Source organism: Carcharhinus amblyrhynchos, chromosome 29, assembly GCF_965287045.1.
Source record: "Carcharhinus amblyrhynchos chromosome 29, sCarAmb.v2.hapA, whole genome shotgun sequence".
NCBI lineage: Eukaryota > Metazoa > Chordata > Chondrichthyes > Carcharhiniformes > Carcharhinidae > Carcharhinus > Carcharhinus amblyrhynchos.
Genome location: NC_137352.1, coordinates 25,846,927 through 25,991,105, shown reverse-complemented (window position 1 = coordinate 25,991,105; position 144,179 = coordinate 25,846,927). Strand labels below are relative to the sequence as shown.

The window sequence follows — 144,179 nt, the reverse complement described above, 5'->3', positions numbered from 1 at the left end:
TACCATTCACGCATTCTGATCACTTAATGGACACTTTCAACACTTTCTCAGCCTTCTGCATGCTTATTTACACTCTCTTAGTCCAATTCCAACCCACCCCCCCATCATGTAAATTTCTGCTGACCTCCTTTCCTCTCAGCTCTGACAAAGGATCATCTAGACTCAAAACATTGGCTCTTTTCTCTCTCAGTAAAAAGTCTGACAACACCAGGTTTAAGTTGTCAGACTTTTTACTTTTACCCCAGTCCAACGCCAGCATATCCACATCATCTTTTCTCTCTCCACAGATGGTGTCAGACCTGCTGAGATTTTCCAGCATTTTTCTGTTTTTCTTTCAGATTCCAGCATTCACAGTATTTTGTGTTTCTCTCTATTGTTATTCGTCAGTTAAAATGCCTGGATTCAAACATTTGCAAATGATTAGATACTGATTGGTCAGGTAAGTGCCTCAAAATGGCCAGGACTAACAAATAGGATGAGATCAGTGAATCAGTGTTGAATGAGATTAATGAGAGATGGCTTAATGGTATAAAGTATTGAGGGAAAATTGTAGAAACAATTAATTGCAAATCAAAAAGGCCTTAAGGATAATAATGAATTTTTCAATGCATCAGTTTCATGCCTGGTCAGAATTTTGGTCACAAAACTGTCAGTTGTTCTGGGGAGGCAATGACTGGGTGGTATTATCACTAGGCTATTAATCCAGAAACTCAGCTAATGTTCTGGGACACAGGTATAAATCCCGCCATGACAGATCGTGGAATTTGAATTCAATAAAAAAAATCTGAATTTAAGAATCTGCTGATGACATGGAACCTTGTTGATTGTCAGAAAAGCTCATCTGATTCATTAATGTCCTTTAGGGAAAGAAATTTGCTGTCCATACCTGGTCTAGTTTTCTTGTGACTCAAGCTAAGTGGTTGAATCTCACATGCCCTCGGGAAACTAGGGGTGGACAATAACTGCTGGCCAGCCAATGATGCCCATGTCCCATGATTGAATAAAAAAAACGAGGAACTTGCGTTTATATAGCTCCATTCACATCCTCTGGAAATCCCAAAGTACCTTACAACCAATTAAGTACTTTTGAAGAGTAGTAATTGTAATGTATGAAAGCATGGTTACCATTTTGGACACAACAATGTTCCACAAACTGCAAAAAAAAAGCAGTCTGTTTTAGCAACGTTGATTGAGGGATAAATGTCATGGAAGGAAATGGTGTCATGTTTTACGTCCCAAGAGAAAGCCCATCGGTCCTGAGTTTAACGATTGATCTGAAAGATGGCCCATTTCCACCAGTGCAGTTCTCCTTCAGTGCATAACTGAATTGTCAGCCTGGATTATATGCTAAAGTCTCTGGAGTGGGCTCAAGTTCACAACCTTCTGACTCAGAGGTGAGTGTGTTACCACTCAGCCAAGGCTGACACAATTAAATTGTCAATCACAATCAGAGAAGCCATGGAATGGCTAATGTGAAAACCAGAAAGATTTATGGCAGTAAAGCGTACGCTCCTAAGGTTGGAGCTAGGGTGCATTGTAAGGGCACATTAGAAACTGCTTTCTTCTGCCTGAGGCCCAGACTGTTGTTGCCCTCGAAGTGTTTGATCCAGAAAGTGGATGACAAAAATGAGAATAATTCTATATTTCTCAGCACTGACATCCATCACCTTGACGTGCACAGAAGTCCACTTACATAAAAAAAATGTGTTTCATCCTTCTGCGGCAACAGAATACAGAAACGAAGTGAAACATTATCAATTTAATAGGGGAAGGTGGCTACCTAAGTTTCGAGTGTCTGACATCCCAACTATTTATTGATAGGTTAATGCGTCCTAAAGGCTGGATAAACAGCCATTACAATTTTAATGTACAAATCAATGAAATTCGACTCAAATCCAACGTGTGTTTGTTTGCAAAGCAGCTGAATAGTTGTGTCATAAACAACCTTTCAGTCTTGTAGTCGGGCAAAGAGATTTTGTGCAATCCAATCCACTTGATAGGCTTTTTCATTGGGTCATTAATTTTGCAAAATATGTAAATTCTGTTTGGAGAATTAACTATTTCAAAATTTGCTCATTGCAATGATTCCAGTGGCTCAGTTTCAACTGGCAAGAAATTCTGTCATTAGTTAATAACACCACTAATTCAGCAACACCCTAATTTTCTGTGACATGAGAAATGATAGGAATGCGATTGCTGTTGTTTCAACAATGTGTTCCTGGCCAACATTTAAAAGGATCCCAGGGAGCAAAATAACGAGACCTCAAAGTCACACTGTCAGTCAACTGATTGGAAACGTCAGGTGGTTTTTTTTGCCTCAGGAAAGGGAGATTTACATTTGGAAATTGTGAGAAATAACATTTCACAGCAGTGCAAAGGAACTGAATCATGTCCAGGGGAAGTAATGGTGTCATGGCATTATTGCCAAGACTGTTAAACCAAAAATTCAGCTAACGTTCTGGGGACCTGACTTCAAATCCCACCATGGCAGAATTCAATAAAAAATATCTGGAATTAGAATTCAATTAAAAAATATCTGGAATTAGGAATCTACAGATGACCATGAAACCAATGTCAATTGTTGGAAGACCCCATCTGATTGATTAATGTCTTTTCAGGGAGGAAATCTGCCATCCTTACCTGGTCTGGCCTACACATGACTTAAGAGTCACAGCAATGTAGTTGTATCTCAACTACTCTCAGGCAACTAAGAATGGGCAATAAATGTTGGCCAGCCAATGACACCCATGACCCACAAATGAATAATTTAAAAAGTCACTCAAGCACATTTAGATCCATGAGTTTTGACTACAGTCACCAAATTTTGCTTTTCACATGTTAGCCCTGAATTTGTTGACAAAGGGTTGAGAGTTTCATGCCACTGTCTGTTATTAACGCATAAATTTCCAAGCAACTTACCCGGAGGACATGATGCGCTATGAATTACAAATCACAACACGTTGCTGGACAATTTGAAATGCTCAGTCATTAGCCTCACCAAAGATAGCAACTCAACCCCAATGCAAAGCAAAGCACCCTCTTTTGTCCAGAATTTCTTTAATCTTTTTTGTGTACGAAACACAAATTCTATATGTTTATATTGCCATTTCTTTACCTTTCTGTTTGCTGATTTTTTTTCTAAATCCAGTCCACATTTCCCTCTCTGTATTCCTCATTCCGTAGCTGGTTTGGTTCTACTTCACTCTGCAATACCTGTTTGTTTCTCAATCTTAGCATATCTCTTCAAACAATGATACACTATCAGTTTCACCTCTCGCAGGAGCCCCGTTCTGCTCGAAATTATCAATTTGCATTTTCAGCAAGTTATGGTGCAAAAGCTTTTTGAGGCCAAAGCCTGATGGCCTGTGTTCCGCTCCACCAAGGTCTGGGCCAAGGCTCCAACACTATCCTTGGCACAGGGAAAGTCTGTTCTGTGCTTTGCTCATATCGTCTTACTTGAGAGTGCTGAATGGTACCACTGCATTCCAAAAAAAACATGAAATGTTTCAATTTCAATGCTGAATCCCTTGTCCTGTGTCATGGAAAATAGAATAAGCTACATGAATGTTTGAGATAGTTTTGCTGTGCATCAGCAAATTGGGGAACTCATTGTATTACAAATTTCACCAGAGCACGACAAAACTTTTCTTTTAATTTTGGCAGGCTAGTTTAACATTTTAGGGCAAATCTATTCTTCAATTTCCTCCCTCATATCTGTCCTGTTTGTACAATTACTTTCTTGACACCCATAACAGTGCCCACCACCTCAAACCAATTTCTCACCTTCAACTCAAACTTTAGTCTTTGTCTTCTTCACTTTAAAGCTTGACTGCTCAAATTCCCTTCTGAACTCACCTTCCTCCCTCAAATGTTTGAAAGCTTTGAATCATTCAAAATGTTAAGCCGTTTTTCTCAGTTATAGAACACATTCTGATCACTACATCCTGTCAAGTTCCACTGGCTAGCTACCCTGATCAGTTCAATTTCAAAAAAATCATGTTCTCTATACTCAAGATGGCTTTACCCCATCCTATATTTGTGACCTCCTCCTGTGTTCTGTATTTGTTAAACATAGGCCTATCCATGCCCACTTGGATTCACTTTTGGTTGGAACTTACTCAAGGATTCATGTCCCATCCCCCAGCATTCCTGAGCCAATTTCATTCTCCTTGTTGCCTCATTTACTTTTTTCAAAATCAACCTCTCTGTCATTGTTTGTTGGTCGTGTTGTACTTGTTCCTCCTTTCTCTACACATGAGGTAAGATGGGGGTGAGTATGAAAGTAGGCCAGTGTACAATCTCCTTAAAATGACACCCTTTGTAAATGGTTAAATTAGGAACCTTCCACTTGATGTGAAACACCAATCCGATAGAAATGTCCTCAGGAGAATAAACATTCATTGGAATGATTGGAAGATTAAAAAAAAGCTGTATAGTTTAATTTTCTCAAATTCAGTTTCTTTGTCAGTTTCCTGTTTTAAATGTAAGTATAAATTAATTCAGTTCCCCCCCCCCTCCTTCATTTGAGCTCAAATCTCTACCATGTGGGAAGTAAAGTATTTGCATGAATCAGATGCAAAATCCCAGCAAAGTTAAAAAAGTTTCCACTTACAGAAGTTCTGACTGAGCAGGCGGATTAGTGATATCAATTGGATTGTGTGAATTGCAGTTTGTTCCTCTGGACAGTCCATTAGCAAGAGTATTACCTAAACGACTTGCAACAGAAATTGGATTATTGAAAAAATACAAATGATTCTAAATTCATTTGTACATGACTCTGTTTATCACTGATGCGATTGTTCTCGCGACAGAAATGTAGTTAGAGACTGATTTGCTTACATATGTATGGATCTTAGAGGTCAAAATATCCTTTTGTCAGAATCACTTTTTGATTCAGGCTAAGCATGCAAAGTTAATAGGGGTGTAGGTCACTTTTCAACATGCACCAGCTTATTGTGGAGCCACCTCTGCAGTGCAGAGCATTGAATTGGGACTGTGTTGTAATCATTAATCCTTCAGTGTGGCTGTCATCATGCATACGCTACATAAAGCACACACTCGTTGTTGAAATCTGTTATGAACGGCAGACCCAAAATGTAATAACGCCAAATGCCACTAACAAAATGGATGTATTAGATTGAATGCAAGGCTTTAATATTGGGGCTAGGGGGCTTTTAACTGGATATCAGAACATAATAGCCTGGATTTTTCATTGATGATGACAACAATGCTATCAACACTTAACTGTTATTACAGAGCAAATTCAAGTGTCTGCAAATGTGCATTAAGCAGAGAAATCTGCAAGTTGCTGCCATAAATACTCTGCTGCTCCACAGACTGCACTATAGCAGTCTTTGTTGATAGACCCAGCACAGCAATTTATATTAAGACCAGGAAGATGCAGAACTTACACACTGAACACATTCGGAAATGTGAGGGCTGGCACATTCAAAAGTTGGTCATCAATATTAAAAATTATAGATTCCCATAGAATCATAGAACCCCTACAGTGTAGAAGGAGGCCTGTAAACCCATCAAGCTGGCATTGACAACAATCCCACCCAGGCCCTATCCACGTGACCCCATGCATTTATCCTGCTAAGCCCCACTGACACTAAGGTGCAATTTAGCATGGCCAATCAACAACATTACCCACGCATCTTTGGACTGTGGGAGGAAATTGGAGCACTCAGAGGAAACCCACTCAGACACGGGGAGAACATGCAAACTCCACACAGACAGTCACCTGAGGCCAGAATTGAATCCAGGTCCCTGGCGCTGTGAGGCAGCATTGCTCACTACTGTGCCACCTGAATACCAATATTGTACTCATCATCAGAAGAAAACTCTCTGGCACTGAAAATTTAATATTACAAATGTGTAGTTGCATTCCTTCAGAATTTGAGGAAAATTGGAAATTTAAAATACTATAGATATCTTTACATTACTTCTTTTTTTTTCTCTTGTAGCTCTCTCTGTCTCATAATCCCATCTTTCTATCCTTACATTTATTTCACATTCTACACATGATTTAAATTTAATTTATACTTCCTAGTTAATACTGGATTAGACTCTGGATTAGGCCTGGGGACAGTTCTTAAAAGGCAGCACAGTGGCACAATGGTCAGAACTGCTTCCTCACAGCTCCAGGAACCTGGGTTCAATTACTGGCATAGGTCTCTGTCTGTGTGGAGTTGGCACATTCTCCCCGTGTTTGTGTGGGTTTCCTCCGGGTGCTCCGGTTTCTTCCCACAGTCCAAAGATATGCGAGTTAGGTGCATTGGCCAAGCTAAATTGCCCTTTAGCATCCTGGGATGTGTGGGTTAGAGAGATTAGTGGGGAAAATCTGTAGGGCCTGGGTGGAATTGTTGTCAGTGCAGGCTCAATGGGCTGAACGGTCTTTTGTAGGGTTTTTATGATTCTAATATTTACTGGATTAGACCTTGGATTAGGCCTGGGGACAATTCTTGAAAGTGGAGTTGGAATCTGAAACCTGGATTGATACTAGGTCCCAAACTCACACCTGATCCAAGCAATACTATTTTGAAATGCAAATTGGCTCATCAATCATGTGGAGAGCTTAGTGTCCAATTATAGGAACCACGCATCTCCAGGAGATGGGCATAGCTTGCCTGGTGTTACCTGTCTAACCCTGTTAGAATTTTATAAGTTCCTATGAGATCCCCTCTCACTCTTCTAAACTCCAGTGAATATAATCCTAACCAATTTAGTCTCTTCTCATATGACAGACCTGCCATTTTGGGAATCAGCCTGGTAAACCTTTGCTGTACTGTCTCTATAACAAGGGCATCCTACCTCAGATAAGAACACCAAAACTACACACAATACTCCAGGTAAGCCCAGGTTAATCCATCAGGCCACCAGCTTCCACACATCTATATTTATACAGATTATTATTTGAAGAAGAATATGAAAGGATATGAATGGATAAAAAGTAGGGCTAGGATTTCAAGCTGTCAGCTTCATGAAGAATTAGGATCAGTAAGGATACAATAAGCCAAGTGGCCTCCTCCTGCTGTGTGATTTGGGCATCATAGAATCCCTACAGTGCAGAAGAGGCCAGTAGGCCTATCAAGTCTGCACTTGATGTATTTTACCCAAGTCCTTTCCCCACTCCATCATCATAAACTCTCACATTTTCCACAGCTAATGCACATCTTGGGACATCAGGGGGCAATTTAGCATGGCCCAGTCACCCAACCTGCATATCTTTGAATTGTGGGAGGAAACATGGGAGACTTGGAAAGAAGGTAAACTCACATGGTATTCTGGGTAATCTTATAAAGTGAATTCAAAATTAGCTCAGTTATAGAAAACAGAGGGTGTTGACAGAAGGCTGCTTTAGTGACTGGAACACAGTACGAAGTCTCACAACACCAGGTTTGACTTCTTACTGTGTTTACCCCAGTCCAACATCAGCATCTCTACATTAGTGACTGGAAACCAGTGTTCAGTGACATACCACAGGGATCTGTGCTGGGCCCCCTATTCGTTATTTATATCAGTGACATTGATGACTATGTTGGAAATAGGATTATTAAGTTTGCTGATGATACAAAGCTTGGACGGGTGGCAGAGTGTCTTGGGCTGCAAGAAGATACAGATGGAATGGTCAAATGGGCAGATAAGTGGCAGATACAATTTAACCTTGAAAATTGTGAGGTGAGACACTTTGGAAGGAATAATTTGACAAGAAAATATTCAATGAATGTCATGACACTAGGATGCTCAGTGGAACAAAGGGATCTTGGTTTGTTTGCCCATAGATTTCTGAAAGCGGCAAGGCATGTTCTTTGGCTGGTGAAAAAGTCATATGTGACTCTTGCCTTTATCAATCGAGGCACCGATTACAGGGAAATCATATTGGCATTGTTTGGTGAGGCCACAGTGAGAGTACTGTGTGCAGTTCTGGCTGCCACATTATCAGAAGATGTGATTGCACTGGAGGGGGTGCAGAGGAGATTCACCAGAATGCTGCCTGGGATGGAATGTTTAAGTTATGAAGAGAGGTTGGATAGGCTTGGGTTGTTTTCATTGGGTTCAAGTCTAACAGGTTTATTCGTAACAAATGCCACTAACTTTTGGAAATGACCGTTCCACCCACCTGACGAAGGAACAGCCAGTTCCGAAAGCTAGTGGTGTTTGCTACAAATAAACCTGTTGGACTTTAACCTGGTGTTGTGAGATTTCTTACTGTGTTTACCCCAGTCCAACGCCGGCATCTCCCCATCTTATTTTCATTGGAGCAGAGAAGACTGCGGGATGACCTGATTGAAGTGTACTAGGTTATGAGGGATATGGACAGAGTGGGTCAGGAGCAGCTATTCCCCTGAGTTGAAGAGTTGGTCGTGAGGGGATATAGATTCAAGGTGACCGGCAGGAAATTTAGAGGGGATGTAAGAAGAAACTTTTTTACCTGGAGGGTGACGGTCTTGAATGTGCTGCCTGGGAGGGTGGTAGAGGCGAGTTGCCTCACATCCTTTAAAAAAATATCTGGATGAGTACTTGACACATCATAACATTCAGGGCAATGGGCCAAGTGCTGTTGGATGGGATTAGGCAAGAGTTCAGGTGTTTCTATTGTGTTGGTGTGGAGTCACAAGGGCCTCTTCTGCGCTGTATGATTCTATGATTCTAAACTCAAGCACCCGGAGGAAACCCATGGAAACAAGGGGGAGAACATGCAAACTCCACACCACCAATGACCCAAGGCCAGTATCGAACCTGTTCCCTGGAGCTGTGAAGCAGCAGTGCGAATCACAACGTCACTATGTCAAGTTTACTGGGTCTTTGCCCTGCGACCATTGGATTTCACCATAAGGTTGCTCTGAATGTGTGCATGGTGACCTACAGAATCAAAACTTGGCGGTAATTAAAAGTTGATTTCACTTTTGAGAGGCTCTCATTGTAGATCTCCATTCTCTAGCCTATTGTTTCCTACCATTAATAATAACACACTGGCTTGTGGAATACAGTGGGGGAAACCTTGGCCTGTGATAGTAAAGTATTTATGGCCTGTATGTGCTTTTCCCCCACTGGGATCTCTTCTCTAAACTCCAGTTAGCAGCTGCAGAGACTTTGAAGTATCTCATTTATTCACAGGCCTGCATTTGGATCCTGCTACAAGAGTGAACACTTCCAGGCTGTTCTCCACCTTGAACTTGCTGCTGTTTTGCACAATGAGTTTCTTCTGCAGTTTGGCTCACTGATAAAGAGAATCTATTACCCACACTGGGCCACAGATGAGCTCTTTTGAAACCTCTTGCTATGCACATCAACCTCTTCTAATTCTCTGAGGTGATAAGTGGAGAGTGTTGTTTATTCTGCAGCCCACTTATTTTAGAATAACTCCTAATCAGCTCCATGAGTGTGCAGGACATATTGGCCATTGCACTGTTTTGTAGGAGATCTTACAAAAATAAGTACTGTGGGGTAATTTCCATTTCCCACACCAGCTGTCCTTATGCCCTTTGTAACACCTGATTTATGCCCAAAGTCAAGAGCAGAATGCACGTCGGAACATTTGGATCCTCTAATTGCTGTTCATGAAATTGCCTTGAATTACAAACAGAAAGTGGGAATAAAAAAATACCCTACCCACCATCAACTGACTACCTTCTGCTGTCCTGTATTTAACTGCAGAGTTCCTGCCAGCAGAAAGTCTGGCACGCTCGAATTATTGAATCAACAATGGGGATAATATTATGACCCTTGCATACCTCTTTACTTCCTGCTGCAGTCCCCGCCTTCTGTTCAAAGGTTTAATTGCTTTTACCTGAAATCAGTTACTTTTTCACAGTGTGACAAGCAATAGCTTCTGGGGCTTTAGAATTCCCTTCCTTACATTGAGCAAGACCTCAGCTATGTCTTATTGGCAGGAAAACCACTGTCCTGTGACCGTCTCACAGGAAGCAATAGGGATATGAGAGTCGAAAGTTAGTGCCAGCAGCACTGTGCCTCTCATTTGGTACTGGATTTCCAATTAGGAAGTCATGAATGCACCACTAAACTCCAAGGACCAAAAGGTCTTGCGTTGGTGGGACGTTGGCCTCTCGATGAAAGACAACTCACTCAAAAGATTTTCGCTTTTTTGTTCTAATTCTTGCCAAATTTGCATTAGACAGTAAAATCACTGCTTACTGATCTGCATCACATCCCCTCATCGCAGCTTCTAGACAAAGTAATTTAGCAGAATGAAACTGGACCTGAAAGTTAAGGTTGTGTAAACTGGATTTGTATTCCCTCAGCCTGGACCTGGGTTCAATTCTCGCCCTGGGTCACTGTCTGTGTGGAGTTTGCATGTTCTCCCTATGTTGCGTAGGTTTCTTCCAGTTTCCCCCTACAGTCCAAAGATGTTCAGATTAGGTGGATTAGTATGGCAAAAGTGTAGGTTTGCGGGGGCGATGGGCTTGGGAAAGATGCTCTTTCAGAGGTTCAGATTCAATGGGAGGAATGGCCTCCTTCTGCACTGTAGGGTATCTATGACTCTGTGATTCTATGAATACAGAGAATTCAGGGGTCAACAGATAGGCTTGTTTAAGCTGAGATGAAGAAGTTCTGATTCAGGTACAACTGGAATATTGCATCCAATTCTGGTCACTGTATTTTAGGAAGGATGTGAAAGACTTGGAGAGGGCACAGAAAACATGTTTTTTGGAATGTTTCCAGGAATGAGGAAGTTCAACTCCATGGATAGATTGGAGACGCTCAGGCTATTCCCATTGGTAGAAGGTTCTAGAACCAGAGGACATGGATTGGCAAGAGAGCCAAGTGCGATGTGAGGAAAACATTTAATGCAGCAAATTGATTGTATCTGGAATACACTGACCAAAATGTTCCAACCGTTCCTGCCAGAGAAATTTTTTGGTCCCGCCAATGGCAGCACTCCTCTGTCGTGGGTCCCCCAAGTGGCAGAGAGGGCGCAAAGAACAGGAAACCGTTTACCACTGCAGGTCTGAACGATGCCACCACTGACCATTGGTAGACCATCTTTGTAAAATGCCCCACGGGAGGGGTTGGTTGGGGAAGGGGTGGGGAGAAGGAAACTGGCAACCACAGTGTGTATAAGTGGTAAAGACAAACTCAACAAGGATTTCAAAGGAGAGTTGGATAAATACGTGAAGGAATCATTTTGCAGGGCAATGAAAAAAGGGCTGAGAAATAGGATGAGCTGCATTGCCCACAGGGTTGTCACAGACTTGACAGGATGAATGGCCTCACTCTCTGTCATAACTCTTCAATTATTCTATCATGATTATAAGATGTCATAGGTCAGTTAGAGAGAAATTTCTTCTTCCAGTGGGTGAGCACGGATTCGAACAAGAGGCAATAACAAAATTAATATTGGGTCTTTCAGGGGCATTTTCAGGAACCGCTTCCTGAAGGAAGGACAGAGGAAATATGGAACAATCTCCATAAAAGTGATGTTGAGGCAAGGTCACTTGAAAATTTCAAAAGTGAGTCTTTCTTTTGAAAAGTCAGCATTATAAGGGATATGGGCTATAGATGGGTCTAGTAATTTCAGGGGTCAACTGTAAAGGAGGAGCGCTTTTATTACACAAAATAAAGTGAAGAAAAACCATAAACCTTTGGTGAACACCACAGGGCCCAACCAGGAAAATTGGGTATGGACCCACTCAGGGGCTGGCTTTATACAGGGCTCAGCATACAAGCTCTGATTGGTTAATTATCAATCACCAGGGAGCTCATATTCAATGCGTCCTACAGGGAGATCAATCAGTGATTCCCCATACAAGCGAGGGGGATTATCAGAATGGGTAAATGGAATTAAGATGCAGAGCAGTCATGTCTATGTGAAAGAGGCTGAAGGAACAATACAGCACAGGAACAGGCCCTTAGGTCCTCCAAGCCTGCACTGATCACGTACTCCTAACTAGAGCATCTCTTTGTATCCCTCTATTCCCAGTCTATTGATGTGGCTATCTAGATAAGTCTTAAATGATCCTAGCATGTCTGTTTCAACCACCTTGCTTGGTGATGCATTCCAGGCACCACCCCCCCAACCCTCTGTGTAAAAAACGTCCTTTGCATATTTGTATCAAACTTTGCCCCCCCTTACCTTGAACTTGTGACCCCTTGTGTTTGTCATTTCTGACAGATACAAGGGCTCATTTGGTGGGATGGCCAACTTCTATTCCTATGTTCTGCTGATGATGGTGAAATGATATTTTTAATTGGTGCTAAATCCTGGGTGATTTTGTACTGTGGATCCCATACCAATAAGGTATCAGGTTGAGTGAAACCCCAAATATCTTTCTTTTAGTTGTTCAGTCAAACGTCCAGCCTGATGATCTGACTGAGCTGGAAACTCAGACCTTGGTGATGTCTATTACCTGGCATAGCCCCAGTTGACTTAAAGAGAGTTTCAAAGACATGCAATTGATCAAAACACTTTCCCTCATAATAAAATTAGGCTGCTCCTGGATAAATATGCAAATAGTGGCATAAAACTGAGTACAGAAACAGTAGAAGGTTCAAGAGACTGGTGGAATGGAAACTGAGAACGAGGAGGGATCTTAACACAATTCTGAGAGTGGAAAAAGAATAATGGATGCTTTCCTTTGAATTCTTCTAGTATGGGACTTTCCTAGAAGGATTAATGTGAGAAGAGGTAAATAGATAAAGACAGAGATAACAAAGTTGCTCTAGGGATCAGCAGCAAGGATGATGTGACAAGCGACCAACACACACCCCCCATCTCCACCCCAACAAAAACAGCATCTTCATTCAAACAGCAAGTGGAGGAGCAGAGGATGTAAGGTGAAAATGAACTGAAGTCACTCCGGATCAACACTGAGGTGGAGAATTATCAAGTGCAGCAGTTTGTCAACAAGTCTCCCTTACTGTGAAATAAACATGATGATTGTACTATGGATTTTAAATGCTGTGCTATTATGGTTCCAAGTATGGCTCATCAAGATTGTCACCACGGCTCTGTTCAATAGCCTGCACGACTAATTCTCCATGACACAATGAGCCTCAACTCAGTATTGTCAGAAAGACTTACCGCGAGCATTTTCTTAACTGCCTTCCCACTGAGCACGCAACTCTGTTCCGCTTCACTTCAGCCAGCGGAGTCAGTGAATTGCAATTGATCTGTGTGATGAGATTTTTACCAGGTTCATGCACCTACCCCTTGGCTACTCCAGCGAGGACAGGAGGTGCAGCGAACAAAGTAGTCAGAGCGTGTTCCAAGGCCACAATTTCTTATTGAAATGTTAAAATCCATCCACTTTATTTAAACAAAGCCCTTTGAATTCTGTTGAATACAAATACTGATTGTAGGTCATTGCAACACCTCAGTCAGTTGGATGGTTCCTGATGCATGGTGATGTTTTTAAAAATAGGAACCTTATCAGCAGCACCCATTTAAAAAAACACACAAATAATTATGGTTCAGGTTTTGTTTTGTGCTGCTGTCCATCTGAGTATTCAATATTTAAGCAGGGAATAATGATATGCAGAATTATGAAGTTGAGAGTTAATGAGGCTGATTAGAAGGACGATGAATAAACAGCAAAGGAGTTGTGGGTGGTAAGGTGGCGCAGTGGTTAGTACTGCTGCCTCACAGTGCCAGGGAGCCAGGTTCAAGCTGGGCTTGGGTCACTGTCTTTACGGAGTCTGCACATTCTCCTCATTTATGCATGGGTTTCGTCCGGGAGCTCTGGTTTCCTCCAACAGTCCAAAGATTGACAATAGGTGGATTGGCAATAGTAAAAATTGCTCCCTACTATCAGAGGGACTAGCTCGGGTAAATACATAAGGTTATAGGGGTAGGGCCTGAGTAGAATTGTGGTTGGTGCAGATGTGATGGGCTGTATGTCCTCCTTCTGCACTGTGAGATTCTATGATCTATCTCATTGCAAGCAAAATGAAATATTGCATGCAAAAAAAATCCACAGTAAGATTTAATAACCCAAAGATTTATTTTAACAATTGCTGGTATCTACATAAGCCCCATTGGTGTATTCTTTCTCCACTTTGTTATTCTCATTGGAGTATTTTAGGAAACAACCCTAAGTGGAAGCTTTCGAATTAGTCCTTCCATTCTTTGCTCTTCATTCGCCCTTCTCCTTGTTCTCAGAATAATGATCGTGACCCTCTTTCTCTTACTATTCATCCCATCAGCCTCCATATTTTGCAGACTGTTTTTCCATTTACCCAGCACCATGTCACCACCACACAGGTCTCTCTCTCTCCTCCCCAATCAACCTTCTGAAGAATCCCTCCTTGAAGGTTCACGCTGCCATCACCATGCACCAATTTCCCCTTTTCTTGTGCCTAGTCAGGTGCTGGACATTGAACATTTGCCCCTTCATTTCCCTCCACACCATTATCCATGGTCCCAAACACTCCTTGTCTGTCTTTGGTTGACATGTACTTTCTTCAATCTGTACATGTATTTGCTGCTCGCTTTGCAGACTCCTCTATATTGTGCAGATTAGGTGATTGTGCCACTGACCGCCTCCGTTCTATTCCCAAGTGTGAGCCTGAGGTCCCTATTTGTGTTCCTGTTCTCCAATCATCCACTGTGACCATCTTTCTTTGCCTTTGGCCTTCCCTGTTGGTCTGCTGATGCTCACCTTTGAAACAAGGAGATCACATTAAATTTGTTATAAACAACTTGAATCTTAATCATAGTACCAGTTGCTCTCTGGCAGTAGATGCTTGTAATGTGGAATAGGTGTGTAAATGTTCCTGATAATCAATATGGTTGATTCTTGAGGTAGACATTCGCTGCCAGAACCTTACTGGTGGAGCAGTTTGGTGTCAACTTGTTTTTCTTAAGTCAATGAACTCCCAGACTTTTGAAGCCTGTAACACCTTCTCAGTTATTCACACTTCCCCTTCTACCGACCTCCTTTTAACTATTCTGTCACTCCCTGCATCACACTTATATCTTGTTTATCCACTTCATTTCTTTCAACTCATTTTCTCTCCTGCTGCCATCATGTCTGCTATTTAATCATCTTACTCTCTCCACCAAAGCACTTCCCAATCTTTTTATTCTTTTTGTCTTTCTCTTTTTTTTCTTGGCCTTTTCTCTCTTTAAGTAAAGTTTATTGATTTGTCACAAGGGAGGCTTACATTAACACGGCAATGAAGTTACTGTGGAAATTCCCCTAGTCGCCACACTCCGGCGCCTGTTCAGGTCAATGCACCTAACCAGCACGTCTTTCAGAATGTGAGCGGAAACCGAAGCACCCAGAGGAAACCCACGCAGACATGGGGAGAGTGCGCAAACTCCACACAGACAGTGACCCAAGCCGGGAATCGAACCCGAGTCCTTGGCACTGTGAAGCAGCAGTGCTAACCACTGTGCTACCATGCCACCCCTCCTGTTCTTCCATGAATGCTTCTCATCTGTAATATTGCCTAGTCTTGAGGAACATTTTTAAGGCTGAAAGGTTTGACTGACGCCTGTCTTTCCACAGTTCCTGCCTGATACGCTGGATATTTCCACCTTCCTCCATTTTTTGTTTCCTTCCATTCTTCCCAAGGCTGTCATTCTCCTTAGTTACCAGTGGTGTCAGTGTTGAGTAGAGTGCTACAACACAAGTTGCAAAACATAATTTTATACTTCCAATCAAACAATGGCCTGGATTTTGCCGCAAGAGTAGCAAGTGAGGCTATCAGCAGTCATTGTTATTAAGGTGTAACTGGGACAGAGATTGTTGGCATCTGCATATGCATAGTTCAACACACAAATCAGGAATTTACTGTCCAAAGTGCCCTTCTCCTCCAGAAACTTTGGTCTAACACTATCACAATGAAAATTTGATTTATTACTGTCACATGTACTGGAATACAGTGAAAAGCATTATTTCTTGCGAGCTATACAGACAAAGTCTGCCATTCATGGAGTACATAGGGGAAAAGGAAAGGAAAGGGTGTGGAATATAGTGTTACCATCATAGATAGAGTGTAGAGAAAGATCAAGTTCATAAATGATAGGCCCATCCAAAAGTCTGATGGTATCAGGGAAGAAGCAGTTCTTGAGTTGGCTGGTACATGACCTCAGACATTTGTATCTTTTTCCAATGGAAGAAAGTGGAAGAGTGTCCGGCTTGCGTTGGGTCCTTGATTATGCTGGCTGCTTTGCCGAGGCAGCAGGAAATATAGATGGCGTCAGTGGATGGGAGGCTGGTTTGTATGATGGACTGGGCTTCGTTCACGACCCTTTGTAGTTTTTGTGGTCTTGGACAGAGCAGGAACCATACCAAGTTGTGATAGATCCAGAAAGGATGCTTTCTTTGATGCATTTGTGGGAATTGGTAAGAGTCGTAGCAGACATGCCAAATTTCCTTAGCCTCCTGAGAAAGTAGAGACATCAGAGGGCTTTCTCAACTCTGGTATCAGCATGGAGAGACCAGGACAGGTTGCTGGTGGTCTGGGACACTAACATTGCAATATTTGCCTACTAAACATTCAGTAAACATAGAGAAAAATTAGGGCTTGTCAATTCAAGTTTAATCAAATTTATAATGGACACAGAGAGCTAATTTTCACGCAGACTCTGCCCAATAAATTTCCCACAACCATTTCAAATGCTTTCTCTCATTTTTTTGTAGGCATTCTTGACCTGATTTATTATGAAAGGTTAGATTGATTATATTCCAGACTCTCTCGAGTCATTTTTCTATTATGTCCCTGTTGACGATCCTTCTCGACAGTTATAAACATTCTTTTCATCTTGCAGTTATCTGAAAATGGAATGACTCACATTTCATTGATTCATCTTAGCCTCAAAAAGAGGAAATAACTCTGATTAGAGTCTCCAGAAGTTTCATTTTATTGTGTGTCACTTTGTCTAATAGTGTTTCAGAGTGTGTAAATTACCTCCTCCAGGATTTGATTTGGAACTGGTGGTGTAGTAGTATTGCCAGAGATGCCCTGATCCCAAAACCAGGACTGGCCTACATGTGAATCCAAATCCAGATCAATGTGGTTGACTCTTAGATGCCTCTGAAGTGGAGGGCAGTTAGGCACAGACAATAAACGCTGGCCCAGCCAGCGATGCCCACATCCCGCAAAATGAATAAATATTAAAACGAAAGACATGAGTAGCATAAACATGCAACAGGACTGGATTGTGTGTAAGTGAAGTTTTAGTCTAAGGGTCAAATGAAAACAGAAATGTACTGGAGCAGATCCAACATGATGAGTTTTACTCTTGTTCTCATGACATATAAAAGTTCACTAATGTTCTTTAGGGAAGGAAATCTGCCATCATAACTTGGTCTGGCCTACATGTGACCCCAGAGCCAGAGCAATGTGGTCAATTCTCAACTGCCTGTCAAGGACAACGAGGGATGGGCAATAAATGTTGGCTAGCCAGTGGCGCTCAAGTTCCACAAATGAATAAAAAATTAAAATGGAATTCTCAGTCCAAAGTCCAATCCATTAAGTTGTACCAATTGCATGGCTGTATTATTTTTACAGAATTAAAACTTGTTGGTGTGGGTGCAAAAGTATTGTTTTAAACTTTGGTTTAGAATCAAAACTAATAACTGAAAAAGTTTCACTCCACTGTGGAACAATCTGTATATATTTTTTAATTTAGCTTCACTCTGCAGAATCTTTGTACACACCCTATCAGTGGGTGCACCAGCTTACCTCTCTGTTCGTGAAGGAGAACATCAGCATGAATAAGTTGCATTAAATCAGATGCAACCTGAAATAAAATCCATTTTCCATTGCCAAGGAACAAGTGGTCAAAGCTTTGTGACCACTTGGTTTTCAACAGCCTAAGCTGTTAACCAACGGAGACCTACAGTTTCCAATATACCTTTGAACTGGAATCCTCTTTATCTGTTCAGTAATTCTATTTGTTTAAACTGCGAGCATTCTCCCTTATTGGACACCACTATTACCAATGGTTGTTGAAGCACCCTGATTACACCCTGAAGCAGAAGATTCATGACTACAAACAAATTTAAAGAGATGAAGGCACCTTGATAAATGATTTTGGCTTCTCACCCTTGATTTGTCCCACACGTCTGAGTTTTATTTGGCACTTGAATTAATTACCAGAGAACCATCGAATCCCTACCGTGCAGAAGGAGGCCATTTGGCCCATTGGGATCTGATCCGACAAAAATCTCACCCCAGCCTTATCCCCGTACACCCTGCTATTCCCCATTGACACAAAGAGACAATTTAGCATGGCCAATCAACCTAACCTGCACATCTTTGGACTGTGGGAGGAGCACCCGGAGCCTGAAACTGGAATTGAACCCAGGTCCCTGACTCTGGGAGACAGTCGTGCTAGCGACTGTGCCACCCAAATTTTCTGAATCCATTATTTGTCTTCTTCACTCTTCCTCCCTTTGGTGTCCCCTGTAGCTGTCACAAAATGGCCATGAAGCATTAAGAATGGCACTTCCCACCCTGTTTACACTCAGAACCAGTAGTCTGCCTCCTAACATTTTGTTAGAATAATGTTCTCATTATTCAAAATGCTATGCTTTTGAGTAATTTCATTGGAATGAAGGAATAAAGCACCATGCAAAGTTTCGAATGAGATAAAAGACACCTTAGAAATCCTGATAGAGTCATAGAGGTTTACAACATGGAAACAGGGTCTTCAGCTTCTGCGTTGTTTGAGGGAAAGGGATTCCCAATGCCAAATAGCCACTGCTGAAGTCAATGGCAGCATTTATTCACAGTTTAATAGTACCATAGAATCCCCACTATTCAGAAGGAGGCCATTCAGCCTATTTAGAAGGTTCACGAGGATGTTGCCAGGACTTGAGATGCTGAGTTACAGAAAGAGATTGAAAAGTTAGGACTTTATTCCCTGGAGCGTAGAAGAATGAGGGGAGATTTGATAAAGGTGTATAAGATTTTGATGGGTATCGATAGAGTGAATGCAAGCAGACTTTTTCCGCTGAGGCTAGGGGAGGAAGAAAAAACCAGAGGTCATGGGTTAAGGGTGAAAGGAGAAAAGTTTAAAGGGAATATTAGTGGGGGGGCTTCTTCACACAGAGAGTGGTGGGAGTGTGGAATGAACTGCCGGATAAAGTGGTAAATGCAGGGTCACTTTTAACATTTAAGAAAAACTTGGACAGGTACATGGATGAGAGGGGTGTGGAGGGATGTTGCCCAAGTGTAGGTCAGTGGGACTATGCAAAAAATGGTTTGGCACAGACAAGAAGGGCCAAAAGACCTGTTTCTGGGCTGTAAATTTTCTATGGTTCTATTGTTCTAAGTCTGCACTGACTCTGCAACAATGCATCTTATCATCCCTGCTGTATTCCTTTAACTCTACGCATTTATCCCACTAATCCCCCTAAGTTACAAATCTTGGGACACTAAGGGGCAAATTAGCATGGCCAACCCACCTAACCTGAATGTCTTTGGACTGTGGGAGGAAACTGGAGCACCTGGAGGAAACCCATGCAGACACGGAGAGAATGTGCAAACTCCACACAGAAGGCTGGAATCAAAGCTGGGACCTTGGCGCTGTGAGGCAGCTGTGCTAACCACTGTGCCACTGTGCTGCCCTGGAACCAGGGAGGCCCGAATAGGGGGCTTGACTTTGTTCAAGTCTTTGTGTTGAGTATCTTAAAAGCACAGAAGAGCTCTGTAAATCAGGATATCTGTCAAACTAACAATAAAGATGAGCAACTGGTGCTACTTCTAGGGGTAATCATGTATCTGTCGTAGCCTTGCTCATGTCGCTAGGCAAAATGTTTTAAGCTGTCTAGAGCTACGTTTGTTGCAATGTAATAAATCTGCACCCAAGCTGTAATCATCTCACAACTGTGTCCTTTTAAAGTCTCTGTTTAATGTTAATGCCTCCATTACAATGTTCTGTATCTATTAAGGAAAATGTACCTCTTTTTAATTCACTAAGTGCCCAAACACCATTGACAAGGTCATTTTCCCTTGTCTGATTGGCCAAATACATATTATCATCACCAGATGATAATACCCTTTTGGGTAAGACTAGATAATGTTAAGAATGTACAGCATAGAAATTTGAGATTGGGGAATAGTTACTGGGTTCAAACTGATGTATACAATTGTTTTGAATTAGCATTGCTCCTTAGTGAAGGATGGAAAGATAATGCGATAAATTAGAAATTTCTTCTATAAAACCATCAAAACGATCACTATATCTATGAGCAGAGTTCTCTCTTCACCTTTCTATTAAGAATGCTAGTTACCAGTTTCCATGTTGCAGATAGAGAATTAAAAATAATTGGTAGTGTTTTTGCTTTGCACTTTGACTATATTTTGGCCACTTCTCTCAACAATCTCCTTTGAATTTTTCTCTGACTACACTCTAATGCAGCACCTTGTGGAGAATATTTATGAAATTAAAGGGGTTAGATTGAAATTACTGCAAAGCTATTAGGTGGCGTTGTAATTGCATTGCTCAACTTTAGGTGATTAGGAAGTGCATTGTGTCCATTTTTCTTTCTGAATATGGGGCAAAGGTTTCCAGCCGAGGTAAAATGCCTGAACAGCTGAGGAATTCCATCCAGCAATGATTCCAAGCTCAAAGCAGAATCCACCTTTGCACCAGTGGCATTTTCCTTTCTGTTTCCCAGTCCAGTTATTCTGGCAGCTGCAGTGAGTGAGGCTGCAATTTAGGTGCCAATTAATGCTATAGCGTTGGTGGGCTGTACAACGGAAGTGCGCCCATGGGACCTGGGTTCACACTGCATTCAAATCCTTGTCACTGAGATTACGTTACAGTCAACTGACAAGAGAGAAGGTCGAGTGACTTTTTCTTTCAAAGTGACCAGAGTTCCAGGAGTGATAATGTTAGCTTTGTAATAAAGTAAATTCAGCCATTTGGAGTTTTCTTTTCTCCTGAAAGGATTTGAAAACTTTTGTACTGGCTACTGTAAACTCTGACCTCATTGTGTTGCTTCTCTTTGTTCCCAATGAAAAATACATCTCCCCTTAAACTATGTCCACATCTTCTTGATAAAAGGCTCCATCACCTGCTTCTCTGTCCCCAGATCAGTGAGCTGCTCATGGGAGGCACATTTTGCGTTGGCAGTTCAATGGTCAGATGTTAATTGTACAGGAGTTGGAAAAATTGCACAATTCCCCTGTGGCTTTGACAGATGACATAATCTGCCATTGATGGCTCATTCATCATATGCACACCGGTTACTACTTTTATGACAATCATGAACTGACAGCAATACTGTTGCTCACAGACCGAAAAGCTTGACCAAAATATAGACACCAATTGGAACAACTGTCTTGTGAAGAATATTTTGAGAAAAAAATGGAAGTTAGTTGAGTGATTATCTCGAGGCACAGGAAATCGTTTCAGTCCAGCAGTGGGGTGTTCCTAAAGCTTTGTAACTTCAATTTATCCATTTTGTGTGATGACTTGATTTAATTTAATTTGATTTAGTATTGGCATATCTATTCAAAAAGGGTGAATTGTTTCTTGCGTGCTGGACAGACAAAACATACCGTTCAAAGAGTACATGGGGTGGAAGGAAAGGAGATGATGCTGAATGTAATGTTACAGTCATAGAGTGTAGAGAAAGATCAACTTAATACATGGTAGGTCCATTCAAAAGTCTGATGGCAGCAGGGAATAAGCTGTCCTTGAGTCAGTTGGTATATGACTTCAGAAGGAAGAAGATGGAAGAGAGAATATCCGGGGCGCACGGGGTCCTTAGTTATGCTGGTTTATTTTCTGAGGCAGCAGGAAGTGTAGACAGAGTCACTGGATGGGAAGCTGGTTTGCGTGATGGACTGGGCTACATTCACAACCCGTAGTGGTTTCTTGCAGTCTTGGTCGGAGCAGGAACCATATCAAGCTGTTATAGATCTGGAAAGGATGCTTTCTGTGGTGTATCGGGAAAAAGTGGTGCGAGTCATAGTGACCATGCTGAATTTCCTTAGCCTCCTGAGAAACTAGAGGCATTGGTGGGCTTTCTTAACTATACCGTCAGTGTGGAGGGACCAGGACAGGTTAGTGACCTGGACAACTTGAAATGTGAAGCTCTCGACCATTTCCACTTCACCAGCGTTAATGTACAGAGGGGCATGTCCTCTGCTACTTGGATGACTTGGTGAGAACATTAACAATTTGACTGCTAATTTTGTTGAATTGCCTTTTCTTCAGTCCACAATTCTAATACCCATAATTAGTTACATATCAGAAGAGAGAAGCTGAAATTCCTTTGAATTGCAATTTTGATAATTCTGTAAGGAGATATCATGGATATTCATAGCATATCATTTATTCTCTGCAAAAAATGGTTCCACCTTGAAGTTGCTGTTAACAAGTTTCAGCAAGAGTTCTTTTTGCTGTTAATAGAAATTATATCCTAGTGTTTGTTCTTTCTAAATTGAGACATGAAGGTTGCTCTTCTATTTTTATATTTTTCACCCATGAAGGGGCTGCACTTGTAACAACACAGAACAATTATTCTTCATTAACAGTGACCTTTTCATCCATCTGGTTGGCTGATCCCCCGTCACGTGCAACTGCAGTCATTTTGATAAATAGGCATGAGAAAGACTGAGTACCTGCACAAGGAGTTGCACATGGGGAGACAAGACCACACACAGTCTTCAGGTCAAGTGACATTCGAGGACTGAAGATAATTGGACCAACATTCCCAGAGACAATTCAATTCCAGCTGAAAAAATACCATTAAAATTCTGTCTCCATGCTTTTAGATAATACATTGGATTTGATGTTTATTTATAGCTAAATGTCAACACTTACGACAGTTTGGAATTACGAACTTTCATTCCACCATGCAGCCTGTGTAATAAAGAGATGAAAAGCAGAGTTGTCATGGCATCACTACTATGTAAAAATTACAGAGTTTATGTTGACATCGAGGCATAGATATTTATAATGGGAAAAATTGACGCAAAAAGTCGCTGCCTGTAAGAGCATATAAATCAATGTCTTGGGGTTAGCACTGCTGCCTTACAATGTCAATGACCCAGGTTCAATTCCCGGCTTGGGCGACTGTCAGTGTGGTGTCTGTACGTTCTCCCCGTATCTTTTGGGCTTCTTCCCCATGCTCTGGTTTTCTTCCCATAGTCTGGTGCTGGTTAGGTACATTGACCATGCTAAATTCTCCCTTACTGTACCCGAACAGGCACTGGAGTGTGGCAGCTAGTGGATCTTCATTGCAATGTTAATGTAAGCCTACTTCTGACACTAATAGATAAACTTTATATTAAAAAAAGTTGTACATTTTTCAGTCCTGTCTCTGTTTGGACCCCACCCAGACAATGAAAATCCAAAGCAGGGTCTTGATAGTTGAACCTCTATATGTGAAGGGTTACAATACACATGGAAGACTTAGTCATTTAGTGGTGTTGGATAAAGTGACTCCTCATAACGTCTAATAACGCAGTATTAGTCAAATTGTCACAGTTGGTGCAAGCTGCCGTTTGTCTTTTTTACCGACTGAATTACTGAAAATTCATAACATAATATCTTTGATATATCTCCTTGTTGAAGATTATTAATGACTTGAGCTCACCTTTGCATCGAGTAAGTGCAACAGTTGGCGTGGGATAATGAATGAAAGAAAACACAATTCTTGTGAAGATGAAGTGCCGTAGCGACCATTCACAAGATGTTTGAGGCAGCTACGAAAGGCATGGGTGACACCTTCTCCCTCACGTTGTGAAAACGAGGGTGCCAGGGAACCTGACATGATTAAAGAGGAAGGAGTTTAACATTGTTAATTCCAAAGAACACCTTCTATTTCCTTGATTCAGCTCCCGGGAGCTGCCGAGTGCCAGTTGATGAATTGACTACAGGGTGTTAAAATATGATCCCTGAAGTCCGGCTATGCTTTCATTCAGAGGTGAAGTTAGGCTCCAAGCTTGTGCTGACACTTCTCTTTTCCTTTGCAAGTTAAATGAGCAGCGCAGGGAGCATTATGATTAATGGCATAATAACTGATGTTGTGTAATACGGGGAGATCAATTAAATTCTTAACCCAGCTTCTTCACTGTGCATGACCCTTCTCTTCCTTATCTGGCACACACTGAGCACTGGAGTCGTACTACACTCTTTAGGCTGTTGAAATTTTTGCAGATAATCTGTATTCATTAATTTTTCAAGATTGACATTAGTGCAGCTGAACACATTTTAATTAATGTTTACAAGCCTCTTCATTACAGTTTTCTACAGCATTAGCTTTTTGCAGGCAGACAAAAATCACAGTAGCTTATTATAAATTGCACTTTCCCAACATAAAAGACTGTTTGAAACCTGTTTACTTTTTTTATATATAAATTCAGTACTTACGAAATTACAAAAATAACTATCGAGTAAATTTTTCTTTTCAAAAACTGAAGTCTAATTGCTTACTTCTCATAAAATTGTCCATTTATCAAGAAGCTTGCATAAAGCGGTTTTTACACTCTTTGTGTTGCATGTTGTTTCTTGTCATATCTTAGTCATTACACTTTAGCATTTCTGACTCACCATGAATGGTATCACAGGAGATCTACTGGGTTTCTCTCAATAATACATTCAGGCGCTCAGTTCCATGGGCCCTATCTTCTTCTACTGCAATGGAAGACACCAGACTCAGTACTTGGTTGGCTTTTAATCTATTTGTTCACCAGCTGCTGCCAGTGATGAATGGGAATGTTGGTGTCCCTGGACTCTGAGCAAAAAGGGAATCTCGATTTTGGGAATCATATTTGCTATGATGTTCGAAGAGCATCCAGCTATCCTGGTAAATATATGTCAAAGAACCAGTTGAACCCTGAATCAACTTTACCTTCGTAAGAAGGCTTCTGGGGTTTCCAGCCCAGATTGGGTCTAGGTGTGAACGATAGCTAAATCAGTTTCACTGGGCCCCAGTAATTATCCAATTGGATTCAATGTGAATTTATCTCGTGAGTGTTTAATTTGTAGATCCTTAAACTACTTTATGAATTAACTAACCCTTTCTCCCAGCCTAACTCCAGACAATACTCACCTCCACCCCAATCTCCAACAATGCCCACCCCCACCCCAATCCTGCACAATACTCACCCCCTCCCAAACCCCCACAACACTCTCCCCCTCCCCAATCCCCCACAATGCTCACCCCATCCCAATCTCAAACAATGCCCACCCCCTCCCCAATCCCCACAATACTCACCCTCTCCCCAATCTCCCACAATGTTCACTCCCTCCCCAATCCCCAACAATTCCCATCACTTTCCTCACCGCCATGACAATCTTTACCCTCTCACTACCTGCCTGATAATGCTTATTGCTTCTCCCAACCCATCCTCCACTGAAATGCTCATCCGCTTCCCCACCATCCTCCCCCCCGCTCCATTGAGGCTCACTCCCTCTCTCACCCAATCCCCTGGCAACACTCACCCTCTCTCACCCACTCCCTGATAAAGGTCACCCTCTCACTCACCCGTTCCCCCAACAATGCTCACCCCCTTCTCTGACCAATAGCCCAATCCACAACCCCTGAAACACTGTCCATACTCTCCCCCATTCCACCCTCCCTAGAAATGCGTCCCATGTCCTCATTCTCCTTCCTGCCAATCTGCACTGAGGGTTCTCATCCTTTCTTCAACCCCATTTTTACTGGACTCGACACTCTTGCTGATTTATTTGGACCTGTGTAGCTAAGCTGGCGTTACACTTGCTCAGAAAGCTCTCAGTAAATCCTTGTCAATAACGTTCAGTGCAAACATCCCAAACCTGCACAGAAATCCTACTTTCTTTGGGAATCACGCTGAAGGATGGACAGGGTAAAAGTGGCAATCTGAATTTTTGAATTCTCACATGACAGGGCTTTCTCAATGTCCTGAGACATATCAATAGCCGATCTTGTGTCATTCACTGCTCCCCATATTGGAAGAATCAGGAAAAATTGTTCCTTATTTGAGTTTGATGAATTTTATTGAGGTTTCATTCACATTTTGACAAGTTCCTATTTTATGCATTCATCAAGAAAGTACATGATTGTATGGCATGTTAAGTAGTATCTGACCAATGGTTATTACCAAATTTAGATTTTATTCAAAGGCTTTTAAAGAACACAAATGCAATTCATTAGCCATTGTGAATGAGTTGCATTTTGCAGGTTGATCCCTTCCTTTACATTTGGTTTTCAAAAGAAATTCACCTTCATCAGCTATGTCCTTCCCAAGCTTAATTGTTTTCCCAATGTGCTAGCTTCAAAATTCTTGTTTGTTTCCACATGCATCCACAGCCTCACTTTAACCTAAATGAATGGTCTACTTCTAGCCAACTTAATTCCTCTCAGTCTCCACTTCACAATCAGTGGACTTCATCTCATACTTCACCATCAAAACCCCTCACAATGGCCATTATGGTCCTGCCCTCTGAAGTTTTTCATGCCATCCCATCCACCTTAATTATCATCTTCACTTAATTTTGAAAAGCTATTCAAAACCCTTACTTGGCCATGCCTTCACAGCCCCACCCTGGCCTGGCTTTTCCCCAGGTTCTTTACCTCTTCTTTGCAAAGAGCTCTGAACCATCTTTTGGCACCGAGCATCACTATATAATTGAAAAATCATTGTCCAAAGAGGGTCAAAGTGAAGAACAAGCAAAACAAATAAAAATACAGTCGAGACAATCAACTTAATACAATGCAAAACTGAAAAAGAGAGACAAGGAGAAATGAGTAATATAAATGGATTGACTACAATTACAACTCATGGAGAGTGTAAATGAGAAGCTCAACCGAATGTTAGCTAAGATAGGGTGGCACAGTGGTTAGCACTGCTGTCTCACACTGCCAGGGACCAGCGTTCTATTCCAGTCTTGGGTGTTTGTCTGTGTGTAGTTTGCATGTTCCCCCCTTCGTATGGGTTTCCTCCGGGTGCTCTGGTTTCCTCCCATAGTCCAAAGATAGGCAGGTTAAGTGGATTGGCCATGGTAAATTGCTCCTTAATGTCTGAAGATGCATAGGCTATGGTGTTTCCTAAGAAGGAACTCTTCAAATGCAGACAATAAAAATATAACAAAACTTATTCCAACTTATAAATCAAAGGAAGGGTTTAATCAAGAAATTTCATTACTGTAAACTTGAGGCCTTACCCTGGGCCTAACCGAGTTCCCCGCAATTCCAAACAGGTTCTTATTTATAGTGAGTCAACTGGTCATCATTCTGTAATTGATTCAATGGTTTACTGAGTCAGCTGACCCTTACAGCTTGTTGCCAATTGGCCACGTTACATCTAATTCAAAGTTGTCACTGGTTACATTCTAACAAGGGGGATTCACAGGAAAGTTTTGTGGGGTTGGAAGGATAGGTAAGATGCTCTGTCGGACAGTCAGTGCAGAGTCTGTAGGCCAAATATCCCTTTTCTGCACTGTATGGATTCTAATGTCAACCCCAGGATACCAAGGCTAGAGGATGGAAAGAATTGGCTGGGGCGTCTGCTCCTCATCTCATGCTGGGTAAAACGAGGATGGCACTCAGCTGTAATAGCTGCCTGACGGTCAAGCATTTAACTACTGATGGTTCAACATTGGCACTCTTGTGGAAAATGGTGCTGGCATGCAACACCAGACATGAGCTTGTAGCTGTGGAGTTCTGTTGAACCATGATTGACAGCACTTTCACACCAATGTGGAGTTAAAATAAGTGATAATGAAAGACGTATGGAAAATTGTTTCGGTAAAGTTGCCTCAAGAGTAAGTGTGTCAACTGAAACTTTCTTCCTCTCCCAATTTTGTCACAGATAAAGAATTTGTGGGCTGAATTCATTAAGGTTTGTTTACCCACCTAATCGAAATTGGATTATTTCTCTACTTAGAAGAGGAATGCTGATGTCAAAGGCTGGAGATCTGAAGAGATAAACGATTTGTGTTGTGGACCTGAGCCATTCCTTATCTAACAGTGGCAAGCACTGTCACACAATGAGTAAAAGTAATGTTCCGCAACACCAGCAATATTATCATCATTCACCTTAGCGCACGCTACAAAGCGCACACAAATAATTGATCTTTCTTTATTTTCATTACTTGAAAGAACCGTTAAAATTCTGCCCCACCTTTCCCCTGGCACCAGCCCTTTAAATGGCTGTTTTATCAGAGTTTGACAAAAACCTTTCAACTCCATGATGTGCCACCAAAGTGCTTTGTTAATGAAGGGAGGTTACCATGTGACTCAAGGACGGCAATTTTCTTTTCTTCTTTGAGTGAAGTGAGTCAAAACATCTTTTTCAGGGATGTCAGAATTACGACACATGAAGACAACTCTTCCTAATCTGTTGAGCCATACTTCCCAGCGACGCGAATAACAATCTTTTTGCGGAAACAGTGCTGCAGATTTTGTTGTGACTAATATGGTAATTATCACATGTTGCCTGTGATTGGAATCTCAAAAAGCTGGAAACATCTGAACTGTGTTTGTGGCGATATTAAGCCAAACATTATCTGTCAAAATGCTTTGCTTCTTATCTTCAAATTCAATGTTGTATGGAATATTTGTTTAAAAGATGGTACATGCAGCCCTTGAGAGAGAATTTATAAATAAAGAGTTCGAGGACAAGATAATATAAGAACTATAAAGAAATAAATACGTAGTTAAATGTAAACTGCCTGAAAATGCATTGAATAGTGTCTTTGGTATGTTCAAAAGCATTTTTCATTTGATTTGGTTTATTATTGTCACATGTATTGGGGTATAGTGAGATGTATTGTTTCATGCGCATTATAAAAATAAAACATAGAGTTTATAGAATACATAGGGGAGAAGGAAAGGAGAGAGTGCTGAATATAATGTTACAGTTAGAGAGCTAGGGTGTAGAGAAAGTTCAATTTAACATAAGGTAGATTCATTCAAAAGTCTGATGGCAGCAGGGAAGAAGCTGTTCTTGAGTCAGGTGGTACATGATCTCAGACTTTAGTATCTTCTTCCTGATTGAAAAAGATGGAAGAGAGTATGTCCAGGGTGTATATGGCTCTTGATTATGCTGGCTGCTTTTCCGAGGCAGCAGGAAATGTTGATGGAGTCAACGGATAGGAGGTTGGTGGTAGAAACCCTGAAATATGATTGAGCTCTTCATAGAGCTTGAATTCCCCAGAGCCCTCAGTCCATGTCTTCATTTGTGACATGATGCACGTAAGAATATGTCTCTGGATCAATGTTGAGGATGAAACTTGTGCAGAATATTATTCTTCCTTAAGAAATCCATTTTGTATTCCTTGTTATGTCACTAACTCTCTAACTAATTATCCACTATGGAATAACTTGCTTTTCTCAAACCAAAAGAGAAAATGCTGGAAAATCTCAGCAGGCCCAGCAGCATCTGTAAGGAGAACAAACAGCTCACATTACGAGTCCAGGTGACCCTTTGTCAAAATAACATCCCTAATATTTAGCTATGATTTGATTTGGTTTTCTTTTGATGCAATCACAATAATCTCTCCTTCAATGTCAACAAAACAAAAGGGATTGTCATCAACTTCAGGAAGCAAAGTGGAGAACATGCTCCTGTCTACATCAACGGGGATGAAGTAGAAATGGTCGAAAGCTTCAAGTTTTTAGGTGCCCAGATCATCAACAATCTGCCCTGGTCCCCCCATGCTGACACTAAAGTTAAGGAGGCCCACCAATGTCTTTACTTTCTCAGAAGACTAAGGAAATTTGACATGTCTGCTACGACTCTCACCAACTTTTACAGGTGCACCGTAGAAAGCATTCTTTCTGGTTGTGTCACAGCTTGACATGACTCCTGCTTTGCCCAAGAAATTACAAAGGGTCATGAATGTAACCCAATGCATCACACAAACCAACCGCCCGTACTTTGATTCTCTCTACACTTCCTGCTGTCTCGGCAAAGCAGCCAGCATAATTAAGGATCCCACACACCCCAGACATTCTCTCTTCCACCTCCTTCCATTGGGAAAAAGATACAAAAGTCTGAGGTCAGGTACCAAATGACTCAAGAACAGCCTCTTCCCTGCTGCCTTCAGAGTTTTGAATGGAGCTCCCTCGCATTACATTGATCTTTCTCTATGCCCGAGCTATGACTGTAACATTACATTCTGCACTCTCTCATTATCTTTTCTATGAACGGTATGCTTTGTCTGTCTTGCACGCAAGAAACAATACTTTTCACTAATAATACATGTGACAATAATAAAACAAATCAAATAAAAAAATCAAAGAATAGGATTTGGATTGTGGTCAGTACAGATTCAATGGGCCAAATGACCTCCCTCCGCATTGTAGGGATTCCATGATTCTCCTAAAAGTCTGATGGCAGCAGGGAAGAAGCTGTTCTTGAGTCAGTTGGTATGTGTTTTCAGATGTTTGTATATCTTTCCCAATGGAAAAAGATGGAAGAGAGTGTGTGCAGGATGCGTGGAACCCTTGATTATGCTGACTGCTTTTCCGAAGCAGTGGGAAGTGTAAGAGAGTCAATGAATAGGACACTAGTTTGCATGATGGACTGGGCTGCATTCACAACCCTTTGTACTTTCTTGCGGTCTTGGTCAGATCAGGAAGCATAACAAGCTGTGATACATCCGGGAAAGGATGCTTTCTATGGTGCATCTGTAAAAATTGGTGAGAGCTATGAAGGTAGAAAGAGATCTTCCTTTCTTTTTTGACACATAAGGCTTCCCATTAAATTAGAAGCTTCACAAATCTGGAACTGATCAAAAAGTTAGTTTAGACAAAATTGGAAATAAATTCCCGGGAGAGAGAGGTCAGACCGGCAGAAGAGGATTTGAATAGAGTACTGTAATTTCTAATTTACAATAATCATCTGGATATCAGAACCAATTGTAAGCTTGTCAAATATGTCAATGAATTCAAATGAGGCAAGTCGCAGAGTCAAGGAACAGAAAACAAATTGCAGAAGGAATTAATTATTTTTATCCATTGGATAAACAAACGCCTCATAAGTAGTCAATAAATGGAATTGAATTACCTCAAGAAAATTGAAGACTTAGAACTTAAGTTTTAAATATTTCAGCATCTAAATATTGCAGCAAAGCAATTAGAATAAAGGAAAATTGATGGAGGATTCTAATACATATCCAGGGCTACAGAAAAGACAGACGATAAGAGAGTCTACCTAGTGTCCTTCACAACCACAGAATGTCCCACAGTGGTGTAAAGATTTGTTTTCTTCAATCATGGGACGTGGGCATCGCTGGCTGGCCAGCATTTATTGCCCATTCCTAGATGCCCTTGAGAAGGTTGTGGTGAGCAGGTTTCTTGAAACACTGCAGTCCACTTATGGTGGGTTGTGATTGATGCAACAGAGTGGCTTGCTACACCATTTCAGAGATCAGTTGAGAGTCAACCACGCTGCTGTGGCTTTGGAGTCACATGCAAACGAAACCAGGTAAGTATGGCAGAATCTCCTTCCCTAAAGAACATTAGTGAATTAAATGGGTTTTTCCGACAATCGTTTCATGGTCATCAGTAGATTCTTAATTCCAGACATTTTTTATTGAGTTCAAATTCCACCATCTGCTGTGGCAGGATTCAAACCCAGAACGTTAGCTTAGTTTTTGGGTTAATTGTCGAGCGATAATACAATTAGGCAACCACCTCCCCTACGTCACTTGTTCAATTCTGTTCTTGCTTACAACAAAGACATACCCAAACTCATCAAGGTGAGCACGGTGCAAACCAGCCAGAGTGGCCCCAACTTAAAAGGAATAAGGGACGATGAGACCAGCTCAAGCACTGCAAACCAGAAAGGCAATAGTTGTCTTTTATAAATATTAAATGATAAAGATATGGGGGAAAAAATTCTAGGACAGAGGCTATCCATTTAAATTAGTGAAAAATAAATAATTCAGAACTGACTTCAGGAGGAGTTTTGTCATTAAGAGTGAAGAGTGTTTGAAGTAATTGGCCAGGCCGAACAGCAGGGCCAAAACATGGAGATTATTAAAATGCAGTTGACTGTAACAACAGGAGGGCAGGGATCCCTGAGGAATGGAGAGAATTAACTTATTTTTCGGACATCTTACATCATCACATAGTTTGGTGTGGACGGTGGGTTAGCACTGCTGCCTCACAGCACCAGGGACTCAGCTTCCATTCCTGGTTTGGGTCACTGTGTGCAGTTTGTGCATTCTCCCTGAGTCTGCATGCGTTTCCTCTGGGTGCTCTGGTTTCCTCCCACAGTCCAGAGATGTGTGGATTAAGTGGATTGGCCAGGTAATTGCCCCTTAAGAGTCAGTGCAGACACAATGGACTAAATAGCCTCCTTCTGTGCTGTAGGATTCAATGAAATATGGTTTTATTCAGCCTTTTAAAATTTATTTGTTTAAAGTTTAAAGATTTCTTTATTAGTAAGGCTTACATTAATACTGCAAAACTCCCCCAGTCACCACAGTTTGGCACCTGTTCGGGGTCAATGCACCTAACCAGCATGTCTTTGTGTTTTCATCAAAATGTTAACTGTTCAAAGCAAATACAAAGGCGGCAATCTTACCACTTCTCACACCGGCGGGATTTTCCCATTCCGCCGCAGTGAATGGAGATTTGGCTGGCCCCCAAATTCTCCAGCCTTGCTGCAGTTGGAGCGTGGCGTGAACAGCCGGTAAGACTGTGCCTTATGTGCAGGAGAGAGAGGGCTGTGGCCTTTGTTGAGGAGGTGGAGTGAAAGCTGGATAAAATGGGTCTGAGCATGGTTCGTCTGTAGTTGCCAATGGTGTTTGACAGGATGGTGCAATCATTATATTTGATTTGCAGCAAATGATCACAATCAAACTACATGACATAATGACGTTTTGTTTGGGTCCCATTGATTTGGGAGCCGTTGAAAGAACTCTTTGTTTTTCTCTCCAACATGTTTTTTCATGATCCAAGAGAATGTGGTTTGCATCCTGACAACTAAAGGAAGCAAGAACATCACTTTTTTGATCAATCTTCATCAAAGTCACTTGAAGGACAATTATAAATTCAGACTGGGTGTGATTTAAAAGCTGCAAGGACAAAATCATTTCATTTGCTGCAAATATTGGGATTTGGAGAGATTCCAAACAGAATATTATCAGTCTGGTGCCAGCCTTTGCAAGAGGGAGGAAGTGTTTTTTTTTGCTTGCTGTGTTTCTGTTTCATTTCTGCCCTCATCCCACCCCATCCCCTGATTAAACCTAACGCCAATCTGCTGCTAACAAACAGGATCACAAGTAGCTGCAGCAACATTCAGTCCAGTACTCTGCAGTCATTGAAAGCCCCTATTTACAAGTTACTAAAAACAAACAGAAGGCAGTGTCATGTTCTCGAAGCATTGCAAGAAGAATATTTTAATTGCATTTGGTTTATGGAGGAACGCTTCTTTATGTATCTCACTTTTTTAAAAGTCTATTTATTCGAATCACAAGTAGGCTTACATTAACACTGCAATGAAGTTACTGTGAAAATGCCCTCGTCACCACACTCCAGCGCCTGTTCGGGTACACTGAGGGGGAATTTAGCATGGCCAAAGCACACAACCAGCATGTCTTTCAGACTGTGGGAGGAAACTGAAGCAGCTGGAGAAAAGCTAAGCAGATGCAGGGAGAACGTGCTGACTCCACACAGACTCCAAGCCAGGAATTGAACCTGGGTCCCTGGCACTGTGAGGCGACAGTGCTAACCACTGTGCCACCATACTGGAACAATATATAGACCAATACATTTATGGATTAATGTATAGAGAACCATGCTGTACAAAGCAAGAGGGAATGCTTCAAGAACACCCTCAAAACCTGCTTGACAAAAGGGAGCAGTCCCACCAGCACCTGGGAATCCCTGGCCCAAGACTATCCAAAGTGGAGGAAAAGCATCCAGGAAGGAGCTATCTCACAGAACACAGAGGATGGCGGTGGAGGGAAAATTTTCAGACTGGAGGATAGTTATCAGTGGTGTACCGCAGGGGTCAGTGCTGGGTCCTCTGCTAATTGTGATTTTTATCAATGACTTGGAAGAGGGGGCTGAAGGGTGGCTTAGTAAATTTGCTGATGACACCAAGAGTAGTGGATGAGGTGGAGGGCTGTTGTAGGCTGCAAAGAGACATCAACAGGATGTAGAGCTGGGGAGAAAAGTGGCAATGGAGTTTAACCCTGATAAGTGCAAGGTGATTCATTTTGGTAGGATAAACTTGAATGCGGATTACAGGGTTAATGGCAGTGTTCTGAGGAATGTGGAGGAACAGAGAGATCTTGGGGTTCATATCCACAGATCTCAAATGGATAGAGGCATGAAGAAGGCTTATAGTGTGTTCGTGTTTATTAACAGGGGGTTTGAGTTTAAGAGCCTGGGGTTATGCTGAAACTATACTGGACCTTGGTGAGACTACATTTGGAATATTATATGCAGTTCTGGTCTCCTCACTATAAGAAGGATGTGGAAGTATTGGAGAGAGTGCAGAGGAGATTTACCAGGATGCTGCCTGGTTTGGAGGGTAGGTCTTATGAGGAAAGGTTGAGGGAGCTGGCCTTTTCTCTTTAGAGTGGAGGAGGATGAGAGGCGACTTAATCAAAGTTTATAAGATGATGAGGGGGATAGATAGAGTGGAGTTTGCACATTCTTCTTGTGTCTGTGTGGGTTTCCTCTGGGTGCTCCGGTTTCCTCCCACAGTCCAAAGATGTGTGTGTTAGGTTGATTGACCATGCTAAAATTGTCCCTTAGTGTCCTAAGATGCTTAGGTTAGAGGGATTAGGGGGTAACAACATGTAGGGATATGGAGGTAGGGCGTGGGTGGGATTGTGATCGGTGCAGACTCGATGGGCCGAAGATCCTCTTTCTGCACTGTAAGGTTCTGTGATTCTATGGTTCTATGATTCAGTGGATGTTCAGAGACAATTTCTTCCGATGGATGTAGCTGTTACTAGGGTGCATAACTATAAGGTTCATGGTGGGAGATATAGAAGGGATGTTCGAGGTAGGTTCTTTACCCAGATAGTGGTTGGGGTGTGGAATGAACTGCCTGCTGTGATAATGGAGTTGAACACTTTAGGAACTTTCAAGCGGTTGTTGGATAGGCACATGGAGCACTCCAGAATGATAAGGAGTGGGATAGCTTGACCTTGGGTTTGGACATAGCTCGGCACAACATTGAGGGCTGAAGGGCCTGTACTGTACTATACTGTTCTGTGTTCTATGAGCACCTCATGTTTTATCCCCAAAAGCAAGCTGTAGCCAAGCATCAACAGCGAAAGGGTTACCTGGCAACCTGGGCACCCCACCCACCTACTCCTCCGACCATCATCTGTCCCACATGTGACAGAGATGGCAGGTCGCGCATGGGACTCCTCAGTCACCGGAGACATATCCTCAACTCCCAGGGGCTACCTAAGAAGAACAAAAGCAAGGCCACATTCAGATCATTCTGTCTTTGGAGCTCTTTGATAAATCCTTGGATGAAAATTAAGTATTTACCAGGTGGAATACATTGTATTTTGCAATTGAAGATCATTAAATCTCGGCAGTGCAGAAGGAGGTCATTCGGCCCATCGAGTCTGCACCAAACACAATCCCAGCCAGACCCTATCCCCATAACCCCACATATTTACCTTGCTTTACCCTCCAATACTAAGTGGCAATTTGGCATGGCCAATCCACTTGAACCACATGTCTTTGGACTATGGGAGGAAACCGGAGCACCCGGACGAAACCCACACAGACACGAGGAGAATATGCAAACTCACACAGATGGTGACCTGAGCCGGGAATTGGACCCAGATCTCTGGCGCTGTGTGGCTGCAGTGCTAACTACTGTGCCACCATGCTGCCCATTGATCAAATCATTGGGGTATGGAAGCTCAAGTGCTTTGTGGCATTTTGCAGTAAGACACCAGAGCATTTGTTTTCTAAGCTGGAGGAAAGCTTGCTTGTGGTGATTTGACGCAGGAACATTTTCAGTCCCAATCTTTGATGCGTATGGTATTTGTACGTTCTTAGCTTTTATTCAACAGAGTAATTGATTGGTTAAAGTAGCATTTTCAGAGGCTGAAGGAACTGGTAACACCTGGCTGATAAAAGCAACTGACTGAGTGATAGACATAATATATATAAAATATCTTCCATTAGAAATGCACTCAGTACTGCTTGTTAAGTGCAGGATTTTGGTTGAAATTAGCTGAATCACAGTAACATTTGTATTTGTGGCCTTTGAAGTTTTTTTTCATTGACCTGAGACAAAATTGAAATGAATAGGGTGGCACAGTGGTTTGCACTGCTGCCTCACAGTGCCAGGGACCCGGGTTCAATTCCGGTCTCGGTTCACTGTCAGTGCAGAGTTTGCACTTTATGCCCCATGCCTGCATGGATCTCCCTCGGGCGTTCCAGTTTCCTCCCACACTCCAAAAATGTATTGGTTAAGTAGATTGACCATGACAAATTGCCCCTTAGGGGGCTAGCAGAGTAAATGTGTTACAGGGATAGGTCATGGGTGGGATTGTTGTCGATGCAGCCTCAATAGGCCAACTGGCCTCTATCTGTAGTGTAACGATTCTCTGATTCTGTGAGAATTTGAGTCTGTTGGAATACAGTATGGTCCTGGAAAGTTCAGCACCATTGTTAATATTAATATACAATGTGGTTTTATTCAGAAATTAGTATGTTCCTCATCAAGGATGCAGGTACCTCACAAGAGGTTATTGCAGAAGGTCAGGAGACATGGAGTTGGGGGTAGGGTGTTAGCGTGGATAGAGGATTGGTTGTCAAATTGGAGGCAGAGAGTGGGGGTCAATGGGTGTTATTCGGATTGGCGGATGGTGACTAGTGGAGTGCCCCAGGTGTCGGTGCTGGGGCCTCAGCTATTTACCATTTATATAGATGATCTGGAGGAGGGAACCGAGTGTAGGGTGTCAAAATTTGCTGATGACACCAAGATTGGTGGAACGGCAAATTGTGCGGAGGGTGGGGAGAGTCTACAGAAGGATCTAGATAGGCTGGGCGAATGGGCCAGGAACTGGCAAATGGAATTTAATGTTGGCAAGTGCGAGGCGGTCCACTTTGGTAGGAAGAATGGTAGGAAGGATTATTACTTACGTGGCGAAAAACTGCAGCAGGCGACGGTGCAGAGGGACCTCGGGGTCCTTGTGCATGAGTCGCAAAAACCCAGCTTGCAGGTGCAGCAGGTGGTCAGGAAGGCGAATGGGATGCTGGCCTTCATAGCGAGGGGGATTGAATATAAAAGTAGGGAGGTTTTGCTGCGGCTGTATAGGGCATTGGTGAGGCCGCAGCTGGAGTACTGCGTGCAGTTTTGGGCGCCGTACTTACACAAGGATATTTTGGCCTTGGAGGGAGTGCAGAGGAGGTTTATTAGGCTGATGCCGGAGTTGAGGGGGTTGAGCTATGAGGAGAGGCTGAATAAACTAGGCTTGTACTCGTTAGAGTTTAGAAGGATGAGGGGAGATCTCACTGAGACGCATAAGATGATGAATGGGATGGATAGGATAGAGGTGGAGAGACTCTTCCCGCTCAGAAAGGATAGCAGGACTAGGGGGCACAGCCTCAAGATAAAGTGGGGGCGGTTTAGAACGGAGTTGAGGAGGAACTTCTTCACTCAAAGGGTGGTGAATCTCTGGAATTCTCTGCCCGTTGAAGTGGTGGAGGCTACCTCGCTAAATATTTTTAAGAAGCGGGTTGATGGGTTTTTGATAAGAGAGGGGATTAAGGGTTATGGGGAGAGGGCGGGAATGTGGAACTGAGCCATGACAGATCAGCCATGATCTTATTGAATGGCGGGGCAGGCTCGAAGGGCTAGATGGCCTACTCCTGCTTCTATTTCTTATGTTCTTATGTTCTTAAATTCTGGATGCAAAATGGTCATTTTGTTCCACTCTCACTGTTGTTTTAAACAGTCAAGAACTATGAGGTCTACCCAGTTAATACACCACCCACAGTGCCAGGTCTCTGCAGGGGAACACCAATTGTCATTCTGCAGTGTGTGTGTGTGTGGGCATCCCAACAGGGTGACATTACTCCAGCAATAAGGCGAACAGGAGGAGATACCACACTTTATAGGATCATGTTGTGTTTAAATTAATTGAATAAAAACCTGGCCCTTAGCTGGTGGCCTTTCAATTGCAGCAGCACACAGTTTATTCCGTTCGCACTGTGGAGAAAAGCGAGCTTCAGCAGATGACTAACAAGTTTCAGAGTCATCACACAGAGGGGAATGGAAGTACAGTGAGGTGATTCTCCTGGAAGTTCCTGACTGCATCACGTTAAATGTTTCCTGTGTACCTGCAATGAGCAAATTAAATTTTAGATTGGTAACGACTACATTTAGTTCTTGTATCAAGCTCATTTAGGTGTATATATATAGAAATCAAAACAATGTTGCTAATGGATTATTTGGAACCAAAAAATTATAGGTGGGATTTTATGGCCTCACTCGTCCTGAAACTCGTCTTGAATCCCGTCCGATATCAACAGACTTTTCTCTTGTCCCCCCCACTCAATCCCCGTGGTGGGTGGGGCAGTAAAATGCTGGCCTATATTTCATACTGAAGTAAGTAATTTTATTTGAAGTTGTTGAAATTTGATGCCATATGTCAAGGTGACTGAGTATTTCTTGTTACGTTTTAATGCACTGTGCTTTTTCTTCCACAACTCTTCTGGCCAGATATTGAGTCACTCCCAGAGCTATCCACTTTCTATATGAGGCATGCCAAAAACCACCTGGGCCATTCTGACCGAAATAATGAAATTCCAGAAAATCTGATAAGTGCAGTAATCAAACTGCAAAAGCTGACATGGAAGCCTGTTCAATTTCAGATTTCACTTTTTCTCCTCTGCTGTGACTTCTTTGAAATTATTGTTTTTTCAAAAAAAGAAAACTAATCAACATTGACTGCATTTCCTTTGAATATTGTTCCATCATTGATACTGCTGAACTTCTTTGATGATTGAAATCTGAGATGACACATTCTTCATTGTTGTTTTCTGTTAATATTTATATAGTCTGAAAAAAATTGTTTCATTATCTGTAATCTTGTTCTGACCCAGATCAGTGGCTGAAGGCATGTTTTCAATGCGGTAGTTTACCAAAGTGTGGCATGTATCCTCAAAGTCTTCAAAAGCCGAGTTCTTAAGGAAAACATTGCACATTTGAAGAGATTTCATCATTAGAATGTACATAAATTATAAACACTGAAGGTCGCAAGTAATATCTTGGAAGGCTGAAATTAGAGATTCCAATGTGTTTGTAGTTGATTTTAGCCAAACCCATCAAATAATTTGGATGGATGATTTGTATACAGATTTGCAAGTTAGACATAAGTTGTCCTAGAAATGATTGATCTTGTTGGAGAATTGACATTGTGTTGTGTCTTCACAAAACAATGACATTGACATGTTAGCCCTTTGGAACACCAAAGTGATCAACAGTGCTAACTCATGATCATCAGAACCATTGGATCAATGACCTAGTGGTATTATCGCTAAGTCATTAATGCAGAAACTCAGCTAATATTCTGGGGACCCAAATTCCAGTCCTGCCAAGGCAGATGGTGGGATTTGAATTCAATAGAGCAATACCTGGAATTAAGGATCTACTGATGTCCATGAAACCATTGTCAATTGTCAGGAAAACCCATATTGTTTACCCATGTGGTGGCATGGTAGCACAGTGGTTAGCACAACTGCTTCACAGCTCCAGGGACCTGGGTTTGATTCCAGGCTCGGGTCACTGTCTGTGTGGAGTTTGCACATTCTCCTTGTGTCTGCGTGGGTTTCCTCCGGGTGCTCCAGTTTCCTCCCACAATCTAAAGATGTGCGGGTTAGGTGGTTTGGCCATGTTAAAATTGCCCCTTAGTGTCCTGAGAGGCGTAGGTTAGAGGGATTAGCGGGTAAAATATATAGGGGTATGGGGCAGGGTCTGAGTGGGATTGTGGGCAGTGCAGACTCAATGGGCCAAATGGCTTCTTTCTGCACTGTAGGATTTCTATGGTTCATGAATTTCCTTCAGGGAAGGGAATCTGATGTACTTATCTGGTCTGGCCTACATGTTACTCCAGAGCCACGGCAATGTGGTTGACTCTCAACTGCACTCTGAAATGACCTAGCAAGCCACTTAATTGAAGTGTGACTAGGGCTGGGCAATAAAGGCTGGCCGGCCTGTGATGCCCGTGTCCTGAATCTATGAAAATATTCATTTAAGATGAATTTGATGTTCATTTGGTTGTAGAAAAGCTGAACTGATTCTAACAAAGCAAAGCATGAAATACTGGAACATCTCTAGGATGGCACATCCCTAGGGTGGTACTGTGACACTGCTGCCTCACAGCACCAGGGATTGGATTTAATTCCTGGCTCCGGTCACTGTCTGTGTGGAGTTTGCACATTCTCCCTGTGTCTGCGTGGGATTCCTCCAGATGCTCTGGTTTCCTCCCACAGTCCAAAGATGTGCAGGTTAGGTGGAATGGCCATGCTAAATTGCCCCTTAAGGTACCCGAATGAGCACCAGAGTGTGGCGACTTGGGGATTTTCACTTCAATTTCATTATCGTGTTAATGTAAGCCGACTTGAGACTAAATAAACAAAATAAAGTGTATTTTCACGATTTCAATGCTGTAGGAAGTTTCCTATTTTTCCATTTCTATGAGTAATTTTCAAATTCTGATTATAGATGTGATCAGATTTACAGTACATGTTGTGGGAATCAATGGGAATCTAGAATGAGAATGTAATTATAGTGAACAGATTCAACGTCCTCATGATATTTGTTGATCAGTGTAATTGGTAGCACAGGATGTCTTTAAACAGATCTACCAAACTCAAATTGGAATTTAAACAGTATTGTGACAACAAAGATAATGTCAAGATGTGCTAAAGGGATTGACAGATGGAATAAGATTATATAGCACAAGCAAATTTTGGAAAGGGCAGGGAGATAAATAAAGCACAAATGTTAGACATGTTCTTCAGTCAAGTTTGCTATTCCCTATTAAGACCATAAGACTTAGAAGCAGAATTTGGCCACTAAGCCTATCGAGTCTGCTCTGCCATTCAATCATGGCTGATATTCTCCTGCCTTTTCCCCATAACCCCCGATCCCCTTATTAATCAAGAACCTACCTATCTTGAAGATGCTCAACGACCTGGCCTCCACAGCCTTCTGCGGCAAAAAGTTCCACAGATTCACCACTCTCTGGCTGAAGAAATTCCTCCTCAGCTCTGTTTTAAATGATCGTCTCTTTGGTCTGAGTTTGTGCCCTCTGGTTCTAGTTTTTCCTACTCGTGGAAACATCCTCTCCACGTTCACTCTATCCAGGCCTCACAGTATCATGTAAGTTTCAATAAGATCCCTCCTCATCCTTCCAAACTCCAATGACCACAGACCCAGAGTCCTCAACCTTTCCTATGCTAGAGGTGGGAGGTTGGGTAATTACCCATTCCGTCCTACATTATGATCAACAGTCAATAGTATTTGTTGCAACATTTGCAACACTTCTTCAATTGAACTTTGTTGTTAGGAACCAAAAGTATCATTGAATGCAAGAGGACGATTTCACAGAAGATGTCAGTCCATCTTAACAGTGCAAGAAATTCATTAGGCAATAGAATTGTCAGTTGATTATACTGTGCCATGATTTTGCACCAATGTTCGTTGAGTGCAGAGGTCAATTTGATGGGCCGAGTGGCCTAATTCTGCTACTATGCCTTACGGTCTTACTAGGGAATAGCAAACCTGACTGAAGAACATATCTAACATATTGTGCTTTGTTTATCTTTCTATCCTTTCCAACATTTGCTTTACTATATAATCTTATTCCATCTATTGATAGAGTGCAAAGGTCAACATGGGTGCAAAATATCGCAAGACGACGAAAATGAGAATCTCGTTGGAGCCATTTCATTTTCCGATTCTCCTCCTCACCTCCCCTGCCAGTGATATAGTAATGAAGATTGGGAACCTCATTTCAATCCATATTATCCCTTCACATTTGAGATTCCCTCCCTGTCGGCATGATGCCACATCAGCGAGCTTTGCAGCTGCTTTTTAAAAGTGGGCGTCAGGTGACGGGAACCCGCCGGGGGCACGCAGGTAAGTATAACACCTGGGGTAGAGTGACATGCCCAAGCAGTACCCTGGCATTGCCTCTGGTACTATCCTCTGGCACTGCTACCCGCACCCCCCACCCCCAAAGGGACCCAGAATTTTCAATGGTACTGAAGGCAAAAATTACACTAACCCTTGGAGTCCGCACATGTGCAGAATACTGTGGAAATCCAGAAATTGCTATCCTCTACGTTTTTCAGAGAAGGCAGTGAAGAGGTCTCCCAGAATGCAATTTGTAAGTGATCAAGCAAGGCAAAGGCCTAGTGATATTTTCACCAGATGATTAATCCAGAAACTCAGCTCATTTTCTAGGGTCCTGGCTTCAAATCCCGGCATAGCGGACGGTGGAATTTGAATTAAATGAAAAAAAATCTGGAATTAAGAATCTACTGATAAACCATTAAACCTTTTTCAATTGTCGGAATAACCCATCTGGTTCACTAATGTCCTTTAGAGAAGGAAACCTGCTATCCTTATCCAGTCTGACCTACATGTGACTCTCGAGCCACAGTAATGTGGTTGACTCTCAACTGCCCCCTGAAACGGCCCAGCAAGCGACTCAGTTCAAGGGCAAGTAGGAGTGGGCAATAAACACTGGCCAGTCAGCCAGCGATGTCCAATCATAATTATTTATTTCCCTATCTGACAATGACCCAAGCCGGGAATTGAATCCAGATCGACAATTAAACAGAAACAAACAATTGACAAGAATTTCCATTTTTACACTTTTAGTCTCAATGTGAACATCTTTGAGGAAATTGTACCTTGCTGAATGAGTGTAATTGGGTTTTTAACTGTATGCTAATCTCATTATTATTGATAAAGGCACTCACAGGTCCTGAAATGCTATTTTTCTATTTGTGTAATGTTAACCTTCTGAAATTTCAGACTTTTAAAATCACAATTTTTAAAGTTTGTTTATAATTTGAGCAGTTGTTAATCCAACCATAATTACTTATCTCCCTATCTGAAAATTTAATTTAAAATTGAAGGGAATTTGGCATTTATTTGTGCATCCTTGTTTGCTCTCTTTGAGAATACATCAATGTAGCTTTTTCTTAAATAATTCCTGAGAGGTGGGCATTTTGGCTGGGCCTACCCCTAGTTGCCCTTGAACTGAGGCCATTTCAGAGGGCATTTAAAAGTCAATCATATTGCTGTGGGTCTGGAGTCACATGTAGGCCAGACCAGGTAAGGACAGTAGATACTCTTCCCTGAAGGACATCAGTGAACCAAATGGGGTTTTATGACAATGGTTTCATGGTTATCGTTTGACTTTTAATTCCAAAGAACAAAACAGCACAGGAACAGACTCTTCAGCCCACCAAGCCTGCACTGACACATGACACCTTCCTAAACTAAAGACCCTTTTCCCTACATGGTCCCTATTCCTCTATTCCCTGCTATTCATGTATCTGTCAAGTTGGCTCTTAAATGTTATTATTGTGTCTGCTTCTACCACCTCCTCTGGCTGTGCATCCTAGGCACTTAATATCTATGTAAAAAAAACTTGCCCCTCACATCTCCTTTAACTTTTCCCCCTTTTATCTTGAATCTCTGTTCCCAAGTATTGACATTGCTGCTCTGGGAAATTTTTCACTGAATTCAGATTTCACCATCTGCCTTACTGAGACTTGATACAGTAAGAAGTCTCACAACACCAGGTTAAAGTCCAACAGGTTGAACTTCTTCACTCAAAGGGTGGTGAATATCTGGAATTCTCTGCCCGTTGAAGTGGTGGAGGCTGCCTCGCTAAATATTTTTAAGAAGCGGGTTGATGGGTTTTTGATAAGAGAGGGGATTAAGGGTTATGGGGAGAGGGCGGGAAAGTGGAACTGAGCCACGACAGATCAGCCATGATCTTATTGAATGGCGGGGCAGGCTCGAAGGGCCAGATGGCCTACTCCTGCTCCTATTTCTTATGTTCTTATGTTCTTATGTTCTTAAAAGCCACTAGCTTTCGGAGCACTGGCTGCCCCTTCATCAGGTAAGTCACCCGACAAAGGGGCAGCCAGCGCTCTGAAAGCTAGTGGCTTTTGCTACCAAATAAACCTGTTGGACTTTAACCTGGTGTTGTGAGACTTCTTACTGTGTTTGCCCCAGTCCAATGCCAGCATCTCCACAATAGTGAGATTTGAACCAGAGTTCCCCAGAACGTTATTCTGGGTCTTTGGATTATTAACCCAGTGACATTACTGCTGCACCACTGCCTCCGTCTGCTTTTTGATACCATTGTTGTTGGATGCTTGGCATTATATTTAAACTGCCATCAGGGACGGAGAGAACTGCAACACATAGATTGCTAGGTCATTGTGGGCAGTTTTCTTCAAAGTCAGTGGCAAGTATTATTGATTGGTCACCAACTGAAAAATGCAATCCATTGTGGTTGGGACTAAAGGCACTTTGTGTGAACTGGAGTGTGAATAGCACCTCCCATGTGTAGGCAGTAGCGTTGAAATATCAGAATGGTTCTGAGTTCACATAAAATATATTGCCCGTATTTTGTGGTCAGCAATAATTGAATGGTATTAATATCCTTACACTTTCCTACAGAATTTCTATGGGATTTTGCACCAGAGAATAGAGTGATGGGCAGAACATTTTAGTGCAGAGACCTCTACAGGGGATCCTGGCTCTGCAAGAATGGGGCAAACAACTGATTACCTCTTTAACCAGTTAGGCCAAAGTACCCTCATTGAGATGTGTAGATTCGAGACCAAATGTCAAGAAAGTATAATTTAGTATTGTATTAATATGTGGTCTAGAAAATGAAATGAAGGGAAAGAAAGATGGGATTAATTGAGACAAAAATAAAAGGGAAAAAATACAATGTTTAGAAAAAAATGTTTTCAATCATAGAATTCCTACAGTGCAGAAAGAGGCCATTGCACCCATTGAACCTGCACTGGCAACTATTCCACTTAAGCCCTACCCCCGTAACTCACGTATTTACCCTGCTAATCCCCCTGACAATAAGGGTAATCCACCTAACCTGCATGTCTTTGGACTGTGGGAGGAAGCCGAAGCAACCAGGTAGACACGAGGAGAACGTGCAAACTCCACACACACAGTGACCCAAGGCCAGAATTGAATCCGATTCCCTGGCGCTGTGAGGCAGCAATGCTAACCACTCTGCCAACGTGCCACCTCAAGCAATAATTAAAATCTGAAGGAATGAGATCCTAGACAGTAACTTTTCATTGTCGATGAAATTGTTTGGCTGTAATAAATACTTAGCACGCCATTAAAAATCCACATACCCTTGAATGGACACATTCTAGCTGTTTTGAGTGTGTTTTACAAAAAATTGATAGATGATTAGGGCGGTATCACAGCGCCAGGGACCGGATTCAACTTTGGCCTTGGGTCATTGTCCATATGGAGTTTGCATGTTCTCCCCATGTCTGCGTGGATTTTTTCCAGATGCACTGGTTTCCTCCCACAGTCCAAAGATGTGCAGCTTAGGTTGATTGGCCATGCTAAATTAATACGAGTGTCAGGGAGGTTAGGAGGACAAATATGAAGGATTATGAGAATAGGGCGTGGGTGGAATTGTGGTCAGTGCAGACTCGATGGGCTGAATGGCCTCCTTCTGCACTGTAGGGGTTCTATGATAACAACTTCATGTTGCGCAACATTTGAATGCCTTATATTTCTAGTCCAACAAAGCTTTTGAGGGGCAAAGATTCTTGGATAGCAACTGTTGGATTTACTTATTTTACCTGCAGCCAGCGCTGTAATTAACAATGTCACAAACATTGCTTTGGTGAATGCTTCATCTGGTGCGGGTTAATTTTTTTACTTCCTGTGCTTTGCAATCACAATCCCTCCTTGTAATTATGCCAAGTCAAGTGATCAATTTAAAAGGTATTTTTGGACAGAGGGGAATCGTGGGCTGTAGATCCATTAGGAACTGGCCTTTGCTTTTCACTCTGCTGATTCCTGGATTCCATTTGACACCAAATCGGAATATGAATCATGTTGCAACCGAGAATGAAATTCAGAAATCGCTGCAGTTTGTGTACAGAGTGTATTGTCCATGGCTGCGTGTATTCATTGTTTCTTCCAGGTGAAATAATTTCAGTTGCGTTGTACACAAATAAATAAAACCTTTGAGACTCTACCAAATATCTAGTGCAACAGGTGTTGGAGAAAATTCCTTAGGGCTTTCTTTGGTTGCTTTTTGACACATAAAAGGAACAAGCGTTACCTGAATTTCTGAATGTTTAGTTTAAGCTTAGATTAGAATGATCAGTTCGTAGCTTCCCAAAGTACAGAAGGAGGCCATTCAGCCCATCAAGTCTGCACTGACCACAATCCCACCCAGGACCTATCCCCACAACCTCATGCATTTATCCTAGCTAGTCTCCCTGACACTAAAGGGCAATTTAGTATGGTCCATCCAATTAACTCGCACATCTTTGGACTATGGGAGGAAACCGGAGCACCCAGAGGAAACCTTCGCAGACACAAAGAGAGTGTGCAAGCTCCACACAGACAGTGACCCAAGCCAAGGATTGAACCCAGGTCCCTGGTGCTATGAGGCAGTAGTGCTAACCACTGTGCTGTCCTATGAACCGTGAACTGGACAGCAGCAGTTCATGTGAATTAAGTGTCGTAGTATTCTTTTGTTGAAAAGCAGCTTTGGCTGACATGTGACTCAATTCCTAAATGGAAGCCTAGCCTGAGAGCCTATTACCAGAGCAAGGGGGTGGGGCAAGGGGAGGATGTGGTAAGTCAGTGACCCTATTTTCTTTGTGATCAAATCACATTTGAATCATGTTGATCCAGACTGAATGTGATCACTGTCGGCTTTGTAACAGTGCATTCAGAGTCTGAAGCATCTGCTGAGGTCCTCTCAGGGCAAGGATTTGAAATTCAGAATTGTTTCCTGATGATTCGGAAGCATTACTGTGAGAGGAGACAGGAAAATGCATCATGTGGGCGCAAGGAATCCTATCTTGCAATGGTTCAGAATTCAGCACTGTAATGAAACCTGCCCTCTCCTACACCCCACTGTTTTCATGGTATTTTGACAGTACTCCAGCGTCCAGATCATTTTCTGATAAGAATAATGTTTTCTGGGTCCTTTCACAAATCAGAGTGCAGTACAACAGACTGAGAGGCTCCAAACTATTAATCAGCAGCTGTGATGAATGCGGCTCTGAGAGTTTTCGCCCAATAAACAATTTAGCAAGATTTGAGAAACGCTTTAGCCTTCAGTTTTTGTCAGCTTTGGCTGCGAAAGTAATGACTTTGTTCTCCCTCTGTTTAATTTCCTTTGTGGGGACGTCACTGATGATCGGTTCCGATTGTTTGGAGAAAGATTCCCCGATATCCCGGTCGACTTGTGCTTCCGGAATTTCGCGCAGCGCTGGAGACGATGGACGGGAATTTTCCGGCCATTCAAGCCCAGCCACCGCTGCAAGAGAATTTGTGGCTCTGTTGGCTGCAGCGATACCAGAGAATCCCGCTGGCGTGAACAGCCAGGAAATTCTGGCTGATATACGCAGACATTGGGTGGGATATTCTGAGCCCCTCCCGCAGCGTGTTTGGCAGCAGTGGAGAGATGGCCCATCATTGGCCAGTGGCGGGATCTTCCTGTCTTATGTTTTATGCCCACTTCAGAGAGAAGGTTGGGGGCCTCAGTCTGACACCTCCTCTGAATGACGGTCCCTCTAATACTGCAGCATTTCCCCACTACATCAATAAAGTGTTAGCTCAGATTTTGTGCTCAGGTCTCTGGAAGAGAGACTTGAACCCACAGCTTTCCAGTTCAGATAAGGGATTGCTACCAACTGATCTACAACCGATGCTAATCAGTGCTTCAAATTACTTTTATTACTCTTGGGGATGGACAACCTGCTGTAATACCCATGGAAATCAAAGCTAAGTCGGCAATTATAGATAAAATCCAAGGTGTTTATTTATGCCCCAAAATAAGCAGAGATGATACACTGTAAGTTATAGGCTATATGTGCAGGAGGAGTTTAATTCAATACTCTGAAATGTCTGCCCTCATGCTTAGAACCCTTGCCTTCAGTTTAAGTTTTAAGTTTGTTTATTAGTGTCGCAAGTAGGCTTACGTTAATACTTCAATGGAGTTACTGTGAAAATACCCCAGTTGCCACACTCCAGCGCTTGTTCAGGTATATTGAGGGAGACCTTAGCACGGCCAATGAATGTCTTTCGGACTGTGGAAGGACACCAGAGCACCCAGATGAAACCTACGCAGGTACGGGGAGAAGGTGCAGACTCTGCACAGACAACGACCTCAGCCGGTAATCGAACCCAGGTCCTTGGCGCTGTGAGACAGCTAACCACGTGCCAGTTTAGTTTCTTCTCCTCAATGGTCCCATCCAGGCTTAACCAATTAAACACAGTGAATAATCATGAGTCAACACATGATTGAACACTGAATAATTGGACACTCCACGTGGCTTGCTTTCTTACACAAGAAAGTGAAGCATGTTCTTGTTATAAAATATACATAAAGGCTGAGGCCGGAATGTCATTCACAGGATTTTCCCATCCCATTGCAGTGAACGGAACTTTGGCTGGGCACCAAATTCTCCCGCCTCGCTGCAGCGGCAGTGCGGCGTGAACAGCTGGTTAGATCGTACCTCTGGAGTTTGCACTGTTAACTAAGGTGAAACTGTTGGTGTCTGCCATCATTACTGTGGAAATTGAGAGCATCTTCTGAAATCTGCATCAGTTATATGCGGGAATCTAGAAGTTTCTGTCAGTTATTCCATGCTTCTCCAGCAGGTATGCTGCCGAGGTTCCCCCAGAAAGGCAATCAATTAGAAGTCATTTGAACTGATGAGCACCTTCACTTTAATGGTCTCAGTCTTGTTATAAAATCCCTTTTAAAGTGTATACCTTGTTGACTGTGGTGCAACTGGGTTTTTTTGACAATTCACTAAGTTTATAATTACTGCTAAACAACCGAAAGAGTATATTTGTTGAATATTAAATTTCACCATTATGATGAGCAATTCCACATTTTAAGGCATTTTTTCTGCTACCTCAATCCCACATGTATTCCTGATTTTATTTTATTAATTGTCAACCTTTCAAATGAAGAGTGCCGAGATTCAGTGGCTTTTACTTGCTGTCTATAAGAATACTTCAGTGAGATTGGCTGCTGACCCTCCTTGATGACATACCTGCTGCTGGATTCCTGGAGATCACATTGATTCAGACTAGAAACAAAGTGACATCAGTAAAAGAGGAATTTATGGCACTGAGATCTCCAGATCTTTGTGGGCAGCTTTCCTTGAGATCAACGCCAACACTATTACTTTGCCACTGATTGGAAAATCCAACCCACAGAGATAAAAGCAGGCCAGATCTAATCAGAATGCCTACGGTGCAGAAGGAGGCCATTTGGCCCATCAGGCCTGCACCAACAACAATCCTACCCAGGCCCTATCCCCGTAACCCCGTGCATTTCCTCCACTAGTCCCCCTGAAATAGAAGTAGAAATAGGAATCTCTTGGAGTACTGTGCTCAGTTCTGGTCACCTCATTACAGGAAGGATGTGGAAGCTATTGAAAGGGTGCAGAGCAGATTTACAAGGATGTTGCCTGGATTGGGTGGCATGCCTTACGAGAATAGGTTGAGGGAGCTTGGTCTTTTCTCCTTAGAGAGACGAAGGTTGAAAGATGACCTGATAGTATTGTGTAAGATGTTGAGAGGTATAGGTCGAGTAGATTCTCAGAGGCTTTTTCCAAGGGCTGGAATGGTTGCTACAAGCGGACACAGGTTTAAGGTGCTGGGGAGTAGGTACAGAGGAGATGTCAGGGGTAAGTTTTTCACTCAGAGGGTGGTGGGTGAGTAGAATCAGCTGCCGTCAGTGGGCAGAGGCAAATTCGATGGGGTCTTTCAAGATACTCCTGGATGAATACATGGGACTTAATAGAATTGAGGGTTATAGGTAAGTCTAATAGGTATGGATATCATCAGTGCAACTTGTGGGCTGAAGGGCCTGTTTGCGTTGTAGTTTTTCTATGTTCTGTGTTCTATGAAACTAAGGGGCAATTTAGCACGGCCAATCAACCTAACCTGCACATCTTTGGACTGTGGGAAGAAACTGGAGCACCCGGATGAAACCCACACAGACACAGGGAGAACATGCAAACTCCACACAACCAGTGACTCAAACAGGGAATCGAAACTGGGTCCCTGGTGCTGTGAGGCAGCAGTGCTAACCACTGTGCCGCCGTGCCTTCTCAAGAGTGGCTTTGCAAATGTTGCTGCCTAAGCCAGGCCTTCCTGTTAAGATCAGGGACATAAAAGCTGACGCAAATGCATGGAAAGATGTTTTTGATTTTTGAAATAAATCTCCTGGAATACGAGTAGCAAAGTTACACACGCCGCACTTACTGACGGTTAAAAGCTCTCTTCCATTATGTTATTCACAAAGGTTGAAAGGAAGAGTTAACTTCAAGCAGGGTTCTTAGAGATTCTTTTCGGGGAATCTGTAATTGAGTCTCTCTGTGCCTTCACTAAGCAGCCGAGTCAATTCTGTGAGACGCTTTACCCTGTCTGTCCTTGACTGCCTCTGGCAACATATATAACATCCAAAAACTAAAGTCTGACATGGATCTACCTCCTCCCAGTAGTATTAAGCTAGTCTTTTGGTATTAAAACTGTAGAATAAAGAGATCATAAAATATGTTTAAAGAAGTACCGTAACAAGACTCAATGGTGATGAGGATTGTTTTGTTTTGTGACAGTCACAGATAAGGATTAATCCTTCCATAAAATCATTACTGTTGTAGTGTTTAGATTATTTAGTAGTTTCAGGCTGTAATATTAGCGCAGTTTGATACTTAATTAGATCACATTTCACTTGTTCAGCCAATTATTTGTGTGGGGAAGTTACAATATCAGCTCTGAATGTGACCTCTTCTCGACATTTTCAATGCAAACCTTTAACGCTTTCTGCAGCATCTCCACCACCGCCACCCCCCACCCCGAGCTTTCTCTACATTTTGACTTTATATTTTCACATTGTTGACGAAATTAAAAAGGGCTATTAGAGATAATATCACAAGAACAAAACCAAATATCAACAGCTTTGTAAGATTGTCCCAGAAATGGGGGACAATGATGGTCTAGTGGTATTACCACTAGACTATTAATCCAAAAACTCAGCTAATGTTCTGGGGCCCAGGTTCAAATCCCGCCATGGCAGGTGGTGGAATTTGGATTAAATAAAAGATATCTGGAATTAAGAATCCACTGATGACCATGAAACCATTGTCAATTGTCGGAAAAATCCATCTGGTTCACTAATGTCCTTGAGGGGAGGAAATCTGCCCTGCTTACCTGGTCTGGCCTACATTTGACTTTCGAGCCTCAGTAATGTGATTGACTCCAAGGGCAACTAGGATTGGGCAATAAATGCTGGCCAACCAGCAACGCCACGTCCCATGGATGAATATAAAAATGATAGCCCCATCCCTCCATTTGCATCAGTTTGAGGGCGCATAAATGTGAATTACGGTAAGACCCCATGACTTATACCTTGTGAACAGAACCCACTGGAGGTGCACAGGCGAGTACAGCCCCCAGGGGAGAGAGGGTCATGCACGACAGCACCTGGGCAGTGCCCCCTAACACTGCACTTGGCACATGGCAGCCACTTCGCGCATGCCTCCACTACCGCCCCCGCCCCCTCCATGGCACCCCCCTCCCTCCAGCACAATGTTGTGAAACCCACCACTTCCTTTTTTCTCAAAGTATACAAAGTGCGGCGAGGAAAGGCAGCTGGCGGGCTCCCTCCGCTTTTGCTGCCCAAGGCGGCACTCTGGAAAAAAATCTGAAAATTCCACCTAATTAATCTAAATTTTTTCCCCACATGGCTTCACTGTAATTTGTCAAGCAGCAATTAAGAGGAAACATTGTCATGCAAATAAGGTGCTGGCCAACAAACAGCAGATTATGGTTAAGCAATTGACATTATCCATGCTCTTAAGCATGGAAGCGACACAAAGAACTCCTTGTGTGAAAATGTGCGCTCACTAACATTATTTAAAAATTCAGTTTTCACTGTGATCTCTTTCTCCTGGGAGGTTATGATTTATCTATGGTGAAGACGTTTCAGTTGCAAACACTCCTGTTTAGCCTGTGGCCAGTTTAACCCATAGATTCAAAAAATGCATTATAATGGGCTCTTCCGAGTTGCTCAGTGCTCACTTCTTAAGAAGATATTTATTTCCCCTGAAGAGAGTCCCAGCTGAGTTTCTCTGAATCAGCGGTTCCTAGATGCAGAGTAATTCTCCCCTTTGCTGTAATCCAGCCAAGAATCTTCATTAGTTTAGCACACAAAAAAAAATAGTTTGAACGTGGAAGTGCTCCCAAATAGGTTGAACATATTTTGGCCTTGGAGGGAGTGCGGAGGAGGTTTACTAGGCTGATACCGGAGTTGAGGGGGTTGAGCTATGAGGAGAGGCTGAATAAACTAGGCTTGTACTCGTTAGAGTTTAGAAGAATGAGGGGAGATCTCATTGAGACGTATAAGATGATGAATGGGATGGATAGGATAGAGGTGGAAAGACTCTTCCCGCTCAAAAAAGACAATAGGACTAGGGGGCACAGCCTCAAGATAAAAGGGGGGTGGTTTAGAACGGAGTTGAGGAGGAACTTCTTCACTCAAAGGGTGGTGAATCTTTGGAATTCTCTGCCCGTTGAAGTGGTGGAGGCTGCCTCGCTAAATATTTTTAAGACGCGGGTTGATGGGTTTTTGATAGGAGAGGGGATTAAGGGTTATGGGGAGAGGGCGGGAAAGTGGAACTGAGCAGCGACAGATCAGCCATGATCTTATTGAATGGCGGGGCAGGCTCGAAGGGCTGGATGGCCTACTCCTGCTCCTATTTCTTATGTTCTTATGTTCTAACATGTGCCTTGCTGCACGCTGGCACAGTGGTTAGCATTGCTGCCTCACAGCGCCAGGGGCCCAGGTTCAATTCTGGCCTCAGGTCTATGTAGAACTTGTACATTCTCGCCATGTCTCAAGGGTGTTCTCTGGGAGCCCCAGTTTCCTCCCACAGTCCATAAGATGCGTAGATGAGATAGATTGGCCAATGCCCCTTAGAGTCAGGGAGACTAGCTAGGCTAAATGCATGGGGTTGTGGGGATAAGTCCTGGGTGGGATTGTGGTCAGTGCAGGTTCAATGGGCCGAATGGCCTCTCTCAGTGCTGTAGGATTCTGTGATACTATGAAATGCCATTTAAAGTATCAGTAGTTGAGGGAGAAAGGAATGGATGTATATACTGATAGGGTTAGTGGTTGGCAATGCAGGAGGAGGAAGCTTGTGTGGACCACAAATACCAGCATTTGCCTGTTGGTCTAAATCGCCAGTCACAGTACTGAAAATTATGGGCCAGGTTGTCCAACCTCACTCACAGCCGGGATTCTCCCATCTCGCTGCAGTAAACGGAGATTTGGCTGAGCACCAAAGTCTCCATCCTCACTGGCAGCAGTGGGAGGGCATCAATGGCCAGAGAATTCCGGTCTATGTATAATTCCACACCGTCAGAAAAAAAACGCAGCTCTGAATGAGATTGTCGATCTGCTTTGACTATTTTAATTATATCAAATTTATTACCTATCTCAACTCTTATTTTATTTTTCATGAATATTTTCGGATAAGGGACGTCGCATTGTCCAACAAAAATGTCTCTGAGGCCTTGGTGATCCACTGGTAATTTTTTCATCCAGCTCTTTAAGTTAGTTGTGAATTTAGGAACTGGGAGATTTGAGCTAAATTATCCGGATTTTTGTCAGGACCATGATTAAAGTGTAAGTCTATCATTATTAATGAAACTTCTTTTTCATAATTTTCTTTTACTGTGCTCTACAGTTAATATTCTATTCTTGTAACTGTTATAAGTTACATCTTCTTAATGCATCCTCTCAAATACCATTATTCTGCAGTGAATTTTAATGGTTTTACTTAAAAAGATTTGTCACTGATGTGGAAGAACCAGCAGTGATTTCTTATCATCTACGGTCACTAGCTGTGCTTAAAGACTTAAACGAACAAAACCAGAATTATTACTTTTTATCACTTGAAGCTCTTTTTTCTTTGGTGTGGTGGTGACGAGGACTCAGAGGACGAGGGGTTCGCTGGCCTCGAACTGAGTCAGACCATCGAAGCAGTCAGTTTATTTCCCCAACCTCTTGCTGCCAGTTCCTGTCACGTCTTAAGCTAAGGCAAAAAGGATGTGGCATTTCTGACACGTATTTAGTCACAGTTGTCCACAATTATACTGTCCCTGCCTGTCACACTTACATAGAAATTCTGACAGGAAGCGGATTGCTAAATTTGCACCAGTTTTGTGCTGTGGTCCTTGGCAAAATTGTTGCAGGGGAAAGTAGGAAAGATTTTTGAGTAAATAGATATTTTAAACACTGCAGAGTGAATTTGAATATGGTTGCTAAGAGATTACTGGCCTGATTCTAACCTATGTTGTCACCTCAAGTTTTTGATAAATCTGACAGCTGATTCTATTATTTAAAACTGCCAACAGCTAGTTGTGCCTGCGAGATTTCATGATTTTCATTCCATTCTGGCCAATGTTGCCCACCTTGTCATTGGATTTGATGGATGTGTTGGTTATCTTGGTCCATGGTATTATTGCTTTAGGGGAGTTTAGTGGAAATACTTGTAACCCAATGCAAGTAAGCATTGGGCAGAATTTTCCTGTCCCATCTGCCACGGGAATCGTAGCAGGCGAGACACAGATCGTGCAAAGGTCCATTAACTTTGCGTGGGATCTTCTGGTCCTGGGATGAGTGCAGCTGAAAATCCAGTCCACTGTCTATATTTACTGGTTGTATATGTGGGAGATCCAATTTGGGGTCAATTCAAATCTAATTGTGGTGGCACAGTGGTTGGCACTGCTGCCTCACAGCGCCAGGGACCCAGGTTCAATTGCAGTCTCAGGTGGTTGTCTCTTGTGGAGTTACACATTTTCTCATGTCTGCATGGGTTTCCTCCAGATGCTCCAGTTTTCTCCAATAGTCCAAAGATGTGCGGATTAGGTGGATTGGCCATGCTAAACTGACTCTTAATGTCAGGAGGATTAGTTGGGTAATACGTGGGATATGGGGATAGGACCTGGGTGGGATTGTTGTCGGTGCAGGCTCAATGGTTTGAATGACCTCCTTCTGCACTGTAAGGATTCTATGATTCTAACTGAGAACAAATAAGAATTCTCACCAGTTCATACAATCTAAGAAATGCTTACCCACTTAAAGAAAGGTTATTTCCAGTCTGCCTAACAAACAAATTCCACGCCTAGAGTTTAAGGTAGAAAGGGCTAGCTTAGAATATGGTGAAAGTCATGGAGGCATTGATGTTAACAACACATTAGTGTTATCGAAGGGACCACAGCATGAAGAAATCTTAGAAAGAAACTTGAGGAACTTTGGTAGAAGAATGAGTCGCATTGGAGAAAAGGTATGTTGACCGCATGTGGTGAGCAATCCCTGTCATTGGCTTGCCTCTTTGATCACAGAGAGGCCGGCAGTGGGAGTTGTTTCAAGTTAGCTCCTTTCTTTATGGAGTGAGACCAATAGCAGACAACGTTCTCTTAAGGCAGAGTGTGCAGTAGTCCACTACAGCCTCAATTCCATTATTAAAACCTTATTCCATTATTAAAACTTTAGTCCAAAGCAAAATCTAGTATCTGAATGAACATGTTTTAACCAGTGCTCACAACAACCTGGGGAGTCAATTGAATTATTCCTTGCAGACCCTGTATCATCTAGTTAATTGTTGTAGATATGGAACACAGAAGAATGAGCTAATCCATGATTACATAATCATTAACGTCTGGCCTGAAAAATTCTCCAACTTTCTGTCAGGCATCTGAATTGCATTAGTTAGTTAATGTGAAAGTCAATTTTCTTTAGTGAAATGTATTATTTGCTTATTAAGTCATGTTCGATCCATGTTGATTTTGGTTTGTATTTTGTAGTAAAAGTCTTAAAATGTGAAACTGAGGCTGGTATGTTTTGCCTGCTCGTGCCAGTGACATTCTCTCGTACTGTTACAGTGAAGAGAGATTTGTCCTCGGACTGGTGGCAGGATTATAAAAGGCTGGAAAATTCCGGCTCTTGTATTTTTGATGATTTGCATTGATTGCTGGGAAGTTCATGTTTTAAAACTTATCTATTTCACAGGGATTATAACACTAGACTTTCTGTGATGAGATTCTACTCATTTTATTGTCTTCCTGGGTTAAAACAAAGCCTTGTCTTTCTCTGACAGGATTAGTCAAGAAGTCACAGGTTGGGAAAGTGTGGTCAAGGATTTATTGTCTTCTTAAGTTGTGGTGAAGTGCATTTATATTGCTACTGGGGCTCTGCCAGCCAGCAAGGCCTAAATCCCCAGAATGGGAGAACCTAGCCTAAGACGCAGGCATTTCTGTTTGACATTGATATCCCAGAGAAACATTTAGACAATATAGTAAGTGATAAACAGGAGGAAGAGCAGAGCAGCAGAAGAGCATTCTGGGAGAGGTTGACCCAGTCACTTGACCGCACAATGAGTCAGGGAAGAACTCCTCCAGTGATAAACAGGAGGAAGGTGGAGGCAGGCACATTAACAACATTTAAGAGACATCTGGATTGGTACATGAGTAAGGAGGGAATAGAGGGATAAGTGAGTAAGGGCAGAAGTTTTTTGTTAGATTAGTTAGGCATGACTGGTGTGGGCTTGGAGCGCTGAAGGGTCTGTTCTTGTGCTACACTTTTCTTTGTTCTTGTTCTTTGTTCTTTCTTTAACCCCATCACTTTTAGGCATGTGCTTATTGGGAAATGTTCAAGTTGAGGGTCAAGATTTACATCCAACGGTTCAATAACACAAGTGGATGAAACATAAAGAATGAAATCTATCTTCAGGCACAGGGTGCAAGCACCATGGCAGTACAGTAGTGCAAGCAGCACTGACTTGCTCATTGCCAAGTCTGGTGTTGAGGCTGATTGACTGCACTGTATTGTTAGATACTGGGATGTTTTCTATAACAAACACACAATATATGTTGTCAGTGAATGAAAGAGGGGAGTAATAGCTTTTATAAAATCCAATAGGAGTCTCATGTTGTGTTTGAATGAAATATTCTATTTATTTGAGCTGAAAATTCTGTCACCTTTTCACATCAAATTCACAGTTTATAGGGAATTCATCCATATGAAATGAACTTTGAAATTAAAGACCACCTATCCTTTGACTTAGAAAAGTATCATGAAATGTGTGTGTGTGTGTGTGTGTGTTTATTTTACATCTTTCCTGCTGTTGATTAAATCATTTCAGATATTGAACACAGTGGGGTGGGGCCTGGGCTGTGGGTGCCAGGGCTGTTATGAGACAAGTTGACAAGTACTTGGCAGAGCAATGAATCATGGGACAAGCCTGTCTTGAGCAACAATGCTGTGTTTGCCGGGATAACGAGATTGCAGAGGGCGAATGTGTCTCCTTTCCCTGGCTATGTACAATAAAAACCAGGACACCGGTCCCGAGAGATTACCTTTGCTGCGTTTTAACCTTTGGAATGCCGATAAGACTTTGAAAGAAGGGAAAGAAACAGACATCCTCTCGTTCAACTGCTAATCCAATTAGGGATAATACTGGTGATTTTACTTAACAAGTGCTGTTTTGGGAAAGATTAATTTAGATATTAATGGCTTCATTTTGATATACCAGTCCATATAGTGATGACAGTGGTTCCTTTTGACATGCTACAGTCACCCATTTTACACTAATGGAAAGAATGAATAATTGGGAAAGCAATTGCTTGGCTATGTCTGTCTGTTTTTTTTATTGTCTACACTTCCAACAAATCTGTACTGTTACCCCCATGTGCAGTATTTTCAGTCGCATGAACAGATAGATTTTAAAGCTGTCGTGGAGGAATTGGAACTCTTCTGATTTGGATTAGACACAAAGTAAGAACAAGCATGATAGGATTGTCAATCCAATTCTTGACCTGGAATCTTCAAAAACTGAAGGTTAATCATCAGGACTCGGCGCTATGTGAGCCTTGAGGCATTAAAAATATTTTTTTTGTTATTTTCTTTGTGTGTTTCTTTAATAATTCCACGGAGGCAAAAGTCTCATCACCAAATTATTTTATTTACACCAATCATCTGTACACAGCCAGCTCCCCAGTTGCTCCCTGTTGAATGCAGGCTGGAAGTCTGACATACCTGCTTTAAATAGAAAGCATGAGACTCCTTGATTTAACCATCAATTAGGACTCATCAGGTATCTCTTTTCATAGTCTAGCAAACCAACCTCATTAGCTTGGCTGAAGTCATCAGTTTTTCTTTACCAGACATTGAAAAAAGGGAGAAAAAAAGCAGGTTGGCTGACAGTTCAGCTTTCTCCAATTGGGTAACAGGTCTTTTTACTTTCTGATTGGCATGGGAAGACAGGATGTCACAAGGACGGATGCATTGGCTGACTAATGGCTGAAGCATGAGGAGATCTCCAGGAATATATTTAATCACAATTGGCAACCTGAAAGCAGGATGATGTTAAATACTACCAAAGAAAAATGAGCCAAATGATCTATTCTTTAAATTATTTCAATGTATTCTCTGTCAGGCTGATACCATCTATTTGGCCAAAAATATTGTCATGCCATTTGGATTTTTCTTTATCTTTGTACAGGTTCCAAAATAGCTCATTTTTGAAACCCTGCCTCCCCTCACCTTCTCTCCTGAAGATGGATGCACTCATATCCTGAGTCTGGAGGTTGTAGATTCAAACCCCAATGTATAAATTGAAGGGATAAGCTGGCATTCTAGGGAGGAAATGCATGGACATTTAACCTGTCAAATTACATTTTAGAGTTGGGCCCTTCTGCAAATCGGCTTTAGGAGATCCCATGATACAATTCAAACGATATCTTGGCCACAGAATCGTATCTCAACTGCAATCATCCAGACAGGTTAACTGGTCATTTATCTCATTGGTAATTGTGCCATTGGACTTGTTCTTGGCAAAATTAACAATCACGACACCTCAAAGCAAATTAATCAGAAGAGAAACATTTTTGTTGCCTTTATTTGAGATACAAAATAATATATAACTCTTGACATAGCATTCCACAGGTGGTATCAACTTTTTGATAACAACCTTGCTGATGTTCAATGTGAGGGCATCCCAAATCCCAGAAGGCAAACTTGGAACGCCAATTCTTAACTATTAATAATTGCAGTGGTTGAGGATTTTAAGTTTTCAGATGGTCCTGAGAAGTTGCCATTGTTTTCTTCAGAACAGAGGGCATTTTTTTCCCAGGGTCAAAGGGGGCATAGGTTGCAAGCGAGAAGGGGGGAAGCAGGGAGTTTAAAAGCAATGTAAGGGACAAGCTTTTCACACAGAGGGTAGTGAATGTTTGGAACACATTACCAGAGGAGGTGGTGGAAGCAGATCCTATCTCAACGTTCAAGAGGCATCTGGATAGATACATGAATAGACAGGGAATAGGAGGACATGGATCACATAGAGGCAAGAAAATATTAGGTCAGAGAGGCATTTGTGCTGGCACAAGTTGGGTGGACAGAAGAGCCTGTTCCTGTGTAATACTGTAACTTGTTCTTTGTTCATTTGGGATTAGGGATGTAAGAGAAATGTTTAAAATTATTAAACATAATTAAGAAGAAATTATTTACACTGGCACGGCAACCAATAATGTGAGGATGCAGATTAAAGATAATTAAACCAATAGTGAGATAAGAAGCAATTCCCCATTTAGGCCACTGTTAATATCTGGAAGTTGCTGAAAGGGCACTGGAAGCAGATTTATTTGTGATTTATAAAAGGCAATTGCACAAGCACTTAAAAAGGAAGAAAAGAACTGTAGGGTTATTGGAAAAGAGATGGGAATTTGTACGGTTGGAATGGAATTTTCAAAGATTCCATACAGGCAAAATATGGTGACACGATGGCACAATGGTTAACACTGCTCCCTCACAGCGCCAGGGCTCTGAGTTCAATTCCAGGTCACTCTCTGTGTGGAGTTTGCAAGTTCTCCTCGTGTCTGCGTGGATTTCCTCCCACAGTCCAAAGACGTGCGAGTTAGGTTGATTGCCCCTCAGTGTTCAAAGATGCGTACTGGAGACAGATTAGCCATGGTAATGGTATGGGGATGGGCCAGAGGGAAGGGCTTGGGTGGGATGCTCTTTTGAAGAGTTGGTGCAGACTAGATAGGCCAGATGGCTTTTTTCTACACTGTAGGGACTTTGTAGATTCTATATGCCAAAGGGCTTGCTTCTTTGTTGAATTCCATTCCCTCCACCATCAGTATTAATATTTAATTAAGTGTAGTTGCTGCTGTCATCACTTTTACAGTACATCCTATTGAGTTTGTGTGCCTGGAAAGTACATCTGGAGAACTGAACACTTATTGCTATATTCAACCTTCACTGTGTTTGTTATTCTAGTGTCCTGTACTTGGTTCTCCAACTAACCCATCATGTATTATGGATCATGTTGTAACTTTTAAATATCCTCAGTAATTTCTCTCTTGGCTGAAATCCAATTCATAGCAGTTTAATTATTAAATAAGTTTGTTTTAAACCTAAGTGTGCTCAGTGCACCTTCCTCAAAAGGTAATGCTTGTCTGATATTGTTAGTGAATGAATGCTCATGTGAATGTGTTTGTTGTGTAAGGATCTGATTCAGTGTTACGCCAGTGAGTTCCAAAGTACTGGCACCCATGATCACTACATTGTTTGAGATTTTAAATTATTATGGCAACTTCTCCTGATTCTTGCTACTGGACTGCACAACACATATTTGCTTCAGTCCAGTGCAATCTACTCCCAGTTACACCAAGGGAAACATATAGCACGAAACAAAATAAAGTGCCTGTCAGTTGTGATGGAAAGAATTTGTAAATTAGAAAATGTTGGACAGGAATTTGGTATAGGGAATAAAGAAAATTACAGCACAGGAACAGGCCCTTCATCCCTCCACGCCTTCACCGACCATGTTGCCCTTCTGTACTAAAACTCTCTACCCTCCCGGGGACCATAATCCTGTTTTCCCATCCTCTTCATGTCCTTGTCCAGATGCCCCTTAAAAGTCACTATCATATCTGCTTCCACTACCTTCCCTGGCAGCGAGTTCCAAGCACGCACCACCCTCTGTGTAAAAAACTTGTCTCGTACACCCCTTTAAACCTTGCCCCTCGAATCTTAAATCAACACCCCCGGTAATTGATTCTTCCACCCTGGGAAAAAGTTTGACTATCCACTTCAGCAATAGCTCAAAACAGGCAATAATGATCCATCAGGCCATTTAATGCAGATAATGGAAAACAGGCAGGTAATGGGACCAATTAAGGATCATAGGCTAGCTTAGGACATTGTCGTCCCATTTGAGGAAGGAGGGGTGAGGCGTTTGTGCCTGTTTTGATTTGATTTATTATTGACACATGAATGTGTCAATGTGTTATGAAAATTTAAGGGTTATGGGGAGAAAGCGGGAAAGTGGAACAGAGCCACTTCAGATGAGTCATGATCTTATTGAATGGCGGGGCAGGCTCGAGGGGCTAGACGGCCTACTCCTGCTCCTATTTCTTATGTTCTATTGAATGGAGGTACAGTGAAAAGTATTGTTCCTTGCACGTTATATGGACCAAACAGACCATCCATAGAGTACAGAGGGGAGAAGGATAGGAGAAGCTTCAGAATATAGTGTTACAGTCATATCTAGGGTGTAGAGAATGATCTGCTTAATGTTTGGCAGGTTCATTCAAAAGTTTGATGGCTGCAGGGAAGAGGTTGTTCTAGAGTTGGTTGATCTCAGACTTTTGTATCTTTTTCCCGATGGAAGAAGGTGGAAGAGAGTATGTCCAGGGTGTGTGGGGTCCTTGATTTTGCTGGCTGCTTTCCCAAGGCAGTGAGAAGTGTAGACACAGTCAATGGATGGGAGGCTGGTTTGAATGATGGACTGGGCTGCAAAGAGAATAAGAGAGCACCTCCAACTTAAGGCACCTTAAGTTATGAACTCCATGCAGCTCTTGAGCCCCCCATGTGACAGACAGCCTGTCCAACACTGACAAATGCCAGGGATATGACATTAATTGTTTTTTTAATTGGATAAACCAACCCTCTACTTCTGGTTATTGGGTGGCTGAGCTGTTGCTATTGCCGTCACTGGGAATGGGACTGAGAGAGGATCTAATTGAAACATATAAAATTCTGATGGAGTTGGACAGATTGCATGTCCAACCCCATCAGTTGGAATGTCGTTTCCTCTGGCTGGAGGGTTTAGAACAAGGGGTCACAGTCTTAGGATAAGGTGGAGACCTTTTCGGACTGAAATGAGGAGAAACTTCTTCACTCAGATGCTGGTGAACCTGTGGAACTCACTAACACAGAAGGGCAACACATTGAACATATTTAAGAAAGAAATAGATTTATAGACTCTACATGTGTCAAGGAGTCATGGGGAGAGTATGGGAGCATGATGTTTAGATGGGGGATCAGTCAAATAGAATACCGGTCAAAGGGCTAAATCATAGAACCGTCATAGAATTACGACAATGCAGAAGGAGGCCGTTTGGCCCATCAAGTCTGCGCCAGGTTCCAGGGAGAAGGCCGGAGAAAGACAATGAGAACCATATTAGCAATGATTGAATGGCGGAGCAGAACTGAATGGCCTAATTCTGTTCCTATATCTTACAGATTCTCTGACAGATTAGCTTAGCCAAGCGTTCTGCCCACCCTATCCCTGTAACGCTATGCATTTCCCATGATTAATCCATCTTAACCCACACCTCTTGGGATACTAAGGGGTAATTTAGCATGGCCAATCCACCTAAGCTGCACATCTTTGGACTGTGGGAGGAAACTGGAGCACCCAGAGGAAACCCACACAGATGCGAGGAGGATATGCAATCTCCACAAAGACAGTTATCCAAGCTGGAATCAAACCCGGGTCTCTGGCGCTGTGAAGCAGCAGTGCTAACTACTGTGCTGCCCTAAAATGATCTATTCTTGTTCCTATGATTTACATTTCTCTCCCACTCTCTCCTAGTCTTCCACCTGGGAACAGGCAAAACTCACAGCAAAAAAATCAGGCCTTTTCAAAAATGGGATGACGATTCACTCTTGATCTTTCTGTGCGACTGCCAGTGATCAGTTCTATCCCTGGTATTACAGTAATGAACCTCCAAATGATTGGAGGCAGATTTAGAGATGTGAATCTATTCACAGAAAGTTTCTGACCTTGTAGTGTTGTAGACAGGTCTTGAGCAGCTGCCTCTAGATCAGGGAGTTAGTTGCACCTTGGTTTCATTCATCGTGCATCACTTAGTATCGAGCTGAACACTGCCATTTGGAGACACTTGAATTCAAATTACCTGTTGTCTTTCAAACAGTGCAATCCTGTGTCTTATAACAACACCTAAATGGCAAAATATCAGATTTCTCCCCTGGAAACGTTTGATATTTTAATAGGAGAATATGAATAACTGATGGACCAAAATGGGATTGGCTGGATAACCTTTTTTCAAATGGTATGCACAAAATGGGCTGTCCTCCTTTTGCACTGTCTGATTTTCTACCTCTGGGATTTTCCAGTCCTGCCTGCTCGGGAACTGGAAATTCCCACCTGAGCTCAACAGGCCTTCTAATGGTCCATTGGATCGCTCATCCCACCCATGGTGGGCAGAACTGGAAAATTTACCCATACGTTTCCACTGTAGAAAACATTTGGACGTATTGGGGCGGATTCCCTGGTCTCTTCCGAGGCGGGACCCATTGTAGGCAAGAGGGATAATCTGGCATTCCAGCTGAAGCTCCATTCACTCAGAGCGGTGCTGGAAAATCCCAGCCACAAAGGAGCATGGAAGATTTCAGTCATTGTTTCTAGTAGCAATGAAGCAGGTTTCTATAAAAAACAAAGTTTAGGTGAATATCTGATCCAGATGTGATTGTTAACATTAGAGCCACACAATATCCAATTCATGGACAATATTGTCCGGTATTACTTTTGGCTGTGACGTCAGTTGCAATCAAAAGGTGCACTTCCCAAGTCACCCACAATCCAAATGGACCTGCACTTGGACACCAGCAACCCCTGGCAGATCGGAATTATTCCAATTTGGATCGATTGGAATTTGGGTGCCTCTTTGGTGTTTTCCCACAGAACGCTGATCTTTTGAAATTTTGAGAGCTCGTATAAATTATTTGAAGGTTTTGAAGAGTACGAGTGATATTCTTTGATGAAATATTCAGTACCTGTGTAGAACACAATGAAAAGAAAAAAAGCCTTTGCATGGGGGTTTCAAACGGAATGCAATCATACTCAGAAACGAAAATGGAGTTCTTACATTCAGCAAGTTGCAGCAAGTGTCCAGTCCCCTGTTCCAAGCAAGGGCAGTAGGTGATTTAATAACGCTACAGTACCCTTTGCATTGTTTTCCTAATATATTAATCTGCAGCCCCCTCATGCCTGACTTCTTGCCATGCAAATGAGAAGAACATGGAGATTAACTGAAGCAAGGTCAAGCGACCCTACTTCCTCTTTTGTCGAGCTGTGCTGAAGCAGAATTTGACAGGCGTGTGAGTTTTTGTACTCACTTTAATCATTGCAAATTTACAATCTCATTTCCCCACACTCACTTATGCAATTATAAAAGTGTTACTTGTTCGTCTTGACCTTTGATTTTTGCCTTTTATTTAGGCATTTCATACATAATGTTAAAGTGCCAGAAGATCTTTAGAAAGTAATGAGTCTCCTCTGTACTGGTGGCAGATATAGGTCACAAATAGGGCTGGCCAATCTAACTGTGATCCCTCAGGGACACAGAATACAACACCAACCTATCTGTTTTTCTCCTAATTGGACAAATACAACCAGCCTTGAGTACAGAACCTTCTGAGGGACAATGAGTTTTCAGAGAACTGTTGCAGCTAGATTTATAAATATCATTCAAGGTTTGTGAATTTGCAGTTCTAAGGATGGCTTCTTTTAGGGAATGATTTTCCATAACATTATAAGACATACGAGCAGAATTAGGCCACTCGGCCCATCGAGTCTGTTCCACCATTCAATCATGGCTGATATTTTTCTCATCCCCATTTTCCTGCCTTTTCCTCATAACCTCTGATCCCCTTAGAAATCAAGAACCTATCTATCTTAAAGACACTCAGTGACCTGGCCTCCAAAGCCTTCTGCGGCAAAGAGTTTCACAGATTCACCACTGGCTGAAGAAATTCCTCCTCATCTCTGTTTTAAAGAATCATCCCTTTAGCCTGAGATTGTGCCCTCTGGTTCTAGTTTTTCTGACTAGTGGAAACATCCTCTCCACGTCCACTCTATCCAGGCCTCACAGTATCCTCTAAGCTTCAATAAGATCCTCCCTCACCCTTCCAAACTCCAGTGAGTACAGATCCAGAGTCCTCAACCGTGCCTCATAGGACAAGCTCTTCATTCCAGGGATCATTCTTGTGAACCTCCTCTGGACCCTTTCCAAGGCCAACACATCCTTCCTTAGATATGGGGCCCAAAACTGCTCACGATATTCCAAATGGGGTCTGATCAAGGTATTATACAGCCTCAGAAGTACAGCCCTGCTCTTGTATTCTAGCCTTTTTCTTCATGAATGCTAACATTGCATTTGCCTTCCTAACTGCCGACTGAACTTGCACGTTAACCTTGAGACCACCTCCGTCCCTGCTGTGGGGTATTCTCCACTGGATCACTATTAGCTGCCGGTGGGATCTTCCAGTACCACCCCCACACCCCCCCCCCCACCCCCACCACGTCAGTGGTGTTTTGGGTGGCTCATCCGTCCCATTACCAGGAAAGCTGCCTTGCCGGGGAGGGTGGGGAGTGGTCACAGTTGGTGCGACCAAAAGAGCCTGCCAGCACAAAGGTTGGAAAATCCTGCCCTTAGGGTGCGACCTTACCAGCCATTAATGCCACGCTCCTGCTGCAGCGAGGTCAGAGAATTTGGCATCCAGTTAAATCTCCGTTCACTGCAGTGGGATGGGAAATTTCTGCTGGCCTGAACGGCCATAACATTCTGGCCTTAGTCCTTGATACAAAGTATTGCTTGCACTCCACGTTGCTTGGCAAGTGAATGGATACAATAAGTTATATGGCCTGAAGTTTCAGCTGCTGGTGCAAATGGTGAAGTACATGGAAAATTGCACTAGTTTTGAAAGGTAGAATTTCCTCTCAAGTTTCTGCTCAAAAACATTTGGCCAACAAAAGTAAGCAAACATAAATAAGCCAGCACATTCAGATAGAAGCTGGAATTCTGAAGATTTACCTCTGTTCCTCTCTCCACAGGTGTTGCCAGACCAGTGAATTCAGATAATGTTGAAGAATGTAATTCTGTTTTAATTCCATGATATGACATAATGTGATAACTCAGTATAGCTTTATTAATTGAGCTCAAAATGGGTTTATCACAAACAAATGTTCGTGTTCTCCCTCTCAGTCCAAAGACATGCAGCTTAGGTGAATTAACCATGCTAAGTTACCCCTTAGTGTCCCCAAAATGTGCAGGTTAGATGGATTAGCCATGGTATATGTGTGGGGTTACAGGGATAGAATGGGGAAAAGTGCCTTGGTAAGAGACTTGATGTACACTCAATGGGCCGATTGGCCTCCTTCTGCACTGTAGGGATTCTATGATTTGCTAATTACAAAAGCTTTTTAATCCATGGCTCAGTTGGTGGCACTCTTTCATCTCAATCACAAAGCTCCTGGTTCAAGTCCGACTCCAGGTATTGAGCATAAAATTCAAGCTTAATGTCCTGATGCAGTACTGTGAGAGTGCTGCACTGTTAGAGGTGCTATCTTTAGGTTGAGACATGAAGCCAAGATCTCATTTGTCTACTTGGCTGGATGTATAAGATCCAATGGCATAATATTGAAGAAGGGCATTGGAGTTATCATCAGTATCTTGGCCAGTATCAGGGTGGCATGGTGGCACAGTGGTTAGCACTGCTGTTTCAAAGTGTAAGGAACCCAGGTTCAATTCCCAGCTTGGGTCACTGCCTGTGCAGAGTCTGCACATTCTTCCCATGTCTGTGTGGGTTTCCTCCGTGTGCTCCGGTTTTCTCCCACAATCCAAAAGATGTGCAGGTTAGGTGCATTGGCCTTGCTAAATTCTCCCTCACTGTACTGAAACAGGCACCGGAGTGTGACGACTAGGGGGTTTCCACAGTACCTTCATTGCATTGTTAATGTGAGCCTATTTGTAACGCTAATAAATAAACTTAAAAAAGTACTCCTCAATCAACATTACAGAAACGGATTATCAGGTCATTATCACATTGTCATTTGTGGGAGCCGGCTGTGCACAAATTGACAGTGGTGTCTTGTGCATTAGAATAGTGCTTATACTTCAGAAGTGCCTCATTGGTTGTAAAGTACTTTGAGACAGCATGGTGGCACAATGGTTAGCACTGCTGCCTCACAGCACCAGAGACCTAGGTTCAATTTCCGACTTGGGTCACTGTTTGTGTGGAGTCTGCACGTTCTCTCCATGTCTGTGTGGGTTACCTCCGGGTGCTCCAGTTTCCTTCCACTGTCTGAAAGACATGTTGATTAGATGCATTGGCAATGCTAAATTCTCCCTCAGTGCACCTAAACAGGCGCCTGAGTGTGGTAGTTAGGGGCCTTTCAAGTAACTTTGTTGCAGTGTTAAGAAAAACTTCTTATGACATGAATTTAAAAGACATCCAGTCATTGTGAAAAGTGTTATATAAATACAACTTTTTTCCCCCCCATTATTTAACATTTTTATTAATCTCCCTGTGCTGAAGAAAAAGACTTGTTTCAAGAACACCCTCAAAGACAAATGAACACTCTTAGCAGTACACAATGCTGATTAATTTGACCTGGGGTTGTGAGCAGTTTTGAGCACGAAGATGACTTTTAGCACAATGTTTTTTAAACACACACAAGGGCTTGATCTTAAAATTCCTTGCTCTTTTACACTGGTCTGGCCAATTGCTACTAAATTGCACTAATTGCTGCCTCATGGAGATTCTTGACTTATGTACTTTTATTGTTAATGTACAGAATAGTGCAAAAGTAGAGTAGGCATTGCGTCCCATCTTTCATTGTGCAGTATATAAATAACTGTACATCAGTATTCCCTGACGGAGGTGGAGGGGGGCAGGGGGGAGGGCAGGAGGGCGGGGAGGGGTGGGAGGTGGAGGGGGGCAGGGGGGAGGGCAGGAGGGCGGGGAGGGGTGGGAGGTGGATATGTCAACCGTGCTAACCTTCAGCCTCATGAATAACTGAGCCAATCTCTGAAGGGAGAAAGAAAGGATTGAGTGTTGCTTAGGCTGTGCAAATGCAGCTTGACTCATCATTGAGCTTCTCTTAAGACTGACCTAAGACAGATCCATCCTGCCATTGGGCATGGCGTTCCATTTTGAGATGCTCATGAGCCGTACACTCATGACAGAATCGTAGAATCCTGCAGTGCAGAAGGAGGCTGTTCAGCCCATCGATTTTGCACTGCCCACAATCCCACCAAGACCCTATCCCCATAACCCCATGCATTTACCCTGGCTAGTCTCCCTGACACCAAGGGGCAATTCAGCACAGCCAGAGCACTGAACCCACATGTCTTTGGACTGTGGGGGGAAACCGGAGCAACCGGTGGAAACCCGCGCATACTCGAGGGTAATGTGCAAACTCCACCACAGACAGTGACCCAAACTGGGAATCAAACCCGGGTGCCTGGCGCTGTGAGGCAGCAGTGCTAACCCACTGTGCCACCATGTTGCCCTAATCTCATTCAAAAAGAATGTCATCAAAGGTTGAGTTTTTTTGCATGAGCGGCCTCTCTGCTAAAGGTTTGGAATATGTTTTCCCCACAACAATTGCGTTTAAACCTTTCTGCACTTAACTGACCATCTGTAAATATTTCGAGAACATCTGTAAACACTGGAAACTGATATAAGTGTAGAACAGCTGGCAGTGTGCAGCTGGAAGAGGAAGGCTAATGATTCAGTCAGGCACCTTCATTAGAATTCATATCCTGCTGAACCAGAAGGGTCTTCAATTTTGATTCACTTGCCCTACTATTTTCTTCCGTTATGCCTCCACTTGCCGCCATCTGGTAGATACACAATAACAATATATTAAAATTTAATGCAGACTTTGTGTTATTGAGTGAAGGTTGAATGAATTGGTAGGTAAGAAATGAACTCGAGGGATTTATTAACTCTTGAACGAAAGGCATACACAGCTTATTCAAACTGACTGACCTTACAGTTCAGTTTATTACATCTGCCCTGAAGTGGGATCAAAGCATTGATATCCACAGATAAACCTGTTTACAGATGTAAGATGTAATACATACTGACTGCAATGTTTCCCAGCAATGAACTGTCGACCGTCACTTGATAACCCTGCAGTGGCTCCATCAGTATTCCTGATTGTTCAGTGCGGACCTCATTATACACCATCTATGTGGAGCATCTTGCCAATGCTGGTGATTAAACTTTTGACCTGCTTCCAAAAATAAAACTGGGAACAAAATGCTACACTGCATGCTACCGGTTAGACCAGGAATTTCCCAGGTTTGATTCCTGCTCTGCGCTGAGTTATTTTTATTTCAGCCAACACAGCAGTAGAGGGAGGAAAATTCCATCAAAATCTCCCAGGTGATGGAGGAGAAACATATGGCCGTCTTCTCCTGCTTGCTGACTCTTAGCTTTGCAGCGAGGTGTGCAGATGAGTGCAGCAATGGCACCTGTCCTCGGGCTGGCATGGACAAGATGGGCCAAACGGCCTCCTTCTGGTGCTGTAACTTTTCTCTGGTTCCAAGAGTGAACACAAGAGCAGCTGACAAACTTGGCTGCACCTAATGTTTTAATCAACTGAAGAACCACAATTCTAAACATAAGAGGTGTTGAAAGCGCTGATTATAACAACCATGAGGCAGGCAGTGAGGCAGCTCTTGAACTGTGGTACTTTATGTAATGTTCTACCAAGGATTAGCATACTCTTCTTTCCATGTGACTTGCCACTGCTGAACAATTTCTGATGCTGTTTTACAATTTTTAGAGATTTTTGACTTGCGTGAACAAACATTGTGATGACGCAGTGATTTGATCTATTATTACGTATTGAGACACAGTGAAAAGTATTGTTTCTTGCCTGATATACAGACAAAACAATTGTTCATAGAGTACATAGGGCAGAAGGAAAGGAGAAGGTACAGACGGTATGTGACAGTCACAGATGGGGTGTATAATAAGATCAGCTTAACATATGGTAAGTCCATTCAAAAGTCTGGCATCAGGGAAGAAGCTGTTGTTGAATTGGTTAATACGTGATCTCAGACTTTTGTATCTTTTTCCTGATAGAAGAAAGTGGAAGGAGGTATGCTTGAGGTGCATGAAGTCCTTGCTTATTCTGGCTGTTTCTGCGAGGCAGCATGAAGTGTGGACGGAGTCAATGGATGGGAAGTCTGTTTGTGTGATGGGCTGGGCTATGTTCACGACCCTTTGTAATTTCTTGCAATCTTGGTCAGAGCAGGAGCCATGCCAAGGCATTTAGTTGACTCAGTCGCTATTCTGTGGCTGGGTAGACCCAAAATTCCAGGGCCCAGCATACAATATTAACAAATCAGTCCAGAACAATCATTTCCATTTTTCTATTAAATAACCAGCAATCTCACCTAAATGTATCTGCCCAATAAATAATAGCCAAACATGAAAAATGGAAACAATATTGCAACAAGCGCATAGCAGATGACAACATTTGTGTAAATAGAATTTAAAAATGTTTAAATAGTGGTTCTTGCTATCAGGGCCCCTTTTAAAATCATATAAAAATGATAGATGTGGAGCATTACATGCAGCATTCTGCTCTCCATCACATCAGGAAGAACCACTGAGTTCACAAATGAATTCAGATAAAAGATTCATTGAAGTGCAAATTCTGAGTGCCAGCATAAAATCTCCATCTTATGCTGTTGAAAGAAATTTGTTTTTATAAAAAGCAGTACTTTATTGAGATTGTAATTATATTATCGTTAATGCCCTCTGCTTTTTTTTTTATCCGCCACCGTATTTGATCTTTTACTTCTTCAAAACCTGATTTGGAGAGTAAACAATATTCAAAGTGGCGTCAGTTGAATTGTCACTCAGTATTAAATTAGTTTCGGGATGAGAATGTTATATAATGCCAGAATGATGATTGGGTTTGTGTGTCACGTGTCCGATTGATCAGATTATACTGGGTGAAGTGGTAGATGATGATATGAACATTGCAGATGCTGGAAACATAGAATCCCTAAACTGCAAAAGGAGGGCATTTGGCCCATGGAGTCTGCACTGACAACAAACCATACATTTACCCCACTAGTCCCTCTGGCTTAAAGGGCAATTTACAATGGCCAGTCAACCCAGCCCAATCAGCCTAAACCTGGCATAAAAATGGAAAATCCTCTATTTCTAGTATTCTAAGATCATACAATCTCAGAAGAAGGCCCTGCGGCCCATTAGACTGCACCAACAATGATCTCACCCAGACGCTACACCCTGTAACCCCAAGTATTTACCTTGCTAATCCCCCACAACTAAGTGATAGTTTAGCATGGCCAATCAACCTAACCTGTGGCGTGCAGGAGGAAACTGGAGGAAACCCATGCAGACAGGAGAATGTGCAAACTCCACACACAGTAAGAAGTCTGACAACACCAGGTTTAAGTCCAACCGATTTATTTGATAGTAAACTCACAAGCTTTCAGGGTTTCTCCCTTCGTCAGGTGAATGGAGACTTCTGGCCTCAGACAGAGCAAATAACAGCATATGCTCTGTCTAAGGCCAGGACTCTCCGTCCACCTGACGAAGGGAGAAACCCCGAAAGCTTGTGAGTTTACTATCAAATAAATCGGTTGGACTTAAACCTGGTGTTGTCAGACTTCTTATTGTGTTTACCCCAGTCCAACACCGGCATCTCCACATCAAACTCCACACAAGCAGTGACCTGAGGCCAGGATTGAACCTGGGTCCCTGGTGCTGAGAGGCAGCAGTGCTAACCACTGTGGCATCGTGCCACCCATAACATGATGAATAACCTCACAGCACCAGGTTAAAGTCCAACAGGCTTATTTGGTAGCACGAGCTTTCGGAGCACCGCTCCTTCATCAGGTGACTGACTGACCTGATGAAGGAGCAGCAATGATCTGAAAGCTCGTACTACCAAATAAGCCGGTTGGACTTTAACCCGGTCTTGTGAGACTACTTACTGTGCCTACCCCAGCCCAATGCCAACAACTCCACATCATGATAAATAGCATACCCTTTTTTTCTGGGAAGTTAGGTTTTGGAAATCTTGAAGTTCAAAAGTGGATATCAGTCTGACTGCCACACATAATTACACTGCATCATGTTCATCTGGTTATCTCCTGCTGTTTTATCTGAACAGTACAAAATTATTTAAATATGCTTTTCCGGCATTATCCTTGCACACATTTCAACACTCAGACACTAATGTTATACATGGCTTATTTAAATCTCCCTTGTACTCTATGATGTGTAATTTTGTAATACAGAAACACCCACACTCATTCAATGAAAGGCAGAATGTAAAACAATGCAGACATTTTCCATATTCTAAAACATACCCTTCATTTTGTTCAGTGCATAGGTGGATTGCTGTCCTGACCTGGAAATCTGATCTATTTTCTCTCCTTCTTTTTTGTTTCTGGTACTAATCTTCAGGCTCTGTTTTCTATTTTCATATTTAAGGAGAATAATGAAGAAGTGTGCATTGCTAATTGGGCAGGGAATTTACTCCTCCTCGTCTGGCTGCACCCAAGAAAAATTTAATGAGGTTAAGGCTGGCATTAGTGTCAAGAAAATGTCAACAAATGGATTCAAGCTGTTTACTTCCTTCCAGATTTTTTTTTGCTTCCTTCTCTCCTCTCACACAGTAGCACAGTGGTTAGCACTGCCACCTCATAGCACTAGGATTGGGTTACTGTCTGTGCGAGTCTGCACATTCTCCCTGCGTCTGCATGGGTTTCCTCCTTCAGTCCACAGTAAGAAGTCTCACAACACCGGGTTAAAGTCCAACAGGTTTATATGGTAGCACAAGCTTTTGGAGCACTGCCCCTTCATCAGGTGAGTGGAGCTCCACTCAATTGTTATGGGGAAAACATATTCCAAATCTTTAGTGGGAGAGACCATTCACATGAAAAAAAAATCTCAACCTTTAATGAGATTCTTTTTGGATGAGATTAGGGTGGCACACTTGTGAGCACTGTGTCCTCACAGTGCCAGGGACCAGAGTTCAACTCTGGCCTCGGGTCACCATCTGTGTGGAGTTTGCACATTCTCCCCATGTCTGCATGGGCTTTCTCTGCATGCTCCGGTTTCTTTTTGCATTCCAAGGGTGTCTAAGTTAGGTTGATTGGCCATGCTGAATTGCTCCTTAATGTCAGGGGGATTAGCAGGGTAAACACATGGGGTCTACGGGGAAAGGGCTCCGTGGGATTGTTGTCAGTGCAGGCTTAATAGATCGAATGGCCTCCTTTGCACTATAGGGATTCTACAATTCTGTGAACAATGAATCTGATGGTGTATTATGAATAATAAAGAAGCAGCTTGATTTTTCCTTTTTAAAATGTGTGTTCATCAAGGTGAGGGATATTGTGTTGCGGAATGAAATATTTAACATTCCATGCACCTTCTTCCATCAGGGCCAAAGCACAATGTTAGGTACAAATGTTGGGTCTGATTTTAACTCTGCATAAGTGGAGGAGATTTGAATGAGTTAAAATCTTGCCTGAATGTGAGGATTGCTTTATTCGGCCTCGAAAGCAGATATCAATCTCAAAAGGAATCGCTCTGCTGCACCTTTTCACCCCCACCCCCCCTCTCCTCACCTTTTGTCGCTAACACTCTCTCCAGGTTGCAAAGATATATCAAGGTGATGTGAGAGTGAACTGCACCTCAGCATCTTTCACATATGATGTACAGGGAACTGTTGTTGCAGGGAACCAATATAGGCACAGTATCTTTGGAGGGTGCTTTGGGAATATCTACACTGACCTTGCAGTGTAAGAGACATATGGATCCAGCAGAGGCAAGGCAAGCATTGAGCTGATTCAGCAAGTTGAGCAAAGTGATAATTTAACTCTGTTCAAAACACCTGCTCATATCAGTTATCACACACTGCACATACATCATTAATGAAGTTTAATATAACCAAAGCAAAGTGGCTAAAAATATATGGATTTTGTTATCCCATTTGTCCTCTTGACTGTTCACGATCTCTGGAGAATAATTTCTAATATTTCAGTCCCAATTATAAACATTTGCCACTTTTGTCCATCCTTCCTAATCATTGCATAATGTACAGTTCACAGTAACTGAGGTGATTCTGTGGATTGTGCTATTTATAGATTCTCTACAATATGGACAAAGGCCATTTAACCCACCGAGTCTGCATCGATTCTCTGACAGAGTACCTCACCCAGGCCCTCTTCCTCTCCTTATGACTGTAACCCCATACGTTGAATGCCGACATTCGGCCCATCAAGTCTGCACCGACTTTCTGACAGAGTGGGACTTTCCCGCCATCCATGCACCAAGACCGGAAAATCCTGCCGAAGGCCAACGGACCTTTGCACAGGAATCGTGGCTGGTGGGTAGGTTGGGAAAATTCTAACCAGTATCTTACCCACACCTTCTCCCCCACCCTATCCCTGTAACCCCATGGTGAATCCAACTAATCTATACATCTAAGGGGCAATTTAGCATGGCCAATCCACCTAATGTGCACATCCTTGGACTGTGGGAGGAAACCAGAGCACCCGGAGGAAACCCATGCAGACACAGGGAGGACAGTCGAGCTTCACACAGGTCGTCATCTGAGGCTGGAATTGAACCTAGGTCCCTGGTGCTGTGAGGCAGCAGTGCTAAACATTATGCCATTGTTCTGCCCTATTCTACCTGAGAAATATGCCGCTCCCCACCCCAACCAGGCCTTGGTAATTCAGTGTTCACATTTCTTACTTGCGTGAATACAGCTTATGAATTGTCTTACCTAGTTTGAATTTTGAAGTCTTCTTTGCCGGATAGCTCTGAAATAGACCTGTATACATCAACTTGCAACACTTGCACATTAGGGCTGTATACATGTGTACATTCTATATGGCTCCCTGAGGATGTGCAATTAAGTGGGCAAGGAGACATGACACTCTAGGTGATCAAGATAATCCACCTCCAATTTCTTCATCCGGCCTCCAAATCCCAGCATTTCTGACCATACCCCTTCATTTGTTCTCCTTTAGCAAGAGTAATACAATTATGGGCTGAATGATTTGTCCTGCAGTCCTGGTGTTCTGAACTTGGATGAAGAACCAACAATGATATTTGCACCAGAATGACTGGGAGCATATGAAGTATATTGCCGTGGTCCCAGACGTTCCTGTAAAGACAGCAGAGAAGAAGAGCAATATTAGTGAGGATATTGTATTTCATCCAATTTATGTGAGACATTGTACAGTTAACCAAGACTAACATGATTGAGTTGTGCAAGAGGGTATATCAATCTTATACTGCTGCTCTAACACTAACTAGTGAAGCATGTCTGCAGAAATGTAATAGCAACCTAAAATTGTTTCCGAGTATATGTTATACTCATGTTTCTCCTATCCGGAACATATGATTACTCTTTTGACCAGTCGGATCAAAATCCAACACGTGTATTTCAGGTTAGCCTTTATACACAATGTCTTGGGTCATATATTTTGCTTTGCTCGAAAATCCAGTTCAATTCACCTTGATTTTCTAACTCCAAGAACACACAGATGAAAGAAACAAACATCTCTTAATTTAGTGTAACATTTTTGTGGTTAATGTGTTAAGATATCTTTTTTCCACTATTCTGCGAGTTTTGTTTTAAATCATTTTAGATAACAAAGAGTAAAGAAAATTACAGCACAGGAACTGGTTCTTTGGCCCTCCAAGCTTGCACTGACCATGGTGCCCGACTGAACTAAAACCCCTTATCCTTCCAGGGACCATATCCCACTGTTCCCATCCTATTCATGTATTTGTCAAGATGCCCCTTAAAATTCACTATCTGCTTCCACTACTACCCCCTGGCAATTCCCACCAGTGTAAAAAACTTGTCTCAGACATCTCTTTTAATCGTTGCCCCTCACACCTTAAACTTACGCTCTCTGGTAAATGACTTTCAACCAAGGAAAAAGCTTCTGACTTTCCACTCTGTCCGTGCCCCTCATAATCTTGTAGACTTCTATCAGGTCTCCCCTCAACCTCTGTCGTTCCAGTGAGAATAAACCAAGTTTCTCCAACCTCTCCTCACAGCTAGATGTCACTATATGCTGGATCCACAGCACAGTATATGATATGGAGTCATTTTAGCTAATTAATGACATTTGCTTCATTGTTTGGGCAAATTTTCCAAGTTTTTTATAATGCTGAGACACTTTGGTGACCTCGATATAAGATTATTTGGCATCGAGTGTGACTGTAGATCTGGGCAACCTGAATGCAAAATGAGAGAGTTTCAAGTGAAACTGTAGAATAATTGTTACTCCTTCTACAGAATAAAGTGTGTTTATGGAATTTGAATTCTGCAATGGCAATTAAATTCGTTGTTATGTGGCTAAGTGTAATGATTGGATATAATGGCTGGGTAAAATTTCACTTAAGGACATGATTGAAGGGATAGAGAGAAAAGAAAGGCGAGGAATACATCACAGATACTGTGAAATAAGAGAATTTGTATCCTTGGACTACATATGGAGCATCAGTGGAATGGATCCAATCAAATTGAGAAAGCACGGGTTGTAAAGTTGGATTCATTTGCAGGAGTTTTATATGATTTATTTCAAGAGTTGAGGAATCGTACACCTTTGAAGTTTTACCGATGTTCAATTATCCTGCCTTGGATTATTAAGTTGGACAACCTCTGTAAAAGAGGAAATTGTACATGACCTCAATGCGTTTCTTCATTTCATGCTCTAGAATTTTCCAGCATATTCCTACTTACTATGACCAAGCCCAGTCTGTTGGGACACCGTAATGACTACATTTTACATTTGTTCAGGAGACTGATCATATCGGTATTAGCTTTTTATAGCGAGCATCCTTTTCTAATATGATTAATGTTTTTAAATTTGATATGTTCCTTTCTGCTTTGAAGTCATTGACAGTAAACCATTATAGTTGGGGTTGGTACAAATCTACTGCAATGTAGGCTAGGGTTCTTTGAAATTCAAAGGCAATTATTCCAGAACTGTGTACTGTCTCCCATAAAACAGAGATGTCATGCCTTGTCAGTAACAAAACAAAAGCTTTGAGAAGGTCAAATAAACATAAAATAAGCAATAACAAAAATAAGCCACAGCTATCAAATTGAAAGTGAATTATGAATAACAATGTTAGCTTGCTTTTTCATTTTTAAATGTAACTATTAGCATTTAGTGCTCATCAAGGTGAGGGACATTGGTGCTCTGGAATGATATTTAATATTGAGTACACCTTGTTCCATCAAAAGCCATGTGCAAAGTTTTTACAGATGCACCATAGAAAGCATCCTTCTTCAATGCATCATAGCTTGGTACAGCTCCTGCTCTGACCAATACCACAAGGAACTACAAAGCGATATGAATGTAATCCAGTACATCATGCAAACCGCCTCCCATCCATTGACCCCGTCTGCACTTCCCACTGCCTCGGGAGATCAGTTAGCATAAGTCAGGACCCCACACACCCCAGACATGCTGGGTGTAGAGAAAGATCAACTTAATGTGAGGTAGGTCCATTCAAAAGTCTGATGGCAGCGGGGAAGAAGCTGTTGGTTGGTACGTGACCTCAGCCTTTTGTATCTTTTTCCTGACTGAAGAACATAAAACATTACAGCGCAGTACAGGCCCTTCGGCCCTCGATGTTGCGCCGACCAGTGGAACCAATCTAATGACCCCCTAACCTAAGCTATTCCAATATTATCCATATGCCTATCCAGTGACCATTTGAATGCCCTTAAAGTTGGCGAGAAGGTGGAAGAGAGAATGTCCGGGGTGCATGGGGTCCTTGATTATGCTGACTGTCTTTCTGAGTCAGCGGGAAGTGTAGACACAGTCAATAGATGGGAGGCAGGTTTGTGTAATGTGCTGTCCACAGGTTGCTGGCTCATTGTTAATGTGGTCTGAGGCCCAATATCAGATCCAGTTTGGAGTTCACCATATAGGCAGAGGGCTTGGCCATCACTTTCCCACCCACCCACCCACCCCTCCACATGCACTTATAAGTGAGCACATCCTCATTACTAAGCCAACGTTCTTCAGGTCTGCCACAGAAAAATGGTAGCGTTTCGGATGTCAACATTTTAAGATCTGTGGTAAATACTGAAAACAACTTTAAATGGAGTTTTTTGTTTATGTACAAGCAACACAACTGGAGAATCTGCGGACTGCATTTTCACACTCAGACGATCTAGCAGGTAGTTGGTTTTCTCCAAACTCCTGCTACTAGAACAGATTGTTTTTTTTCCACCTCTCTGTTACATTTCATTTGATAACTCATCAGCTGTACAGGACTGTGACAGCACTGTCAGTTCCACCAATCTATCCTGCACCTGTCAGCAATCTATCAGATCCCCAGATTTATTTTGGAATGTATTTTTTATTAATAGAGGCAGCTTTAGCTTATTACTTTTGGATGGACCATGCGGTATCTAGGCAACAGCTGTGACTCGCTCAGGATTTGGGAACTAGGCAGACTGCAAATTTGATGGAAAGGGTTAACCCTTTCATTGGCAGATGCAAACATTAGGATGTCTTGTTTTTAAATGTGTCAAAGCATACTGGTTCTAAAAGGTACAAAAAAAATGATGGCCATTTAGCAAACCGTGAGGTAAAAATTTTCTATCAAATTGTAGTTCCGTTTTCTCCTTTACTCATCTTGTTCTAATTATTCTGATCCCGATACCTTCTGGAGTACGTGTCCAGGATCATCAGCTTTCCCCAAGTATCTTTCCCAAAATGACCTTTATTCACTTGTGAACCTTTGCAGTGAGTGTCAGCAGGCTATGTGACAATACAGACATTTCAGGCAGCCCCATTCCTGCGTCAACACAGTGTCACAGTGGTTTGCACTGCTGCCTCACGGGTGACTGTCTGCACATTCTCCCTGTGTCTGCGTGGGTTTTCTCTGGGTGCTCCGGTTTCCTCACACACTCTAAAAACTTGCGAGTTCGGCTGATTGGCCATTGGCGGCATGGTAGCACAGTGGTTCGCACTGCTGCTTCACAGCTCCAGGGTCCTGGGTTCAATTCCTGGCTCGGGTCACTCTCTGTGTGGAATTTGCACATTCTCCTCATGTCTGCGTGGGTTTCCTCTGATGCTCCGATTTCCTCCCATAGTCCAAAGATGCGCAGGTTAGGTTGATTGGCCATGCTAAGAAATTACTCCTTAGTGTCCAGGAATGCATAGGTTAGAGGGATTAGTGGGTATAATATGTCAGGATATGGGGGTAGGGCCTGGGTGGAATTGTGGTCGGTGCAGACTTGATGGGCCGAAGGGCCTCTTTATGCACTGTAGAGTTATATGATTCTATGATTCTAAATTGCCCCTTAGTGTCAGGAGGATTAGCAAGTAAATACCTGGAACTGCAGGGACTGTTGTCGGTGCAGTCTTGATGGGCCGAATGGCCTCCTTATGCACTGTAGGGAATTCTACGATTCCTCGAAAAAGTCTGCTTCCTTCAGGTCACTGAATTAATGACAATCTTGTCACCAGGAGGTTGGTTTGTAGCATTGGCGGTCTTGGAAACGATCTGACTTGAGAGCTTAGGATGCTGCAGGTGGGTTTTGTTGCCCTTTTCTGCTGTTGTTGTAACTCTTGCAGACCGCACCTGAAAATTGAAAAGGGGGACCAACATGGCTGCCTTATCATGTAGTTTCTCAATTCCCCCTCCAAATATGATGTAGGGTTAGTTGATTAGCCACAATCTGGGATGTCGAAAGGAGAACAGTACTGGAGGGCACAGCCTCAAAATAAGGGCGGGGGGGGCGCAGTTTAGAACAGAGTTGAGGAGGAACTTCTTCACTCAAAGGGTGGTGAATTTCTGGAATCCTCTGCTCATTGAAGTGGTAGAGGCTACCTCGTTGAATATATTTGAGTCACAGGTAGATAGGTTTCTGATAGACAAGGGAATTAAGGGATATGGGGAGAAAGCGGGAAAGTGGAACTGATCCACTTCAGATCAGCCATGATCTTATTGAATGGCGGGGCAGGCTCGAAGGGCTGGATGGACGACTCCTGCTCCTATTTCTTACGTTCTTACGTTGTTTGCAGACATTCACCCTGGGAGTTTAAGACCATTAATGTCTTTGTTTCTGAAAGACCAATTCTGTTCAGGAAATCTCTTCTAAATGGCCTCAGGTGATTGGTAATGACACCTCTTTAACTTTGGGAGTGTACTTTTGTCCTTTCATGGCGGATCAGGTCAGGTGACTCTCAGCGGCCATTCTCTGCAGTATTTTAATGTCCACTTTTAAAATGGAAAGTCAATTCCAGAAGGTTCCACCAGGAATTAAGGATTAATCCTTTCCATCAGAATTGCAGTCTGCCTGATTCCCACATCCTGGCTGGAAAATCCCACTCTTGGGTTATTAAAATTGACCACATTCACAGGGATTAAGCAACACAAGCATCTTCCTTTTCCAAAAGTGAACCGATTACAGACAATGAGGTAAGGGAACAGAAGTTTTAGTTCTCATTGATAACTATCTATAAGCAAAAGGGAACAAAAAGGTTCATTGTGTATTCTGTCCTTGGGTATGCTCAAATCTTCAACTTCTCTGCTCATTTGTTTCATACTCTTGCCTGTCCCTGTATTACACGCGGAAAATGAATTGCATCGAGTGCTAAAAGGATATCATTTTATTGAAAAGAAAATGTCGGGGAGCTTGCAAAGTCTTCTGGGAAATGTCTATCTGTCTTTTTTTAATTGGCTCCAACAGAAACTGTAATAAGCTGCTGCCAATGGACTGTCTGGAACTCTAACAAATGCTTTCTGGGTAGAATTCTGTGGCGTGCTGATTACTGTCAGTCGGATGAGGTACTGAAATGAAGCAGTGCTGCCAGGCAGCCACTCAGATCATTGGATTTGAAAGTGTTGCCACATTTGAAATTGGCCACAGTTCAAGGATCGGCTGCTGTCGGACAGAAGGCAGATGCTCTTTTGTTTGAACCATGTTTACACTAGTTTGGAAACAGTCCTCTGGTATTCCCCTCGGTAGATTTGTATGTGGTTCAAGTGTTTGTATTGCTGAGGTATAAAGAAGCCTCTGGTTCCCCTTGTAATTGCCATCATAGCTGAGAAGCATTTCGAAACTTTTCACAGTGAACTTTGTGTAGTGCAGCTGTGAGTGCAATGGAACGGCAGAGATGCTTAGCATGATTACCCTGCAGTAAATCTACTTTGCAGACAAAGGACGGTGCATGATGTGAAGGTGCTGATGTTAGACTGGGGTGGGCACAGTAAGAAGTCTCACAACGCCAGATTCAGATCCAACAGGTTTGTCTGGAATCACGAGCTTTTGGAGTGCTGCTCCTTCATCAGGTGAGTGAAGGTTAGTTCACACGCACAGCATGTATAGACAAAGACACAATTGCAAGATAATTACAGATTAGAATGCGAAGAATGGTTGGAATGTGAGTCTTTACAGGTAATCAAGTCTTTACAGGTACGTAAGAACATAAGAACATAAGAAATAGGAGCAGGAGCAGGCCATCTAGCCCTTCGAGCCTGCCCCGCCATTCAATAAGATCATGGCTGATCTGTCGTGGCTCAGTTCCACATTCCTGCCCTCTCCCCATAACCCTTAATCCCCTTGCCTATCAAAAACCTATCAACCCGCGTCTTAAAAATATTGAGCGAGGTAGCCTCCACCACTTCAACAGGCAGAGAATTCCAGAGATTCACCCCCCTTTGAGTGAAGAAGTTCCTCCTCAACTCCATTCTAAACCGCCCCCCCTTTATCTTGAGGCTGTGCCCTCTAGTCCTACTGTCCTTTCTGAGCGGGAAGAGCCTCTCCGCCTCTATCCTATCCATCCCATTCAACATCTTATACGTCTCAATGAGATCACCCCTCATTCTTCTAAACTCTAACGAGTACAAGCCTAGTTTATTCAGCCTCTCCTCATAGTTCAACCCCCTCAACTCCAGTATCAGCCTAGTAAACCTCCTCTGCACTCCCTCCAAGGCCAAAATATCCTTGCGTAAGTGCGGTGACCAAAACTGCACACAGTACTCCAGCTGCGGCCTCACCAGTGCCCTATACAGCTGCAGCAAGACCTCCCTACTTCTATATTCAATCCCCCAGGTACGAACAGTGTGTGTGGAAAGAGGGATAATCACAGGTTACATATATGTGAATTGTCTCAAACCAGGACAGATAGTAGGATTTTACTAATCTATAATTATCTTGTAATTGTGTCTTTGCCTATTTATGCCGTGTTTGCGAACTAACCTCCACCCAGTTAATGAGGAGCAGTGCTCTGAAAGCTCATGATTCCAGATAAACCAGTTGGACTTTAACCTAGTATTGTGAGACTTCTTAAAGAACAGTACAACACCGGAACAGGCCCTTTAGCCCACTAAACTTGCACCAGCACATGATGCCTTCCTGAACTAAAGATCTTTAGCCTCTATATGGTCCGTACCCTTCTATTCCCTGCCTATTCATGTATCTGTCAAGATGTCTCTTAAAAGTTGCCATTGCATCTGCTCCTATCATCTCCTCTGGCAGTACATTCCAGGCACTTACCATTCTTTGTGTAAAAAAACATGCCTCTCACATCTCATTTAATCGTTCCCCCTTTTACCTTGATCCCAGGGTAGAAACAATTGACATTTCTACCCTGGGAAGATAGTTAATCAAAGTGACTCTTGAAACAACTGAAACTTCAAGAACATATACCGGCTGCCATGAGAGATTCTGAGGTACACATTTTAAAAGCTACTGTGATAGAAAAATTAGGGCTGGAATTTCCCAACCGATCACGCTGCTTTGAGCAGAGATTTGGCTTGTTGCTAAATTCTCCGTCTTCGCTGCAGTGGGAGTATGATGTGAATGGGCGTTAAGATCGCACCTTAAACATTTGTGTCTGGTGTGAGCTGAAGAGCAGTAGTTTGAACTTACCCAGAAAACATGAAGTTGGAGGGAGTCTTGAGGGCGAAGGGTAGGGCTGGAGTTCAACAACTGGTTGTGTTCAAAATTTAATCCTTGCCTCGTTCAATACAGTAAGAAGTCTCATAGCACCAGGTTTATTTGGAATCACGAGCTTTCGGAGCACCGCTCCTTCCTCCATGCGAGTGGAGAGAGAGATGATCACAGGTTAAAAAGAGTGTGAATTGAATCAAGCCAGAACAATTAGTAGGACTTTGTAAGCCCAGGCAAAATGATGGGGGTTACATGTAGTGTGACATGAACTCAAGATCCCGGTTGAGGCTGTCCTCATGCATGCAGAACTTGGCTATCAGTCTCTGCTCAGTGACTCTGCATTGCTATGTGTCTTGAAGGTCACCTTGGAGAAAGGTTAAACCTGTTGGACTTTAACCTGGTGTTGCGAGACTTCTTATTGTGCCCATCCCAGTCTAATGCCAGTATCTCCATACCATGCAAGACAATGTTGCAAGCTTTGGACCTTGAGCAGGTAACTTGAGGGAGGACTGAAGCCACCCAATTTAATTGGGAGCTGCTTCATGATTTACTTAATTGTGCCAATCAGCGTTGAATCCTCTTGAATTTTCGGTGACAGTTGTTCAAATCCACAGAGACTCAGCAACTATTTTGGGGATGTTTAATTATCTGAGACTATTAAAATCAGGAAGGCACTCAGAGAATCTGAAGAGCTCAGCCTACACCAGTTAGCTCACACATTTGCCAAGAATTTGAGGAGATAACAATACTTGCCTGTGCGTGTGTATATATTGAACCTCTAAAGAGTTTTTATATTCATATTATTTGCTTGTTCATCTATTGTTTAATAAATTACCAGCTGAGTTAGGAAAGGAGGTGTAGAGCTGTGCATTTTTTCTGTTTCTTTGGAGACATCATAAAAATACCATTAAGGCAGAAGATGGATCCAGCTAAAATATAAAATTTAGTTATTAGTGTCACAAGTAGGCTTACATTAACACTGCAATCAAGTTCCATGAAAATCCACTAGTTACTATGTTCTGGCACCAGTTCAATCTGATTTGATATGGCCTGATTTATTGTTGTCACATGTATTAGTATACAGTGAAAAGTATTCTTTCTTGCATGCTATACAGACAAAGCATACAGTACAAAGGAAAGAAAAAGAGAGAGTGCAGAATATGGTGTTACAGTCATAGCTAGGGTGTAGTGAAAGATCAACTTGACATGAGGTAGGTCCATTCAAAGTCTGACGGCAGCTGGAAAGAAACTGTTTTTGAGTTGGTTGGTACGTGATCTCAGACTTTTCTCTCTTTTTCTCGACGGAAGAAGGTGGAAGAGAGTATGTCCAGGGTGCATGGGGTCCTTGAATATGCTGGCTGTTTTTCCGAGGCAGCGGGAAATGTCAACAGTGTCAATGGATGGGAGTAATAGAGTGGGCATCATTCACGACCCTTTGTCGCTTCTTGCAGTCTTGGACAGAGCAGGGGCCTTACCAAGTTGTGACACAATCAGAAATAATGTTTTCTATGGTGCATCTGTAGAAATTGGTAAGAGTTGCAATGGACATGCCAAATTTCCTTTGTCTCCAAAAATACACTGAGGGGAGAATTTAGCATGGCCACTGTACTAACCAGCACATATTTTGGACTGTGGGGGGAAACCGGAGTGCCCGGAAGAAACCCACACAGACGCAAAGAGAAAGTGTAGGCTCTGCACAGACAGTGATCCAAGCCATGATTCGAACCTGGGTCCCAGTGCTGTGAGGCAAGAGTGTTAACAATTGTGCCAATGTTATGCAAAGAATCAAAAGGATGGATTCCTGCTGATTATCTTGGCCATCCTATCAATTATTGTTGGATAGATGAGCTGGTGCTCAAAATCTAAAAGCTCCAAGAAACTTAGATTTACCTCTGAGAGTGATCGAAAATGTACGAAGAAAAGTATTTGGATTAAGGTGAGCAGAAAAGGCTTCAATAATTTTCATCATGTTTATTAAATTATGTATCGTCTGTTGAGGAAAAGGGTGAGAATCACCTCTTCAATCATGATATTGTTGGCTTCCTTATTTCAGACAACTTTCATGGAATAGTGGAAGTCTCAAGGGTCAGGTTTTTACTTATTTGGACGTACAGCTAAAATGTGTAGGGCAGGTTTTTCTGGCCCTTCCCATTGATGGTGTAAGGTCCCAATTATGTTCAGGGGTTGTGAATCTTACACAGAAAGAAAAGCTGTTGTTTGCACGTGTAGACTCAAATTAACAATACATGTTTTATTGAAGAGCTGCCCACTGTACTGTGTCAAATACAAAACTGAAAGCTAAGCAACAGCCGAAGCATAGACCCAAACCACATCACCATCAAATTATCCAAGACCACACAAAGCAGCCCGCACCTTTCTAAAAAAAAAACAACACCCAGGAACTTTTGGAACCGCCAAATGCAACCCGTAGTGGGTTCCCCAGCAACAGGATGGGCAAGCCATGCAAAACATTGCCAACATCACAATGTGACTGTCTGTACCTTTAAGATGTGATTACCTGTAAAGACTGACATTCCAACTATTATTTTGTAAATTGAGTCTGTGTCTTAAAATGCCCTGTTTGTGAACAGAACTCCCACTTACCTGATGAAGGGGCAGTGCACTGGAAGCTAGTGGCTTTTGCTACCAAATAAACCTGTTGGACTTTAACCTGATGTTGTGAGACTTCTTAATGTGTCTACCCCAGTCCAACGCCAGCATCTCCACATCCTTACTAATGTTTGCAGGTAAATGTTTCTTTTTCTGTAATTAGCATCAATCAGTACTGTCCCAATCAGCACTAAGTGGAAAATTTGGGCCATAACCCTTTCACCCAAATCCGACCTAATCTACAGAGCATTCCCTGAATTTTCTGCTTTCATTTTATATTTCCAGCAACCGCAGAATTAGTTTAAAAAAGTCATAATGGAAAATGAAACTGGAGAGAGGGGTGATCTTATAGAGATCTATAAACTAATGAGGGCCATAGATCAGTTAGACCGTCAACATCTTTTCCCAAAGGTAGGGGAGTCTAAAACTAGAGGGCATAGGTTTAAGATGAGAGGAGAGAGATACAAAAAAGTCCAGAGGGGCAATTTTTTCATACAGAAGGTGGTGAGTGTCTGGAACAAGCTGCCAGAGGTAGTAATAGAAGCGGGGAAAATTTTGTCTTTCAGAAAGCATTTAGACAGTTACATGGTTAAAATGGGTATAGAGGGATATGGGCCAAACACAGGCAATTGAGACTAGCTTAGTTGTGAAAAGAGAAAGGCTGGCATGGACAAGTTGGGCTGAAGAACCATTCTGTAAACCTCAATGACTCTGTAGATCATTTGAAGTAGGTGAGCAATTTTCTTATGCAATGGATCTTTCTTTTCTCTGAGCCCTAAGGAGACTGTCACCATCTCTCTCCAGTTGCTCTCACAGGACTGTTGTTGCAAACGACAGATTTGTTCATTCAACAGACTCTCTTTAAGAGCCTCAGATAGACTTATTTCCAAAATGTGGACTAATAAGTACATTGGAAACTGTTACTGGAATCTAGTGTAATTTAAATAACAAATTCCATAAGAGCTGCCAATCAAACACACATTAGAATCAGTCACACAGGATGATTTCTTGAATTGGATGGTATGAAATTAAATAATGATTGCAACAAAATAACTAACATAAACTGCAATATTGCTCCATGGCGGGAGCTACTGTTCGATCTTTGATGTGCTGAGACTGTTTTCAAGAAACAGTCAAAACAACTCATAGACAAAACTCATCTCTTCACACTTTTTTTTAAAGAGAAAAAAATGTGGGCTGGGATTTGTGGAATAGCATGAGTTAGAATCATAGAATGCCTTCAGTCCAGAAGGAGGTCATTCAGCCCATCGAGTGTTGCACCGATAACAATCCCACCCAGACCGTATTCCCGTAATCCCATATATTTACCCTTCTAATCCCCTGACACTAGGATCAATTGAACATGGCCAATCCATCTAACCCACACATCTTTGGAATGTGGGAGGAAACTGGAGGAAACCCACACAGATGTGAGGAAAATGTGCAACCTTCGCACAGACAGTGACCCAAGGCTGGAATTGAACCTGGATCCCTGGTGCTGTGAGGTAGCTGTGCTAAGTACTGTGCCACCGTGCTATTGGGAAACTTCCAATTATTACATAGTGCACCAACCTCAGGAGAAACTCCCCTAATAGTGGAATCTTTATACCAGGAGTGGAGGTGAACACTCACTTGGTTCCCCAGGGCTGCCTCAATTTTCTGATAATTTTTCCTAATATTTGCTCATATTTTAACACCCATCACCTCTTACACTCCCTCACACCTGTGCCCATAAACTCCTCGTGGCCCATCATACTCTCCCCTTTGCCCATGTACCCTCCGTGCCAACTCAGCCACTATCCATCAAGCACAGTCTTCCTGAGGACTCATGTTGAGATTAAACAAAACGAAGGATGGAATGTTCTCAAAAATAGGAAGAGTGGCGTAGCGAGTGGGAAAAACAGCAAGGAAGCTGTCAGCCCCAATAGCAGCATTTCCTGCCGCATTGCTGAAAATAAAATGTAGGGGCAGGTCTTGCATCGCCACGCTGGTGGGTCAGGTCACAACTTAGTTCTTAAAAGAAAGGGCACCCAAACACAATAATTAGAAATACTCCCCACCACCCCATGGAACCAAATAACACCCTGGCACTACTCCACATACTGCCTGGCCATGACCCTCTTCCCTTGGGGGATGTACTTGCCTCTGGTGGGTTCTGCTCACCAGGTGTACATCAAGTGGGACCCCATTATGATTCACATTAGCTTGTCCACTTATGCACCCTAAAACCAATGAGCAGCAGAGCTATCAGGCACAAAGGCCTGATCATTATATTTAACTGTATTCAAATAGAGATCCTAACTTTCAACAGTTAGCTATCTATTATAGCTCTTCCTATTGCAAATGAACGGTTCCATTCATGAAAGCCTATTTAAAACTGTAAAAGACCCTCAAATACTTATCCCCTTATCAAAATAAACAGGTTTTTATCCATAATCCCACAGCAAAGACAGATTTTTTTTTTAACTGAGCTGTCACTCAAACTATGAATTTAGGATATCCTGCTGGGATCATTATAGGTTGTGGAAATCAGCCAAGTATTAATAATGATATAGTGGTAGCTATTCATGAAATGTGAGCAAACAGCTAGGTTAACTGCTAGACCATTTCACTGACACAGGGAGCCTATTTTTTAAAGGGCTGGGGATTTAAACAACTTCTAAAATTTGAGTTTGCTTTTATCTCTCAATGACACAGACAAGCCTTCTTTTTAGTTTTAAGAGGGCTAAGAATTTCAATAAATTCTCAGTTTTACAGTTTGACATCCATCCTTCAAGGGTATTTACATGTACTCTAAAAATTTGTAACTCCCCCTACAGACCCTCACTATAGTGTAAATGGGGTCTTTTAGAACTTGGCATTGAGTTTTCATTGCCAGTCTGTGTTATGTGTTAGTCATGCCCCACACTCTTTCGCCTACCAGTAAAAATGGAATCTGTTGGAGATGGGGGAAGGACTTCCACATCCAGGTCTATCATTTTCTATCACTTTTAGTGGACTGTGGAATCCCCAAGCCACCTGGAAAATACAGGCCAAATAGATTTCTTTGTATTTTCACCTCCCTAAAGTTTATTGTTTATGAGGTAAATTTAGTATGTGGTGCAATGCTAACTGACAAGTAATATGCCAGTTAGCATTGGTTGACCTTTTGTAGCTCAGCAGTTGTGCCTTGGGGTAATAGAAGAGGAAAAGCAGTTTGGGTGGCTGGTGCAGATCACCAGTGACAAGGGGGCATAAATCAGACACAGCTGATCCTCAGTTACCCCTGCTGCAGGACACTGTTTACATCCATCACTGAAGGACAACTAAAACCTTGGAAGGCTGTAACGCTTGCGGTTATGCAAGTGATGAGATACTAGGGAAATAAAGTAATATGTTTCTTTTAAATCTTACTAAAATGCATGTCATATCAGTAATGAAGGAGGCCATTCAGCCCATCGAGTCGGCACCAAGAATAATCCCACCTTGGCCCCTATTCGTTTAACCCCACATATTAATCCTGCTATTCCCCTGACACTAAGGGGCAATTTAGCATGGCCAATCAACCTATCCCCACACATCTTTGGAGTGTGGGAGGAAACCAGAGCACCTGCAGGAAACCCAAGCAGGCACAGGGAGAGCGTGTAAACTCCATGTACACAGTTACCTAAGGCCAGTGTTGACCCCAGGTCCCTGGTGCTGTGAGGCAACAGTGCCACCCAATATATTTTTCATCCTGTGATTTTTTTTTTTGTGTGTGTATTGCTCAACCCAATATATTTCAGGTTTGGAATAACATCTGTTGAATGTGCTTTGATAATACTGAGATTAAAGGTGGCAGGATTGAGAAACGCAACATAGATATTCCCAACTGTAGGAATACAGCAGCCATTCCAAACCTTCAAAGCAGATGATTCTAAACCTCAAAGGCAAAAATATAAATACACACTGCGATATTCAACTTGCTTCTTCGCGAGATAAACTATTTACTCTGAGAATTGTAATCAAAATGAAGTGAAGAGAATATAACAGCTGTTTGCATTTGTACAAGTGTTAGTTCTGCACTCCCCTATTCCACACTGCCGTCTGCACGTACGACTTTGAGAGCTGTTCATGGAATACCAATCAAATGCATCCATCATGTCTGACTGACGGTGTGAGCTGGAGATGTGATCATAGTCTTGCCGCAGTGTACGGAGGCAAAATCTGTCCTTCAGAGAATGTGGAATTGTTCAACATGTTGTCTGAAACTGAACCTAATGCATGAAGGGCACCCAGGGGACACGAGTAGTATTTTGTTTAAAATGGTGGCCTTTTCAAAAAAAAACATCGGACGCAAATGTGCCTAAATCCCAATACATCCATTGACCTTCCTCACACTTTGGAGGGGAATTTTCCCACCCTGCCCGCCATGGGAATGGTAGTGGCCGTGGGGGTGGACCATGCAGTTCTTTTGCCACAGGTAGGATTTTTCGGTTTTGGGGTGAGCACGGCCAGAAAATCCCACCCTTTCTGTCTGACTTTTTGTGGACGGCACGGTGGAAGAGTGGTCAGCACTGCTGCCTCACAGTGCCAGAGACGCAGGTTCGATTCCAGCCTCGGGTCACTGTCGTGTATGGAGTTTGCACATTCTCCCCATGTCCACATGGGTTTCGACCAGGTGCTTCGGTTTCCCCCCACCATCCAAAGATTTGGCTGGTTGATTGGCCGTGTTAAATTGCCTAGTAGTGTCAGGCGGACTAGCAGGGTAAATACGTGGGATTATAGGGATAAGGGCTTGGTAAGAATCATGCAGGCTTGATGGGCCGAATGGCCTTCTTCCTTCCACACTGTAAGGATTCCATGATTTTACTGGGTATGTTTTGGACTATGTTTGGGACAGAGAATTTGCAGATAGGCAAATATGAAAAAAATAACTTCTACCACAATACCGTCTTGGAACTGGATTTAACACTCAGAGGGATGATAGCACAATCCCAACATTCCTGAGGTAAACCTATGTACTTCAACGATATTTAGCTATGTTCAGTTTCAAGTTGTGTAATAGAATAAGATGGCTCCTGCTGAGCACAACAGAGGTAAATAAAGCTTTCAATACATTTTCTATTGGATGGAAGGATATTTTTATTGGTAAAAGCTTCCACCTACTGCACTTTAACATTGCTCTGACATGATTCTAATTTCACCCCATTCTCAGGGTGGAATTCTCCCATGCCACCAGCCATGGAAATCGTGGCAGGTGGGGGATGCAGACCATGAGAAGATCCACTAACCTTGGGTGGGATTTTCCGGTTTTGAGGTGAGCGCAGCCAGAAAATCCCGCCCTAAATCTCAATTGGATTTCAGCCTGCACTGACAACAATCCCACCCAGGCCCTATCCCTGTAACCCCACATTTTTACCCTGCTAATCCCCCGACACTAAGGAGCAGTTTATCACAGCCAGTCCAGCTAACTTGCAGACCTTTGGACAGTAGGAGGAAACCGGAGCACCCGAAGGAAACCCACGCAGACACGGGGAGAATGTGCAAACTCCACAAAAGTCACCTGAGACCAGGTCCCTGGCAGCGTGAGTTAGTAGTGCTAACTACTGTGCCACTCCTTATCATTTGTAAGGATCCAAATATTAATCAGTGTCGCCAGTATTCTCAGTTGGACTGGAAATCTATTCAAACAGATTTACCCCAAAGCTTTTTCTCTATATGTAGTTTGAAATGTATACTGTTCAGTCTTACCGTTCTCGCAATCCTTTTATATCCAATAGTCATGTGGAACTAATCTGTAGAAATACTGTCTGCTTATTGGACGGGTGTGATGAACTAACTTATAAATTTATTTTCATGTTAACCATACATGATTGTTTTTACATATATTTCCCATTGGCCAATGGACAAATTCACCAAATGAGGAAACTTTGGAATACAGATACTGTTGGTAAAGAGAAACCTCAAACATTTTACAGATCTTCGTAAAACTGTAGAATCCTTGCAGTGCATAAAAAGGTCAATTGGTCCATCGAGTCTACATTGACTCTCTGAAAGAGCATCCCACCCCAGGCCCTCCCCTTCTCTCCCCTCTATCCCCATGACCCCATGCATTGGAGCCGCTAGCCTAGCAACTTATCATTATTAACTTGAATGGGGTGCTGTGGAACTGTTTGTTCATTCAGCCTCCCATCCATTGACTCTGTCTACACTTCCCACTGCCCCGCCAAAGCAACCAGCATAATTAAGGACCCCACACACTCCAGACATTCTCTCTTCCACCTTCTTCCTTCAGTAAAAAGATACAAAAGTTTGAGATCACGTACCAACCGAATCAAGAACAGCTTCTTCCCTAGTGCTGTCAGACTTTTAATGGACCTACCTTGCAATAAGTTGATCTTTCTCTACACCCTAGCTATGACTGTAACACTACATCCTGCGCTCTTTCACTTTCTTCTCTATGAACAGTACGTTTTGTCTGTATAGCGCATAAGAGACAATACTTTTCACTGTATGTTAATAATGTGACAATAATAAATCAAATCAATTTCTGTTGAGTGGTAAGAGCACTTGAATTTGAATACAGAAAAGGAACAAATAATAAACCAAATAACAGCATCCATGACTGGTACACCTAACGTATACTTCATGGCTTTGGAATACTGCCGTCCCCACCGTGTTCACAACCTCCTTCAAAGTGTATTTTTGAGATGATCATTGAAGTCTTGCTGCCATCAGACATTTGAATGGACCTACCATATATTAAGCTGATCTTTAGAACCATAGAAAATTACTGCTCAGAAACAGGCCTTTTGGCCCTTCTTGTCTATGCCAAACCTTTTTTTGCCTAGTCCCACTGGCCTGCACTTGGACCATATCCCTCCACACCTCTCTCATCCATGAACCCATCCAAGTTTTTCTTAGATATTAAAAGTGACCCCGCATTTACCACTTTATCCGGCAGTTCATTCCACACTCCCACCACTCTCTATCTTTCTTTGCACCTTATCTGTGATGGCAACACTATATTCTGTTACCTCTCCTTTCCTTCTTCCTTATGTACCCTATGTACAGTGTGTTTTGTGCAAGAAACTGTACTTTTCACTGTATCCCAGTACATGTGACAATAATAAATCAAATCGAGTCCAGCGGCTCTCAATTTGCCATCAACTTGAGCAGGCCTGGCTGTTATCATCGTTGACTCCCTTCACTTCTTCTCTCTTCTGTGGCGTAGTAATCCTCCTTTAACCCATCAACGTCTGCAGCAGAGTGCATGATGAATGTCTGAGCTTATTAAAGTGGGTGTTGAAAAATGTTCTGCAATTCAGAACGCAGATTGAACATCGCTTTGTAATGTGCATAATTAGAATTTGACACCAATAGTCATTTGTGAAATTGTCATTAAACAGTTGGAAAGATCTGTAATTGCAGTGTTCTGTACATGGTCAGTTAATATCGCCCGAGTTCTGGTTAGCGGCACAGATTGGAGCTGGGGTAATTCATTGCTGTGTAATGCTGCCTGCCTTTCTAGGGACCCAATCCATTTCCACAAACATTTCTTCTCGCCACGGTTGTTGATTGAAGCAGATGACTACGTGCACCGTGAGGCATCAATGTAGAATTGCAACAATAACCGCAGTCCTTTACAGTCTTCCATTGTACACTTTGTTGCGTTGAGTCATTTGACCGTACAAGTGAAATGGCAAGGAAGAAAAGGGATTAACCCTTTTGTGGCTGAAATTTCTGGGAAACCTGCTTCAGAAGCGTTTTTAAACTGGTGTTCAGTATTCAAAATACTCAAGTGAGCTGTTGGTTATTTCAGTATTATTCAATTGGATCCTCCTTGTTGCAGAATAATGGAAATCAAAGTAAGTGGATTATCAAAGCGAACGTTTTTTGGTTTGGAAATTCAAACATCTGGGAATGGCGCCTTTTGAATTGGCACAAATCCGTGCTATAATCCCATGAGTTTCCTCCTTAAAGGCATTCTCTGCACATCCCCCAGGAACTCCTTCTCACATTGTTCACAAATGTTCAAGTCATTACATTGTAAATCCTCGCTTGTTTGAGGGATTTTCTTTGTGTCACTGTGAGTGGAGGAAGACTGATGACCTGCCCCTGGCATTAATACCATATAGCTCTCCCTATAGATGTACTTTGCAAAAGTTCCGGCTCCGACCCCCGAGGAACTCTCCAAGTTTCTAAGCTCTTTACACGTTCACTTTGGTGACCTGGTATCCCAGGCATCAGCATGTTAAACAAAAGCTGTTTGCACTGTGGAGTAGTGCGAGGTTAATGACATCGTTGCTCTGTACCCCATGAGAACCAGCAGAAAATATGTAAAAGCCAATTGTAAGATCCAGGGCGACTACAGCTGAAGATATAGAACTGGGAAAAGTACAAGATTGATACAGCGTGCTGTGAATATGAGAGTTGCCATTGCCTACGGTAAGGTCAACACTGAAGTGTAGGCGGCATCTGGTCTCTCAGGTTAGTGTTTCCAAGATGTCATGGAGAAAATGCTTTTCTCGTTGGAAAGAGTATTTGTTATTTTTGCCTTTACCACGACCAAACGACAATTAAAATGCTTCTCCTGGATAAGTGGCGGTACGTCAAACCTATGTGACTGAAAATGGGTCAGAAAAAAGGCTACACAATTAAACTTGTCACCTAGATGATGTACATTTGTTGTTCTGTCTTCAAGAAAGATGAGTTGGTCATCATACAGACCTCCTTGTGCAGTTGCCTGGCTAAAACAACCAAATCCCACATAACCCAGGCCATCAAGTTGAGTGACAGAGACTTCCCTTGGATGAGTTGATCAGTTGTTCTTGGAGCTCTGATTCCTTCACAGAAGGTTTTGCCTTGAACTTTACTTTTTGGCCCTTTTGACCCCAAAAATCTATGTTGGATTCGAATCCTGAAGTAGAAAACGATTGACTTCAGTTGATGGATTTAAATTTATATTGACTCGCATGTGATTACTAGATTTTTTTTTCTTTGAAATGACTTATTAATATTTGATTTGCTCCATTCCCTCCAGATCTCTGTACAACATGAACGAGCCACAAGTACACTTCGGGAAACTGTTCCCAGCCCTTCACCAATTTAACTTTGTGAATAGAAAGCTCATTTTAGTTTTTATGGGAAATAAAACCACAGGATTAACATTATTGTTTCTGTGTCAAATGTTTATGAATAACTATACACTGGCAGAGAGCAATGTGACTTTACCAGTATTAATTTCCTTTACCACAAAACCATTGATGTTTACAGAGCAGAAGGAAGTTTTCAAGTCTGTACCAGCTCTTTCATGTAATAATCCTTCATAACCTTGCTCAGCAACAGTTGAAAAAAAAAATCATATTCACACTTGGAAGAAATAAGGGGAGAATTTGAATACTTTGTAATTTTGAGGTAATATGATTTGTATGCAAAAGTCTAAGATTGGAGATACTCTGTAAAGAAATTCCAAGAAATTCTCAATACTAAGCAGTTAGAGTGGGAAGGCACTTTGTCCCTTTCCCACTCCTTGGTACTCATTAATAAATAAGTCAAGCACTCGGATTTCAATGCTTGTCCACTTCAGTCAGGATTCACACTGTCAAGTCTCTTTTTACAAATGCCATCAATACCAATAGGAATGGAGTTTAGAAGAAGTTGGCCAGCCTCGATTTTTTAGTATACACCCCCAGAATCCGAGAACCCTACAGTGCAGTGGTAAATCATTCAGCCCATCGAGTCTGCACTGACCACAGTCCCTATCCCCATAACCCCGTGTATTTATACTAGCTTGTCCCCCTGACATTAAGGGGCAATTTAGCATAGCCAATCCACCTAACCCGCAATATCTTTGGACTATGGGAGGAAACTGGAGCACCAGAGGAAACCCACACAGACACGGGGAGAATGTGCAACTTCCGCACAGACGGTGACCCAAGCCGGGAATTGAACCCAGGTCCCTGGTGATGTGAGGTAGCAGTGTCAACCACTGCACCACCGTGCCACCCCAAAAAGTAGATTCTTCCAGTAGAAAATTACTGAAAATGACACTTTGGTCACCTTTCTCCTTTCAAGCATTAATTTGCATGCAATATTTTTCTAATAATACTGAACATCTCCGAAGAATAATCTCACCAAGCTTGCCTGAAATTTGGGAACTGTCCTGTATTGTGCTCCCAGTTTATGACAGATGGATACAAACTGGTCACATTTTCCAAAAAAAAAGTTAGATTTGAATGTAATTCAGGATGCGATTCTGTGTAAAAGTCTAGCGTTTAAGCTGGAGAAAGACAATAACTAACAAGTTACTTGGTGCGTCCTTCTGAAATTGAAATTGAAGTACGCCATTGGGATAGCGTAAAGGGAGTTTGGCTCTGCAGTAAACCTGCAGCATATGTAATTGTGGAAAAGGTTAGTCTTCTTAAGAAATCCATTTCACACAAAAGCTGTGGGCATCAGAAAGGTAGGCTTGTCTGCATCTTAGCTTTCTTTTATTACTTCCTTTTAAAATGTTATGTGCCACCAACTTTCTACACAAGTTCTTCAAGTTCTTTTGTAAACGAGCTAAGAGTCTCCGAGATCTTCAGAAACCTGGCTCTGTGCCTGGCTTCTTCATTGATCTATTGATATAAAAGTTGATGGCAATGCACCGAATAGGAGCACTTTATCCGTCTTGCAAGGCACGTGGCCTTCGAACCTTGTCCTGTGCATTACACATTACTTAAAACGGCGATAAAGCATTTAAGTGTGTGTTGATGAATGAAGGGGAAAAGCTGTAATGTATACACTTGTAACTGCACAATGAGCAATTAAAAATTAATAAGGATCACAGCTACTATTTAAAAAAGGGCTGCAGAAAAAGTAAATGTTATTTGGGGTAGGACAATATGTGCTCAACAAAAGCTTTGGCAGCAAATCTAATTAGTTCTAACAGAAAATTAATCAGCCTAATTATGTACATCATTAGCATAAAAGATGAAAAAAACAAGATGTAACACTGGCAGCAAGAAGGGACATCTTTCAACAGGGTTATTTCAAGCGTTCTTAAAGGGATGCTGTGGGCATTCCAGTCAGTGATAACTTCTAACAATAGATTAATGCTAGAATGCACTTAGTCTGAATCCATGCATTTTGTTTTAGTTCCCAAGCCCTCTACTACACATTTGTACTTGTCCTGTCAAACCACTGATCTAATAGCAAGATTCTAATTAGTGATTGATGGCACTAAATTTTGCAAAATCTGCATAATTAAATGAGCAAGTGCCAGTTTGAGGGGAAGGCGTGTGTTAGTCACTGCACTGTACTGTTTTTGGTTACTTATCATTTGTATTGTCAAGTAGACAAGTTAAATGCATAGCAAAGATCTGGCTCAAAAACTAGATTGTCGATCACCAACTTGTGGCGTATAGGAGGCAGTAGCGCATTGGCATCACTGGACTAATAATTCAGAAACCCAGGGTAATGATCTGGGTACCAGGGTTCAAATCCCGCCTTGATGGAATTTAAACCCAATAAAACATCTGGGATTAACTGTCTAATGATGACCACAAAACCATTGTCAATTGTCATAAAAACCCACCTGGTTCACAAACGTCCTTTACGGAAAGAAAGTTGCCAACTTTACCTGGTCTGGAGTCACATAGAGGCCAGACTCATAAATGCCCTCTGAAATGGCCGAGCAAGCCAGTCAATTGTATTCAACCTCGACAGAGAAAACACAAAGGAATGAAACCGAATGACCAACTGGCATCGACCTTGGCATCAGAAATGTCAACTGCAAACCCAGCCCTGTCAACCCTGCCAATCTCTTCTTTGTAACATCTGGGAGTTTGTGTCAAAACTGGGAGAGATGTCTCACAGACCAGTCAAGTAAGAGCCTGACATAATCATACTCACGGAATAATATCTGACAGATAATATCCCAGACACCACCATCACTATTATAGGGAGCCCTCAACATTGACCCCATGAAGTCTCGTGGCAACAGATCAAGCATGGGCAAGGAAGCCTCCTGCTGATTACCATGGACTGTCCTCCTTTAGCTGATGAAGCAATGAGGGTTATAAGGGCGCAGAATGTCCTATGGTTGTGGGACTTCTATACCCATCACCAAGAGCGGCTCTATAATACCACCTCAGCTGACCGGGTCCTGCTGCACCGCGATTGCCAAAAGTGGTGAGGGAACTATCAAGAGGAAAAAACATTCTTGACCTCATCCTTATTAACTTGCCTGCCACAAATGCATCTGTCCTCGACAGTCGGAGTGATCGCCACACTGTCCTTGTGGAGGCAAAGTACTGCTTCATATTGAGGATATCCTCCATCATGTTGTGTGGCACTACCCAATGGGATAGACTTCAAATAAATCTAGCAGCTCAAGGCTCGGTATCCACTAGGCGCTGTGGGCCATCAGCAGGAGCAGAATTGGATTCATCCACAACCTGTCACCTCATGGCCTGACATATTCCCCACTCTACCATTGCCACCAAGTCAGGAGATCAACCCTGGTTTCATGAAGAGTGCAGGAGGGCATGCCAGGAGCAGCACCAGGGTGAGGTGTAAACCTAATGAAGCTACAACAACAGGATGACTTGCATGGCAAACAGCATAAGCAGCAAGTGATAGAGCTAAGCAATCCACAACCAACAGATCAGATTTAAGTTCTGCGTCCTTCAACATCCAGCCGTGAATGGTGGTGGACAATTAACCAACTCACTGGAGGAGGAGGCTCCACAAATATCCCCTTCCTCAACGACGGAGGAGCCCAGCACATCTGTGCTAAAGATAAAGCTGAAGAACTCGAAGCAATCTTCAGCCAGAGGTTTTGAGTGGATGATTGATCTCAGCCTCCTCTAGAGGTCCCCAGCAACACAGATGTCTGTCTTCAGCCAATTCAATTGCATAATATCAAGAAATGGCTGAAGGCACTGGATACTGTATGGGCCCTGACAATATACTGGCAATAGTCCTGAAGACTTGTGCTCCAGAACTTGCTGAGCCCCCAGCTAAGCTGTTCCCATACAGCTACAACATTGACTGGCAATATGGAAGTTGCCCAGGTATGTCCTATGCACAAGAAAAGGACAAATCTAACCTAGCCAACTGCCGCACCATCAGTCTATTCTCGATCATCAGTAAAATGATGGAAGGGGTCATTAACAAAGCTATCAAGCAGCACTTACGCAGTAATAAATTACTCACAGACACTCATTTTGGTCTCTGCCAGGGTCGCTCAGCTCCTGACCTCATTATAGCCTTGGTTCAAACAAGGACAAAAGAGTAGAAGTCCACAGGTGAAGTGAGAGCGACTGCCCTTGGCATCAAAGCAACAGAGTGTGACATTGAATCCCAGCAAAACTGGAGTCAGTAGGAATCAGGGAAAAACTCTTTGCTGGTTGGAGTCATACCTGGCACAAAGGAAAATGGTTGTGGCAACAAAGACAGAAAATGATGGAAAATCTCAGCAGATTTCACAGAGAGAGAATAGAACCAATGTTTCAAACTTAACCTGGAGAATATCCAAGCTTGGGCTGACGTGTGGGAAGTAACACTCATGCCACACAAGTATCAGACAATTGCTATCTCCAACAAGAGTGAATGGAGCCATCGTCTCTTGACATACAATGGCATACCATCGTTGAATCCCCCACTATCAACATCCTGGGGGTTACAATTGACCAGAAATTGAACTGGATTCTTTTATAAATACTGTAGCTACCAGAGCAGACCAAAGGCTCAGAATCCTGTGGTAAGTAACTCACCTCCTGATCCCCCCCCAAAGTCTGTCTACCATTTACAAGGACCAAGTCAAGAGTATAATGGAATATTTTTCACTTGCCTGGATAACTGCAGCTCCAACAACACTCAAGAAGTTCAATGCTACCCAAGACAAAGCAACCTGTTTGATTGCTACTCCTTCCGCAACATTCCACAAACAGCAGCTGTGTGTACCATCGACAAGATACACTGCAGGAACCCACCAAGGTTCCTTAGGCAGCACCTTCCAAACTCATGACCACTGCCATCTGGAAGGAGAAGAGCAGTAGATACCTGGGAACACCACCACTTAGAGATTCCCCTTTAAGTCAGCCACCACCCTGACTTGGAAATATTGCTTCACTGTAGCTGGGTAAAAATATTGAAATTTTCTCGCTTAACAGCACAGTGGATGTACCTACACCTCAGGAACTGCAGCAATTCAAGAAGGCAACTCACTACCACCTTCTAAAGGGCAATTAGGGATGGTCAATAAATGCTGCCCTAGCCAGCGATATCCACATCCCGTAAAATGAGTTTAAATAAAAATGTCACGTGATAATGCTTAACTTTTATTCAAACTTTAGAACCATCTTCAAAATACGACAAATATATGGGGGCTGGTAAACCGCGAGTAGATTACTCTTCACTCGGGCCTATGAAGAGTCACTGGCAGGATTTTACAGCCTTGCTCGACCTGAGGCCGGGAAATCCTGCCTGAGGTCAATGGACATTTCCATTGTCTGTCCCTCACCCACTCTGATTCCAGGGCGGGCGCCGTGGTAAAATTCTGGCGACTGACCCATTTCTCAGAATTTCCAAGTGTCAGCTCGGCACATTTGTTCGCACCATTCTGCTCCTGAATTGCAAAGATTAGGTTCAAATGTAAGACTTCAGCAGATGGCCTGATTTGAGATTTTTGTACACTCCCTGCGCTTTATGGCCCAGTTCATAAAAGGGCAGTGGTGCCCCAGAATCCCAGTCTCAGTTTCTTAACCCATTACCATTAAAAAGAATATGAACTATTCACTCACCTCATCAGCCTGCTTGTGGGACTGAGCTGCGTGTTTCGGCTTTGTGTAGCAACTACACTTCAAAAGTAATTCAGTGGCAGAGAACCTGCTCTGGGATATGCTGAAGGGCACTATAAAAGCAATTTCTTCCTTTCTTTTCACAGTTGAAAATGCTCTCTCTAAGTCACACACACTTCTGCGGCAGGCATCACTGGACACCAATCAAGAATTGGAAACGCAGCTTACTTTCCCCCTCTCTCACCAGCTCTCCTGCTGAGATGACCTAGCTAAGCACAGACCATAATGGTGTCCTTTTGTGTAGCACGCCACATCATGCATTTACCCACTGAGCGAGACAAGTAGCAAAATCCCATTTTAACTGACATTTGCACTTTGATTTCATCCACAGAGGATAAAGCTCCCTGGCAGAGAAATGATAAACTGCGACTCAGGGTGAGGAACGGCATTGCAATATGCTTCCTGTCAAGTTGATTGATGAAACAAGCGGAAATGGCAGCCACAGGCTGGGCAATGTATGGACTAGAGATGGCACCCACACCCCCAAAATAATACTCAGAATTGCTAAATATGAACTGCCACTCTAGTTACACCATTGCCACTTGAGTAGAGATCATAGATCATTGATGGAGACAATAGACCAAATTTATTTAATTCTATCTCCAAACTGCCTCCTGTAGGAACTGTTTGTGCTTCTTTAAACAGTCCTCTCCGTGTAACAGAATTGATACATAATGAGTGCCTCTCCATCGATGGTCTTCTGCAGCAGGTTATGTGGGGAACGGGAGCGGCATGGTGGCACAGTGGTCAGCAATGCTGCCTCACGGCACCAGGGACCCGGGTTCGATTCCCAGCTTGACTCACTGTCTGTGCAGAATCTACACGTTCTCCCTGCATCTGCATGGGTTTCCTCCGGGTGCTCTGATTTCCTCCCACGGTTTGAAAAACGTGCTGGTTAGATGCATGCTAAATTCTCCCTCTCTCAAGGGGGCAACAGGTTCAAGGTGAGAGGGAGAAAGCTTAAGAGAGATATGTGGGACAAGTTTGTCATGCAGAGAGTGGTCGGTGCCTGGAATGCACTGCCTGAGGGAGTGGTGGAGGCAGGCACGTGAGCAGCATTTAAGAGGTATCTGGATGGGTGCATAAAGAGGGAGGGGAGGAGAGGAATATGGCCCGAGTAAGGGCTGAAGGTGTTTTTTTGAAGTTTAGTTTGGGAATCATGATCAGCACAGGTTAGGATGGCCTTTTCTTTGTTCTTCGTTAACTCCTTTGTTCATCATCTAATAACGTCATGGGAAGTTTTGGATGCACCTGAAGGGAGTCTTAGTTCAAGCCCAACTTTGAGATTGCCCTTGAATTTATGTAAGCGTAAAACTTTAAAATCTATCTTTAAACAAGCTAGTCTCCTGATTCTAAACTCCTTGAATGTTATTTAGTTTTGCCTCACTTTTTCTTTTCTATAATTACAGTCAGTCACTTCCGGTGATTTTGATAATGATAGCCTTGCTGGCAAAAGAAATAGGACAGAGATTACACCCTAGTTCACCAATGACCCGCTATAAATTTTGACCGTAACTCTAATTCGGCCGATTCTCCTGTCCAGCGCAGGTCCAGGGAAAATATTACACCTAACTTAGCAAAATAGAACTCATTATACATGAATTTCTGTCCACCCTCTCTCCCATGCCCCACAACCCCACTCCCACCTCCCAACCCCTCCTCCCCCATTCACTTTGGTCTTAATCGATCTTGATCTCTCTGGAAAACAAACAAAATATCTCTGTATTAGGCTCAGACAGAAAGCTGGTATAAAGCTCTCCAGCCATACTGGCCAATTTTCTCCTTGGACTTTGAGCCTCTTAGTCAAAAGGAAATGAGTGGGTGTGATTTACCCTGGCAGGGTGCAGCTTTAGAGAGCCGCCAGGACAAATGCTGCTGAGAATTGGGGTGTCCTTTTTAAAGGGCACCCCAATCGGAACACAAAATTAACTCTGCCCTCCCCCCCCATAACTCCATGATGTTTGTGGGATGGGTGGTATCCCCATCCCCCCAACAAGCATTCATCCAGCATTCCCATTACCCCTCATATTCATCACTGATATTCACAATGTTACATCCCCCCACCCCCATTTCCCCAACAATCATCGTCAGCACTCAAATCCCCCTTCAGGGCATGCCCTGCGCACCCCCACCCTCCACGTCACGCATAAACCCCCCACATGAGGCTCCCACTACAGTCCGCCCTGGCTTTGCTCCGTGGCAACGACTGGCCATGTCCGTCTCCCCCTCTCCTCTTGGGGGGCTGTATTTTCTGCTGCATCTGAGATGGATCCCCTTGACTGCTTCACATTTGGTCAAACCACTTCTGAACCTCATCACCATGATGTCATATCAGTGAAGTGTGAATATCTAATGAAGGGGGCAGAATTCATTTGGTGGGGACGGCCTGTTAATCATGTTAAAATTTATTTAAATCTATTTAAATGAGGTTCCCACCCATTATGGCATTGCCAGGGAGAGGCAGGAGAAAATTGGGAAATGTAGGAGGGGAGAATCCTCCAACCATTAATTCCGATGGGATTCTCTGGTCCCACTGGCTGTGCACCCCCTCCTGCAGATTGGCAGTGGCCAGGGGTGGCGTCAGTGGGAAATCCCATTGACAGCAGCAGGATCAGAGAATCCTGATGACAGCAAATATCTCCGAGAAACACATGGCTGGGAGGATATCCCCCAACACTCTCTTCAAAGAGAATTGTGTTTCTGGACTCTCTCCAGATATTGCACCCACACCGGCATTCCCGCGCATAGAGAGTGCGGGGGGCTCAAAATCCTACCCGCACTCTATTTGTTGGAACATAAGAACTAGGAGCAGGAGTTGGCCATCTAGCCCTTCGAGCCTGCTCCGCCATTCAATAAGATCATGGCTGATCTGAAGTGAATCAGTTCCACTTTCCCACTTTCTCCCCATAACCACAATCTGGGTTTGCAGACTGTCTCATTCTCTCTGAATATAACACAAATTCTTAATACGTCTCCTATGTTACCTCAAAGTCTCAGGATTAATTCAATGTTCGGCAAATATCTCTGTCCATTCTTGGGTGCGAATTGCACTCACAAGTAACATTATTGGCGTCGTGAATCCAGTAGATGTACATGTCTTCTTTCCCATTGTTTGGAAATCTTATTTTTCTCCAACACCACTGGCAGCACTAGACTTCGACAATCATGCTATTTCCTTCAGAGTTTCAGGAATTCAAGAGAAAATGTGCCTCACTTTGACACCCAGAGGTCAAGTTTTTTTTAAATTCATTTGTGGGACATGTGCATCACTGGCTAGCCATCCCTATTACCCTTCCCTAGTTGATTTTCAACTGCCCTTGGACGGCAGTTGAGAGTCAAACACATTGCTGTGGTTTTGGCGTCATATTGTAGGTCAGATCAGGTAAGGATGGCAGATTTCCTTCCCTAAAGGACATTTGTGATACAGATGGGTTTTTTCTGACAATCAACAATGGTCGATGGTCATCAGTAGATTTTTAATTCCAGATTTTTTTTAAATTAAATTCAAATTCCACCATCTGCCATGGCAGGATACGAACCCAGATCCCCAGAACATTAGCTGAGTTTCTGGATTAATAGTCTAGTGATAATATCACTGGGCCATCGCCTCCCCTGTGTCTAATTACAAAGTTAGAGTTTATATTTAGTGTCACAAGTAGGCTTACATTAACACTGTAATGAAGTTACTGTTAAAATCCCTCAGTCACCACACTCTGGCGCTTGTTCAGGTACACTGAGGGAGAATTTAACATGGCCAATGCACCTAACCAGCATGTCTTTTGCACTATGGGATGAAACCGGGGTAAACCCATGCAGACATGGGAGAATGTGCAGTCTCTGCACAGAGAGTGACTGAAGCCAACAAATCAAAGCCAGATCCCTGGCACTGTGAGGCAGCAGTGCTAACCATTATCCCACCACGAGCAATGCTGACTGATTTTACTTTGTAGCTCTCGATAAGGGCAAAGTGATACTTTCCCACCCAATCAAATACTTCATCGATACATCAAGTGATTAGTGCTTATTTAGGCACTGTGTGTGCATTGTTGACTTTGCTGAAGCCAAAAGGATGAAAGAAAACTGGAGTACATAAAATACACTTTTTTCTCACTGTCATATCCATGCATCATTGAAAATGCATGGCTACATGGACTGGCGACAACAAATCTCATTTCCTGTTAAACTTATATCATATTTTTGTTTCAATTTTTTCCATTATAATTATAATCTCTCCAATTACAATGGAAAACACCTATGCAAACTTGTCATATTGTAATTATACCCTCTTTTCAATGGTGGAACAGCTTCAATCTAGTGTGTTAGTTCCAAAGGTTGCATTATCGAGAAAATAATAGGCTTCAACTTACGATAAATGTTACTATTTAAATATTTTTTTAAAAAGTAAATAAAATCATTATGCAAAGGAGCATATATTACTTCATGCAGACTCAATTTGATAATAAAACGTCATTAAAAATCACCCCGATCCAATTATTCCCCCTCCCTCTAACCCTGGTTCACGCACACACTAAACTTTGATCTTGACTCCTCATAAAATCATTCCACAGGCAGTCTCGCACTGAAATTTAAAGCCAGTTATGTGTTGATTTTTTTTTTAACAAATTTGGCCAAAGACTATTTAACTAGAAGGAAATATAGCTTCATTAACGATTAGACAAAACAGACCAAAAAAAAATTCAGACTGCTTATTTTAAAAATAATTATTGATTGCTGCATGTAGTTTTGAAACAGTGTCATGTTAAGTAAGCTGAAGGTCATTAATCAAAGTTTTCTCTGCTAGAAGCGCCGCAGCAAAAACCCGAGTCTAGAACGTAGAACCATAGAACAAGTTTTTTTTATTCATTCGTGGGACATGTGCATCACTGGCTGGCCATTCTCTAGTTGATTTTCAACTGCCCTTGGATAACAGTTGAGAGTCAAGCGCATTGGAGATGTCAGGGGTAAGTAGGAGATGTCGGGGGTAAGTAGGAGATGTTGGGGGTAAGTTTTTCACTCAGAGGGTGGTGAGTGAGTGGAATCGGCTGCCATCGGTGGTAGTGGAGGCGAACTCGCTGGGGTCTTTTCAGAGACTTCTGGATGAGTACACGGGATTTAATGGGATTGAGAGTTATAGATAGGACTGGTAGGTATGGATATGATCGGCGCAACTTGTGGGCCGAAGGGCCTGTTTGTGCTGTAGTGTTCTATGTTCTAAGTAACATAGTACAGCACAGGAACAGGCCCTTCGGACAATGTCATGCCGAACATGACACCAAATTAAACAAATCCCTTCTGCCTGCCCTTGGTCCTTAACACTCTATTCTCTCCATATTCATGTGCTTATCTAAAAGTCCCTTAAATGCCCCTGTTGTAACTGCCTCCACCACCCCTGGCAGCACATTCCAGACTCTCTGAGTAAAAAAACGTGCCCTTCATATTTCCCTGGAACTTTCCCCCTCTCACATTATGTGCATGCCCTTGAGTATTAGACATTTGGGAAAAATATTCTGATCTTATCTATGCCTCTGATAATTTTACAGGGACTGCAGCAAAAACTTGAGTCATGTGGATGTCCTTTTAATTGAATATTTTAGCATTACATTAGAATAATTACGACAAGTTGATGTGACCAATTATGTGAAAATGTCATCAGAACCCCAAATACATTAGGTTTGTATTTTTCTGTATTAAATACTTACAGGATATGCTCTGAAGCTACTATGAGGCTGCACGTTGGCACAGTGGTTAGCACTGCTGCCTCATAGTTTCAGGGACTTGGGTTCAAATTCTGGTTTGAGTCACTGTCTGCATGTTCTCCTTGCATCTGCACAGGTTTCGTCCGGGTGCTCCAGTTTCCTCCCACAGTCCAAAACACATGCTGGTTTGGTGGAATGGCCATGCTAAATTGACCCTTAGTGTTAGGGTGATGAGCAGGGTGAGGTCGGGTGACAGGGATAGGGCTTGGGTGGGTTTGTTGTTGGCGAAAAATTGATGGCCCGAATGGCCTCCTTCAGCACTGTGGAGATTCTATGAACGTCCTTTTGTAAAACAGGTGTGGGGTAATTCCCTCCATTGCCTGCACACTGAGTACCAACTATAATCCATATTTATGACAAGAGATCTGCTTTTATCCTGGGTACTCATCTTTATTGAAGTATATCAGCTCCCATTCATGTGCGTTTTAATCTATATGTGGCATTACGAGAAGCTTGAGGATTGAACCGTTAAATGAATAATCGGACTGCTGAATCTTTGAAAATATTTCAGATTCAATAGCAAATAATCAGTGGAGAGAATTAGGTCCTCAATGAGTCACTTGTTTCCAACCATCCTTATGGAGTGCTTGAGTGTCATTTTTGTGCATTATGGCTCAATCAGAGGCCCTCAAACGTATAATTGTGTTCCCTGTATCTCATTATGTCTTGCATGGTATTGTAAAATGCAGTAGAGTCCACTCATATTAAACTCTGGAAAAATTAAAGCCCAATTATTATCTCAAGGCAGCTTCATTGAGATTCGTGGCACTGGCAAACAATAGATTTGTGCATTTATTTTTTCATTGCTAAGGAGGCATGTGTAAAGACACATCTACACGTATCATTGCTTGAATAGGTAAAGTCAATAAAATAATATGTATCAGATGGCCCTTTCATCAGCACACCAGGGAATCATAGGCTGGAATTTTCTAACTGATGGACCTGCCTATGTGAGGAAAGATTTCAATGGCTCATTGCCACGGGGGTTCTCCTGTGGAGGGACTGGAAAATTTCAGCTCTTGAATTAAGAAAATAATGTCATGGTCAGATTTATTTATTATGATCTCAATCAGGGATTGACCTATTGGAGTATGAACTCCCTTATTAAAGATCCAATTGATGGCCCAATCAGGGAGTCTTTGCCTCATACTTAACTGGTGTGTCAGTTCCTCTGACACCCTGGAAGTTGACTGCTAACTGATACCACACTGTATTGTTGTTAGAGTTGTAAATAAAGAGATTTTGGTAAAGGGACTTCTGCCTCCAAAGACTTATTACGCCTGTCAGAAGCTTTTAAAAGCGAAGTGTTCTGGAGCTTCCTTGTTCTAATATTTTGATGGGATTTGAGTGTTCCTGGCAAAGACAACATTTATTACCATTTGCCCTGTGAAGGTGACAGCAAGCCACCTTGTTGAACCACTGCAGTGCAGTCTTTTTTCTTTAGATTCTTATTCCATTCAAAAGACTGAATTCAAATTGAATCCAATTTATTGTTCTTACATGAGGGACAAACAAGATCCAAGCTGACATGGTGAGACATTGCACCCCATCCTGGGCTTGATCTACCTTGTTTCACCTTGGTAAGAGGCAGAACAAGACCCACACTCTTTGCAGGCGATGTGGGGCTAAAACATTTCACCTGCAGAAATCAACCTGCGGTAAATGTGCCGACCCTCCCAAGTGAAAGAGGAAGTATAACTGGAGTACTAAGGCTAAAAGGAGAAACACAACTGGTACTGGCTGCATGAGGCACCTGAAGGTGGTGTATCGTCGATTCAGGAATGGATTCCGTGAAGGGATCACCCCAGACATTCCACAATGGCTTCCTCCAGCACTGCATCAAGTACCAGTGTAGCTACACGACAAATAAAGCTATGGTTTGGGAAATAAAAAGGCTGAGATGGCTTTGAAAAGTTGCACCAGGTAAAGCCTCAGTTGAACCTCGGCTACCCTGATCCTTTACTCTATCTTAGCCAAACCACGGTCGTAGGCATCAACACATCCCAAGTGCAATGGGCTGCTTGATCATAGATTTGTCTTTGTGCTCATGTGTGGTCTAAGAAGGTAAGTCCGAGAATATTGGACCAATGACTATTAAAAAAACGGTGATTATATTTCCAAGACAGAGTAATGTTTGATTTGGGCAGGAATTTGGAAGTGGTGACGTTCCGATGTGCTTGCTGTCCTCCTCCTTTTAGATAATGGAGGTTGCAGGTTTCTAAAGTGTTCCTATAGAAAAGTTGGTACGTAGTCACAGTGCGTCTTGTAGCTGATAAACATTGGCATCATAAGCGCCAATCATGGAGGGAGTGGGTGTTTAAGGTGGCAGGTGAGTGCTGCTCGAGTGGGCTGCTTTTTCCCATAGGATTTCTTGAAGGTTGTTTGAGCTGCACTCATCCTGGCAAGTGGAGAGTGCTCCGTCATACTCCTGACTTGTGCATTTTAGGTGCTGGCAAGTCAGGAGATCAGTTATCAGATTAGATTTTTTTATGGGCAGATTTTCCTTTGGTAAACTTTCTGTTCTGTAGATCGATGCCTTGTTGTAACTGTACTTGAATAGTTTGTTCAGAGGCATGGCTCATTCTGGAGCAGAGGTCTACGAAGGTGAAGTCGGGATCCACAGCCTTTGCTATATTCAATACACTCAGGCATTTCTTGATATCACAGAGTGAATTGAATTTAAATTTATTTAAAGTCGATTTATCAGTCACAAGTAGGTTACATTAATATTTTAGCATGGCCAATGCACCTAACCAGCATGTCTTTTGGACTGTAAGAGGAAATAGGAGCAACCAGAAAAGACCTATGCAGACATGGGAAGAAAGTGCAGATGCTGCACAGACAGGGACCTCAGCGGGAATCAAACCCAGGTCCCTAGTGTTCCCTCTTTTTTGTAGTAAATAATTTGAACAAGGCAAAAATAAACACCTCAAGGAGACCATTGGAGCAATTTCTACACATTGTACTAATATAGCTCTGTTATTTTGTCACTGCTGCTTCTGGGTATGGCACAGTGGTTAGCATTGCTGCCTCACAGCGCCAGGGACGCAGGTTCAATTCCAGCATCGGGTGACTGTCTGTGCAGAGTTTGCACGTTCTTCCCGTGTCTGCATGGGTTTCCTCCAGGTACTCCGGTTTCCAAAGATGTGTGGGTTAGGTTGATTGGCTATGATCAAATGCCCCTTAGTATCAGGGGAACAAGCAATGTAAATACGTGGGGTTCCAGGGATTGGGCCTGGATGGGATTGTCGTCAGTGCTGAATGGCCTCCTTCTGCTCTGTAGTGATTCTATTCTATAATTCTATTCTATATGAAAATAATATACATATTTCAGCCAGGCATTGAGTATTTTCCCAATCATCCAGCCAACGATCCTCTTAACAAAGCCAGTCTCTACCCAAAATGGCTACCAAGTACCTGCCTTTAACCGTGAGAGGCCTCAGTCTTGTATTCAGCTACATTTTGTCGAGGGGTGTTACTTCACTATTTCTCATGACAGCCCAGAGCTGGGAGGATTGCCCAAACCTGCACACAACAGCATGTGGATTGTCTTCTGACAGCAAAAGAAGAATCACAGTGTTCCTATGCAGAGGTTTTATGTCAGTATGCACTCAAATTACAGGCATTGTTACAATGCAGAAATCCAACTGGTAACGGATGGTACTGAAGACAATTTTTGCTCAGGTTGATATTTATTTCCGGTGTGAAACATTGTCAACATATACCTCCTAACTCAACCTCTCAGAGTTTCAGCAATTGTCTCTTTTTGTGTGTGCTCAAGTAAAGGCTCAATGAGAGCCTCCCATCTACATATAATTAAACACAATTACACTTAGCAGCCGAGGTTGACTGCAGGATCCTGTCAAGAAGTGGAAGGACTGACAGAAAACTGAGGCTGTGAACAATTTTCCAGACAAATACCTGAGTGTCAGGTTTTTCTTTTGCAGGGAAGGAAGGTCTGGGTGGAATTTAAATTAAAACGTGTTTCAGGTTAAAAGTTTGCTTTTAAGGGAGTAGATTGCTGGAAGACCACCAGCTGGGAATACTGATGAGATGTCAGTGGAAACATTTCTCCATATGGCCTCTGACATCCCACTCATCTCACATTTAAAATTGGATCCTTTGGAGCTTCACAGAAGCTCAGATTCAAGGATCCTACCTCTAGGGGAAACGATAGACAGTTTAATTGGAAGTTCTACTAGCCAACACCCAGACACAGAAAGGGGCTGGAGGCTGAATCTTCTATTGTATCCACTGGGACACCACAATAAAGAATATAGACATGCTTCAGGTCAGTTAGAAAGGTTGGAGTGACAGGCAACCTTAAGAGTCATCCAAATCCAAAACAAGATTGAATGTTCGAAGTAATAAGTTGGGACTAAAACATAGTTAACTAGAGGCAACCTTAAGAGCCATCCAAATCCACAACAAGATTGAATGTTATAAGCAATAAGGTGGGACTAAAACATAGATAACTAAAACAATGCAACATATACTTTTGTGTACAAGATGAGATGAGTCTCAAATATTAGGCCGAAATTTTACCAGCATGCCCACCCCAATTCCAGAGGCGGGTAAGGCTCGGAGAATGACATTCTCTGATGGCCACGGGCGGGATCGTACAAACCTCGGGTGGACATGCTGGTAAAATTCTGCCTTCAGAGTTTTTTAGGATATTTGTTATTCTATATTCATTTACTAGCCGTAGAGCAGATTAATGATTCATTTCACGACTCTCCTTTCTAAAGCATCAATGGTCAACCTATATGCAAAGAAACACAATGTGAAATAGGTGAAAAAAAATGTTATAAGCTTCTCTCCTGGGTTACGCAAAAGGACACCTAACTGTGGGTCTCGAAAGTAAACTCTTAATCATGAGAATCACTAAGAGGAGAGACCCGTGATGCTGAACTGAGAGAATATATAAAACAGACATAAAATTTGTTACATTAAAACCATTATACCTCCTTAGGTATATTGCCTTGCTTTATCTCTCTCTCCCTTTATCTGTCTGTTCAAAACCATCCACAAATCTTATTTCTTTCATTCAATTCCTGATCTCTTGTTGTTTCTTCCTTGGTGACATCTTCTCCCCTTTATTTTGTTTATTTATCAGCTTCACAAGTAGGCTTACATTAACTCTGCAATGAAGTTACCGTGAAAAATCCCCTCGTCGCCACACTCCTCCGCCTGTTCGGGTACTCCGAGGGAGAAGAGAGCATGGCCAGCCCACCTAACCAGCATGCCTTTTGGATTAATAGTAGGAAACGGGAGCACACGGAGGAAACCCATGCAGACACGGAGAGAATGTGCAAAATCCACACAGGCAGTGACCCAAGCCGGGAATCGAACCCAGGTTCCTGACACTGTGAGACAGCAGTGCTAACCACTATGCCACCGTGCTGCCACTCTGTATTCTAGTGTGAGAGCAATGTTGCATAATCACCGCAATGAAGGAATTTCAGCTATTTTTGAAGGTCCTTTCCAACACTATATGTTGGATATAAGAAAGGCTCACAATCAAAACATCCCCTTAATCCACACGTTCACATAGCTGCTATTCTCCTTGTGCTGTACAGCTTTGAGACGAGGGTTACAAGTAGCTCTTGCCATGGCAACCCAGGTCCTTAATTTCATTAGCTTTGGAGTCTAGTGTTGCAGCATCAAATCAATGGCAGCTGAGTGAGTGGGAAAATGGCTGAGAGCAACCCATTGCAATCAGCAGTAAATTTTGTGTTTATTTCCTTTTCATAGTTATATTGCTGATTGATTTGGGTGGGTTGTGGGGCAGGGAAGGGGGGAGGCTTGAGACCAGCATGGACAAGGGGACTCAATTTGAATCAGTGCTCCTACAGAAATTAGCAACTTTTTATTTTCCTTGATTGTACAATTTGTACTTGGATTCCTTTTACCTCCCAATCAAAGGAAACACGTGCTAACCGACAGCAGCTAAATCTGTTTTGCAGTCTATTTATTAGTGTCACAAGTAGGCTTACATTAACACTGCAATGAATTTACTGTGAAAATCACCAAGTCACCACACTCTGACGCCTGTTCGGGTGCCCTGAGGGAGAATTTAGCACGGCGATACACCTAACCAGCATGTCTTTCAGACTGCGGGAGGAAACCGGAGCACCAGGAGGAAACACACGCGGATACAAGGAAAACGAGCAGACTCCAGACAGACAGTGACCCAAGCCGGGAATCGAACCCAGATCCCTGGTGCTGTGAGGCAGCAGTACTACCAATTGTGCCATCATGCCACCCCCCCGCTCCCGACCCACTAACCTTCGGGATGCCTTTTTTTTAGGCCAACACCATCTCCCAAAACGCAAACATCCATTTCTCCTAGAGTTAGAATCTTGCTGGTGGCCCCCAGTGTTCTTCGAATGCGTTAGATGTGCACAAATTATTTCCCACACTGATCTTATTACTCTTGATTCCTTCATTTTACTTAAGTACAAAAGTCAGAAGCTGCTGAAATGATTTCCAAATGGGTTTTCCATATAAGCATTTAACAGTAACAAAGAGACATGAAATTATTCATTCAGGAGCAAGTTCTTATTTCCGTTGGACTCTGAGTGTCTCCACTCCACTTCTCACAGGCTGGAGATGATGAAATCTGACTTCTACGTATAATAGAGTATAATGTTTGCTGAGGAAGGTCGCAGCTGTGGAGTCTGGCGCTGCATTATCCAAGGGATTCAGCTTCATCAGTGTCAAATATATCCACATCAATTGTTTTTCATTTACACTGTGGCCAACGAGGGAGCGAAGTTATTTCAATTAAGCACATGTAGTTTGTCATGAAGCCAAAAGTATCTGTGTTGCACCGAGTGCAAAGAATTATATTTCCCCACCTCCCTTCCTGCTGTTCTTTTTTGGATTAGTTTGCTCTTTCTATCCATCTCCAGGTTCAAAGCTGGGAGTGGCACAGCATTGATATTTTCACGTTCTGCTAAGAAATGCATTAATAAGGGAGGACTGGTTGACTTGTTCTCTGATTATTTATTTATCTTTGAGTTATTGAGTCTGATTTTCATCCAGGGCTCGGAAACATTGGTTGGACCTTTTTCCAACTTGCAAAACCCAAATCTTTGCCCACACCCATTACATTTCTATCTCCTGGAGATATGGGTGGGCAGGCTTTGCTTTTTTTTAATCCTAAGGCAATGATAGAGGAGTGAGGATCATCAAGGCAGGCTGTTTAGAAGGCCCATCTTGATTTAATGGGACTTTGGCCTGCCTCTCCGCATTGTTCTTGTGACCCCCTGACTCTCACTCTCGCAAAGTCCCACAACCACTTCCGTCTTGAAGATGAGGGGCAGCAGATACACGGGAACAGAATCACTTGCAAGTTTCCCTCCAGGCTATTCCCCATCCTGACTTGGAAATATATTGCCGTTCGTTTAGGCGCTGGGTCAAAATCTAACAGCATTGTGGGTCAGCCCATAGCACATGGACTGCAGTGATTCCAGAAGGCAGCTCATCATCATCTTTTCAATGGCAACTAAGGATGGGCAATAAATGCTGGACAGCCAGTGACACCCACATTCTATGATTTTTTTAAAAGTCCTCCTTTTATGCCTTTTGTCCCCTTATATCCTTTTATCCACTCAAACCCCTTCATGCCCCTTATATTCCCCATGCCCCATCTGTGTCTTACAAAACTGTTCACCCAGTGTCCACTTTGTACAATCATCAGGAGCAAATGGGTTTGAGTGGGAACTCGAAGGGCTTCGCAAAGCAAGCACGCTTGGCTCAGCTTGATCCCCGGATAGCCAACTGCACCCAAAGCAGAAACTCTCCCCAAATGTGTTGCAATTCCCGATTACTTTCTCTTCTTCTGTGGCTCCAAATAGTTTCAATACAAACTCTCCTGCATAACTTGGAAATGAAATCATTCACTCCAATTGTTAATAAACCAAACTTGAAGCAAAGTAAACTTCGCAAACTTCATTTTTAATTGTAACAAAGAGCACACCACGTATTGGCTCTTTGCCAACTTTTGAAGTAAGTCTGTAAGGTTTGGCCACCAGCGCGTTTTGCGAGAGCAGGCTTCCATTCTGACTGGCTGGAGAGGAGTGCACAACGGGCAGTATAACTCATCGCTCCGTGTTTTAAAATTCTGCTTTAAGTTTCCATTGCTGCAGAAGTTATGTGACATTTCTGGTATTTAGATCAGAGTCTTTGAGATTATGGACTGAATTTTCCAACCCTTCCAGCCTGCAGGATCTTCCGGTCTTATCAAGAATTTCCTTTACGTTGTCCGGTTTCCTCACATAATCCGAAAGACATTGGCTTTGCTAAATATCCCTTCAGTGTACCCGAACAGATACTGGAGCGTGGCGATTAGGGGATTTTCACAGTAAATCCATTGCAGTGTTACTGTAAGCTTACTTGTGACACTAATAAATAAATTTCAAAACTTGATGACCCCTTGCCACAGATTTCCCAGCAGCACGGCTGTGAACAAGGAAAATGCGGTTGACATTGACAGGGCCGAAAGATCCTGCTGCCAGTAAACACGCCCCGGGGATGGGGAAAATCCCACCCTATGCAAATTCTTTTGAGCACATTTCCCCTCTGGGGGAGACCAAAACAGGGGGCACAGTTTCTAAGTACTCCAGTATGATTTACCCAGCGAGCAGGTAATGTGGACCTCACTACCACAGGGAGTTGTTGAGGGGAATAACCATTGAGGCACTAATAAGGAAATCCATGAGGAAGATAAGGTTAAATTATGGATGGTGGGAGGGGGAATCAAAGGAAGCCTAAAAATCAGTATGGCACCCCTCAGGCAACCTTACAACACTTTAGGTTTCATCAGGAACTAAAGATGTTTCTTGATAAGGAGAAACCAGAGACAAGGGGATTGCAGCCTATGGCTGCCTGGAGCAGATCTCCAGCCTTCACATGTTGACTACATGGCTTCTAGATGATTCTGCATGAACAAAAGTTCCACCCTCTGAGGTGATCAATCACTCTCAATTCCCATTGATCCCTCAAGCCAGGTGACCCTCTTCTGCTGTGTTGTCTTAAAGAGGCAGACCCTACAATCAATGCAGACCAATTGGGTTAAACCACATATTTTCTGTGCTATACATTCAATAGACATGGTGGCATATCACTGGGTTACTTTTGTTCTTCAGTGCAATATTTTCTACAACTCTGGAAACTAGAAAATCACGTGTAGGCCATTTAATCCTGCCCACGTTGGTCCTAACTTCTATGAGCACTGGTAGATCTGTTTCTTCACTCAGAACATTACCAATCGCATCTCTTGTCAAGCATTTGAACCCCCAGGTACAATATTATTGCACACGCTTGCATCAACCTTCTAGCAAAGCATTCAAAAGCTTTTATCACATAATCTGTGAGGAGCATTACCTCTTCACACTTAGCCATTACTTTTATCACTGTTCTGCATCTCTATTTAGCTTGTTCTCAGGCAATGCACTTCAGAAATACATAAATTTACATCTGTGTTCAGCTGCTCATACTGACAGTTGAGTGTTCAGTGTTTTCCTTTCCCTGTAAGAATCCTTTGTATATCTAACTTTATTGAATGCATTCTAATATTTTGGCCGGAATTCTCCGACTTCTCCCTGGCTGGGATTATCCGGCTCCGCTGCTGTAAACGGAAATTTGGCAGAGCGCCAAGTTCTCCATTCTCGCTGGCAGCAACGGCAGGGCGTGCAAGACCGGAGAATTCCAGCCTGTAATGTTAAAGTGGGTCAGTCACGTTAAGTTTCTACCTGTGACAGATCTCAATAAAAAAAAATGAGGAATAAAGATCAGCTAGATAGTCAACATCTTTTCCCAAAAGGTTGGGGAGTCTCAAACTAGAGGGCAGAGGTTTAAGGTGAGGGGGAGAGATACAAAAAGATCCAGAGGGTGGTGAGTGTCTGGAACAAGCTGCTAGAAGTAGTGGTAGAGGTGAGTACAATTTTGTCTTTTAAAAAGCATTTAGACAATTACATGGATAAGAGGGTATTGAGAGATATGAAGCTAATGCAGGCAATTGGGACTGGCTTAGTGGTTTAAAAAAAAAGGGTGGCATGAACGAGTTGGGCCAAAAGGCCTATTTTCATGCTGTAAACCTAAATAACTTGATGATTCTTATAGAATTGTTCATTGTATATTGCCAAATGCACAGTTGTAAGAATGGGAGGATGGTGCTGCATTCACAACTCTGTGTCTTTCTGTTATTCAGCAGTCCTGTGTAAAACCAGCTATCATTCCTTTGGCGTCACATGCCCTAATTCCTGTAAATGGGTGCTTCCTAGAGTCAATTTAGAGATCATTTGGGAGGCAATGGCCCAGTGGTATTATCACTAGACGGTTAATCCAGAAACTCAGTTATTGTTCTGTGGACCCATGTTCGAATCTTGCCACAGCAGGTGGCGGAATTTGAATTCAATAAAAGAAAATCTGGAATTAGAAATCTACTGGTGACAATGAAATCATTGTCAATTGTCAGAAAAAAACCTGTGTCCTTTAGGGAAAGAAATCTGCCGTCCTTACCTGGTCTGCTTTACATGTGACTCCAGAGACACAGCAATTTGGTTGACTTTCAGGTGACCTCTGAAATGGCCTTGCAAGCCACTTAGTTCAAAGACAACTCAGGATGGGCAATAACCGCTGGCCAGACAACAATGCCCATGTCCCACGAATGAATAAACAAAAAATCTGTCCATGGGTAAGTTTGTCATTCATTGGCAGCTGTGAATCAATTCCTACATAATTATACAAGCTGCCATCAGCAATCACTGTCTGACAGTGTTGTACAATTATTGCACTGTGCTTTTGATCCTTCTGCCATTCTGTTTCCTCAAATCACCTCATCGCTATTCTTTTCTGGACTGCAGTCAGACCATGGCAGTCCCGTTCATGCACATTTAAAAATAAAATATTTTTCCGTGACATGGCAGGACATTATTTCCATCATCAATGTCCAATTTTCTGATGCCTGAACTAGCATTGAAACCCTTATTCACAGCTCGATTTGCCTTATGGCTTGATCACACTGATGCTGTTCGATCAGTCTCTGGTGTTTCAATGCGGGCCGTGTTATTAACGTGTCAAATAAAAAACAGAGCAGAGCAGTTCTGCAGTTATTCATCCCATTTTCTTTCTCGTGAGCTTATTTCTCAATTGGCGCCCACAGCAACGGGGGAATACCACACATTCATTTTATGAATCTCTTTTCTCTACACAATGGGCCGGATTCTCCGACTCGCCCGCAGCTGGGGTTATCCGGTTTCGCGGCAGTGGATGGAGATGTGGCTGAATGCCAAATTCTCTGTTCTTGCAGGCTGTGGCTTGAACAGCTGGAGAACTCCAGCTTTCATTGGTCATGAAAGTGTTGGGTGGGATTCTCTGCCACCCTCATCCCCACCACCCCCACCCCACAGCAACAGTGGGAGATATTGTTGACTGGTGGTGGATTCTTCCAGTCCTGCCCGCTGTCAATGGAATTTCCCATTGACTCCACCCCTTCTGTGGCAGGAGTGTATCAGTGGAGGACTGGAAGATTCTAGCATTGGGAAGAGTGAGACAATCCTACCCCATGTCCATTTTTCCATATATGGAGAATAGAATAGAGTAGAATCCTTACAGTGCAGAAGGAGGCCATTCAGCCCATCATGTCTGCACTGACAACAATCCCACCCAAGCCCTTTTCCCATAACCTCAAATATTTATCCTGTTAGTCTCCTTGACATTGAGGGCAATTTAGCATAGCCAAGCCACCTAACCTGCATGTCTTTTTGGACTGTGCAAGGAGACTGGAGCACCTGGAGGAAACCCACCCGGGCATGTGGAGAATGTGCAACCGCCAACACAGTCACCCAAGACCGCAATTGATCCCAGATCTCTGGCACTGTGGGGCAGCAGTGCGAACCATATACCTTAATATATCACAACTACCCGCCTCCCCAACACCACCCCCTACATACACACACGGTGACAGAGAATTCATACTTCTGATGTCACATAAAAATACATATTTTGTAAGAAAAACTCATAATCTCCTGCTGTTTTTGTCTCACCTGGGAAAAGAGTCAATAAGCCAGCCTCGAATAAGTGTTGAAAAGTTACCGTCCTGTCTGATTAAATGCCCTATTTTCACCACAGCTGCCATGGGACGAGGAGGTGTATAAGATTCTGCCCACGGTGTTTGAATGCTATTTAATTTCTCCCTTTCTTTATTCTACGACTGAATCGAATTCCTTGTCTTTCGCTGCTGGGAAGCCGCTATGCTGTAAATTGTAAATGTAAAGCGGCAGGTGGAAGGCTTGGCTCCAGTTCAAAAGCAGCAAGCAGTGGCTGGAGAATAATGAATGATTGGATATGCGATATGATAAACCTTCCTGTGAAGGAGCTATGGTCAAGCTTCATCTGAAGACAGACTTTCTCTCCCAATAGCAATAATAACGTTTCATTATTCCGTATGCACAATGCCATTTACACTATCTTTTCTTTCCTAACCTTTCGCTCTGTGACGAGATGATAAGCACCAAAAAAAAAAGTACAAGTCAAAAGTTAGTATTTGGCCTGTGCAGTGCTTTACACTTATACATTCCGAGCACAGAATTCAGCAGTAAACATGCTAGTTGGTCCATTGGATTTTAAATTTTGTGGAATTTATTGTTGTCATGGAGCTGAAACTTAGGATATAAATAGAACCTGCAACTTGAAGATTGTACGATGGGTGCAAATAATTAAACCATTCCATCTCCCTCGTTGCATCTTCTTCAGCGAGGTTCTGCAAATTATCTCCCACCTCCTGTCAATTCAATATTTATTGAAGGCACTACCCTATCTCACAGGTGAAAACAGGAGCAGGAAATACATCTATGATCATGAAAGATCCACTCCCACAGCTACCCAATTGGCAGAAAGAACAAAAATGGGAATATGTGAGGTTTTTTTTTTCTTTTGAAGGAGCATTTAAAATTCACTCTCACTTTTCAATTCGGGTGATGAATTTACATCCCTGTCATTTTCTTTGATGATTCAAATTGCGTCCTTATCTGTAAAAATGAATTTCTGGCTCAAGAGTGAAAATACTTGACAGCTTGGCCCCCGCTATTTTATTTCAGTGAAAGAATTTATTTTCTCACCAATTCCCGCTTAGAGGGTCAGCACTCCCCCATGCCATCGATGGTTGCCGAGCAACCGGGCTGGCAGGCAACCGGTCTGCACATTTCTCTCAGTTGCTGACCTGCAAGAGGATGAAGAAGGGAACGCGTTTGGCCTGCGATGCCTCTCGCCGTGGACCCCCTTCTCCTCTCCCCTTGTGGAGAAAATGCTCACTTCCTTCAGGAGCCCACCCGAGGCCAGCCTGCAGCGTGACAGGAGACCCTATACACTGCATTGTAGCTGCTTGGCTTCCTTTAACATCTCCCTTTCAAACGGTGCGAATATCAAAACTGCCTTTGCTGCCTTGGCATGACGGGATATCTGGTAAAGCCTGCGGACGTATTTGTCAGTCACGCACTACCTGCTGCTGGAGCACTTCAGCTGTGATAAATTTAACAGGTCCTCAGAGGAAATCCTTTCTTCAGAGAGTATTAGCCACAAACTGATTTGCTTTTCACATTATTGTTAATTTGATTAATACGTACAGTCATGTTTGGTGACAAGTGGGATTTTATTTTTTGTGGTACATTGCCTTCCAGTTCAAGGTGACACTGAAAGGAGCCTTAGTTAAAAAGACGTGCATGGTCTTAAAATTAGAGCTAGGTCACATGGGACTGGGATTTTTCTTGCAAAGGGTTGGGGTGGAATCTGGAACACTGTCCCCAAAAGACAGTGGGCGTTGGGTCAATTGAGATTTTCAAGGCAGATTTCAGCTCGCTAAGAGGATCAATGAACATGGGGCAATGGGAGGTAAAGGGACTTGAGGGACAGAGGAATTATGGCCTAATTAAAGGGTGGAATAGGTTTGAGGGACTAAATTGTCACCACCTGTTTCCATCTTCCTGTGTTACTATATTGGTTACCACTCTTTGTAAGTGGTGTATTAGGTCAATGACTTAGCAATTCCAGGACAATACATGGGCATCGAATGGCTTCTCTTTGCCTGAATAAATAGTACTGTTGTAAGGTTGAGATTTCACAATAGCCATAAAAATAAATGGTGGTTAGCTGAGAAGATTAAGTACAAAGGTCTTTTTCCAATGAAAACTGAAGGTGAAGGTATTTCATCTGGGAAATGCTATCAAAGTACCACCTCTGCCTTTCAAAAGCAAGAAAGGTACAAGTTACTTTCCATAATATGTGCACTTCTGAAGATTGACCCAGCATTTTGTTCCGGTTGCTTTAGGGATTACTTTGCTCGAAAAGGAGTGAGCACAGTGCCAAGCCACAATGCTGAACTGGGCCAACCGGGTCTGGATTGCTCTGTTCTGACTTTCCATTTTAGAGCAGGCTGGGTTGTTGTTTTCGAAGATGAAGACTGTATGGGAGGTGTTGGAGGGATGTTCCTAAATGTTGGCTCATGTAACCAAATCTACTTTGACAGTGATTCCCTTTCTGAAAATCCCTGTTCCAAAGTTTGCAATATTACTTAAATTTGCCTCAAGCGAAACTGAATATCTTAGATTGCTAACGTCAATTTTGTGTAAGAAAAAAAATCAAGCGAGAGCCTTGTACAACCAGCATGAACTAATGAATGGAGAACTCTGATTCCTTACTGATGTGAAGGTGTTTTAGTAGCATGGTTTTCTCTATGTTTCTTTACTATCTGTTATAATCCAGGTCTGAAACTCCAAAGTTTATGAAGTCCACCTGGATATTAAGTTCTGCTCAGGTAATTTAGCTTGGGTAAGCATGAGATGTTTCACTTCAGGTGTGATTCAAATGATCCACGAGGGAACTTTTATCAAACAAAGTTTATTGGAGAATACAGTTAACATGTACAGAAAGAAAATTAACAACTTTTACTAATTACAAACAAGAGAAAACAAACATGATATTGTATGAACCTTAACAAATATATGAAATGTTCCAACCAAACTTCCTTAACCAAAGCTGTTGCCACAGGATTAACACTGAACATACGAATGCTCACGTAATGCTGGAACTTAATCCCATTGTTGGATGCTGCAGTTCTCTTCACATGCACACTCACACGCACACACACACACACACACACACACACACACACACACACACACACACACACACACACACACACACACAAGCTTGAAGTCAGATCAGCTTCCCAAAACACGGGGAGAGAGAGAGAAACACTGTTTTTCAGTCTGATGTCCACCCCTTCCTTAACTAAAAGTGCAGCCAGCAGCCAAACTGAAAATGAAATCTTGAATTCACGAGGAAGAAAAAAATACTGTCCAAAACACATGACCTCCCCACCAGTCTTCCTCCTAACAATACAGGGTCATAAAAGAAATCCCAGAAAATACCTGAGGCCCAGAGTTAAATTAAATAAAACCCATTTAAACCATTGAAGCACAATAAAAGAACTTCTGGCAGACAGCTCAACAACAATTAAATCAAAAAGCCTACTTACAACTGCTCTGCAGTTGTAATCATGATTCAGTTCAAGAGAACCTGATTTAGAAGAAAATAAATTTCTTAAAAGTACACTAACATTACATATTCATTTCTCAGAAATCCCTGCTTCTGGCAATCAACATGACTTATTTTTCCTGGTTCTCTTATTAATGTTGACCCAGACACTGGAAGGTCATTTCTTTTCTATTCCTTTCTCAGAAACCACTGTTTCTAGCAATTGTCATATGATGTTTTCCCTGATTCTCTATTGTGGTTGATCCAGACACTGGGAGGAACACAGATGTATCATGGGTTGCTTTGCTGTTCAGTTTCTCCTAAGTAAGTGTCTCACTGCAGCGAACCACAACTTGAAGAAATGCATATCATCAACTTCCCGTTCCACATTGCAGGGGAGACATCTAACCACATCTCTCCCGAGGGCTTGTGATGGGGGGAATAATGAAACTCATTATTTCAATACTTAACTGCGGAGCTCATGCCATTCTCGGTGTTCATTGTTACACAAGTTTGAACACAACATGTGTTCCATTGTTGTTCAGTGGAACTTGTTGCGCTCAGTTCTTCTTAGAACAGGAGAGAGACTTTGACCCATAATTACAGATGTTATGGAAAATGTCTCCTTTTCATTTGCAAAGTTATAGGTGGTATTTTGAAACCATTCATCTTGAAAGTTTCTTTGTCTCTTCGTTCTCAGTATCAGAGGAGCACCACTTACTGCATTCCCTTGACATTTTCATTGTTCACATCACCCATTTCATGATCCTTTGAGTGAGACTGCCAATTAGAGTTTGAATTATGGGGCAGTTTGTGCTGTGGACTCATGCCCTCAGGAACTGGCAACATTCCTAGATCTTCAGAAGACTGTCATTCCCCCAGTTGGAATCCTATTAAATCCAGATCCAGGCAAGCTAACAACAAGATCTATCGATTGAAGTTATGCTGCCGGACAGACAGCAGCAGTTGCTATAACATGGTGGTTAGCACTGCTGCCTCACAGTGCTGAGGACCTGGGTTTGATTCCCAGCTGGGGTCACTGTCTGTGCGGAGTCTGCATGTTCTCCCCGTGTCTGCGTGGGTTTCCTCTGCGTTCTTCAGTTTTATCCCACAGTCCCAAAAGAAATGCTGGTTAGGTGCATTGGCCATGTTATACTCTCCCTCAGTGTACCCAAACAGGTGCCGGAGTGCGGCGACTACGGGATTGTCACAATAATTTCATTGCAGTGTTAAGTTAAGCCTACTGGAGACACTAATAAATAAATAAATAAACCTCCTTCAACAGAAATAGATGTGGGTTATAAGTTTGTCTCATTTTGGGTGGAGTTTGTGTATTTTTATTGCTTAAAATAAGTCCAAACAAATATTGATGGCCTTGATATTTTAGCATCAAAGTTTATAAGATTCAAATATTTTATCAGGCAGATTACCAGAGACTAACAGTGGTATAGGAAACTGAAGCGAAAGAAGATGACTATTTCCTTATGAATCCACACCAACATAGGCATAATGGGATAAATCATCCCCTGATGCATTAAGCTTCTTCTATTTTGTTATTCATTCATGGGATGTGAATGTTACTGACTAGACCGGCAATTATTGTCCATCCTCAATTGCTTTGAGCCAATGGTAATAAGCTGCTTTCTTGAACCAGTGCAGTCCATCTGGTGGAGGACCATCCACAGTGCTGTTAGGAAGTGGGGAAGATGATTGATGACAGTAGGGCAATGAATGTTGTTTACATGGCTGTTACCTGGTATGGAGGGCATTAACTATGAGGAGAGGTTGGAGAAACTTGATTTGTTCTCACTGGAATGACGGAAGTTGAAGGGTAACTTGATAGAAGTCTACAAGATTATGAGGGGCATGGACAGAGTGGATAGTCAGAAGCTTTTTCCCAGGGTGGAATAGTTAATTACTCGGAGGCACAGGCTAAGGGGTGAGGGGCAAGGTTTAAAGGAAATGTACAAGGCAAGTTTTTTTTTTACACTGAGGATGGTGGGTGCCTGGAACTCACTGTCGGGGGAGGTAATGGATGCAGATACGATAACGATTTTTAAGGGGAGTCTTGACAAATACATGATGAATAGAATGGGGATAGAGGGACGTGGTCCAGGGAAGATTAGGGGATTTTAGTTTAGTTGGGCAACTTGGTTGGTGCAAGCTTGGACGGCTGAAGGGCCTGTTCGTCAGTAAAATGCAGGTGAAAGTTATCCTTTATAATATAATTGAAGCTGTCATCTGCAACAGTAGAGCCTCACTTTGCAAATGGTTACAGAATTTGAAGAAAGATTAAAGTATGTAATTGATGCAACATTAAACACCACTCTGCTTTTCAATCTTCTAAGAACAGAGTTCAATATTTAAAATACAATGGTCTCATTCTGGGCTTTTGCGAAGAAGGATTAATTTGGGTCTTCTGATAACAAATTGCTCTAATTGTTTCAAGGGGTGCCCTGCTTAATTTTCTGAGTGTGGGAGGAGGAGATTTTGCCTCAATTCAGTCGTTTCTTATTCTCTGTTCTGGATGATCAAAGAAACTGCTAGGCTTTGGTGTATCCCTTGATATTTTATTAATTGACGCGTTAAGTTATGTCCACCTACATCCTTCCCAGGAATTGATGGAAGGCAATTCACTGTGCGGGTAAACTGAAGAAGATGATGTCAAGTGAAGGACGTGATCACAGGTAGAATTCTTCAGTTGGCTCGATAACCGCAGTCCCCTGACGCCCAACAGGCAAAGGCCATTATTACCATTTGGTTACGATTTCAGATATCTGTGGGAACTGTTCTGTTTCTCCGCTTGTTTGAAAAGTCAGTGCCCTGACTTGAGCAGACCACAACTAGGGAAATACTGCCAGTGACCTGCTGAAGGGATGATTTGTTAAAACTCTCGGGGATATCCTGAATTAGGTGTGACAGTCCACTATGGTTGGAAATAGCTTTATTTTGACAGATTATCACTATATTTTGACAGTTTTTTTTGAACTGTCAACTTGACCTGAATACAACCTGTTCAAATCCAATCTGTATATCTATCATTTCAATGTTTATTGTAGGTTTTATGACAGTAATTTAGTTGAGTATGTAAATGCATTAGCTAGACAATTTGTTTGCTGCTTATTTTAGTGATCATCACATTTTCTGCTTGTATTAGTATCATGGCCTGCATTTTAACCCCGAGGCAAATTCTGTGTTGGGCAGGATATGTTCCCCAGATTTCCTGCAGGATTTAACTGCAGGGCTTCTTTTATGTGGGGGTCCTGTCACAAGACAGTGCGACTGACAAGCCAGAGGCCTCTTTAGTAGGAGGCCTGCTTTACTAGGCCGAAGCTTATAGGGAAAAAAGAAAATGAGATCACAGGAACAGCCCTTCAGTTGTGAATTAAAACCCCCTACCCTTCTGGGAACTATATCCTTCTATTCCTACCATATTCAAGTACTTGTCCAGACATTCCTCAAAGCAGTCCACCTCCAGTTTCAATGACCATTCACTTGCAGGAAGTACGATAGATTTTACTTACCTGAGTTTGCTCAGAGAAATGTGGAGATGACACTAGTTTCCAAGGCCTAAATTTTCTGGTCTCGCCCACTGTGAGTAAGTCCATCAGTAAGTGAGAGAGATCAAAGGGAGGAGGTCTGGATTTTGATTGGCATGGTCAAAATCAGGTAAGATATTATCCAATGGGAGTTAGAGCAAGTGGAAAAGACAGAACCAATTGTTAAAGAAACTTGCCCGACAAGCTTGTTGAGTCTGTAGAAAGTAATCCTGCTTCTCTTGGCCAAAAAGCAATGGTTATTTTCAGTCCCTCCTGACTCTTGTAAGCAGCTGAGTTTCCCCATCTTTCGGGTCAAACCAAGTAAACAAACTTAAATTACGTTCGGACAAAGGAAAAGGGGGCAGCTCCCCAAAAGGAGGGGGAACGGCCCGAACAGAAACAAAAGGTACAAAGGAAACTTAAGACACGTCAAATCAAGATGTGATTATCGGGGTCTATAAGGCACCTCAGCCCCTGCGGTGCCCAATGGGCACGGAAGGCCTCGACAGTGGCTGAGTTTCCCAGTGCTTGGGAAGTCTGGGTTAAAAATAGAACGACTGTTAAAATAAAGAGAGACAGCACTAGAATATTTCAGTGACCATTCCACTTCCTGTAGTGTTCAATTGCTCTGTGTTCGATAATGTGAGCTAGGCAACTGATCTATGCTCACTGTGCTTGATTGGTTAAGGCTGGGTGTGGACTGGAAGCAAAGTAAGCAGACCCCATGGAGGCTGGAATTAGAAACATGAGGTAGACATTTTAAACCATTTTAAACCTCTGAAAATAGCCTTTCTGAACATTTAGAGTGGAACTTTCAAGCAGGTCCAAATAAGTGGACCTTTTGCTGGTCTGTTAAGTTTTCCATACCACCACAGCAATTCCTACAGTGGGCAAGACCAGAAAATTTAGGCCTCAGAAACTAGTATCATCTCTACATATCTCTGAGCAAAATCAGGTATGTAAAATTTATAATTCTTCCTGCAAATGAATGGTCATTGAAACGGGAGGTGGGCTGGTTTGCGGTGGGTTCATTTCTTGTTGATGGATTTGTGTCACATTTTAACCTTTGAAACGGTTCCAAACTATGCATTTTTCGGAGATTAAACCCCTCTCCCCTTCCCCCATCCCTCCAGCTTCCTGGATGTGTCACATATATGGTATACATGTTTCAAGGCTTTTTTTTTGCTATGTTATGGTTTCTGATTTTTATTGGCTCGAGGTGTTAGTTGTATCAATTAGTATTTCCTTGGTAGGGAATGGCTATCTATCAAGTTGCTTCAAGTATTCTCAAGCTCAGGGAAAGGCATCTACCCACCAACTATTAATTCACATTGACGGCTCGTTTGTAGGACAAGCCAACATGCAGATCCCCAAATTTCCTTACAGGGGTCATTTCACAAACGGAGGGTGGGATTTTCTGGCCTCATCTGCCCAAAATCCCACCCAAGGTCAACGGACCTTTGCATGGTCCGCGTTCCATCCACTACAGTTCCCATGGTGGCTGGACAGAAAAATTCCGCCTGGAATGTTTTATATCATCTGCAGGATGACCTTCATTTTGTACAAATCCCTCCTTCTGTGTAATGCGACCTACAGTAGAGGTGCAAAATAAATGTGAGTGGCTGATGCTTTGAGATCTGCATTCAAATTGGTTAGAAATTTTCTGTGGAACTAGGATGTTCATTTTGGTCTATTCTTCACCACATCTGCTCAAATCCATTGATACAATATTAGGTTTGATGCAGTAGTTCATTGCCAGGTCACAACTAGTGCTCTGACTTATACAGAGATGTAGGACCATTATCCATACACCTATGATTTTGCACCAAGTGCACATAGATTTCTGTCTGAGGAGAAAATCTTATACTGGAGAGTGCAAAGTGAAAAGGATTGATGCAACAAATAAACAACAAATACATAAATGTAAAAGTGATTTAATGACTTGGAACTGCTCCAGTAACTGCGGATGTTGGAAACAACAACAGAGAACCCCATCAGAGAAATGGTTATGAAACCCTCTACTTGCAGAGCTACTGAGCTATCAAGATAATCAGTTTTTCACTGAGGAGGGGTGTATTGTAGTTGGCAGAAAGTTTAATGGAACAAACTCAAACAGCTTGCTGTTTTAATGGGTGATTTCAGTCCAAACTAGTCTGACCTTTCCCTCCCTGCTGTTTACAACTGAAGTGGTTACACGGGGTATGCAGCAGATAGGAAAATACTTTACAATGAGACACACTGCGCCATCACTTCTCACTGCTTAATGTGTTATGTTGTTAACACGAGAAACCTCTGAGCTGTACGACTACATAATTCAAAAGCATTGTTTTTCCCAAGAGCGACTCTTTTGGCCATATCACTGTCTGTTTTCACTGAGGTCTAATGTTGGAAAGGACACAGAAATATAGAGAGTTCAACTCAGAAAATCTAAACATTAGGTAAAGGTATCTGCAATTGAGAATTAAATGTAGCAATGTTATACTAATGAAAGAATTGAAAATACTTAATTGCATTTATGTCACTTGTTATGAATAAAATACTCACAAACCCTTCTGATTAAAATAAGCTGAGCGTAGTGTGCATTTGCATCACCTTGTTCACTGCTCACTTCATCTGTCACAAACTGGAACAAATGAATATAACTACAGCGCATATTACTTTCTGCCAAATTATTTGGATTTGTAAGTTTTCAGAGGGTGATTCTGCATTCAATAGGTGATTATAATTTTGCATTACCTGTGATTAAGCTTATTATAGTCCTGTCTTTCAGGCTTTTCTACAGCTTTATCAGACATGATGATCCATGTTGTTGTCCCACACACAAGTGTAGGGGGAATGTTGCAACTTTTGTCTGGTGCATGTGGATGTACGAATTAAGAGGAATTGTACCATAAGATACAGGAGCAGAATTAGGCCATTCAGCCCATCTTCTCCACCTTTCAATCATGTCTGATATGATTCACATTCCCATTCTTCTGCCTTCTCCCCGTCACCCTTGATCCCTTTATCGGTCAAGAACCTATCTATCTCAGTCTTAAAGACACTCAATGACCTGGCCTCCACTGCCCTCCATGGTAATAAGTTCCACAGATTCACTACCTTCTGGCTGAAGAAATTCCTCCTCACCGATAGCCACAAGTGAGGTGCCTGAAGATTGGAGGGTGGTAAATGTTTAAGGAGGGCTGCAGCGAAAAGCCTGTGAACTACAGGTCAGTGAGCCTCACATCTTTCGTGGGTAAGTTATTAAAAGGTATTTTGAGAGACAGGATCTACAAGCACTTACAGACACCTGAAAGACTAATAAAGGATAGTCAGCATAGCTTTGAGAGTAGAAAATTATATCTCACAAATTTGATTAAGTTTTTAGAAGGGGTAGTGAAGGGGAAGTGAAGAAGCTTATCCAGGATTGCAATGGGATCTTGATGAATTGGGCCAGTAGGCTGATGAACAGCAGGTGCAGTTTAATTTAGATAAATGCATTTTGGTTAATCAAACGAAGGCAGGACTTACTCAGTTAATGGTAGGGCATTGGAGAGAGTTACAGAACAAAGAGATCTAAAGGTACATGTTCATAGCTCATTGAAAGTGGAGTCACAGGTGGTAAAGAAGGCATTCAACATGCTTGGTTTCATTGGCCAGAACATTGAATACAGGAGTTGGGATGCCTTATTGAAGTTGTACAAAACATTGGTCAGGCCACACTTGGAACACTGTGTACAGTTCTGGTCACCCTATTATAGAACTTATATGATTAAACTAGAAAGAGTGCAGAAAAGATTTACTAGGATGCTCCCGGAATTTTAAGGTTTAAGTTATATCGAGAGGTTGGATAGATTGGAACTTTTTCTCTGGACCGTTGGAGACTTAATAGTGATCTTATAGAAATCTATAAAATAATGAGGGGCATAGATCAGCTAGATGGTCAATATCTTTTCCCAAAGATAGAGGAGTCTAAAACTAAAGGGCATAGGTTTAAGGTGACAGGGGAGAGATACAAAAGGGCCCAGAGGGGCAATTTTTTCAGACAGACGGTGGTGAGTGTCTGGAACAAGCTGCCAGAGGGTAATAGTAGACCTGGATACAATTTTTGCTTTTTGAAGGCATTTAAATAGTTACATGAGTAAGATGGGAATAGAAGGATATGGGCCAAACCTGGGCAATTGGGTCTAGTTTAAGGATTAAAAAAGAGGCAGCATGGACAAGTTGGGCCAAAGGGCCTGTTTTGTGCTGGGAACTCTATGACTCTATCTCAGTTTTAAAGGCGTGTCCCTTCATTCTGAGATTGTGCTGTCGAGTTCCAGTCTCTCCCACTAGTGACAACATCCTCTCCATATCCACTCCATAGGCCTCTCAGTATTCTGTAAGTTTCAATAAGATCCCCCCTTTATCCTTCTAATCTCCAGCAAGCATAGACCCAGACTCCTCAATCGCTCCTCATATGACATACCCTTCATTCCTGGGATCATTCTTGTGCCATGGTGGAGCAGGCTCAAAGGATCATATGACCTGCTTCTGCTCTTATTTTCTGTGTCTTGAGCTGTTCAGCGTGAATAAGGGATAGTTGGTGGAATAAGCTTCTACCGCCATTCAGTAAAGTTCATGGACGATCTGATTATAACCTCAACCTCGCATTTCTGCCTACCCCTAAGACTTATCCCCTTATAAATCAAGAATCTCCCCAGCTGAGCCTTAAAAATATTCATGATGTGATGGAAGAGAGTTCCAAAGACTCTGAAAGAAGAAACATTTTCCTCCTTCCTGTTTTAAATCAGCAACGACTTATTTTTAAACAGTGAGCAGTTCTAGGTTCTCCCACAAAAGGAAACATCCTCTCCACTTCAAGATTTCAATCAAGTTGCCCCTTAATCTTCTAAACTCCAGTGGTTACAAACCAAACCTGTCCAACATTTCCTCAAAGATCATTTCAAGTATTAGTCCGGTTAATTGTTCTACTATATTTACATCTTTCATAGAAATATAGAAACATAGCAGATAGGAACAGGATGAGGCTATTCAGCCCTTCGAGCCTGCTCTGCCATTCGCTACGATCATGGCTGATCATCCAACTCAGTAGCCCTAATCCTGCTTTTTCCCCATAATCTTTGACTCCATTTGTCCCAAGTGCTATGTCCAGCCATCCTTTGAATACATTCAATGTTTTGGCATCAATGGCATCAATTCCAGAGGCTCACCACTCTTTGTGTGAAGAAATGTCTCCTCACATCCTAAATGGCCTACTCCAAATGCTCAGACTATGACCCCTGGTTCTGGACTCCCCCATCCAGAATATCTTTCCTACATCTACCCTGTCTAGTCCTGTTAGAATTTTATAAGTGTCTGTGAGATCCCCCATCATTCAATCCCCAAGTCGCACACTCCAACAAGAACAATCTTAACCAAGTCAATCTCTCTTCATACATCAGTCCCACCATCCCCAGAATCAGCCTGGTAAACCTTCGCTGCACTCCCTGGAGAGCAAGAACACCCTTCCTCAGAAAAGGAGACCAAAACTACATACAATACTCTGTGTGGCCTCAACAGGATCCTATATAATTGCAACAACACATCCCTGCTCCTTACTTGAAACCTCTGGCAATGAAGGCCAACATGCCATTTGCTGCCTTCACCGCCTGTATGCTTGCCTTCAGCGATTGGTGCACAAGGACACCCAGATCCTGCTGCACACTCCCCTCTCCCAATTTACAGTAGTAATCTGCCTCCTTATTTTTGCTTCCAAAGTGAATAACCTTACATTTATCCAAATTATACTGCATCTGGCATTGTTTTGCCCATTCACCCAACCTGCCCAGATCATTCTGAAGGAACTCTGCATTCTCGTCACAGGTCACCCTTCCACCCAACTTGATCTCACCTGCAAACTCTGAAATGTTGATGATCAGGCCCTGGGCATTTATCCGCCTTCAATCCATCAATTTTCCCACCACCATTTCTCTGCTAATATTGATCGGCCTCAGTTCTTCCCTCTCACTAAATCTTGCATTCTCCAGCATTTCTGCATTTGATTTGTGTCCGCTTTTTGTGAAGACAGAATCAAAGTATGTATTCAGTTGCTCGGCCATTTCTTTGTCCCAGATTATACATTCCCCCGTTTCTGTCTGTAGGGGACCTACATTTGTCTTTATCAACCTCTTTCTCTTCACGTATCTATGGGAACTCAGTGTCAGTCTTTATGTTTCCTACAAGCTTACTTTCATACTGTAATTTCCCCTTCTTAATCAATCCCTTGGTCCCTCTTAGATTAAATAAGGAGATCAATACAATACACACTACTCCAAATGTGGTCCTGTGCTGATGCTTTGTTGTGACATTTTGCTCTTCTCTGATTTTTAACAAGTTCTTCAGTACGGTGGCACAGTGGTGAGCACTGCTGTCTCTCAGCACCAGGGACCCCGGTTCAATTCTCGGCAGCGGACAGTCTCTTTGTAGAGTCTGCACTTTCTCCCTGTGTCTGCATAGGTTTCCTCCGGGTACTCCAGTTTCCTCCCACAGTCAGAAAGATGTGTTGGCTAGGTGCATTGGTCATGCTAAATTCTCCCTCAGTGTACCCAAACAAGCGCTGGACTGTAGCGACTGGGGGAATTTCACAGTAATTTCATTGCAGTGTTAGTATAAACTTACTTGTCACACTAATAAATAAACTTAAGAGAAAAGCTCATCTCCATTTCCACGGTTCTTGTGTGATGAGTTCCCAATCCTTCTGTGCACATTTCACTGAGCATGTGACGGTGGTTTTAAAATTCGCAATCCTCCCAGTCTCTCATCCATTCTACAACTGCATGAGCTATTTCTGCTCATCTAATTTCCGCCTTTTAAACACCCCCAATTTTAGATTTTCCACCATTGTTGGGCATGTCTTCAGCTGCATGGGCCTGAAGCTCCAGATCTCTCCCTATCCCTCTCCATATTTGTATATCCCTTTCGTCTTTTAAGATGCTGCTTAAGATCTAATTCTTTGATCAAACATTTGGCCACCTGCACCAGTGGGTCAGGGGTGTCCACAGTCTACTTCCGCTTTATGATGCTCTGGTGCAATGCTGGAACAATTTATTACATGCTATACAAATGCAAGTCATTGTTGTGAAACCTTTGATATTAACTACATGAATGAATGAATGGTATTAACTGCATTAACCAGAATGATAGAGAATGGGATCGCTTGATCTTGGGTTCGAACGTAGCTCGGCACAACACCAGGGGTAGAAGGGCCTGTACTGTGCTGTACTGTTCTATGTTCTGTGTACATCTCATGATTGAATGGTGCACACCAATTTTTTTGGTTGGGTAAGGACCACTTCTCCAAGTTCAATTATTAATAGTTTAGTTTAACAACAAGTCTATATGGTCTAAACATTATGTGACATGACTGACGGATTTTTAATATGCATTTTTAGCACATTCTCACTCATCAAATAGATGTCAAAATATTCAACAAAAATAGTTTAATGCCTCAATATGTATAAAAATCGTCTTGTACACCTTTTTGTTTTCTAGGCTTGTGTTCCGATTTTGTGACTCTTTATAACCGTAACAAAAGCCGTATTATGTATATCAATTTCCAATGAATGGGGAGGCAGTGGCCTAGTGAGGACAGTGAGCATGGAAGGCCTGAAAATTTCAGATCTTCTATTGCCCCCCTCAATGATTAGCATTTCCATCAATGGTGCCTGAGTATCAGCCTCTGTATCCAACTTTTATTGGGGACGTGATGGCCTAGTGGTATCATTACTAGACTATTAATCTAGAAACTCAGCGAATGTTCTGGGGACCTGGGTTCGAATCCTGCCAGGGGGAATTTCAATTTGATAAGAAGTATTTGGAACTAAGAATCCAGAGATGACCATGGAACCATTGTCAGAAAAACCCATTTGATTAATTAATGTCCTTCAGGGAAGGAAATCTGCTGTCCTTACCTGGTCTGGCCTACATGTGACTCCAGAGCCACAGCAATGTGGTTGACTCATAAGTCACCTCTGAAATGGCCTAGCAAGCCACTCAGTTGTATCAATCAAGGGCATCTGGGGGTGGGCAATAAATGCTGGCCAGTCAGCGATGCCCACGTCCCACGAATATATATATTAATAAAAGCTTAATTTCTGGTTTTCAACCCAACAAGTGCTGCTGAAAATGTAGACATAATTGTTAAGAATTTCTCAACAACTTGTAAAGATACATGATATAACTTTGGCAACAGCAGCGCAAATATTCTTTTCATTTTTATTCATAGGGCATCGGTTCAGTGTCAGTTTACTGCAATGTTTCGGTGACTGAAGCCGGTTAATGAGCAAATGCACTGCTATCGAAATGAAGGCCAATTCCTCTGCACTTGTTGGAACATATAGCCATCAGAAGATTACATGTCCAGCTGCAGATTAACTATTTGATTTCATGTTCTCTTCCACTGAGATATTGCTCACATTCATCAATTACAGCTCAGGGAAAATCAGCAGCTGGAAGAGTTTATATCCAGTTGACAGGGTTGCTCGGGCAAATCTGACATGTTGTAGCACAAGGTGTTTCTTCTTGGGTGTAACTCTGGTACCAATCAGCTCTCCAACAAGTTGATTTGGCACCAACCTGATTAGTGTCAGGCGCACACAAGATGCTGTCCGTTCAGCTGTCAGTGATCCACTTTCCCCTTTTTACCACATGGCATGTTTATTCTGTCACTTTTAGTTATGGAAATTAGCGTGCTGCCGATCCTCTTTTTTGCATTTTTAGCTCAGAGATGTTCCTCACGAATTCTCCACAACTTTTCTTCTCTGAAGTCAATAAAGATCAAAAAAAATCTAGGGCCGTTTTAAATAGCTTGTGATAATTCGACATATGGTCCATAATGTCTGCGTTTACAAATCCAAACTCGTCTCGCATCTGATCATTGTAATGCACATCACAGAATAAGTACCAGAGGGGCTGATTTTTAATTTCCCCACATGTTCGTGAAAAGGAAATTGTGCTCCAGGACTGAAGGGTAGATAGTTCACCCTTCCTGAAATGAAAACAAAGCCAATTTTACTTCAGTCATTGGTAAACCATAAGGAACTGCAGTCTGAAGTTACTAAACATGGAATGTGAGTTAAACAAGGCAAGTTACATTTATAGAGTCATAGAGGTTTACAGCATGGAAACAGGCACTTTGGCCTAAGTTGTCCATACAGCCCTTTTTTTTTAAACTGCTAAGCTAGTCCCAATTGTCCACATTTGGCCCATATCCCTCTATACCCATCTTACCCATGTAACTATCTGAATGCTTTTTGAAGACAAAATTATACTCACCTTTACTACTACCTCTGGCAGCTTATTCCAGACACTCTCTGCCCTCTGTGTGGGGGAAAAAAAATTGCTCTTCTGGACAGTTTTGTATGTCTCCCCTCTCAGCATAAACCTATGTCCTCTAGTTTTAGACTCCTCTACCTTTGGGAAATGATGTTGACTGTCTCACTGATCTCTGCCGCTCGTTATTTTATAGATCAAACATAAGGAAACATAACTACACAACCTTGCTCACAGCGTAACGCCCACAAAAGCTCTGCTCCTTAATGGATTCCACACTTGACCTCATTTGTTTTAAATTTTTTTTCATACTGTTTCCCTTCCAGGCTATTATTTGTTCAAAGGGAATAAGCTAAACTCTAGTCTGTTTTAAACTGGATCTATTAGCCTGTTGTGACTGGAGTTGCAGTCAAGAGGAGATGGTAAATTTGTCAAGCAGTTGAGCAGGTTGCCAATGGGGTGCTAGTGTTATTCCTGAGACGTTGCTATGTTGGTTGCCATTCACTTCCACAGTTCTTTTCCCTGAATGCCAAACTAGCTCCATGAGAAGTAAGTCAATGAGTGAATAACTTGTTCAAATTTTTCTCATTAATCTAAACAATCTCCTCTTGATGATTCATAAAGGGCGGGAAGGATCACAAAATACTGCCCAAAATGTTAAATAATAAAACTCTTCTTCAATCAGTAAAAATTCCAGGGAAAAGCAAATCAATGGCATCCTTTGCAATGACAGGTCAAGTAATGTTTTCACGACCCCCTGCCCCAACAACTGACGACGGTGGCATAATGGTTAGCACTGTTCCTCACAGTGCCGGGGACCTGGATTCGATTCCCAGCGTGGGTCACCGTTGATGAGGGGTTTGCAAGCTCTCCCCGTGTCTGCGTGGGTTTTCTCCGGGTGCTCCGGTTTTCTCCCACAATCTGAAAGACGTGCTGGTTAGGTGCATGGCCGTGTTAAATTCTCTCTGTGTACCCAAACAGGCATGGGAGTGTGGCACCAAGGGGATTTTTCACAGCAATTGTTTGCAGCATTAATGTAAGCCTACTTGTGGCAATAAATCAACTTTACTTGACCATATGGTAATTTATTCACTTATATATCAGCATGAGGATTGAGTGTTTTGTGGAATGCAATTCTCCGGTTTTCTCAGAACATGTCTGGATCAAATGGCTCACATTAATTAAATACCATGACAATCAATTTCAGATTGATCCAGCCCAGTCATTGACAGAGCTTAATGGTGGCATCCGAATTATTCATCAATTCAAGTCTACCAGGACGCTAAGTGCTTGCTGACCTTTTTCAATCTCTTAAATTGCAATTACTTTATGTTAAGAACATAAGAACATAAGAAATAGGAGCAGGAGTAGGCCATCTAGCCCTTCGAGCCTGCCCCGCCATTCAATAAGATCATGGCTGATCTGTTGTGGCTCAGTTCCACTTTCCCGCCCTCTCCCCATAACCCTTAATCCCCTCTCTTATCAAAAACCCATCAACCCGCTTCTTAAAAATATTTAGCGAGGCAGCCTCCACCACTTCAACGGGCAGAGAATTCCAGAGATTCACCACCCTTTGAGTGAAGAAGTTCCTCCTCAACTCCGTTCTAAACCGCCTCCCCTTTATCTTGAGGCTGTGCCCCCTAGTCCTACTGTCTTTTTTGAGCGGGAAGAGTCTCTCCACCTCTATCCTATCCATCCCATTCATCATCTTATACGTCTCAATGAGATCTCCCCTCATTCTTCTAAACTCTAGCGAGTACAAGCCTAGTTTATTCAGCCTCTCCTCATAGCTCAACCCCCTCAACTCCGGTATCAGCCTAGTAAACCTCCTCTGCACTCCCTCCAGGGCCAAAATATCCTTGCGCAGGTGCGGCGCCCAGAACTGCACACAGTACTCCAGCTGCGGCCTCACCAATGCCCTATACAGCTGCAGCAAGACCTCCCTACTTTTATATTCAATCCCCCTCTCTATAAAATACTGGAAGAGTTTTCCCTCTGGAGAGGGAAAACTCTTCCAGTATTTTATAAAGGGAGAGGCTGTCACCAAGCAAAAAGGAAGAACGTTTGAGGGGCTACACAGTAAGCAAAGTTGTATTGAAGAGATGTTGTGGAGATGTCAGCATTGGACTGGGATGGGCATAGTAAGGAGTCTCGCAACACCAGGTTAAAGTCTGCCAAGTTTTATTTGGAAACACAAACTTTTGGAGCCCTGCTCCTTCATCAGGTGAGTGGAGAGGTAGGTTCGAGCTCGACCCTCCGCTCACCTGATGAAGGAGCAGCACTCCGAAACCCAATGATTCCAAAAAAAACCTGTAGTGTCATAACCTAGTATTGTGAGAATTCTTATTGAAGAGATGTGTTTTAGGACTTTTTTTAAGAGGGAAAACAAGCAAAATGTTACGATCTTGACAGTGACCAAGAATACTTTCATTTTTTGAATTCAGAAAACCCAGGTTTTTACTGAAGGAATGAAGCCCCAAAATTCACTGTTCAAACCAGGCTTTTGGTATGCAAAAATGAAAGAGAGTGAAATGCTAATAACTAGACTCCAAAATAAATAGTCAGTTCCGCAAAAAATCTTCAAAGCACAATGAACAGTTGTTTATACATCAAATCAAGCTTCTTAAGTCAAAACTTTCCACACAGCCATTTGATATGCACCTTAATAAACTCCAGAAAAGTACTTAGAGAAATTGGAAGATTATCCACTTGGTCAGGGTACTGTTCTAAAGATTTCTTGGGTCTACGGCTTACTTTCCAGAAGGTTTTCCCATCAAATCTCTGCTCCAGCATATCCCCCCAGCATGGTGGTAAACTCCCAGTTCAACACAGGCATCACCTGCATCTTAAGTTAAGCTATGTTGAGTCAGAACTCTCGTTGTTATTATGTTCTTTAGCTCTGGAGTTTGGCGTGCCAGGTATCTCTCTCTCTCTCTCTGTTTCGTGCTCTCTCTCTCTCTCTCTTTTCTTAGCTTGGCTATCCCAGAAGTTCAACTTACTGTTCATAGAGTACTTTAGTTGTCAAAGTTTTTACCAGCATGAAGCGTTTCAGCTGAATCCTGCTGGAGGAGGTGTTCACTCTTGCCAGCTTGCTCTGAACTAAACTGTTTGAAGGATGTGTCCTCAAAGTATCTTCTTGATACTTCACTTTCCTATTGTTTATTTTGTAAGCAGCTTGATCACATGTCCAGTTCTTGCAATAAGTTGCTGTTCATGAGAAATCCTGTTTCAGAGAAACCTAGTTCTTGAATCATTCCAACATAAAAATAGCTTTTTTTCCCCCAAACCACAACAGCCACCGTAAAAGAGATTGCAGATTAGCTTTGAGTGAGAATGATGCAGAGTCATGGGATTAAATTTTATGTCCCCGTAGGAGGAAAGGAAGGAGGCAGAATGCTCTGAAAATTATGTGAGTAAGCGTCCAAACCAATTATCGATGACTTCCCACATTTCTGAGTGCACCCACCTCCACACGAGACCATTAAGTGGCCAGTTACTGACTATTTAAGGACCTCTTTTCCCCCTTCTACTGCAATTTTAGTCGCTCCAGGTGGGAATGCATGTCTGGTTAAGCTCTGCGGGCTGCATGCCAGCTGGAGGGGGCTTCTGCCATGTGCATTAATTGAGACCATGAACATGGGGCAACTGTGTAGTCCCTCCACTTCTCATGACCACTTGCTCCCTTGTGACTTGCTCCTCAAGTTCCCATGCACTTGAGGACCCCCCACCCCAACCTCCCGGTTTTCCTGGTTTGATCTGTGACTCTGGGAGGTTTTGTTCCGGCAACAGCTAGAGCTTTCTCCGTGAGTGCAAGTGCTGCTGGCCTCAGATTGGCGGGCACCTTGGGACGAGAGAGATCTAAGGAAATGGGGGAGGTCTGGACCAGGTTATTGAGTTGGATGATTAGCCGTAACACCGTAAGATACAGGAGCAGAATTAGGCTATTCAGCCCAATGAATCTGCTTTTAGCCCAGGCTGCCAGGATGGTTCCCTAGGGGGCCAGGGCTACCAGTTTTAAAAATGTGGCTGATGATGCCAGTGTGGAGGCCAGAGACCAAGACCATAAGATATAGCAGCAGAATTAGGCCATTCAGCCCATTGAGCCTGCTGTGCCATTCAGCCATGGTGATACGATTCTCATCCCCATTGTCCTGCCTTCTCCCCGTAACCTTTGATCCCCTTATTAATCAAGAACCTATCTACTTCTTAAAGACGCTCAATGACCTGGCCTCCACAGCCTTCTGTCTAATGAGTTCCATAGGTTCACCACCCTCAGGCTGAAGAAATTCCTCCTCGTCTCAGTTTTAAAGGAGCATCCCTTCACTCTGAGGTTGTGTGTCAAGTCCGAGTCTCTCCCAGTAGTGGCTGCATCCTCTCCACGTCCACCATATCTAGGCCTCTCAGTATTCTGTAAGCTTCAATTAGATTCCCCCTCATCCTTCTAAACTCCATCAAGTGTAGACCCAGGCTCCTCAATCATTCCTCATATGACAAATCCTTCATTCCTGGGATCATTCTTGTGCCGTGATCATACTGAATGGTGGTGCAAGCTCAAAGGGCCGAACGACCTGTTCCTGCTCCTACTTTCTATGTTTCTATAGGTTCAGCCAGCAACGTGAATTAGGGATAGTTGACAAACAAGTGACAGTTTGCATAACGGATACAGCAAAGGCAATTGAATGCAACTCAGCATTAATTATATCCCCAATTACCAAATGAGAGTGGAGACTCATGTCTGAGCCAACTGCAGATTGATGAGATATATTTTGTTAGTGCAAAGTAAGGATCCCACCACAGAACTCTGTTCTCTATATTGTCACTGTTAAGGAAATCCATGTTGAAACAAACATCTGTGGTTTGAAGGTTTTGTTTGCCAGCCATTTTCCACCATTCACTAGGTATTGATTCCATGTTGTATTTCCTTTAAGCGACAAAGTGACCACAAAGACAAGTCCTCATTACCGGGGGGAGGTGCTTAGGGCTGGAGTCAGGCCAGCCAACAAAGGAAAGAATTCGGAGCTGTTGGCTTCCAAGGTGGGCTTTTAAAAAGGCCTTTTTCAGTCTCTGGGGCAGTTTTCCATTTCAAATAGAAACGGGCCCTCCAGCCCTGATGCCTCACACTCCCTCAACTTCGACACATACCCCAACATGTTTGCCACCTCATGCCCCCGCCCCCATGCTAAGTTATAGAAATCCAACCAGCCCACCCATGGCCTCTTGTGCCCCCATGCCGAACTATGGAACATCCATGCCCATTACCAATTAACCATTTGGGATTGTTGGATGTATGAAACAAAGCTTAAAAGATAATCATTCAATCAGTACTTTCCATTGTAGTGAAAAATATCATTTCACAATAGGGCAATAACATTTTTAATCATTTGCCCAGACCCTTCAAAGTATCAATAACAGAAAGCACAAGGCCTAGAAACCATATGAATAAATATGATGAAACTGACAGGGCCAGAGTCAATCAGGCAATGTTTTCTCTGCCGCTTAGGTGTTTCAACAAGAATAATGGATTTCTGAGTTCTGATTAGCAAACAGAATTCTTTTAACATAAAAGTGATGAATAAATGACTGTTTTTCCAAACATCCTACTGTAAGTTTCATTGGTTCCAAGCAGTGAATTATGGGCCAATGGCCGTGGAAGTATTTTAGCTTGGAATGGGGACATGAGGGCCGTGGGTGGGGGTCAGTGCCAAAGTCTCTCAAAGGCCAAGGTAGCCGGAGGGGCAAGCTTCAACTAAGTTTAAAAAGAAATATATAGCGGGTAAAGCCGGCAGTGGAACCAAGGGGCGGTACGCCGCTTTTCCCAGCTGAGTTGACACTAATGAGAAAATTCCGCCCAATATTTGTGTCAAGCACCTCGGGGCATTTTGCTCTACGAAAGGTGCTGCAGGAACACAATTTATTGCTGAGATAGTTTTGAGCCTCTTGCTCTCAAAGCGATCAGGAATGCATTTGAGAGATTTCAGAAACGAGTGAAAAATTATCCCAACATTCTCACTGCCCATAAAATATCTGTGATGTGGAGATGCCGGCGTTGGATTGGGATTTACATAAAATATCTCAGAGCAATAGGGAGAAAATGCGAGAAAGGAATAGAAATGGAATTGCAGGATGTATATTTCGTATTCTAAAGATCCAACACATTCTGCACAGTTTGCTTTTGTTAGGCCCTTTAAGATTGTTGAGTGCGACACAATATTTTCAGATGATGCTATTGTATTTATAGATAATTGAAACTAGGAAGGTTTTCACTGGGTACACCAAAACTCATAAATAGCGTTGCAAAAATTCTGCGCTGAAGGAAGATAATGATGGAGAGTGCAAGTCATCTTTAATGTCACTGAATCATAATTAATTTCTCCGTGGGTCTGTCTGGGAAGGAGCATCCTTCAGTCTTGTGAGAATAAATGGATTCTCAAAGAATGAAGGATATTGGTTTATTAAATATTGGTTTGAGTTTGTGTAGAGAACGATTTTAAGTTCACAACACAGTTGGCTTTGGATGATTTGTTCTGATGTGTGTCTAAGGGTGAGGGGAGTCTTATTAAAACCGTACTGACAATGGGAAAGCACCAGTTATAAGAAAAGACCTGAATAATCTGGGCCACGATTCTCCCATCCCATCCCATACCACAGGCAGCAAGTTGGCACATCGAACAGCCCTGCTGCCTCATAATGCCAGGGACCCGGGTTCAATTCCAGTTTTGGGTGATTGTCTGTGTGGAGTTTGTATGTTCTCCCTGTGTCTGTATGGGTCTCCTCTGGGTGCTCTGGTTCCCTCCCACAGTCCAAAGATGAGCAGGTTAGGTTTATTGGCCAAGATAAATTGCCTCTTCATGTCAAGGGTAAACTATGTTGAGTGAGGGGGATAGGGCCTAGGTGGGATTGTTGTCAATGGTGCCCCAATGGGCTGAATGGCCTCCTCCTGCACTGCAGGGATTCTATGATCTCGCTGCGCTAATTCTTTAGCGCAGCAGGCCAGGAGAGTCTTTGTCAATCGATTTTGCAAGGTTTGTGCATGCGTTCGGGCCCCTCTGGTGTCTCCCAGTGCCGGATTTCTGGTAGTATCAGCTCTGCGCCTGGTCTTGGCAGGGAGGCGCGAAGGTTATGTCGTTTGAATGTGATTAGCGGACCTGGGACTGAAGTCTCTGGGTCCGCTAGCATCTCCCACACTGCCCCCCCCTCCTTCCCTGCCAGAGTGGTTCACTCCAACAGGATTACAGTTGCTGCCCACTTTTGGGGAACTCGCGACCTGATCCTGCTGGAGTAAAAAGAGGCAATCAGGGTTCCACAGAGGGTCAGGTGGCATGTGGAGGTACCTGCTGGGCATTGGCACCTTGGCAGTTCCAGCCTGGGATCCTTGGCATTGCCCATCAGACATTACATCCTGCAATTCCATTTCTATTCCTTTCCTGCATTTTCTCCTCATTGCTCGGAGATATTTTATGTCAATCCCAATCCAACGCTGGCATCTCCACATCACAGATATTTTATGGGCAGTGAGAATGTTGGGGTAATTTTTCACTCGTTTCTAAAATCTCCCAAATGCATTCCTGATGGCTTTGAGAGCAAGAGGCCCACAACTACCTCAGCAATAAATTGTGGGCCTATGGAGGTGGGGTCCCACCCTGCGGACAGGATTGGTAAGGGCAGAAGGGAGGCCAGCGATTGGGCCGCAGGGGGGCTTGGAGAGTCGGTAATGCGGGGATCACTGAGCTGGCCGGCAGTGCGGGGCCACTGCAGAGGTCACTAGCAAGAATATCATTAAAGATCAGTGGGCCGACCTTTTCCAGCTGAAGAGGCTGACAGCATAGTGCGGAGCAGGCCATTGTGCGTGTGTCAATCTCAGTGCTGACAGGTCGGCGCACGCGCGGTGGCCCACTCAACACGATGCCGTTGGCCTCTCCAGCCGGAATAGGCCCCAGCCACTGATCTTAATGATCTACAGCCTAGTGGCCTCTGCATTGCACAGAGTGTGAGAGATTCTTCTCTAAACTCACACTGAAAAAAAACAGGATGATTTACTCCAGTTTTCACAGGAATTCAACACTTAATTTTTTGGGAGAATTCCGGCCCTAATCTCTTTTTCCCCCCTAAGTTGGACAACAATATTGTGTTCGGGCTATTCTTAAGTGGACATTTTCTTTGTTAAATAGTAATTATTATTTATTATATTATAGAACAAAATCTTACCAAAAAATAGCAGCGTGTTGCTTCTGGTAAGAAAACCAACGTGATTATTTCCAGGGAAACTGGATCTTACAATACTCTGCCAAAAAAAAAATCAAGGGGGCGTGTTTCACACGGTCATATGCGGGGTGGGGCCTCAAAACGCCAGCAAAACCCAGCTGCTTAAAGTTTTTAGGGTGCCATCATTAAAGGGCGCCCCATTCAGAACCTGAGGAAACCTTCCCTTCACCGAGATCTCACTGCAAACCCCTCACCTCCAATCAGAGTTGACAATTCTCCTCCCCCTCCCCTCTCCCTCCATTTTATCAACCTCTTCCCTCCGTACCCACCCCACCCCCGCTCCCCCCAACCTGTTCTTTGGCATTTTCCCACCTTTCCCTCCACATCAACCATAATTGCCATCATCGGCATCCCCTGCTCCTCCATCCGTTCACAGTCACCACCACATCCAAGTGAATTCCCCCCGCTCCCCCCAAATGAAGCTCCGACTGAGACCTACTCTTAGGCGTAGGCTGGCACTGGCATGATCATGTCAACCTGTGCCAAGGGGCAGTGCCAGGAGGGCAATACCAGGCCACTGCTTGACCATGTCCCCCTCCCCCAGGAGTTTATACTTGCCTTAATGACTCCAGGGAGGTGCGCATCCAGGTGAGCCTGGATGATGCCAGGTTGATGTTACCCTCTGAATATCCGATGAGGGGGGTAGCCCTGCAGAGAGTGCTCGCTAATGACATTTTAATGTATTAAAATGAGCTTTCTGCAGTCCCTTGGCATATTTTACGCCACTCCGGTGAGGGATTGGGAAGATCAGAGCTCAAAAACTCGCGGATGTGAATTGCGTACTCCAGATTTTGAGCACACCCTGCCATTGGCACAGACATAGAACATTCCAGCGCAGTACAGGCCCTCCGGCCCTCAAAGTTGCGCCGACCAGTGGAACAAATCTAATGACCCTCTAACCTAAACTATTCCAGTGTTATCCATATGCCTGTCCACTGACCATTTGAACGCCATTAAAGTTGGCGAGTCCACAACTGCTGCAGGCAGGGCATTCCACGCCCTTACTACCCTCTGAGTAAGGAACCTACCTCTGACATTCGTCCTATAATTATCACCCCTCAATTTAAAGCTATCTCCCTTCATGTTAGCCATCACCATCTGAGGTAAAAGACTCTCACT

At 42.7% G+C, this 144,179-nt stretch overlaps 1 pseudogene; it reads left to right on the top strand.

The window, feature by feature from the left end:
* The first annotated feature begins 41,930 nt into the window (after positions 1 to 41,930).
* LOC145359795 (large ribosomal subunit protein eL37-like) lies at positions 41,931 to 108,318 on the top strand (annotated as a pseudogene).
* Positions 108,319 to 144,179: the final 35,861 nt, after the last annotated feature.